The following is a 140,246-nucleotide window of genomic DNA, read 5'->3' as shown; positions in this document are numbered from 1 at the left end:
GTCTCCTCAGATTGATCCGTAGGTGTAACACAACTCTTATCAAAGGGTTATTATAGACGTAGACTAGGAGAAAACATTTGCAAACCATGTACCCAACAAAGGACTGGTATTCAGAGTATATAAAGAGCCCTCAAAACTCAACAGTAAAAAAAAAAAAAAAAAAAAAAAACAAGTCCAATTAGAAAATGGGCAAAAGCCGTCAAGGGACATGTGTCTGTATCTTGACTGTGGCATGGATACACAGACCCACACACGTGACACACTCGTGTCAGGTAGACACACACATACACACACACTGAATGCAAGTGAAACTGGAGAAATCTTAAAAAGACCGTGGATTATATCAGCAACTGTGTTATGGCTGTGATAGAGTACATCTGTGTTTTGCAAGATGTTACTTTTGGGGGAAACTGGGCAAAGTGTACAAGGAATCTTGGTATTATTTCTTACAACTGCATTTAAACCTATAATTATCTCAAAATAAGAAGCTTAATTTTTAAAACTTACATAATGGGAAAGTACATTCATTTGGAAACAATGACTTTTTCTACTCACATTTAATGAAAGAGTTTTGTTTAAATTCTGGACAACTATCTTTACCATAAGCATCTACACTGTTCAGGTTTTGACTCAAGCTGTACCAGCATCCACACAAGTGTCTCTCTGCACCTGGAATCCATGTGCATATCTCTGGAACCATCACATCTTGGAGATACATACCCTTTAGTGATCTCCACACAAAAACCACCTTGCATCTTACTTTAGAAAATCATCTTTAAAGGCTTGTTTAAAATAACATGCAACGCACACAATTATGACTAAATCTGTGTTTCAATTTCTTTTTTTCCTTTTTTCTTAACCAAATATAGACTCCGATCAGCATCCCACACTACCATTAACAGAAGCTTTTTCAGGCTGATGTGTCCTCCTTAAACTGTCTCCTGCTCGTGATTAGGCAACTGAGGGGCGTCTCTTTGCCAAGATTGGAGCAAAGGCAACACGTCTTTGCTGAGGATAATATCAGGGAAGAAAGCTCACCTTCCAAGAGGAGTTGCCTCATCCCGTTTGTTTGGTGTTTACTTGGTTTTTATCTTCTCCCCTCAGGAGAATACCAGCTACGTGGGGGCAGGAATCAGTCTGTCCACACCGGAATCCCTGGAGCAGGATGGGGCCGGCATGCGGTTGTGGCTGAGAGGGGACTGTGTGGGGTTGGTGAGCTTTCTGCCTTGTGCCCCCATCCGTAGCCCCTGCGTCTCCAGCCCCGGCCTGCCTGGCAGGTTCTCGGAGGGGGCCCACTTCCCCAGAGCGCACCCCTGGGGCACAGCGGGCCAGACTGTCTGGTCCCGAAGCACAGTGTCCCCTCCCAGAGTCTAAGCCTTTACTGCTTCCCTCGGTTCCCAGCTGCTGAAGGCCACACACCCCAATACCACCCTGACAGGGAAGTGAGTAAGCAAATCAGTATCTGGATTCTCTGGCTGCATCAAAATGACAGTGACTTCATCCTTATCCGTGTGCAAGTCCGAGCAGGGAATCTGTCCACTGAAAACACTTGACAAACCTGCACTGGACCATGAGCCTATTTACTTAAACAAAGGAACGCTCTGGCCACCTTGGCCTGTGTGCAGTTGGCTCTCCCAGAGAGAAGCCCTTAGGGTGGCCGCTCCCCACTACCCACGTCTGCCCCTCTGTCTTCCCCCAGCATAGCCGGGGAAGGTCAGCACAGGCTTACATACACCCCAAGGTCCTGGCAACAAGCATCTGGGACCCAGCTTGCTGCCCCTTCCCACCAGGGAACCTGTGGTCCCATCCACCCACACTTTTCAGAACCATTCAGCCTGCTGAAGAAGTAGGAGCTTCTTGTGTGTGTGTGTGTGTGTGTGTGTGTGTGTGTATACAGAAGATGGACAACTTTTTGTATATGCATGATGTGAGGTCGTATTGTTGGGGCGGGGAGAAAGAGAGAGGGGGAGGGGGAGAGGGGAGGGGGAGGGAGGGAGGGGAGAGGGGGAGGGGGAGAGAGAGAGGGAGGGAGAGAGGGAGGTGGGTATGTAACGTCGTGCATGGCCTGATGTCCATCTATTTTGTGTGTCTGTTATGAGATGGGTATCCAGTGTGTGTTCACAGTGTGTTATGTAAGGCTGTGTGACTAGTGGTTAGTAAGGTATGTGTGGTGTGAGATGGGTTTTGTCTTTTGTGTGTATATATATATGGGGTAGAAAGTTTACCTAATTTTTCTGCCTGAATGGAAAAAATGGGCATCACGTTCTTTGGTGTAAAATGCGTGTGTTAGGTCAGAAACCGTGAAGGGTCTGAGACTGCTCTCTCTGCAGCTAACAAGGTGACCCAGCACAGTCTCCCCCGTGTGCATCTGTGGGATCGCGACCCCCGGGTCAGAGGCAAAGAGTGTTGGTTCCTTGCAGCCGCGGCAATGCCCCTGACCAGCTCCTCCACCTCGTCTCCATGGGCATGCAGGTGGCACCTGCACCCACAGAGGGGTGTGTTTCAGAGGAACCCTGAAATTAGGAAACTCTGGTCTTATACAGGACTGCTGGGGACCTCCCCATCCTGCCTTCCAGAGAGAGAAACCTTCCTTTACTCTGAAATGTAAGCAAATCTTCTCCCAGTGGGGACATTCCTGTCTGCCCTGGAATGTCTCTGAGACAAACCTTCTTGATTTGGCTGTAAACGACCTTGCTCTGAGAACCTGGACCTCGCAGAAACAGAGACGTGAGATGTTCATGGAGAACTGCTTCCCAACAGCATCTATTGTTTAAAATACTTCAAGATGGGTGTCTAGGGCTTCCCTGGTGGCACAGTGGTTGAGAATCTGCCTGCCAATGCAGGGGACATGGGTTCGGGCCCTGGTCTGGGAAGATCCCACATGCTGCGGAGCAACTAGGCCCGTGAGCCACAATTACTGAGCCTGTGCGTCTGGAGCCTGTGCTCCGCAACAAGAGAGGCCGCGATAGTGAGAGGCCCACGCACCGTGATGAAGAGTGGCCCCCGCTTGCCACAACTAGAGAAAGCCCTCGCACAGAAACGAAGACCCAACACAGCCATAAATAAATAAATAAATAAATAATTTTTTTAAAAATCTAAAAAAAAAAAAAAAAGATGGGTGTCTAATTTTCTATGTGTGGATATGGCGTGATAAATCTTTTAGCATGGTGTTCTGAGCTGGAAAAGTATGGGGGGTGTGTGTGTGTGTGTGTGACATGAGTGACTAATTTATTTGTTTAAAATGTGAGGTGGGTGTCTAGCTTTTTTCTCTATATGGCTGAAATTAATCTCATTTTTCTGTCTACTGTGTGGCATGATATTTTGTGTATGGTATGAGATAGTTACCAAATTTTCTGGTATACGTTGGAAATAGGTATCTATTTGTCTGTGTGCTGTAAGTTGAATATCTAATATTTTGTATATGATATGAAATTGATATCTCATTTTTTGTATGTATGGTGCGAGAGGGTATCTAATTTTTCATATATGTGTTTTTGAGATGGGTATCTGTTTCGTGTATTGTGTGAGATGGTCATTTATGTATATCTTTGTGTGTCTTTATGCTGTGAGTTATCTAATTTTATTTTTACCATGGAGATAAACATGTAGCACTTTCATTCTCATCAGTTCTAAATATTTTGTACTTTCCTTTGTAATTCTCTTTTTTAAATAACAGCTTTACTGAGATATAATTCTCATGTCATATAATTCACCCATTTAATGTGTAAATTCAATCGATTTGAGTATATTTGCATATATATGCAGCCGTCACTATGATCAATTCTAGAGCACCTTCTCACCCCCGAAAGAAGCCCAGTCCCCCCCAGCATTCCAGCCCCTGGCAGTCACTAATCTGCCTTCTGTCTCTTTGGCCGATTCTAGACATTTCATATAAGTAGAATCATAATACGTGGTCTTTTGTGACTGTCTTCTTTCACTGAGCATAACGTTTTCAAGGTTCATCCATGTTTATGCATGTGTTAGTACTTCCTTTCTTTTTATTGCCAAATAATATTTCATTGTATGGATGGACCACATTTTGTTTATCCATTCATGAGTTGATGGACATTGGGTTATTTCCATCTTGGGGCTGTTATCAATAATGCTGCTATGGACATTTATATGCCAGTTTGGGGCAGACATTTGCTTTCGTTTCTCTTGGGTCTGTAGGTGTGGAACTGCTGGGTCATATGCTAACTTCACATTTAATTTTTTCTGAGGAACTGCCAGACTCTTCCAAAGCAGCTGCACCATTTTACATTCCCACCAACAATGCCTGAGGAGTCCAATTTATCTCCGTCCTTGGCAACATTTGTTTTTGCCTGTCTTTTTGATTCTAGCCATCCTAGTGGGTGTGAAGTGGTATCTTGTGGTTTTGATTTGCATTTCCCTGATGGCTGATGATGTTGAGCATCTTTTCATGTGCTTATTGGCCATTTGTGCATCTTCTTTAGAGAAATATCTATTCAGATAATTTGTTCATTTTAAAAATTTATTTATTTATTTATTTTTGGCTGTGTTAGGTCTTCGTTGCTGCGTGTGGGCTTTCTCTAGCTGCGGCGAGTGGGGGCTACTCTTCCTTGCGATGCACGGGCTTCTCATCGCGGTGGCTTCTCTTGTTGCAGAGCACGGGCTCTAGGAGCACGGGCTTCAGTAGTTGTGGCACACGGGCCCAGTATTTGTGGCTCACGGGCTCTAGAGCACAGGCTCAGTAGTTGTGGTGCACGGGCTTAGCTGCTCTGTGGCATGTGGGATCTTCCTGGACCAGGAATCGAACCCGTGTCCCCTGCATTGGCAGGCGGACTCTTAACCACTGCGCCACCAGGGAAGTCCCAATTTGTTCATTTTTTGATTGTTTGTCTTTCTATTGTTGAGTTATAAGGGTTTATGTGTTGTTTGTATTCTTACATATTTTATGTGTTCTAGGTACGAAGTTCTCATCAGATATATGATTTGCAAAAGTTTACTCCCATTCCTCGAGCTGTCTCTTCACTTTCTTGATGGCGTCCTTTGAATACGTATGTTTTTTGTTTTGATGATATTCAATTTATCCATTTTTCCTTTTGTTACTTGTACCTGTGGTATCATGTCTAAGAAACAATGCCTAATCCAAGATTTATACCTGTGTTTTCCTCTAAGAGTCTAAAAGTTTAAGCTCTTACATTTATGCCTTTGGTGTATTTGAGTTAATTTTTGTATACGGTGTGTGGTAGGAGTCCAATTTCAGTCTTTTGCACATGAATATTCAGTTTTCCATTTCTTGAAAATACTATGCTTTCTCCATTGACTTGTCTTGGCATCGTTCTTGAAAATCAGTTGATCATAAATGTGAGGGCTTATTTCTGGACTCTCAACTCTAATCCATTGATCTGTATGTCTGTCCTTATGCCAGTACCACACTGTCTTGTTCACTGTAGCTTTATAGTAAATTTTGAAATCAGGAAATGGGAGTTCTCCAACTTTGTTCTTCTTTTCTTTTCTAATTTTTATATATATGTATTTTGGCTGCATTGGGTCTTTGTTGCTTTCTCTAGTTGCGGCGAGCGGGGGCTACTCTTTGTTGCAGCGCGCGGGCTTCTCATTGCTGTGGCTTCTCTTGTTGCGGAGCATGGGCTCTAGGCACACGGGCTTCAGTCTTGCAGCATGCGTGCTCAGTAGTTGTGGCTCACAGGCTTAGCTGCTCCGCGGCATGTGGGATCTTCCCGGACCAGGGCTCGAACCCGTGTTCCCCTGCATAAGCAGGCGGATTCTTAACCGCTGAGCCACCAGGGAAGTCCCTGTTCTTCTTTTCCTAGATTGTTTTGGCTATTCTGAGTCCCATGAATTTCCATACACATTTTAGGATCACATTATCAATTTCTGCAAAGAAGCCAGCTGGGTTTTGATATGGATTGTAGATCAGTTGGGTGAACACTGATATCTTTTTTTTGGGGGGGGGGCGCTGCATCGGGTCTTAGTTGCGTCACGCGGGATCTTCATTAGGGCATGCAGGATCTTTCGTTGTGACGCAAGGGCTTCTCTCTATTTGAGGCTCGCAGGCTCCAGAGCACACAGGCTCGGTAGTTGCAGTGCACAGGCTCTCTAGTTGTGGCGCGGGCTCTAGAGCGCACAGGCTTAGTTGCCCCATGACATGTGGGATCTTAGTTCCCCTACCAGGGATTGAACCCTCATCCCCTGCATTGGGAGGCGGATTCTTAACCACTGGACCACTAGGGAAGTCCTGGAATATTGATATTTTAGCAATATTGTCTCCAATCCATGACAATTAAATCTTCTTTAATTTTCTTCAAAAATGTTTCATAGTTTTCAGAATGTAAGTATTGTACTCTTTCATTACATTTATTAGTAATTTGTTTTTTAATTAATGACGCTGTACTTTTTAGAGCAGTTTTAGGTTTACAGAAAAATTCGTCACAAAATACAGAGAGTTCCCACATGTCCCCTCTCCCCCAGCCCCCGCACACCACGTCCCCTATTTAACATCAGTATATTTGTTGTAATTGTGAACCAGTATCAATACACTGTTACTAACTAAAGTCCATGGTTGACATGGGGCTCACTCTTGGTGTTGTACATTCTGTGGGTCTGAGAAATGTATGATGACATGTAGCACCATTACAGTATATGACACAGAGCAGTTTCCCCGCCCTAAAAATCCTCTGTGCTCCACCTGCACGCCCCTCCCGCCCAGACCCCTAGTGAACACTCATCCTTTCTTTATCTCCATAGTTTTGCCTTTTCCAGAATGTCATAAAGTTGGAATCATACAGTGTGCAGCCTTTCCCACTGGCTTCTTTCACTTAGAAATATGCATTTAAGGTTCCTCCGTGTCTTTTCATGGCTTGATAGCTCATTTCTTTTTAGTGCTGAATAGTATTCCATTGTCTGGATAGACCACAGTTTGTCCATTCACCTATTGAGGGACATTTTTGTTGCTTCCAAGTTTTGACAATTATGAATAAAACTGCTATAAACATTCATGTGTGATTTTCTGTGTGGACATACATTTTCAGCTCCTTTGGGTAAATACCAAGGAGCACAGCTGTTGGCTCTAATGGTAAGAGAACACTTAGTTTTCTAAGAAATTGCCACACTGTATTCCAATGCGGCTGCACCATTCTGCGTTCCCACCAGAAATGATGAGAGTTCCTGTTGCTCCACATCCTCAACAGGATTTGGTGTTGTCAGTGTTCTGGATTTTGGCCATTCTATTAGGTATGTAGTGGTATCAAAATGTTGCTTTGATTTGCATTTCGCTGATTACATATGATGTGGACCATCTTTTCATGTGCTTGTTTGCCATCTGTAAATCATCTTTGGTGAGGTCTTTTGCCCATTTTAAACTTCGGTTATTTTCTTATTGTTGAGTTTTAATAGTCCTTTGCATATTTTGCATAACAGACATGTGTTTTGCAAATTTCCCCCCAGTCTGTGGCTTTTCTTTTCATTCTCTTAACAGTGTCTTTCACAGGGCAGAAGTTTTTAATTTTAATGAAGTCCAGCTTATCCACTTTTTTCCTTCATGGCTTACACTTTCAGTGTTGTATCTAAGAAGTCACCACCAAACCCACGGTCACTTGTATTTTCTTCTATGTTATCTTCTACGGGTTTTATAGTTTTGTGTCTTACACTTAGGTGTATAATTCATTTTTTAGTTAATTTTTGTGAAAGTTGTACAATCTGTGTCTTTACACGTTACGTGTTTTGGCATGTGGGTGTCTACTTGATCCAGTAACATTTGTTGAAAAGACTGTCTTTTCTCCATAGAATTGCCTTTGTTCCTTTGTTGAAGATCAGTTGACCAAATCTGTGTGATTCTATTTCCAGGCTCTCTATTCTCTTCCATTGATCTATTTATCTGTTTTCACCAGTACCGTACTAACTTGATCACTGTAACTTTACGGTGAGTCTGCAAGTGGGGTAACCTCAGTCCTCCAACTTTTTTCTTCTCCTTCAATACTAGGTTGGCTGTTCTGGACCCTTTGTCTCTCCATATAAACTATTTTTCTTTTTAAGATGATTATTTATTTATTTATTTTTGGCGGCGTAGGGTCTTCGTTGCCATGTGCAGGCTATCTCTAGTTGCGGTGACTGGGGGCTACTCTTCGTTGCGGCGTGTGGGCTTCTCATTGCGGTGGCTTCTCTTGTTGCAGAGCATAGGCTCTAGGCGCGTAGGCTCAGTAGTTGTGGCACGTGGGCTCAGTAGTTGTGGCTCGCGGGCTCTAGAGTGCAGGCTCAGTAGTTGTGGAGAACGGGCTTAGTTGCTCCGTGGTAAGTGGGATCTTCCCGGACCAGGGCTCGAACCTGTGTCCCCTGCATTGGCAGGCAGATTCTTAACCACTGTGCCACCAGGGAAGTCCTCTCCATATAAACTTTAGCTTCAGTTTGTCCATATCCACAAAATAATTTGCTGGGATTTTGACTGAGATTGCATTGAATCGATAGATCCAGCTGGGAGGAACTGAAATCTTGACCATGTTGAGTCACCCTATCCATGTACATGGAATATCTCTCCATTTGTGGGGATCTTCTTGATTTCTTTCATCAGAGACTTGTAGTTTTCCACATTAGTTTCTGTACCTAATTCACAAGTTATTTTTAAATGTATTTCTAATTTTCCAAACAAGAATTTTTAGAAAACTGTCTTATTGTTTAATTCCATATTACTTGCAGAGATGTCAGAAAGTGTCGTTTGTAAGAAATAATTTTTTTTCAAATTGTCTGAGACTTTCTTTGTGATTGAATACCTGGTCAGAGTCAGGCTTCAGCTGTTGCCAACGTGGTGTCTTCTGATGGTCTAGGTGCTGTTCTCCCATCAGTGTCTGCCTACTCTGGCCAGAGGAGGCTGGTGGGTGGCTGATCTCCCTGGTCCTTCCCTGGCTTCAGGGGTTTCAGCGTGCTCTTATCTTTACGTTAGTGTCTGGATCTGCGGGGTCACGTTAGTCTTTAAATCTGAAACTTCAGCTACTCTCTCATCAACTGTTGCCTCTGTGTCCTCTCACCTTTCTTCTGTTAAATCTGTCTGCCGGGCCAGCCCTTGACCACCCTTCAGTGTTCACCTGCCTTCCTGCTCCACTGCCCCAGCCTGAGCCTCTGGCTGTCATCTGCACGTGGACGAGGCCTCGGGGCCAGGCTCCACTCCAGGTGCAGGGTCTACAGCTCTGAAGAAACTGACGAAGGCATCCCCACCTCCCAGGGGAGCCTGATTTCCAGAGAGGAGAGTGAAGAAGACAGAGTCTGTACTGCGCCCAAAGGTGGTGAGCACTTCAGAAAAAGAGCAGAGAGGGCCAGCAGTGAATGTGCTTGCAACTTCTAAAGTTTTTATTATGGAAAAATTGAAACAAACACAAAGGGAGAGAGAATTGTATAATAAATACACATGAATTATCACTCAGCTCCAGTAATGATCAGCTTGTGGCCAATCTTGTTTTCTCCGGATTCCTCCCCACCTCTACTCCTCCAAATTATTCTGAGAAATTACTCAGACACCATATCATTTCCATCCCTAGATATTTTAGTATCTATCTCTGAAAGATAAGGATAAGATAAAGATAACCATAATTTCATGATTACACCTGGAAAATTGACCATCAAATATCGCTGCAGCCAGTCGCTCCAACTGATGCATGTGTGTTGTGTTTAATTTAGTTCAGTTTGTTTGACTCAGGATACAAATCAGTCATTGGTCTACACTCACCTCCTTCTCCATCTCTAGTTTCCCTCGCTGTATCTTTTCAGTCCCTCGCAAGTTGTTCTTGGAAGAAGCGGAGCCTGTCATGCGGCAGCTTCCGAGCTTCCCGAGCTGCCTCCCTCCTGCCGGGGTGCCTGAGATAAAGACCTGGGTCAGGAGCTGCTCTCGGGAGATGACCTTAGGAAGCAGGAAAGAGTGAGAAGTGAGACACAGGCAGGGAGGAAACACCAGACACAGAGGCACATTAACAGGGCAGCTTGCAGGAAGGGCACTTGACTCCTCCCGGTGCTGGAGGGATGCAAAACGTGGCTCCAGAGGTGCTCCCCCGCTGCCACCCCTGTCGGGGGCTGACCCAGGCAGCGCCTCTTCCTCGCGTGTGTGGTCACGGGGGCTTCTCCCCCTCCCCCCGCCCCTTGCTGGAGAAGACCTGCGACAGAGACTGAACAGACTGTGCTGGCCACTTGAGGGCGCTCACGGGGAATGGTGTGGGGTGAAGCACAGAGCATCGGCTGCACTTGGATTCAGGTTCGGTTTTATGGTGAGGCCTTTGACCAGAAGGCATGCATGTCTGACCATCTCCCTTTTGGGTTGGCATTACCATTAGGGCTGTGAAATGGTAGCATTTTTAAAAATTTATTTATATTATTTTTGGCTGCGTTGGGTCTTTGTTGCTACGTGCGGGCTTTCTCTAGTTGCGGCGAGCGGGGGCTACTCTTCCTTGCTGTGCGCGGGCTTCTCATTGTGGTGGCTTCTCTTGTTGCAGAGCACGGGCTCTAGGCTCATGGGCTTCAGTAGTTGCAGCACGCGGGCTCAGTAGTTGCAGCATGCGGGCTCAGTAGTTGTGGCTCACTGGCTTAGTTGCTCCACGGCATGTGGGATCTTCCTGGACCAGGGCTCGAACCATGTCCCCTGCATTGGCAGGCGGATTCTTAACCACTGCACCACCAGGGAAGCCCATTAACTCTGTATTTCTTCTTCATGTATTAGCTGGAATATTCACAAAGAAAACGGAACCCTCATCACGTCTTTGGTTACCCTGCGATGCGGTCTGTATACAAGGCCAGGTGGATGATGGGTTTTCTCCCATCATCTACCAGGTTTGAAAATTACAAGTTGGTTCATCAGAGCCCTATAGCAACACCATGTTGGGTTTTTAAGTAGCATATGTATTTGTGGCTTAAACATATTTGGTGTATTTTAACCTGTTGCCGCTGTTAATCTCTTTGATGCTTAGTGGCCCGCATTTGGCTCCTGGCTCCTGGCCACAGCAGTCTGTGCAGCGCCTTTGCTTCCTGTGGCCTTGTTTGTTTCTTGATCCACGTCCAAGCGTGCCCAGCCATCTTCCCGGCCTTTGAACACGTGGGATACAGTTACAGGAACTGTTCTAACGCCTGTTCTATCGGTTCTGGCATTAGTGTCAGCAGTGCGTCTGCCTCAGTGACTGACTTCCTCCCCCACTGCGAGTCACAGGTCCCTCCTCTCCTCACCCTGTGAGTGTGACTGGACCCCAGATGCGGGGCACCGTCCTTGTCGAGTGCCTCCGCATCATGCTTTGTCCTGGCTGAGGTGGGGCTCCTGGGCGCACTTGGTCCCTTCCATGCGATTCCTCTGCAGGCTGACGGGGGCTGCCTTTCTGCTGAGGCGGTGATCGTCTGGCCTGGTGCCTGGCCCCCAGGGCTCCTGGGCTGGCAGGACAGGCCCAGCCCTCTGTGACCTCCCAGAACGCCTCTCCTGGCGCCTCTCAGGGCTTCTACGCAGCCCTGGGCAGCTTCCTCCATGCACATCCCGATCCGGGCTCGCCTGGACTCGGCACCCCCCGCCCAGCTCTGGAGCGCCCCTCCGGACAGGCCCTCCTCTCTGGCCCCCCGCTCTGCAGCCTCCAGCACTTTGGCCTCTGGTCCTTGGCTCACTCCATTTGTCCCTCTCTTTCGGGAGTCACAGCCTGCACTGCCTGATGTGGTCCAGCGTTTAGCTGCTTCCGGTGGGAGGGTGAGCTCAGACCCTCCACACACATGCTGACCTCAGGCAGCGGAGGCCGGTGGCCGTAGCCACCTGCTTGTCATGGAGCTTTGGGGTCAGTGTTGGCCACCTGACTGTTGCTGCGCTGCTGCGTCTCCCTCTGTGCTTTATGAGGGGTCCAGGGAGACATAAGTCCTGCTCCTGGCACCACCTTCATGGAATCCACATGGATTTCTAACACAGGCAGATACGCGGAACGCATAGTAGTAACCCCACATTCTGGGTATGCGGTAGCAGGCTGAAGAGCCTTTTCTCCATCTTGCTCATCTTAATGGTGTGCCCTGGACACAGTCCTGCAGGCGAGCCCATGACGGCACGTACAGGTGTCTGGCGCTCCTTTTACAGCTGCAAGCCCCTGTGTGGAGGGTCAATGGTTTATTAAGGACTTGCACCTGATGCCATGTGGACCGTTCCAGTTTTTTCTATTACAAATTATGTTGCAGTTAGTAGCCTTGTTCATGGATCTTTTGCATTTTTGCCAGTGTTATCTTAGGGATAAATTCCTACTTGGTGATTGCTGGGCCAAAGGATAAATGCCCGTGTCATTTTGCTGGATACTGGCCATCTCCCCTCTGTTCCCACCAACAATACATGAGATGAGAGTCTTGCCAACAAGGTAAGTGGTCAAGCGCTGGGGTTTGTTGCCAGATCGGTCAAGGGAGGCCTCAGGAGATATCTGAGCACAGGCCTGAGGGCGGGAGGAGCCATGTGGGCGGCCAGGGAGCACCACCCAGGCCTGGGAGCAGCTCAGCCGTGGCCGTGAGGTGCGAGGGCCCGGCATGTCCAGGAGGGCCGTGGAGGCCAGGCCAGAGCTGGGGCAGGGTTAAGAGATAAAACAGGGAGGGAAATTGGGGCGGGCGAGTGTAGACAGCACTTCTGAGGAGTCGCGCTGTATACAAAGACGAGCAGAGAAGCCCTCGGTCGAGAGAGCCTGTTTGTTCTGTTCTGCTGTTCAGATGGGCAGCCTCGCCGGAATGGCCCACCAGAGGGGAAGGGGACAGGTCCGTCAGGAGAGGGGCAGGGAGGAGGCCCCGAGCGGGTGTGGGGTATGGGCGCCCCCAGGGGGTGGCTAGAGGCAGAGGAGCGAGGGCCGCTCACCCTCTGGGGAAAGGGGAGGCGTGGGCATGGGGGGGGGGTCACCTCTCACTGCCTGTGACCTGGTTTCTGGTTCCTTCTTTTTGTTCTGCCCTATTGGGGTATATCCACACAAGGTAACCTGTACACTTCAGTGAGTTCTGGCCCATGTACACACTCAGGAGCTTATCACCACCATCAACAAAACACACATTTCCATCATCCCAGGTGTCCTTGGGCCCCCTTGACCTCCACTCTTGTGCTTTTGCTCTGAGTGCGGCCCCTGGACGGTTTCGGGCAGAGGAGGGACATTCCTTGGCTAATGTGTTATGAGAGTTACTATTTCATGTTAAGAATAGATTTGGGGCCCAAGGAAAGAAGCAGAAGGCCAGTCCTGAGGTGATACTCCAACTGGGGGAGTTGCTTGGCCTTGGGCCAGGGGTGGGGTTGGGGGGTGCTGTGGCAGATTCTGAGGGGTCTACTGACAGCCCACGTGAGCATGGAGGGAAGGACCCTGGTGCCTCGGCTCAGCAGGCAGAAAGGAGCCCTGCGATGGGGGCTGTGGGAAGGCCGGGGGTTGACCTTCTGACATCAGAGCCTGAGTTCCCTAAAGATATCCCAGCAGAGATGTGGCCAGGCAGCTGGACAGCGGAGCCCAGAGTTCAGGGTCAAGGTCTGGGGTGTTGTCACCAATGAGGTCACCTGGGAGAACAGGCGGGCAGCCCAGATGTCTGGTCTGCATCCTCAGCAAGAGATCCCAGGCCTGGAACAAATTTGGAACTGTTGCCATGCCTCACACACTTGCTCCTGGCTCTGCCGTATTTGCAGACAGGTGGCCACGGTGTCAGAGGGCTGTCAGGCGACTTCCTGGGGTCACTTTGCCCTCAGCCTAGGGCTGCTCCCACTCTGCTGTCCCCTGGGCCTCCACTTCCGATCTGGGTCAACTGAGCTCCCATTTTACTGGAAAACAGAAGCAGCTAGAAGAGACCATGCATCAGGGTCTTCCCCTCCCCCCAACATGAAGTGCTGCCAACTGCCCCCTGCATCCAGCCCCCAGTCCTAGGTGGGGCCCTCGGCTCATGCAGCGCGGTCATTCTCCCCCTGCACCCAGTGATGACCACTGAGGCCAACAGGGCTCCAGCCCAAATAGCAAACTGTCTTCTCCTCCTGGCCTCCGAGCCCTGTTTGTGGCTTCCATCTACAACCTTGAAAAGTTGTCTATATTTGCCCTCCTCCTTTGAGCAATCTGTTTTCACCCCAACGATGCATCCACACTGCACTGGCCATGGCCCCGGAGGGGCCTCACAACCCTCATCCCTCCAGCAGCCAAATGGACATCACTCACCCCTGGGGTCCTCCTCCTCAGTCTGCTCCCTCTGGGTCTTTCTCACCGGCTCCTCCTGGACTCCTGGGTTTCTCCACTGGGAGGGCTGCAGGGGGCTCGGTCCCCCATCCCTCACTCGCTCCTTTGACCATCTCATCACCTCCAGACACTACAAGCTCACGCTGCACTCCTGCAGCCCCCAGCCTCACAGCAGTCCCAGTTGGGGGTCTAGCGACATCACCTCCCCAGATGGCCAGCAGCTGCCCACCCCGCCTCTTCTTCTCAGCAGTCCCACCCTTCCCGCCCTCCAGGGCACCACCAGGTGTAGCGCCCTGGCACCCCTGCACTGCCTCCTGCTCCAGCCTCGCCCCCGCAGACACAGGGCAGCGGGAGCCCAGCCCCGTGCCCACAGCCCTCTGCTCAGCCCAGGCACCTCGCATCTGACCTCATCTCCAGCCTCTCTGTGCCCTCTAGCTTTTGGGCTGGTCTCTGGAAAGCATCCTCCACACCCCCCTCCTACTTCGGGGCCTGAGGCTGGCTGGACTTCCTGCCTGTGAACCGGCCCCATCCCCAGACACTTGCAGGGCTCGCTCCCTGCGTCCCTTCCGTGCCCATTCACTCTATGTAACCAACTCCGGACACCCACTGCCTCTCCCACCCGGCTTGTTTCCCACAGGACACCGCATTTACGTTCTCCTCTGTTATTCCCGCCCCCCCTCGCAGTGCGGACCCCACGAGGGCGTGGACGTCACGGTCACAGCTTACAGCTCCAGGGCGGGGCCTGCGGAAAGCCGGAAACAGGGACGAGTTGTGGGGTCAGCCTTGTTGCCTACTGTCCGGGAGCCCGGGAGGCAGGGTCCCTGTCTGAGGCGCCCCCGCTCCTGCCTGGTGCTAGTTCCCAGAAAGAACAGGAATGCAAGAGCAAGACCGCCTCCCTCGGAGGAAACCCCCGGTCCCGGAGCGCCAGCTGCCTGCAGGTTCCAGGGTTCCGCAAGCCGCTCCCCCTCCTGGCGCGGCGCCAGCCGACCACGCCCCGGCCCCGCCTCGGCCCCGCCCCCAGGCCAGGGATCGCCCACCTCCTCGAGACCCCGCCCCATCTCTGGCCCCGCCTCCCCGACCCCTCACGGGTCTCCGCGCAGAGCCCGGCCCCGGGGCTCTCCAGGTCCCTCTCCCTCTGACCCCGCCCTCTGTCCCCACCCACACCTCCTGACCACGCCCCCTCCTAGGTTCCCGCCCCCGGCCCCCTCACCTCTCCAGGTCCCAGGGCCGAGCCCAGCGCGGACGCGCCTGCGCCCTCTGACCACGCCCTGGCCCCCGCCCCGGGACCCACCGACTCCAGGCCCCGCCCCTGCCCCGGCTGCCGGGTGGGAGCCGGTCCGCGCAACGCGCATGCTCCAAGAGCGGCGCCCCCGACTCTGCGCTCGGCTCTGCTCGGGCATTTCCGCCTCTTTGTTTTAAACTCCGGACGGGTTTTTTTTCTCCTGCTCTTGGGGGGGACCCGGAGGGAGCGGCGCCCCCTCCCTCTCCCGGCGCGGCCCCCGCGTGCGCCCCGCTCGCCCGAAGCTGAGACGGCAGGTCAGTGAGTCCGCGCCCCGCCCGGCCCGGCCCGCGGCGCTCGCTACACAGGCCGCGGCCTCGGCCCGTGTCCGGGCCCGGAAGGCTCCGAACCCCGGCCCGCGCCCCTGCGCCCTCGTCGGCCCGGCCTGCGGATCCCCGACTCCGTTCGGCGAGGCCGGGACTCCGGGGAGGGCCCGACCCCGGGACGGGTCTTCGGGGAGGGACCAAGGAGGACTGGACCCCAGGACGGGTCACCGGGGAGGGACCAGAGAGGACCGGACCCCAGGACGGGTCACCGGGGAGGGACCAGGGAGGACCGGACCCCAGGACGGGTCACCGCGGAGGGGCCAGGGAGGACCGGACCCCAGGACGGGACACCGCGGAGTGACCAGGGAGGACCGGACCCCAGGAAGGGCCACCGCGGAGGGACCATGGAGGACCAGACCCCAGGACGGGTCACCGGGGAGGGCTGGACCCCGGGACCCACCAAGAAAAGGACTAGGAAGCACTCACTGTGCCCTGAGACAGATCACCTGGGAGAGCCCAACCCTGATATGGGTCATGGAGGAGGGTCCAGCCTCACTATGGGTCACAGAGGAGGGCTGGAACCTTAAGACTCAGCAGGAATCAGAGAGAGCTGGACCCGAGACAGGTCACCGAGCAGGGCCAGGACCCAGGAACAGCTGGGACACTGGGACAAGTCACTGAGGAGGCCTGGACCTTAGGATGGGTCACCTGGGGAGGTCTGGACCCCAGGACTGGCCCCCAGTAGGACCAGAATTCTGGAACCATCCTTTGAGCACCTCTGGGACCCTGGGACAGCCCCTCTTTCCCAGGAGGCCATGACCCTGGGACTGTGCCATGTGGAGGGCTCTTGCCTTGTGACAGGCTCCAGGGATGACCCAGGTAGGTCATGTAGGAGAGTCGGATGTTGGGGCAGCCGTGAAGAAGGCTGGCTCTCAGAGAGGGCCACAACCGTGATAAGAGCTGGAACTTGGAGACAGGTCCCCAGGGAGGCCAAGGCTCTTGAATGAGTCACTGAGAAGCACTCAGACCTCAAGGGTGGTATGTAAGGAGTGCTGGGACCCCAGGCTGGACCCCCAGGCGGTTGGGCCCTGGGGCAGGTTCCAGAGGTGCCCAGAATCTACCCAGCCCACTCAACTGGACCCAGCTTCTATAAAGGCTCTGGAGCATCAGGGATCCTGGTCACCTGAGCCCCACAGATGCAAACCAGCCCTCTCCGTGAGGCCCCTGAGCACCTGGGCCTCACAAACCTTCTGACCTTCAGCAGGTGCTGCCTGGGCTGGGCCCTGGGGGTAGGCAGGGTTGAGGCCCATCCTCCCAGCTCTGGGGCCTCAAGCGTGGCGGGGGGGGGGGGGGGTGGGGGTGGGGGGTTGGGTGGGGTGGGGGTGGTTCCTAGTCCACACTGGCTCCATGCCCCAGGCCAGTGCTTTGCCCCTCCCCAGACCCAGAAAGCTGTCCCCTACCCTGTTCTCCCATCCCTGCTCCAGGGCTGCCATCCTTTCCTTACCTGGGCCCTGTGGTCAGTGTCAGGCACCTTCAACCACTCCTGCCCTCCCCTCCCTCCAGTGGTGTCACCAAAAGAGCCCCATTCTCAAGGTCTGGAGGTGTTTTCTGTGTCCAGGAATTTCCTGGAGGGGTGGGGTCCAAGCTGGGAGTGTGGGCTGAGGGAAGGGTTTGGGGCCATTCGGCCCAGTGCATGTCAGGTGAGCCATCAGGCACCTTCTCCACTCCAGGAAAGGACCTTGGGATGGGAGCTTTGCTTCTCTGAAACCTTGGAAGCAGACTTCATCTACATCTTGCCCGTGTTGTCCTTTAATTTGGAAGTGGGGATGGAGAAGTGCTGCCCTTTGGCTGGGGAAGGGCTCCAGAGTGTGTCCAGTAGGATAACGTTGGCGGAGTTTGAGAGGATGGAAAGCCCAGGCAGGCACTGGCTCCCTGGCATGGGGTGGGCGTGCAGCACATTCATTGCATGGACGAAAGGCGGGAGTGCTTTCAGAAAGGTCGACCTGCGTTAGGGTGAGGCACGAGTCTAAAATTCCCAAGGGAGATGCTTGAACTGGTCAGTTCAGTATTTCATTTTGTGCCATAACTTCACTTCTTGATTACTTAGGAGAAAACCGCTTTGCATTTTCAGTGTAACACTTCATTGTAACTAAGCTTAAGCGAATGGAGCCCCTGAATAGTCCAGCCTATTTTTATTTGTCAAATGTAACCACACTTGGGACCTTGTTACTCAATGCTTACTTTTTCTGTGTGTGTGTGTTTTTTTGTTTGTTTGTTTTTAAATTTATTTGGCTGCGTCGGGTCTTAGTTGCGGCATGTCTTAGTTGCGGCACGCGGGATCTTTCATTGCGGTGCGCGGTTTTCTGCCTAGTTGTGGCCCGTGGGCTCTAGGGCTCGCGTGGGCTTAGTTGCCCCACGGCATGTGGGATCTTAGTTCCCCGACAGGGATCGAACCGGCGTCCCCTGCATTGGAAGGCGGATTCTTAACTACTGGACCACCAGGGAAGTCCCTGTGGGTTTTTTGTTTTTAACATGTACTTTGCTTTTTAAAAAACTTAATTTGCTTTGTGAAGCTTTGGAAAAGACTTGTAAAACTGGGCATTCAGGTTTGGTTAGGCTCTTTATTTTCCCATTTTTGGATTTCTGAAGGTGTGACAGTGCTGGATGGTTGTATTTATATATTACTGTCCCGTAAATTACCCCGAAGTGTAGTGCCTTAAAACGATACCAGTTATTATGTCACAGTGTCTGTGGATCAGGAGTCCAGGCACAGCTTAGCTGGGTCCTCGGGCCCAGGGTCTCACAGGGCTGCCGTCAGGGTGCCCACCGGCGCTGTGGTCTTGTCTGGAGGTTCCGCTGGGGAGGATTTGCTTCCAGGCTGCTGGCTGGAGACATCCGTGGGGCAGCTCGAGGGCCGGCGACAGGACAAGGGAGCAAGCAGGAGGCCGCAGTCTTCATGACCTCATCTTGGCAGTGATATCCCATGCCTTTTGCCATATCCTTTGTTAGAACCTAGTCACCAGGCCCAGCCCACGCTTGAGGGGGAGGCACTCCACAAGGGTGTGCTTCCTGGGAGGGGGGGCGGGGGCCCCTGGGCCATCCTGATGCCTGGCGTGGATCAGGTGTTGTTAGCTCCTGAGGGGCCTGTGCCTGAGAAGTGCCCTGCAGGTGAGTGCACAGAATTGCGGAGAGCCGTGTGCTCAGCCCAGGGTTGCGGCAGCTCAGCTGTCTCTTTAGTTACACAGGTTGCTCTGATGTCACCATTGTGATGATGTGATGACGCCGGAGCTTACGCGTGACAGGAGAGAAATTACAAATCAGAAAGATTTTTAGGAACTAACTTAGAACAGCTGTAGCAAACCGTAGGCTCCCCCGCTTCCCACATACAATTAAATTGTAGGTGTGTATGTGTCGGTGATAGAGAGTTCTTGGAAGCTTCAAGTACAGTGATTTTAGTTGTTTCTAGAGCTTCATTGTATTCCTGCCAATTATTTTCCTCCAGAAATGATCAACTGACGTTTGTAAGACGTTTTTAAGATGTGAGATCCCAAACTGTTTTTATTTGACCTTTGTAGGGAAGGATGCTTGAACCGGTGTTCAAGGGCCTCTGTGCTCAGCCCTGTGGCCTCTGCTCCCCGGTGCTTGGACTTTGTGGTGCTTGGGCTGGGGCTGCAGCACAGGGCTGTGAAGGGCACCCATGCAGGGCCCGCAAGGGAGGCTCCCTCGAGAACTTGTCACCACACGGAGGGAGGTGTCCCCTCCTGCCACCCTGCTCTGTGGACCTGCCAGGTTTCCACCCTGCTGGGGTGAGGCAGGGCCCTTTGCCAGTGATTGGAATTATTTGTTTGGGTTGTTTGATTTGGATTATAAAGCAAGGTTTGTTTTGGTCTGTACTGTTACTCTTTAATCTACTAAATGGCAGGATTTGTTACTTCGTTGGAGCTTTATTTGGTTAATGGTCAGAATCGAATTTGAGACTGAAAATGTAATTTTCTTCTCTATTGAAGTATGTTGAGGTTTGGGGACAGTTTCTTACTACCTTTCTGATATTTGCTGTCACTATTGCAAAAATGCTGCACAATTCATTGTGTGTCAAAAAATGGAACTGTTCTTCAGTTCTACAAGTTGATAGTTTTTCATTGAATTTTAAAAAGTGAGGTTTTTAAAAATAACTAGAGGGACTTCCCTGGTGGCACAGTGGTTAAGAATCTGCCTGCCAGTGCAGGGGACACGGGTTCGAGCCCTGGTCCGGGAAGATCCCACATGCTGCAGAGCAGCTAAGCCCGTGCCCCACAACTACTGAGGCTGTGCTCTAGAGCCCGCGAGCCACGACTGCTGAGCCCGCCGGCCACAACTACTGATGCCCGCGTGCCTAGAGCCCGTGCTGTGCAACAAGAGAAGCCACTGCAACGAGAAGCCCATGCACATCAATGACGAGTAGCCCCTGCTCGCCGCAACTAGAGAAAGCCTGCGTGCAGCAAGAGACCCAATGCAGCCAAAAATAAATAAATAAGTAAATTTATTTATTTATTTAAAAATAATTTAAAAAATAAAAATAACTAGATTGTCTTTTCTAATCTGCATGTTTCTCCCTACAGCACTGAATTATATGAAGGCCCAGACGACAATAATGAAACACTTAACATGTGATGAGAGGGTTAAGGTGGGAGCATTGCTTCAGAATTGTCCATTGAATTAAGCAAAACCCTTCATTGAGAAGAACTAAAACTCACTAGAAAATATTGTCCTTAAAAACCAATTGTTAGGTTGAGTGGGTTTTTTTTGAAGAGAACTTCTAATGCTTAGGTGAATTTAGAGAGTTGAGGTTAACTGGAATTTTTTTTTTTTTTTTTTTGGGCAAATGCATCAATATTTGCTGGACTTTGCTACACTAACAGCAAATTCCAGTTGTTTAACACGAAATAAGCAAACAGTAGAAAGCTGTCCACAGACCTCTTGACCTATGTGGGTCTTGTGGGGGTCGTGTCAGCTGCTATATTTGCTGATTCTTAGCAGGGCCTGGCCTGTAATAGGTGCTCAATGAAGAATAACTAAAAGCTGACCTTGTTGTTCCCTTTTGTGGCCCTGTTCTGAAGGTGTTCTGTGTATTAACACCTTCAATCTTTTTTTTTTTTAATATTTATTTATTTATTTGGCTGTGCCGGGTCTTAATTGCGGCATGTGGGATCTTTTAGTTGTGACATGTGGGATCTAGTTTCCTGACCAGGGATTGAACCTGGGCCCTCTGCATTGGGAGCGCGGAGTCTTACCCACTGGACCATCAGGGAAGTCCCAACACCTTCGATCTTAAAGTCACCGCAGGATGCTCTCTGCTCACCCGCATTTGCCTGGTGAGGAAGTGCAGGCACAGGGCACGGTCACAGGTGGTGAGGAGCAGAGAAGGGTTAGCCTCTTCTTTTTTTTTCAAGTAATTTACTCTTTTTTACTGACGTTTTTGAGAAAAAAAACACAGTGGAGAAAAACCAAAAGAATTAGACAATGAGCACTCTTCTACCCTTCCCCTAGATCCAGCAATTACGTATGTTTTGCCACATTTGCTTATCTCTTTTTTTAAATACATATTTATCGCTGAATCATCTGAAAGTAGCTGCAAACCAGCTGCCATGTTCCTTAGGTAATTCAGAGCACGGAGGTCCTAGTAAGAGGATGGTCTGCACACGACTGTAATGTCATGACCACACCTGAGAAGTAGACACTTACTCCACATACTGGCTAATTTCCTGTCTATTTTCAACTCTCCCCGGTTGTCTCAACAGTGTCTTCCAGGGCGTTTTCCCTGAACCAGGCGCAGTTCCCCGTGGGGCACTGGGGGTCATGCCCCCTGTAGTGTCTTTCATTTCAGGCTCCCCACTTTCCCCCTACAGCATCGACCTTTCCAGGCCATCTGTCACACCTGAGTTTTTCTGATTCTTCACTTACGGTGTCGTCCACCTTTGTCTGTTGTCCTGTTTACTCCGTAGACTAAAGGGGGTGAGACGGAGGCTGGGCCGGGCTCTGGGTTGAGCTGGCTTCTCAGGCACTGTTGTGCTTCGTGCCGTGCCATCAGGTTGTGGCACCACTCGGTCAGCGCTGCTGGTCCCACTTCTTGTGCCTCGGTTCCCAGGGCCCTGTGGGCTGGGCTGAGTCTCCAGGGAGCAGAGACTGTTGGGAGCCCAGGGGAGTCGTGCCTTCATCCTGGAGAGCTGCCCTCGCTCTTGCAAGAGGGTGAATCCATCAGCCGCCTCCATCTGTGTCTGACGGGGAGGTGTCCTGGAGCCACTGCATCACTTCTTGCGGGTACATGGTGGTGAGTCCCACTCCAGTCGGCTTTGTTGCTTTTAGCAGACGTTATAAAAGGTTTAGGGCTTCCCTGGTGGCGCAGTGGTTAAGAATCCACCTGCCAACGCAGGGGACGCGGGTTCGAGCCCTGGTTCAGGAAGATCCCACATGCCGTGGAGCAACTAAGCCCGTGTGCCACAACTACAGAGCCTGCGCTCTAGAGCCCGCGTGCCACAACTACTGAGCCCATGCACCACAACTTCTGAGACTGTGCACCACAACTACTGAGCCTGTGCTCAAGAGCCCGCGTGCCACAGCTACTGAGCCCACGTGCTGCAACTATTGAAGCCCACGTGCCTAGAGCCCATGCTCCGCAACAAGAGAAGCCACTGCAATGAGAAGCTCACGCACCACAACAAAGAGTAGCCCCCGCTCGCCACAACTAGAGAAAGCCCACGCACGGCAATGAAGACCCAACGCAGCCAAACATAAATAAATAAATTTATTTTAAAAAAAAATATATATATATATGTAAAAGGTTTAGTGGGTAGAATTTTTTGAACTTGTTACAGGAAATAGGGCTTACGCTATCGCAGAGAAACTGCCTTCTGCACGCTGGAGCTGGGAGCTGCTGGAGGCAGACGGGTTTCCCTGGCTTTTCACTGAAGGGGCCCGGAGAGCATGCCTCAGCGTGGCTGCGGGACAGAGTGTCACCGGCTGGTTTCTGTTGTTTTTATTTATTTATTTATTTATTTTTGGCTGCATTGGCTCTTCGTTGCTGTGCATGGGCTTCAGTAGTTGTGGCGCACGGGCTCAGTAGTTGTGGCACGTGGGCTCTAGAGCGCAGGCTCAGTAGTCATGGCTCGCGGGCTCTAGAGCGCAGGCTCAGTAGTTGCAGCGCACGGGCTTAGTTGCTCTGCGGCATGTGGGATCTTCTCGGACCAGGGCTCAAACCCATGTCCCCTGCATTGGCAGATGGATTCTTAACCACTAGGCCACCAGGGAAGTCCTTCACAGGGTGGTTTAAACAGCAGGCATTTATTTCTCACAGTCCTGGAGGCTGGGGTCCAAGCTCAAGGTGCTGCCAGTGGGTTTGGTTCCCGGTGAGGACCCGCATCCTGGCCTGCAGACGCGCCTTCTTGCTGTGTCCGCACAGGCACACAGGGAGCCTGCCGATCCCTTCCTCGCAGGGCACCAATCCCATCCTGGCGCCACTGTCCTGAATCTCAAGCTCCCAAAGGCCCCATGTTTGGAGATGGGGTTAGGGCTTCAACACATGAATTTTGGGGGCACAATTTAGTCCATACCAGGGGACTCCCGCTGCTTCCATGTGTTTATTAACCTGATTCTGGTCTCTCGAATTGGAAGAGTACTTGCCTAATGAGAATATTTCCAGAGTTGGTGGTGACTCTGTATTTTACACGCTTGGGACTTGTGCCAGCGTCGTCCATTTCTCTAAACACTATTGTCTTTGTTTTCTATTGCTGGAAAGCGAATTGCCGCAAACTTAGTGGCTTAAAAGGACACCCAGCTATGAGTCACGGTTCCGTGGTCAGGAGTCCAGCCGGGTGTGGCTGACTCCTCCGCTCAGGGCCCCAGAGGCTGAAGTCAGTGTGTGGGCCAAGCTGCAGCTCTTGTCTGGGACTCACGGCTGGGGACTGCCCTCAGCTCCTAGAGGCGCCCCCGTTTTTTGCCCGGGGGGGCCATGGGCAGTTGACAGACCATGTTGCTTTCTGCCAGGTCAGCAGGACTCATCCCTCTGACCTTCTCTTCTGCCTCCAGCTGGAGAAAACTCTGCTTTGAAAGACCATGCAATTTGGTCAGGCCACTGGATACTCGCCGTATTTTAAGGTCAGCTGGCTTGAGACCTCAATTACATCTTCAAAAACCCCTTTACAGCAGTACGTGGGATAGTAAGGCCAGAGGTGTGTGTACACCAGGGCCCAGAATCTTGGGGCCTCTCAGAATTCTGCCTACCATAGTCTCCCCTCTGGCCCCCCTAAAATTCATATCCCCCAAATGCAAAACACACTTGCCCCTCCCTTCCAAGGTTCCGCAGAGTCTCATCCCCTGGGTCACCTGTCTGGTGTGACCCACCAGGTGCAGCTGTGAACCAGCGAGGTGGGCGCTGTGCCCGCCCCATAGCACCACAGGGCGGACGTGCCAGCAGGCGCAACTGTTCTAGTTCAGACGTGGGAAGTGGGGGGTGACGAGGAGTCGAGTTGCCGCGCGGTTCTGAGACCCTGTGGGGATCCCGGCCCAGGTCCGTGGTTCCGCCCGTGGTTTTTTCATGAAGGCGCCCCGTGCCTGCTGTGGAGTAGAGTCTGCAGCCAGCTGCCTGCCAGTGGAAACTTGGGGTCCCCAGTCCTTTCGCGGCATTTTTCGTGCTTCTCCAGAGCTTAGATCAGAGTGGGAAATCAATGTGATTATGTAAATACAGTCTGTTTCAGGCTACGTTCTAACTGCACCTTCCCTTTGGCCTCACTTTGTCTGACGTTACTGTCCTGGTCCAGGTTCTCGAGGGTTGGACCTGATCCCCGCACCCTCCCTGGCCCCCTGTCTTCACCCCTGTCCTGTCTAGAGGCCTGGTGCTGGGCGTGCGGGCTCCCTCGCCCTGTCTGCACGGTGCCCTGCCCCCCAGGGTCAAAGTTGCGACGTCCCTCCGCATGGCTGTCCTCGGTCCCGGTCAGAGTGGCCCAGCCTGCTCGTCGCTGCACCCGTGCTGACCTGTGAGCACCTGTGGGCACGTAACACGTGCTCAAGGGCGTTTTTGAAGCAGTGCTTGAGCACGTTTCCCGAGACCTCTGAAAGTTTGCACTTGGTCGGTAGTTTGGCTGAATGTAGAATCTACCTTAAAGTTGTCTTTCCTTGGACCTTGGAAAGAGTCACCACTTTGCCTCGTAGAGTTCGGTGTTGCAGGTGAAGGGTCTGGTGCTGGCTGACTCCTGCCCCGCGTGGGGCACCTCCTTTCCCCGGAACCTTTAGGATCCTTCCTGGTGCCCTTGATGGCTTCAGGTGCGGGGACCTGGTTGGATATGGGTCGGCACTTGGTCCCTTGCCGTCTGATTCTTCCAGCTGGGGAAATACTCGAATCATTTTTTTCCAAGTCATGAAATATTGCCTGTAAACGAGCATAGCGGATGACACAGGAATACACGGGTACTCATTACCCAGCTTGAGAAGTAAAACATGAGACTGGACGTCAAAGCTCCTTCTCTGTTTTCTTTTTCTGAAACACCTGTTAGTTGGATGTTGCATCTCTTCTCTTTCCTGTCTTTTCTACCCTTTGGAAGGATTTTCTCAACTTTAAAAAAAATATGTATTTATTTATTTGGCTGCGCGGGATCTTTGTTGCTTGCAGCACGCGGGATCTTTCGTTGCAGCACACGAACTCTTAGTTGTGGCACGTGGGATCTAGTTCCCTGACCAGGGATCGAACCCGGGCCCCCTGTGTTGGGAGTGCGGAGTCTTCCCCGCTGGACCACCAGGGAGGTCCCAGGATTTTCTCAACTCTATCATACAGTCCTTCTGTTGAATTTTCAATGTTGCCGGTCACAGGGCTGACTCTGTAGTCTAGGGAGGTGGGTAAAAACAGAATCAGTAAGTTATAGGTTGGGGGGGTAGCTCAGAGTCCTGTGTGCGTGCGCGTGGACCTTAGACAGGTGGTCTCAGAATGCTCGCTAGGGAGGTGGCACTGGAGCAGAGGCTTGCTGGGGGTGACGGAGGGGCCACGTGGCCGTCGGAGAGAGAACGTCCCGGCAGAGAGTACAGTAACGTGAGGACCCCGAGGCGGGACTGCACTTAGAGTGTTCTAGACCCCCAAGGGGGTCCACCGTGGCCGTCGTGAAGGAAGGTGGCCTGGGGGCCTCGTGGGCCACCGGAGGCCGTAGCTTTCCCTGAGCCTCTGCTCAGGATTTCACACCGGGGACCCCTCGAGCCGTGTTGGGGGTCAGTGCGGCCCGACGTGGACGGCACGGGAGCGGGGCAGGTGTGAGCGCAGAGCCCTGCGGGGCCGTCCACCTTTCAGGCCTCGCGCAGACCCGGCGCTGCTGCCAGAGTGTGAGTCCCGCGACCCGCTGTGTGCCAGGCACCGTCATGGGTGTGGGCTCGCCTGGTGAGCAGGACCGGGCAGCGCTCGGGTGGTGGGCGCGCGAGCGAGGTCGCTGGGGCTGCAGGGAGAGCAGTGAGGCCGTGGGGACAGGCCGGCCGGGGGGGAGAGGGCCTCGGGGGACCCGACAGAGCGGGGCTCCTCTCATGCGCCCGCCCGGGGCACCGGGGTGGCCTGTCCAGCTCCGCTGGGTGCAGTCGGGGGGGGGGAGCTGAGCACAGCCTCGGCTCGGAGCGCCTCGTCTTGAGAAGAGGGTGTCGGCGGGGAGCAGAGGCTGGCAGTTTGGTGATTTCTGTGTGAAATGAGGAGTAGGGTTCCCAGAGTGCTTGGGTGCCAGCTGACGGGACAGGGCCTCCTTCCTGGGCACCGGCTCTGGGGCGGGCGCCCTGCTGGACGTGGTGCCCGTGGGGAGGACACGGCCTCGGCGCTGCCGGGGGCGCCGGGCACAGACGCTGAGGGTGGTGACAGCATGGGGACAGGACAGCGCGGGTTCAGACTGGGGCTTGGGTGGCCTCTCCAGGAGTCTTGGGGTCTCTGGTGGCCGCCCTGAGGATGGAGTGCCAGGCTGCCAGGGAGCGGCACGCACACAGCTGAGGGGTGGGCAAGGCCAAGGGCAATGGAGCCGCCGTGGACACCGACGTGGACACGGCGGGACGGGGAGGGAGGGCCCCCCTTGTCGGCGCTCGGGCTCCTTCGGTTGGTTTGTTCAGGAGGCTATGTCTGCTTTGTGTTTCTCAGGCTGCTCAGGCTGCTCTGGAGAAGGGATCGGCGGCGCCAGTGGTTGAGGGGGCCGTGCAGCCAGGAGCCGCAGTGCCTTCCAGGGCAGGGCCGCGGGTGCGGAAGGCCGCGGAGGCCGTGGTGGCGGGGCGAGGCTGGGAGAACAGCCCCCCGAGGCACAGGCGGCCTCCACGGTGGGCGTGTCCCCAGAACGGCCGTCTGCCCAGCGCCTCGTCCCCACAGCCCCTAGGGACACAGGCAGGCTGCCCGCTGTGGGCGAGGGGCCGAGCGTCAGGGCAGGCGCCGCTCAGACAGAAGGAGGGAGCCGCTGCCCACGCGGCCGCTCGCGGGACTCAGGACGGCGGCCTACCCCGTGCACACAGCTTCCAGAGCCAGGGCCCCGGCGGTCCTTTAAAGTACGTGCCGTCGTTATTTGGCAGACGTTCCGCGGGGCAGCTGTTTAATGAGTTTACAGGCTACTGTGAGCAGTTCTGTGCCAATAAATTTGATGACCCGTTTCCTAGGAAAGTACAACTTAGCAACACGAACCCCCAAATAAATAGAAAACTTTAAGGTTCTCGTAAGATACGTGAACGGCAGGAAGCATGACCGGGGTGGGCTTGTGTGGGGCGGCAGTTCTTCCTCCGGGGGTCCTGAGGGGAAGGGGGTGGGACTGGCTGAGGCCGGCGCCTCCGGGAGGGGCCGAGGGGGCCCCCGGCCACACGTGGCCACGGCCGCAGTCGGAGACCCCGGACTCTGCCCAGTGCCGGGAGCCAGCGCACCCTCGCATTTTATTCGTGCGTCGCAAGGGTCTGAGGGTGCGTTTGAGTGAGGATGCGGGTGTGTGTGCGTTACAGGTATCGGAGGGAAGTGCACTGTTACGCTAGGAGCAGCAGTGAACGTGGGGTGGTTAGGACTGTAGGGCTTTCTCCTTAACTACATTCAGTAAAGAATTCCAGATTGTGATTAGAAAATGCGTTTATGCTGCAAAACAAACCCGGTGCATCTCCCTAGAGGACGAAAAGGGATAACGTAGGTGTAATACGAGGGTAGCAGTGCAGGGAAGACCCCTTAGACATGCTGTGGAGTCAGGGGCGGGGGCGTTGCAGACAGGGTGGGCAGGGGCCTGGACAGGGCAGAGATCCGAGGCGAGTGCACGGGAAGGCAGGGCCTCTTCTCGCAGGCGCGAATGCCCCCCGGCATCGGGGTGAGCCCGAGAGGTGTGGGGAGCGCGGCCTGGCCCTTCTGCAGTGTCGGGCTGGGGTCGGTCTCCATGACCTGCTGCTTCCCCCGTGTCAGGGGCCACATGGGAGGGGTCAGCCGGGCTGCAGGGTGGGGGCGTTGGCGCTGTCCTCGTCACGGGAACTTGTCGAGAGCAGATCTGTGGGGTGGGGCACGGAAGACGGGAGGGAGAGGGCTGAGCAGGTGGGTGGGTCCTGTCGAGCGGGAGCGGGTCCTGTCCGGAGGGAGGTATGGAAGGTTCTGGAATGAGAAGGGCTTGCTGGGACCGTCAGAGCCCTTGAGAAGCAGAGTGGGGTCTGGATCAGCCTGGAGACCAGAGAAGGGGGTTTGGAAGCTGACGTTCTACGCCCAGGGAGGAGGGAGCAGGGTCCCCTTGGAAAGCGGGTGCTGCGGGGGTGCAGGGGGAGTGGGGAGGTGGAAGGAGGCCGCCTGGCAGTGTCGGGGCCCCTCGGGGGAGGCCAGGCCTCCTGGAGCGTTGGTGTCCTGGAGCGTCTGTCCAGTCACGAGCCCCCCAGGGGTGCCGACTTGCTGCCGTAGACCGCGTCCGGAGGACACGGGACACTCAGCCGCGCTGCTCCCCACGGGCAGCTGCCGGGAAGAGAGCTGTGAACGTCAGGCATAAACCTTCGAGTGGATACGTGTGTTAGTGGCTCTTAAACGGAGAGCTTTTATCAGGTGTGGACAGTTACTTCTATTCTTAATTGCTGAGAGTTGTTTGAAAATCATGAATGGATAATGAGTTTCATCAAATGATTTCTGTGCGTCTTTGGGAAGATCTTATCATTTCCCTCCTTTTAGCTTTTGTCATAAATTCCATCCGTTTCTTACACGAGCCCCTCGTATTCTGGGGTGGCCCTCCTGCACACCCTGGAGGAGGTGTCACGATCGTCACTTGGTCTGTCCCCCCGTTCCGCTCCGGTGTGTGTTGTGTAGGCCTCACACAAGAGTCGGGAAACACTGTCTCCTGGATTCTCTGGGCCGGTCTGTGTGGGATGGGGGCTCCCACAGGTTTGGTAGAACCAGCCTGGGTCAGCTTCCTTAGAACTCTGCAGGTTCTGTTTCCACTTGCCTCAATTCTGCTGAGTTATTTTTCTAGGAATTTATCAATTTCTTATGAACTTTCAACTCGATTGGCATAAAGTTGTTCATAATATTATATTATTACTCAGATGTCACCTTCTCGGTGAAATGTTCCCGACCGCCCTGTTTTCCCGACCCCCTCTCCCTGCTCTGGTTTGTCGTGTTTGTCACCTTTGACATCTAAATAATGTACCTGTTCGTGGCATTTATTACTTATTGTCCGTCTTCCTCCATGAGAACGTGGGCTCTAGGGAGTTGTGTCTTTTTTGTTCACTGATGTCTAAGAACTCACGTCAAGCATCTATAACTGTGTAGCTGGCCACACCGAGATTAAACCAAACTGCGTACACTGAGGTGCTGCATTCAGACTTGGCCAGAGTTCAGGGGCTCGGTGGCCGCTGTGTGGACGGTAGGTGGAGCAGTTTCCACCCTCACAGGGGTCTGGTCTACACCCACGTTCGTTCGGGGCTCCTCTTTGTTCTCTTGCAAGTGCCTTTTAATCTCCCTGAATAACTGGCCCACTTCCTCCCTCCCTTTCTTCCTTTTTCTTGTAAAAGTTAATTGAGCTTTAAAGACTACTTACTAAAACATGCAGTTATGGGAAAACTTGGAGAGTAAAAGTGATATAAGTTGGGTGTGACATGAATCACTTGAGTGTCAGGCCCCTTGTCCCCAGGTGGCATTTAACCACTGTTGTTAAGCCACAGGTGCCTCTCGTGGTATCGGGGCCCTGGCGCTTTCCACCCCTGCTTTTCGGAAGGGAGCAGCCCCCGGGCCCTGCCCCCTTGCCCCCCTGATGGGTGGGGAGACCTTGGGCTTCCATGAGGAGGGGGAGCACGGGCAGACGAGGGGGGGTCCACCGAGGTTCTGGACGCCCAGCCACCCCACCCCTCAGAGCTCCGAGAGCAACTGGGCTCTCTGGTCCCGCAGCTCCCGTTACCCCGAGCTGAGGCCAGGTCCTTCCAGGGGCCTTGTGCTACCGATTCACTGCCGCCCTTCCGCTGCCCCTTGGCTGGCCTGCCGCTCGTCCTAGCCCCGCACCTGTGCTCGCCTGTGCGCACCTGGCTGAGGCCCCAAGGCCCCACGCAAGCCTGCATGCGCCTGCTCCACCCCCACGCGCTGGTTTGTCTGTTGTCCGTGGTGGCCCAGAGCCCGGCTCGAGCCTGTGGGCGTCCTCATTTCGGGTCACTGAGTGAGCGGCCCGGGGGACAGCTTCACAGGGCGTGAGATGCGAAAAGCATCACAGAAATTAAATAACACGGTTCGCTCTCCCCGGCGTCCCTGAGGCCCAGCCTCCCACTAGGTCACCCTGAAGCCCACCGCCTCCCCAGGAGCTTTCCTGGGCCCTTGACCTGCCTTCTTGGTCCCCAAAGCACGTGGTGCAGCCCCTGCATGCCCCCACCTCCCAGCAGCCCCTGGGCCTCAGTGCCACCAGGCTGCCACCAAGACCTGCCCATGTCTCCGTGGTCCGTGCCTTACTGTCAACCAGGCTTGTTTTTCTTTTGGTTGTTTTAAGCAGGTAAAGGAAGAGACCGTTTGCCTGAGCAGCCAAAGCTGCTGGTCCGGGGAGCCAGGCTCTGTGTGGACGGCACGTGTGGGTGACGCCTCGTCCCGCCGTGTGTCTCCACAGGCTTCAAAAATGTAGCGGACGATCCGGCTGTGTGTACAGGTAAATGCAGTGTAAACTTTGATCTTCCTCTTTTTTCAGTGCATGTGGGTTGATTAAATTTACCATGAATTACACCTTATGAGTCTGTTGTAGCCATAGAAAAAGTCAGTGCCTTGTAACTCCTTTAAAATTTAATGTGTGGCAGCTCCAGAGCAGATTAGGGCACAATTATTTATATATACTCAAGTTTTCTCTTGATTAACATTTCTGATCAACTCTGTTCCACTGTTTGCTACGTGGGACTCATCTAAAACTTCTAGCAAAACTGTAATTACAGGGCTGTGTGCATCACATAAATGACATGAAATTGAATAGCAGGTGCCGTTTCTGTGCTAGAAAATGGAAAGACAGCGAGAGACACAAGGCAGGCACAGACGTGACGAGCCAGAGCGCAGAGGGCACGGCGGACGAGGAGTGACCGCGTCGCACCCGTAGCCGGAAGCGTCCGATGCAGAGGCAGCAGGAGGGGACAGACGGCCTCGCGAGGAGGTGGGAGATGCGGCCTTCTCCGGGCGGGCCTGCTGTCCCAGGAAGTGTCCCAGCTGCCGCCTGGGCCCCGCAGTTGGCGGGGGAGCACAGGACCCAGAGCCTCGAGCCACCCTCCTTCTCTGTCCGGATGGGCGCCCACCTGGTGTCTGGTGTTGGGTGTCGGGTACTGTGCAGGGCGGCCTGGGGACCGTGCCGCGGCGGTGGTGACCGTGAGCGTTGGCCTCTCGCGACGGCAGCTGCTCGTGCGCCTGAGGCCGGCATGGAGGCCCCGTGTGGGCAGAGCTGGCTGCCCAGGCCCCTTGGCGGGCGCTGCGCCTGGACAGCCTGGCCCCCTGTCTGGCCTTAGCTTTTACGACCCTGATGGCATTGCAGAGTGACCTCTCCCCTGGGGACTCGGGGTGGGGGGGCCCCTCTGGCAGGAGTCCTGCCAGGGGTGCTGTGTCCTTCTCCACGTGATGGCTGGCCGGTCCTCACCTGGGTGTCACCTGGTCACCCAGTCGGGGACCTCTAGGGGTTTCTCCCCCGAGGGTCCCGCCCTCCCTTGGGGCTGATGAGTGTTTGGTGGGGAGACGCTTGGAGGCTTTATGAACCTTCACTTCCTTGGCGAAGTCTCGCTGCTGCTGACCACCCACCGAGGATTCCTAAGCGAGTGGTCACTGCAGTTGTCCTTGGGTGATGACCTTGCAGCCCTCCTTCCGTTCATCAGCTCACATTCTGTGAGGAAGGGTGTCCCTTGTCTGTCTGTCTGTGTAGCCTCATGGGCTTCTGTGTTATCCTGCTGTAGTAAGCAGTGATGGTAGATGTCCCCTGTCTGAGCACAGGGGGACCCCAGGTCCTGCTATGCTCCTTGCCCAGCCCGGAGCTGGCTGCGTGTCCAGGCAGCACTGGCCCCTTGCGGCAGACGTGGCGTGGACACGCTGGGTCCTAGGGCTGCCCCGGAGTGGTCACTCCCGGGCGCTCCCAGCAGACAGAGCTGGGAGTGAGTGGGTGAGTCCACACTCGTGTGCAGACACATCTGTGTCTGTTTGCCTGGTTGCCACTAAACATTTCACACTGACCCCAACCCCTGGTCTGTGTGACTTCGGAGCTGGTTTTGGTTTTGGTCTGGCTGTTGGGTTGGTGACGTGTGTGAACATGTCCAGTGTGTAAACAGCGCCCAGTGAGCCGAGGGCACAGTGCTGGGCTCGGTCGGGCCGGTGGTGGACGGCACAGCCTGGGCCTCGGCGTCCAGCCGGGGACGTTGCCCGGTCAGCGCTCTCCCGTCTCTGCTTTGCTTCCCTTGGGAATGACTAGGGTTTCTCTTCTTGTAGGTTATTTCCCATTACTTCCTGCTCCACGAGGCGTGTGGGCCCTTCTTCACGGAGCCGGTCCTAGTGGGTCCGAGTGGTCAGGCCGGGCCTGGCACAGCACGTGGTGACCATGACACCAGAGCGAGTGGGCCTTGCAGACGTGGGCTCGTTTCCCGTGGGTTGGCCCGTGGAGCCCCTGTGAGAACCACCCCTTTTAGTCTCTCCTGACAGCTCAGAACCCACTGCAGGGGCCGAGGGAGAGGTGTCTCTAGCGGGGACCACGTGTCGGCTCTCGCCTGTGACCGAGGGGAGAGGAGAGACTTGGGTGCGAACCACGAGTGTCTGCCTCACGTCTTACTTTCTATGAAAGTCGTAGGGCGTTCTTGCTGGTTTAGAGGCTCTCCCGTGTTATAGGTGAGCTGAGCCTGGCAGCCTTGCTGGTTGCGTCACCTGCACTGACACGCGATTCTGCTGGGTTTCAGCGCAGCTGAGGATTTAGTCTCCAGGGGGCCCCGCCCCTCCGGGTCCCTCTCGGCCTGTCCGCCCGCCCAGCCGTCTCCTTCCCTCTGCCTTCCCTCAAACAGTGTTGAGCCGCGGGAGCCCGTGCGCCACGTGCGCTGTGGCCGCTGGGCGAGGCGGCACTGTCCGGCCTGCCGCCCCCGCGGATGCGGAGCCCCTCCGTCTCCCGGAGCGTGTTTCTGTCTCTCTCTGCGGAGTGCTCTTAGTGACGCTTGTCTTGAAAATCCCGGGACCCTGCAGGGCGTCAGCATCCGGCGAGCCTCCTGCTTGTACTGCAGGGAGTCCCCAGCAATCTAGCGGCTGCAGCCACATGGGCGTCTCACCTGCCAGCGCTGCAGGCCAGAGTCCAGAACGGGTCTCACGGGGCTGAAGTCCAGGTGTGGGCAGGGCTGCTCCTCCCGGAGAGGCTCCTTCCAGCCCCCAGAAGCCCCACCCCTGTTCCCAGCCCACAGGCAGCTTCTGTCGCCTGCGAGCCTCCTGCTCCCTCGTAAGGGCCCTGCGGTGACACGAGGTCCCCCTGGGGCTTCCAGGGCCATCTCCCGCCTCAGGGCCTTTTGCCATGTGAGGTGACACACAGGTTTTGGGTAGGACGTGCTACCTTGGGGACTGTTTCCCCTGCTGCACAGCATTGTATTAGGTCAGATGACAAGACCCTGCCCTCGTGCGCCTGCGGTCTGGCAGGAGAGCCAGTCAGAGCCACCACAGCTCTGGAGGGCACCCGCCCACCGCGGCAGAGACGACGCGTCCACACTTCAGTGCACAGACGCTTGGACTTTTACGATGCCGTGTTGTGGGCTGTGCTTCCCAGGGTGGGGGGGCCTTAGCTGCTCCCGTGTGGTCAGCTTTACGGAGGAACCAGAGCTCCAGAGAGACCACGTTTTCTTCTGCCCGGACCCAGACTCAGCTCGGCCCGCCTGCCCCCTGGCCTCTCCTCCCGCTGCTCCACAAACCTCCCCTGCTTCGCGCCACCTCGCCAGCCGGCCTCGTGGGGTTCTGGGCAGGAAGAGAGGGCCCGGGCGCCCGGAAGGGGGAGAAGCGGCAGCACGTCTGCGGCCCAGTGCTGCCCTGGGGGCAGGATGATCCAGTCCTCCCGGGGCGGCTGGGTGGTTGCCTGTCTCGTGGTGGAAGCAGGGCCGCAGGGCGGGGACCTGGCCTCAGCCCTGCTCACGCTGAGCTCCTCCTGGACACACAGACTGTAGCTCGATTTCCACTGAACCCGAACCTTTGATGACACATCACACCATTTCATGTATTAGTTAATACGTGTTTTTTTTTTTTGCAGAAGCCAAAGATGTTGACCAGAAAGATTAAACTCTGGGACATAAACGCCCACATCACCTGCCGCCTATGCAGCGGGTATCTCATCGACGCGACCACGGTGACCGAGTGTCTGCACACGTGTATGTGCGGAATAGTCTAGAATGTGGCCTTAGCCGGGGGTGGGGGGGGCGGTGACTGCACACATGTGTGGAATATTCTAGAACGTGGCCTTAGACAGCCGTGGTGGGGGGGGGGGGGCGGTGTCTGACCAAGCATCTGCACACATGTATGTGCGGAATATTCTGTGTGCTCTTTGATACTTGGGCTTTTTTGACCAAATGCTTTTAGCTCAAGTACAAGGCAGGACACGGCAGCAGGAATAAAGGAGATCTTGAAGATAAATGAGAAAAATTGTCTGAAGTCAAAACACTGGGTAATTTCAGTAGAGATGTCATTTAAGAAAGTCAGGAAAATTTAGGTATTTCGATATAACAACTAAACCATGACGTGTGGTATGACAGAATATTCGCTTCTAGGGGGCAGAAATGCTTATTTTTGCCGGTTGCAAATGATTTCCTTAAACTCTGTAGACAGAGAAGTCTGCTCGTCTGCCCCTCGGGCCAGTGGCCTGTCGGGAGGTCTGGACTCCGGGTTGGCGCTGAGCTGGGCGCGCCTTTCTTTACGCCCCGCCCCCCCTGCCCCTGACAGCAGGCTGCAGCCTTCCCTGGAGGCTGGGTCCTCTTGTGAGGCCGGCCCAGGATGCCGAGGCGCACTTCCTAAAGTACAGCGAATCCTCCAACACTGACGAGTTTTGAGCCTGTATTTTTCAGTTTAGAAAATAAAATATTTGCCAGTTTTGATAGAATTTTTATTTTAAAGTTAATTGTATTTTTAGATATTGGCTGGCAGTATTTTATGTTATATTCAGCGAATTTTATCTAATTTTGTCGTACAAAGAAATTCCGGTGATCTTTCAGGCTAACTTCTAGAATGTAACTATTCGCCCCTGTGGCGGAGCCCCTGTGACTGGACGTGAAGGCGCGTCTGCGGCCCCCTCAGCTGCTCCTCCCGTTTCCCCTCCTGTTTCTGGGCCTCAGCTCTGTCCAGGGCCAGCTGACGCGCCTCCGTGGTGGTGGACCCGGGCGGCGGGCCTGTCACCAGTGTCCCGTCGTGGCCTCGGGGACCCCCGCCGGGAGGAGCGGAGACCCCTCTGACGCGCTCCCTGCCGTGCGCGCTCCCGTCCCCTCTGACGCGCGCGCGCATATCCCCCTGACGTGCGCGCTCCCGTCCCCTGTGCCGCGCCCGCGCGCGCGCGCGCATCCCCCTGACGTGCGCGCTCCCTGCAGTCTGCCGGAGCTGCCTGGTGAAGTACCTGGAGGAGAACAACACGTGCCCCACGTGCAGGATCGTCATCCACCAGAGCCACCCTCTGCAGTACATCGGGTAAGCGGCGCCGCCTCAGGCCCCGCTCAGCTCGGCCGGCCCGCCCCGTCGGTGCCGTTCCGCCGAGGCGCTGGCCTGGGGCCCGGGGCAGGTGGGGGCCCTGCCAGGAGGGGCGGGGCTGAAGGAGGGGGCCGGCTGCACTTTCACCCCCGAGTTGAGGTGTGTCGTGGGCGGGAGAGGCCGCTCTCTGGTTAAGACCGAGGAACCAGCCGGCCTGGATGTCAAGCCGTGTGGCAGCGGTTCTACCCAGCGTCCTGTCCTTGTGGGTCGGACGAGCTTTCTAAGAAGCTGGTGGCATTAGTAGGAAATACGGAGGGTGTCGTGTCTGCCGGAGGCCAGCTGTGTTTTATGCTTCTGTGTGTGTGCGCGCGCGCGCCACGCGTTCGCGTACATGGGAGTGTGAAAGGTAGTTCTTGTCGCGGACCCTGGTCAGGAAAGTGTGAGAAACTCCCTTTGGTCTGGCACAGCCCAGGCTGCCTGATACCTGTTAGGACTTGAGAAGCCCAGGGGCAGAGGGAGCTGGTCACCGAAGGACCTTGCCTGTGTCCTCCTCCTCATTTGAAATGTTCACAAGCATCTAGAGCCCAGATTCAGCAACGGGTTCCTTCCGGCCATATGTCACTTTTGCTAGCACAGACTTGTTTTGAAGTGCAAACTAGAAGCAAAATTCAACCAAAACTCCAAATTTGTGATTGCGGAGCTTACTATTGTTAAATGGAAAACGTTCGAGAATTAGAGAATTGATGCTTCTGGCTAACCCACCTGTTCTGTTCTTTTTGGCAGTCATGACAGAACCATGCAAGATATTGTTTACAAATTGGTCCCAGGCCTCCAAGAAGGTAAGTGTCAGAACATCCACCTGGACCCCTGCGTCCGCAGCACGGCCTTTGAGGGGCTTTTCTCTCCGGGGTCCTGGCTTTGGACGTCTCGCTCGACCCTGCTCTGAGCTCACGGCCACGTGCTGGCCGGTTTCATCCATCGTCACTCACACCTCCCGCTTCGCTCAGGAGGCGCAGGGTGGCCTCTCACTCGTGCCGCCCGGAGGTGAAGCCAGGAACTCTGTGTCAGTAAAGTTTAACTGCAGTTGAAGTCAAATCTGTGAGAGTTGAGAAGAAATATTGTGTGGTACAAATATCCTGAAAGTGGAAACGGCTGTTCTTTTTAAACCTTTTCTGCAATTCTGAACACTGAGACTGTCCTGCCCTTGTTGAGGGGCAGTGATTGCGGGTGGGGACACAGGCCTCAGAAATCTGTTCAGTGTGGGCAGTGGCTGGTGAAGCAGTGCCAGCTGATAAAACCTAGGCACAACTTTCTTTCAAAGATAAGATACGTTAGCAATTCATTTGGGCAGTGTTTTCTCACTGTTGTGTTTCAGAAGAGGGTTATAATTTCAAGTACAGGCTTATTCTGTTAGGTCAGTGGATGTCACGTCTGATCTTTAAGACACAACCTAGGGAGTGATATTGTTAAAGTCTTCTTTCATTGTTCATAGAATTCATTCATAAAAGAAGAGTTTAAATTTCTCGAGTAAATGTAGATAAAAAGAATCATATTTGGATATTTGAAGGGTTTTCTAGTGCTGGGGAAAGGCAAAGAACGCAGGAAAATAAAATGCTGACACCGTTAAAAATCATTATAGGATATTTTCAGCGTACAAAAGTCAAGATCTCGTAAAGAACTCGATGTATTTATGATCCAGAGTCAGGAGTTGTCAGCTTGTGGTGAAACCTGTTCATCTCCTGCCCCCACCCTTCCTGTTGTTTCATCTGGAAACGTTGCCATTCGTTCCCCAAAGAGAAGGATTTTTCTTAAAACACGGAGCTACAGCACCTTTGTAAACCGAGACGACAGTGCTGATTCCTTATTAGCGTCAGGTACTAGTGGGTGAGGCGTTCCCGTCTCTCGGGGTTTAGTTGGTCCAGGGTCCACGCAGGGCCCCCCCCCCCCCCGCGCCCCTCCTGTCTCCACGTTCCTGTGTGTGGGTGGGACCAAGAGGCCCCGTCGGACTCTGGCACCTTCCAGTGTCCCTCGGTCCGGACGGGGCTCTCGCAGATGCGGTCCTGGCAGCCAGGCCCCGCAGAGCCCGTGAGGCCTGGAGGCACCCAGACCGCGCGCCCCCTGTTCCATCACCCGCCTCCACTGATGGCGGGGAGGCCTCCATCAGGACGCGCTCCCTGACTTGGTTTCCCGAGATCCACTCTGTACAGAACAGCAGAGCAAATGCGTGACGTTTTCCTTCATTTGTTTACAGAAAATGAGCTGGTCTCCCGGCCCCTCCGGTCACGATCAGATGGCTTTGAGCGTCTGTTGTTCTCACGTTATTGCACTTACTGTCCTTTTTGAAGTTCAAAGCCTCCCCGATCTGTGGCTGGCGGTCACTGCCCCCTTGGCTCCCTAGAGCCGGTCTGCAGGGTCTGGGCTCACTCACCCCTGGGGGCGGTGGTGTCTCAGGCCAGCAGTCGGCGCGAGGGGAGCACGGTGACACGTTCTTAGTGGAGCTCTGGCTTGTGAGGGGAGAGGGCAGGTGTAAGACTGCTGACTCCTGCCGAGTCTGTCCTGTGCATGCGTCCCCTCGTCCTCTCCACAGGCAGCGTGGAGCCGTGAACGCCGCCCTGAAGTGGAAGAATTGGAGAGAGTCCAGAATTCCCCAAGTTCACACTAATGCCCAAGGCAGCCTGAGCTCTGCCCTCAGTCCAGGGTATTTTCTGGGTAGGCAAATAATCCATTCCCCTGTTTTCTCAGACTTTCGGTCCTTCGTTGCTCTTTAAAAGATCACTGTAGTGTCCAAGTCCGTAGCAGCGGGCTGTTTTCTGAATGTGGGCTGTCTGCAGTTTCTCTGGTTTTGTGCCAGCGTTGTAAAGCTGATTTCTCAGATGGGCCCTCTTCCTGGTCCTCCAGAGAATCTAGAGCACATTTCACCATGACGTGTGGTGCTGAGACAGAGCAGTGACCCTGGGGGCCTGGCGGTGTCTGGAGGACGCCCTCCTGCTCTGCGCTCTGCAGCCCCTTCGAGCTGCCCCACCCCGTGGCAGCGGGCTTCACTTCTGGCATCCGTCCTCTCACGAATCTTGGGAAATAAAAAGCGGCTTGGCTTTCTGGATCCAGCAGGTGGCCGGTAGACTATTTTTCTTTTCCCTTGTAGATGAAGCCTTTTAGGTGGAAAATGAGTTTTTTAGTTGTTTGTTGTTTCTTTTTGTTTTTATAATTTAAAAAAGTCTGTTTTCCCCGAGGCAGCATCTTTATCTGTAAACTTTATGCAGTGACCTATTTTGTGTGTCACACCCCCTTGCTCGGCTGCCTCTGCTCCTCTCCAGGGTCTCAACCGTGGCTGCTGGGGTTCCTCCTGTTCGTCCAGGGTCCTCTCCTGACTGACACTCATGTGGGTCTCATCTTTTGCTTTAACCTAGGGGAGGGGGCGCAGTGAACGTTCTCTTATAAACTCTGTGGACGTGGGTGAGTATGTCTGTGGGCTTTATTCTGGAAGTAGGGTTGCTCCGCCAAGCATCTGCATCTGCATTTCTTTCTCTTGCCTCTTCGCGCTGGCTGGAGCAGGACCAGCAAACCCCAGCCACCGACCAGATCCGGCCCCTGCCTGTCATATGCAGCTGCTGAGCCAAGAGTGTTTTTCACTTTTTTCTTTTATTTTTTTTCCGCTGTGCTGGGTCCTCGTTGTGTTTTGCCGCGCACGGGCTCTTTGTTACGGAGCGCGGGCTTAGTTTCCCTGCGGCATGTGGGATCTTAGTTCCCGGACCAGGGCTCGAGCCCGTGTTCCCTGCATTGGAAGGCGGACTGTTAACCACTGGACCACCAGGGAAGTCTCCACATTTTTAAACAGTTGGAAAAAATCGAAGAAGAATATTTTGTGACGTGCAAGTTTTGCGTTGAGATGTCACCATCCATGGATAGTTCGCTGGAACACAGCCCCGCTCATTCAGGGACGCACGTTTGTCTCACACTCGACGGCGGGGGAAGCATCTGCGGCAGATGGACCCGCCCCGTCGGCACAGACGCCGTGGAGGCTGCATTACCAGCACCCGCCGCGTCAGAACAAGGGGAGAAGCGTCCAGCTTTTCAGCCATGGTGACGGGTGGATGGTTTTGTCCTTGGATTGTCACTGTCAGCCGGGGAAGCATCCTGTTTATCTTGCGGTGACACTACATCTGTGTTAAAATAAAAAGTTATGACACGTGTAGGCATCAGACTGAACACTCAGGGGAAAGCAACGTTTAGAAAGAATTGAAAATTTAAAATGGAATGTCTCATCATAGCAGGAGTTCTTCACAAAAATAAGAATAACCTATAAGGCTGCAATCAGAGTAAGTTTCTGATTGGTTCATTTGTTGGTCACGCAAGGAAAATCACTTACTAATGGTAAGTTGATTAAGTGTTGTTTGATTGCGGCAGCTGAGGAAGTCTGTCCGGAGAAAGCGAGCTTGTTTGAGAGCAGCAGCCGCTGCGGGAGCCGTCGCTCAGGGAGCGGACAGCTAGGAGCAACACCGACCCTCAGAAGCAAGGCGGGCGGTTTGAGGGCTCTTCCCTGGCTCTGGAGTCTCCGAGTCTGCGCGGTGTTTATTGGGTGTGTTTGATGTGACGGGCGAATGGGCCTCTGCGCAGAGTCTACGGGGCACAGCCGCGGGAGAGAGGGTTTTCCAGGAAGTTGAGAAAATGCTAATTCAGTACAACCTGAAGCAGGCTTTGTTGAGATGTGTTACAGCCGTGTTGGTGAACGTGTGTGGGGGTCAGGGAAATACTTGGTTGAACAAATTAAGTAAACTTGTGAAAACGTTAGGTTTTAAATGAAAGCTCATCACGATACTCATCAGTAGATACCTGGCAGAAAATACTTGGATCTTTCGTATGTTCTGAACCGGTGGTGTCCACGGTGGAATTCATTCACGCTTTTGGATGTAATCATTTGTGTGAATTTTTGTCAGAATTAAAACCTGAATATCCCGACTTTCCTTATCACAGCCACACAATATTTTGATGCCTTGGCGCTGGTAGTTTCTTGGTGTGTGTGTTTTTTTGTTTTTTGGGGGTTTTTTTGAGCTAAGGGCAGATTGAAATTTTTCTGAATGAAAAGAAACACCTTTAACAACGTCAAACTGAATGGCTTTGGAAATTCGCTTTTGTTAAAGACCCGATAATGTTTCTTGATGAATCCAGCCTAATGTCATAAGGTAGAGCAATACTGAAATGCAAAACCTACAACGTGGGAAGTTTTCAACAACTAACATCTCTCGAATCGCAAGCCCCATCCAGCTGCCGTGCAGACGCCCCGGGCTGTCGGCAGCTCAAGGGGGGCAGAGACCACCCCTGGACTCACAGCAGACCTGTTTGCTGAGCGCCAGCAAACAGCCCTGGTGGAGTCGGGGGCCTGGTGCAGGGGAAGCAGCTTCCGTGCTTCAGAATCCATATACCTGTGCAGTCGAGGGCCATCCACCTGACCTCCACTGGGAAGTGGTCAGTCTGCAGAACACAGGCAAGTCCCAAGAGAAGAATCTAATAGAATTCCCTCAACGCCTTCTGAGTGATGACTGCTCTGGACTGAGGTCAGTATTTCTGTGTGCAAAGACATTTTCAAGGTGAAATAACGTAAGATCTCATTACAGATGAACGTGAGCAGTCAATTTTGACGATAAGCAACACTCACTTTTTACCCCACCGAACAAATGTTATCCCCCCCACCCCGACAGGCGTCCGTTCTTCTCGTTAGTGGCCTGCACTGCAAATTTCATGCTCAGTTATTACTACTGTGTTTTTAACTTCGTGACTTCACGTTTCTGGTGCCTCACGTAAGGAGCTTAGAAGTCTCCACTCGTCCCAACGACAAGTAAAAGGCAGAACGCACTGAACAGTCAGCAGTTCTTAGATTGTAAGAGAGGAAGGTGCAGGGCCAGCCGCTGCCCCTGACATGGGGGACTGACCACGGACGTGGGGGCACACGGCTGCCTGCCGCAGACTCAGGACTGGAAACGCCCAGGAAGCAGAGCCTGGGCAGGAGAGCCTGACCTGTGACTGAGGGGTCACTGAGGCTCCTGGTGGTCAAGTCCAAGAGTTGAGACCTGCCCGGGGGCTGTCACAGCGGGCCTCGCGATGCTGTGAGGTTCGCCTCCAGGAACTCGACCAGGTTCCCCCAGCAGGGGAGGGGAAAGAAGTGCCCCGAGCCCCGTGTACGTCTGAGGAAGACCTGACCTCCGGGGACCCAGTTACCACAACGTTGTCTGCTGGACTATTATCAGAGCAAAACTGGCCTGGGGGCAGGAAAGACCCAACTCCAGCCACCTTGTCCCACCCGAGTGGGGAGGAAAACCCGAGAAGCACAAGCGAAGTTCACAGTGCAGAGGCCCAAGCTCACCAAGGACAACCCTCACCAAGGCTGTAGGATGTCCCCTCCCCGACACCTCACCACCACAGCACTGAGGCCTATTTACAGCAGTACCTTTTACCCAGTATCATGTCCAGCTAACAAGAAAAATACTATGAGTCATACTAAAAGGCAAAAAACAGAATCTGAAGAGACAGAACACGTATCAGAACCAGACGTGGCAGGGATGTTGGAATTATCAGACCGGGACTTAAGACAACTGTGGTCAATGTGCTGAGGGCTCTAATGAAAAAGTAGACAGCATGCAGGACATATGGGGAATGTGAGCAGAGAGGTGGAAATCCTAAGGAAGAACCAAAAAGAAACGCCGGAGATCAGAGCCCTGCAGCAGAAATGAAGGTTGCCTTTGATGGGCTGATTAGACTGGACACGGCTGAGGAAGGAACCTCTGAGTGAGAGGACATCTCAACAGAGTCCCTGAAAACCCAAAAGCAAAGAGAAAAGGCTGAAAAGAACAGAACAAAACATCTAAGGCCTGTGGGGTTAGAAGGTGTAACATAATGGGGAATCCAGAAGGAAAAGACAGAGAAGAACAGAAGAAATACTGAAACATTTTAACTGAGAATTTTCCCAAATCAATGTCAGACACCAAACCACAGATCCAGGAAGCCCAGAGAACACCCAGCAGGACAAATGCTGGAAAAACTACACCTGGGCATGTCGGTTTCAACTTAGAGAAAATCAAAGATAAAGAAAAAAATCCCAAAGGAGCTGAGGGAGTGGGAGGGGAGGGGGACGCTTTACCTACAGGGGAACTGAGATAAGAATTACATCTGACCTCTCCTTAGAAACCATGCAAGCAAAGAGTGAAGTGAGATATTTACAGTGTTGAGAGAAAAACCAGCAGCCCAGGATTCTGTACCCTGAGAAATTATCCTCCAGAAGTGAGGAGAAATAAAGACTTTCTCAGACAAAGAGAAATTGGGAGAATTTGTTGCCAGTAAACCTGCCTTCTAGAAATGTTGTTAAAAGAAGTTCTTTAGAAAGAAGGAAAATGATAAAGTCGGAAACTCAGATCTACTAAGGAAAGGAAGAGCATCAAAGAAGAAATAAGTGAAAGTAAAATGAAGACGCTTAATTTTCTTATTCTTCATTTATCTAATAGATAACAGTGTGTTCAAAATAATAATGGCAGCAATGCACCCGATATGTATGCCTATGTACATATTGTATTGAATATGTATCTATTTCAGTTTCCTCAATAAAAATTCTGTTCTCTCTTCTGTTATGTAAGTACTGATAAAATATCTCAGTTTTGATGTTTAGCTTAACAGAGCCCCAAATATTTACTGTCTGTCCTTCACAGCAGCGTCTGCCAGCCCTGGGCTAGAACTCTGTGATGTGGGATCCTTCCTGTTCCTGATCCCGGGGAGGTGTTCAGTCTCTGACCCGCAAGCCTGAAGTCGGCTGCAGGCTCCCGCATGCCCTTCATCAGGCGCGGCCGCTGTGTGTCGGGTGGATGTTGGATTCCATCAGATGCTTCTTCTGCATCTGTTGTGATGATCCCGAGGTTTGTGGTGCAGTGAAGTACATGTGCCCAGGGCAGTGTTACTTTTTATAAGCCTTTCCTCCCTCCCCTGAACTCACGGCGTCCTAGTCATACCACTATCATAAATTTCACCCAAAAATGGGGTCATGTTCTGTCTATAATGTTCTCATGACAGTTTGTTGTAGAGCTGCCCCGCATCCGTAAATATGATCTCTGTCATCTTTCCTATTGGCTGCAAAGTATCCACTGAGTAAATGGCCCACTCTCTTACCCCAGCGTAGCAGATAAGTTAGATTTATCTTGCATGTCAGCTGTCAGTAGTGGATGGTGGTGGTATCTCCAGTGTGGTGTTGAGAAGGGTTCTGAGGCTCTGTGGCCCTGTCTGGAAATGTCTGCTGGGACAGAATGAGGCTGGCGGGGAGTCAGCTCTTCTTTTTTTTTTTTTTTAATAAATTTCATTTTATTTATTTAATTTTTGGCTGCATTGGGTCTTCGTTGCTGTGCGTGGGCTTTCTCTAGTTGTGGCGAGCAGGGGCTTCTCATTGCAGTGGCTTCTCTTGTTGTGGAGCACGGGCTCTAGGTGTGCGGGCTTCAGTAGTTGTGGTACTCGGGCTCCGTAGTTGTGGCTTGCGAGCTCTAGAGTGCAGGCTCAGTAGTTGTGACGCACGGGCTTAGTTGCTCCGCGGCATGTGGGATCCTCCCGGACCAGGGCTCAAACCCACGTCCCCTGCATTGGCAGGCGGATTCTCAACCACTGCGCCACCAGGGAAGCCCCGGGGAGGGGGATTCTCAACCACTGTGCCACCAGGGAAGCCCCAGGGGGTCAGCTCTTCTGATTGGCCCAGCCCACATTGTCAGACACTTAGCATTTAGGTTGTTTCTGATACCTCAGTGTTGCAAATAAGGTTTTATCTCCTTATGCCCTTACCTGGTTATTTCCTTGGGATAGATTACTAGCAGTAGGGACTTTTGGGTCAGCAGTTAAGTTTTTAAATATTTTTTATATATATATGCCGAGGTACTTTCCTGAAAAGTTATCCCAATTGACATTTCTACACCTGTGTATATCTGACATTGAGTATTGTTATTTTTCAATCCTTTTTCATTCTTATAGGTGAAAATTAAAGAAATGGAAATTAAAACCAGGTACAGGCAGACCTTGGAAATACCACAGGTTCGGTTTCAGACCGTCGCAGTAAAGCGAATATCGCAATAAAGTGAATCGCACAAGTATATAAAAGTGCATATAAAAAAGTTATGTTTACACTGTGCTGTGGTCTATTAAATGTGCAATAGCATTATGCCTAAAAAACAATATACATCTTTTAATTAAAAATACAAAACAAAAGTAACAATTAAAGTAGTAACATCAAAGATCACTGATCACAGAGACCATAACAAATAAAACAATAATGGAAAAGTTTGACGTATTGCGAGAATTACCAAAACGGGACCCAGAGACCCAAAGGGAGCAGATGCTGTTGGAAAAAGGTGCCGACAGACTCGCTTGGCGCGGGGCGGCCACAGACCCTCCCTGCGTTCCAAGTGCAGTGTCTGCCCATGTGTGAAGCTGCATCCTGTCACCCGTCAGGTGAGGAGTCCCTCTTCGCGTTGACCAGTGGGGCTGTTACCTGCAGACCCCGCCCTCCCTGAAGGACAGATGGGAACAGGCTCCCACCACCAGCAGTGCGTTTCAGGCCTCCATTCCTCTGCCGGCATTTATGTGACTGTTTAAGGGAAATGTTTGCTTTCAAGCTGATCCCAGACTTTCCAGACTCGTGGTTTCGCCGTCTTTGGTTCCAACGCCGCCGGCTCTGGGCTGGCCTGCGCCCATCAGTTCAGTTCTGAGAGGCCTCCCTCTTTCCGTCCGAGTCCGCTGCCTCACACTTTTATTTTTTGCTGCACAATCAGATAGTTTGGAATGTCTGTGTGGGTCCAGGACGTGACCAAGTCATGTTCCCGGCCCTCGCGGAGCTCGTGGTGTTTAGGCGAGACAGACGTGCAGGCGAAAAGTGCCACTGAGCTTTCCTTGGTCACCTGCACATAAATATTTTTCACAGCGTGACTTATACGTTACTGGTTTGAGCAGCTTGGGTTTAAATTTTCTTTGCTACCTCCCGTGTGGCCCTGGGCAGTGACCGCTGCTTCGTTATGTGCATTTGAGCTGTATGTCAGTAGCTACCTTGTGTCACAGAGTCGGCCCTTCCCAGGAACGTGCGAGGGTCCAGCCTGGACCAGCTGTCCTCTCGCCGCCCGGCCCCGTCCCCACTCAGTGGCCGGAGGCCGACGGCCAGGGCGGGAGGCCGCGTGGTGCCCGTCGCCCCCGTTCAGTAGGGACCCTTCCCCTGTGGTGGGCGGCTCCGTGCCTCCAGGACTCAGCGAGCTGTGACTGCCAGCCGCAGACACCAAGGGGTACTGGTTTTCCCCCGTCGGGCACGCCTACGGGCGGCCACAGCAGGGGTGGGGACGGCAGCCCTGCCTGGGAGGGGCCCGCGGGGCTGTGAACGTGCGTCCAGAGAACCAGCAGCACCTCCACTTGGGGGGCTCAGGCCCCAAGCCGGGACGCGTCCCACGGCCCACAGCTGGCAGCTGCTCCAAAATTTGAGGGGGCACGGTCCAAAGCTGTTATTTTCTCACGAGTAGAAGCCTTCAGACTTTTAATCCAAACCTTCAGTTTTCTTCATGTGATATTTGTGAGCAGAATTTTAATGTGATCCACTGCCTACTTAAGATTAAGGATTATGTATTAATTTTTAATAGCGGAAATGAGAAAACAGAGGGAATTCTACCACAAATTAGGCCTGGAAGTGCCTGGAGACGTCAAGGGGGAGACCTGTTCTGCAAAACAGCACCTAGATTCCCATCGAAATGGTGAGTGAGCTGGGTTTTATTTACTAGACCTTTTGCTAAGAGCCCCTTGAGTCCCTCCCACTCCCCCCCCTCCCCGCCACACAGGTTCTTGACAGAGGTGTGGGCAGGTGTCAACGTCACTTGGTGCTGACAGTAGCAGGTGGTGCTGAGAAATGTCTCCGACCGAGGGGTTACGTGGTGGGCCAGCGAGAGGAAGCCTGAGGGGGTACCCGAAGGTGCCTGGAGGTGGGGGTGTGGAGGGAGCACGGGCATGCGGACGGCGGGCCTCCCAGGGCTCTTCTCCCGGCTTTGTCTGTTTTCTTGCAGAATGGCCAAACTCCACTTTGGCTTTGACCTAAAATTAATGGTGCTTTAGAATCTGTACATATCATAACAACTTATTTGAATCTTTGACGCCGTGGACCACACAGATTCCGAAGCCCCTTTAGTCCGCCGTGTGCATTTCTAACAATGTGAGCAGGAGGGAGGGGCTTGGCTGTCGGCCTGGGGAAGCGGGGGCTGCAGACTGTGTGAGCTCGGGGCCCCCGGGGAGGCGAGGCCAAGAGGCAGCTAGGGAGCCAGGAATCCCGCCTTTCCCTAGGTGGGGTCTTAACATTTAAAGCCGTGCCGGAACAGTGAGAGTTCGGGGATGGCTCGCTGCCTGGCGTAGTTGAGGCGCGAGGCGTCGGTGGTGCTGGGCTGGCGGGGCGCCTCTGCCCGGGCACGTGCCGCTGGCCCCGAGGGCGCAGCACGTAAAGCACCGTGGAGAGCAGCGCTCCCCCGACTCTCACGTGTGCAAACTCTTAATACCGTGGGTTTTTGTAGCGTTTGAGTGTACGGTAGAGTTAAAAAACGATGGTTTAACACTTTGGATTCATGACCCAGTATTTTCTGTTTTTGCTAAAAGGAGAAACCAAAGCGGATGACAGTTCGAACAAAGAAGCGGCCGAGGAAAAGCAGGAGGAGGACGGCGACTACCACAGGAGCGACGAGCAGGTGGGCGCGGCCTCGGCCCCCAGCCTCCCGCGGGCGCTTTCCCGTTGACAGAGGAGCAGGCCGAGCGCAGCAGGCAGTACACACGTTACAGTGTCGGCAGCTTTCTTAGTTTTTCCTTCCAGTTCCTTCCTTTGCTTATTACCTTTTTTCCTTTTTTTTGGCCATGCCACGTGGCTTGCGGGATCTTAGTTCCCCGACCAGGCCAGGCATCGAACCCGGGCCTTCGGCAGGGAGAGCACCAAATCCTAACCACTGGACTGCCAGGGAATTCCCATTTCCTTCTTTTTTTGAATTGCCAAAGTAACGCATACTCACTGTAGAACATTTTAGGTATAAAAAGTTTAAAGTTCAGCCTCCACCCCCCGTGGGTATCTTCAGCTCCCCCCGACCCCAACCCCGGGTTGTCATGTGGAGAATGTGGGGCAGGCATCTTCCATGCAAAATAAGGTGAGAAAAAAAAAAAAAAAAAAAAAAAATGTGAGAATGTAACCTTGAGGGCGCTATTCATATGTCACTTACTACCTTATCAGATTAGAAAAGGAAAACTAAATCATCACAGTGCTGCTGTAAGAGTTTGATAAAATCCCGTATCCATGTCTATGGATCTTTTTATTGGAGTACCTTGACTCGATAGCTACGGCCGTCGTCACACTTGATGATGGAACCGAGTTGTCTCATTAGTGTCAGAACAAGAAAATGTCCCTTCTCAGCCGTCACTCAGCATGAGTTGGGGGATCCAGCCCGAACAGTTAGGAGATGGGAGAACGTGAGCCGGGCGTGCCATGGCTCTCAGATTACTCGTCTTGTGACGTGGCACCTCGGACAGCGCAGGGAAACTGCTCGTTTGGGTGATGGGACCAGTGTGTCATACTCAGACGCTGTGGGCGGCCTTGTTCACATAACTAATAAAAACGCTGAGGCCGCCTAACGAGAAATGTGTGAGGCTGAAACAAAGACACGTTCTTCTTATGGAAGAACATAAGAGAAAGCTGAAGAGTTGGATGTTTCTGGATGGAAGGTTGATGTTAAGATGTGAGTTCTCCCCAGATTAATCTCAGTGGTTGTGATTTTAACCATTTATTATAAATAGGAATTTAACCAGCTGCTTCTGAGCCTCATGTGGGAGAGGAAAAGCTCGGGAATGGCCATGAAAACGTAGGGGTATTGGCTGTATCAGGGTATATATGTAGCATAGCTACCCACACACGTGTTTACACAGACAGACACCTCGGGAGACACTGTGGTTTGGTGCCAGACCACTGTAATAAAACAGGTTGTGGATTTTGGGGGTTTCCCAGTGCATATAAAAGTTATGTTTCCACTGTGCGGTAGTATATTTAGTGTGCAGTTTCGTCATGTCTAAAAAGCAACGTACGTTGCTTAATTAAAAGATATTTTATTGCTAAAAATTGGTAATCATCATCTGACAACGCAGGGCTGCCACAAACCTTCAGTTCATAAAAAAACACAGTATCTGCGAAGCACAATAAAGCAAGGTCTGCTTTTATCTACCTATCTATATATATATATTCTAGTCAGTATATATATATTTAATAAGTAAAACGTGTGTATGTGTACACTTATATTTATTAAAGACATAATTAAATAGTGTGGTTTGGGTATAAGAATGGAATAACGGAACCTTAATTTTCCAGTTTATATGCTTCTGTGTTGTTAAAACATTGCTACGAGCATCACAGGGGTAGAAGCACGTCTGTGTGGAATGCTGGGTGTGCTCAGATAACGTTTCACGTGAATGGAGAGAAGAATAAACACTGGGGTGAAGGGCACCCCTCTGGGGCCCGCGTGTCCCCTCTCCTGGGCTCTGACGAGTTACCTCTTGTTGGGCTTGGAGGCCCCGCCGGGATCTGGGGTCAGAGCCGCCGGCCCGGCCCCTCCAGGCACAGGGAGGGCCCTCTCGCTCAACCCCTGCTCCGTCAGTTTTTAACCTCCAGCGTCTGTGTTTATCGTTCCTAATTTTTCCCTTTTCTTTTTTACCCCGAACATGCCGAAGATTTGTCTCTTTGATCAGTTGCTTTCAAGAGCCAGCAGCCTGCCCGGGGGGCGGGCCCTGCTGTGTCGCTGTGGGGCGAGAGTCAGTGCCAGGCCGAGCGCCGCGCACCTGGTCTGTCACTGCTCTGAGCCGCGTGCTGTCACCAGGTGGCTTCCGGTAACCCGGACGTTCGTTTCCTCCGACGTTCCCCTTCCTCAGGAGCGCGCTGTTTCCCCCGTTCGGAGCTTGGCGGGATCTCTGTCCCTGGGAGGTCAGGGTTTCGGGAGCCCGTCTCTGCTACCATCCTGTGTCTGGCGTCCCACCTTCTCCTCCCACTCGGGGACCCCGCTCTCCGCGCTGCCTTCTGGGACCCTGAGCCCCCGGGCTTCAACTTCAGACCCCTTCACAGCTGTTCTTCTCTTTTTCAAATAAGTTGTTCTGTTGTTACTTTAGTTCCAGGACGCTCCTCCCGAGAGTCTGCCCCCTCCATCCTCCAGGGCAGCTGCAGGCCCGCCGGGCAGGGCCAGCTCCTTCCTCCTCCGCGGGTGCGGGGGGTGGGTTGCTGTTGATTACACAGGCAGTTTCGAGGGTGGGGTCGCCCCCCCCCCCACCTGCTGCCGTCACCCCGCCTCCTCTCTGGCATCAGGACCCTGTCGGCTTATCTGCTCCTGACTGTCCCGGTCCTGTTCCTTGCAGGACACTCTGTCCTTCCGGTGGCTTTGTCCACGGTGGGGCTCAAAGGGGGTCTGTTCAGCCGCCTGTTCGGCAGTGTCCCTGCCGCCCGCCCCGCGGCTCCCTTGGGAATCAGGTGTCCTGCCGCCAGGAGGGGGGCGCCCGGTCGGTTGGCGCCCGGCCTGCCCTCCCCCAGGACGTGCCACATGCTGCCCGCGAGGACCCCCGCCCCGTGGGGCTGAGGCGCCCTGGGGTCGGGACCGTCGGAGCCATGGGGCGGGGGCGCGCCAGGGGCTCCAGGCGTGGGGAGCAGAGGAGGGGAGAGGGTGGGCCGGGCCTGGAGCAGGGTGGTCAGACGAGGCCGGGGAGCAGGGCCTGCCAGGGAGGGAAGGGCCAGGCGTGTGGCACAGGGCGCCGAGCGCTCAGCCCGGGATGGGTTAGGAAGCAACCGCGGGACTTGCTGGGCTCTACAGAGACTGTTTACCGCGCAGGGTCCTGAATCTTCATGTTTATGACGTAGCCACAAACCACAGAGCCCGAGAACAGGTGTCTCTGTGCAGCTCCCTTTTCTCAGGTAAAATTATACTTTTGAGGTTTTTTGAGGTGCGTCATGTAGCCGCTTCCTGGAGGTGCCGTGTGACACGGAACAGCTGTAGGACCGGCAGTGTGTCCTGTGTCGCGTGCGTAGCACACGCCGCAGGATGAGGATTTCACTGTTCTGTCTGATGTTCTGAATACTCCAACCCTCGCGGACTCCTGGGTGCTGGTGCCAGGCTCCCCGGGCACGTCCTCCCCGCGCTGCCCACGCCAGACTCCCTGGTTCTGCGGGTCTGTTTCCTGACCACCTCCAGCTCCTGGGGAGGGGCTGCGGCTCTCTGGGTTCCTTTACATGCAGATCGCTTGTTGTGTTCATGGACCTGTGTGTTGGGTGTTTTGACCTTTTCTCAATCATTTTGCAGGAATTGGCCTACACCTTTTTCATGTGCATTTGTTTAGTTTTGGTATCAAGGTAGTAAGTCTCAGAGCTGGGGATAGGCTCTCTTTTCCCATTTTTATTCTCTAGGAAAGTTTGCATGAGATTAAGAGCATCAGTTTTGTTGAATGTTTTGGTTAAACTTCCTATATAAAGCCATCAGATCTTGGTTAATTCTTTTGGAGAGGGGTAGGAAGATTTTTAACTATCAGTACAAATTAAATTTCCTTAATGATTTTAATCCTACTCACATCTTCTGTTTCTTTTTTTAGTTCATTTGATCAGTTATATTTTTTCTAGGAAACTTTCTGCTCGGACTTAGGTTTTCAACGTTTGGGGCATGAAACGGTTCCTAGAGTTCTTTGCTTGTCTTCGGGCCTTGCCACCTGTGCCCCTATTTCTCCGTCTCTCTCCCTGGCGTCACAGCATGCCTCCCGCTTTCTTGGTCGTCGTTGCCAGAGGCTGAACCACGTTCTCTTCTGCCAGTCGTTCCTTCCTTCTGCTGTTTTCTGCATTCCCTCGTGTTCTTTCTCTCATTTCTTGAGTTGAATATTCATATAGTTTCCATTATACTATTTGGTTCTAAATATTTTGAAATGTTCATTGTGATTTCTTTTTGACCCACTAGTTATTTTTTAAAGCATGCATTGAAAATTTAGAACATCAAATCTTACTAAAAAGGTACAGTAATCAAGACGTTTGTTATAGGCGTTAAGGTAGACTTTTAAGTCAATAGAACCAATTCTGGAGTCTAGAAATAAGCCCTTAGATTTAGGGTCATTTGGTTTTCAGCACAGGTGCCACTGCCCTTCACTGGGGAAAGGATAGTGTCTTCTTCAAATGGTGCTGGGACAGTTGGAGAAAGGTTCATTTGTGCCTTGCCTCACACCACATACGAAAGTTAACTCAAAGTATAAAAGCTGGGGCTTCCCTGGTGGCGCAGTGGTTAGGAATCTGCCTGCCAATTGCAGGGCACACGGGTTCAAGCCCTAGTCCGGGAGGATCCCATGTGCCACAGGGCAGCTGGGCCCGTGCGCCACGACTACTGAGCCTGCACTCTAGAGCCCGCGAGCCACAGCTGCTGAGGCCCCTTGCCGCGGCTGCTGAAGCCCGCGCGCCTGGAGCCCGTGCTGCGCAACGGGAGCCACCGCAACGAGAAGCCCGCGCACTGCAGCCAGGACCCAACGCAGCCAAAGATGAAATAAATAAAATAAAATAAATAAATTGATTAAAAAATATATATAAGAGCTAAAACTTGAAAACTTTTATAGGAAAACATGAGAGAAACTGTTTAGGGCCTTGGGTTTAGGCCTGTAGTTCTCAGATCCAAAACCAAGAACACAACTCAGGAAATAAAACTGATCAGTTGACTTCATCAAGTTAAGAACTGCTGCTCTTGGGACTTGCCTGGCAGTCCAGTGGTTAGGACTCCACACTTCCACTGCAGGGTGTGTGGGTTTGATCCCTGATGGGGGAGCTAACATCCTGCACGCCGCATGGTGGGGCCAGAGAATAAGACAAATAGAACATGAAAGCAAGCAGCACTTCGAGAAAAGAAAAAAAAGAACTGCTGCTCTGGGGACTTCCCTGTGGTCCGATGGTTCGGACTCCGCGCTCTCACTGCCGAGGGCCCATGTTCAGTCCCTGGTCGGGACTAATGGCAGTGCCACCAAAAAAAGAAAAAAAAAAGAATTGCTGCTCTTCAAAAGACTCTATTAAGAAAATTTTAAAAGGCCACAGACTGGGAGAAAATATTGGCAAATCACATTTCTGAAAAGGACTTGTATCTATAATATATAACTCTTATAACTCAATAAGAAGATAAACAATCCAATTAAGAAATTGGCAAAAGATTTCAGTAGACATTTCACCAAAGAAGAATTACAAATGGTTAATAGTCACGTGAAATGATGTTCAACAACTTTAGTCATTAGGGAAATTCCAATTAAAAGCATAATGAAGTAGCATTTTACACTCACCAGGATGGCTACAGTCAAAAAGACAGCCACTAAGAGGCGTTGACGGGGATGTGGAGAAGTGGGAACTGGTCAGCGGTGCAAGGTGCTGCCGTGCACCTGAGTCTCACACAGCTTCACTGTGTGAGGAAAGTCAGACGGGAAGACTGCGTCTTGTATGATCCCATCTATCGCCCGTCCAGGAGAGGCCAGTCCACAGACACAGGCCAAGGGGTGGCCGCCTGGGGTGGGGCGGGGTTGACCGCCAAGGCTCCGAGAGTCTTTATGAGCTGATGGGACTGACCTCAGACTGGATGGTGGTGATGGCTGCCCAGCTCTCTAAATTTACTAAAAGTTACTGAATGGTATACTTAAAACAGATACATGTACATTATACCGCAGTGAAGCGATTCAAAAGTTACAAACATGCTTTATCTTGGTGCGTTTGAATAGGTAATACATTCATACAGTCCAGAGGTTAACACTGTGTGAAAGGTTTAAACGTGTCACAGTCCTGAGTTCCCCCACGCAGGTCACACTCTGTGGTCGCTCCTGCGTTCACACAAACTGAGCCTCCTCGTCGGGTGACACGCCCATACTTGGGGAGCCTGTGCCCTCTTTACCTGGTCAGCACCTCTGATGGGCACGAGGCCTCTCCGGCTGGGGTGCAGGAGTGCAGCCGGCGGCCCTGCCCGTGCACACGCGGCTACCGGTGCTGAGTTTAGGGTTCTGTGTGCGGTTGGTTGCTGCCGGGGTCTTGTGCCTGTTGCTTTGGGCCTGGACACAGACGCCCATCTGGTCCATGTGCCTGAGGCCGGCAGAATTCAGCATCCCTGACAGAGACTCTGAAATCCCCGCTGCGTTGGGGACTTTAGTTCTCATCATTCTGTCAACTTAAGTTTGTTACTAGGTGCATTCAATTTTAGAAATGTTTCCCATCCTTAGGGCATTTTTTCTTATGAAGAAATTTGTTTTATGTAATAATACAGGTCGGTCTGTTTTCTTTTTGGCTGATATTTGCCTGATATTTCAGTTTTTTTAACATCTTTCTTAAATGTGACACTTTTTACAGCAGAGAGCTGGGGTTTTTTTAAAAATCAAATCAGAAAATTTATTTAACTGGCAAGTTATTTTACATTTAGCACGATTGCTAGTAAAGTTGGGTTTATTTCTGCTTTAGTTTGTGCTTTCCATTTATATTTTTTATGCCCCCTCCCTTGAGTCTCTTCTGTAGAATTAATAAATTTTATTTAATCTCTTTTTTGCCTCTGATTAGCAGGTTATATGTCCTATTTTTATTATTTTAGTGCTAATGAAATTCTAAAATGAATGCATTTTTTAAAAGTCCAGAATTAATGAGTCTCTTCCTGTCCCTCCTAAACAGCACCAGAGCTTGCCTGCTGCCTGGGCACCTCCTAAACCCCAGCCAGTCTGTCCACTTCAGCCTTTTTCTTCCTGAGCTACATCTTCTCCTACTTATGTTCTGTTTTCGTTTGCAGATGACTTTATTCATTTCCACTCTGAATGATAATTTAGCTCTTCCTTCCTGTTGGCTCAGTGTCTGGGCTCAGTGGCGTGAGCGCCATCCCTGCCTGTGGGCCCACCTCTGTGGTTGCCCTGGGCCTTGGCCCACTGTGTTCTGAGGGGTCGCCATGTCTGTCTGGGTGCAGGTTTCCTCTTACTTCCTTTGTTTTGGGTTCTTTTGCTTCCTGAATTTGAGGACTTATGTCTTTCATCGTTTGGGGGGATCCTTAGTCATTATTTCTCAAATTTTGCCTTTCCCTTATTTTCTCTTCTATCCTCTGGAACTCTTGTGATGTATCTGTTAGACTCTTTGATCTGTCTTCACGTCTCTTACCTTTCTTTTGTTTTCTTATTTTAATTGATATCTTTGTCTCTATACTTCTTTTGGATAATTTGTTCAAATTGATCTTTCAGAAAATTGATCTGCCTTCAGCTGAGACTAATCTGTGATTTGACCATCCATTGAATTTTTAATTTACGTGAATAGGTTTTTTATTTTTAGAAGTTACATTTGGTTATCTTTTATACCTGCCTGTTCTTAATTCTTAGTGTGTTATGTTTTTAATTCCTTCTTTCGTACCTCTAGTAATTTTAGACATACATATTTCAGTTAATTCCTTTGTTAATTCTTTTGTCTGAATTTTTGGGGTCTGCTTGTGCCATTTTTTGTGGCTGTTGCTAGAGAATTACTTGCCCATGAGTGAGGTGAGGTGAGGTGTCTAAAGGTGGGACTTTCTCAACTGTGGCCAGGGCTGTCCCTCCTCAGCAGATTCCCTTCTGCATCTGCGAGGCACCACCTGATCCTAGAATCACTTTTACTTAGTTTGTTGTCTTGAAGTTCCTCGTCACACACTGAGTACTCTAATCCCACTGAACTCTTGATCTTCCAGAATAGAACTGTGAGCTTCAGACTTTGTGCCTTTGCTCAGAGTGCTCTGTTCTCTAGTGAGTTTGCTGTCTTCTCCAAGGCCGAGCGTAATGTGCCTCCTTTGTAGACCTTCCTCGGTGAAGGGTCCGTGGTGCCTGCCATGTGTGTGGCGTGTCTTTCCTTGTCATTCTGCAGAGCACTTAGCACAGCCTCTGGGGAGACGCGTGTGTGTCCCATCGGCCAGAAGCTTTTAGAACAGGATTCCAGTCTTTGTCGGTTTAACTCTGAGGCCAGCACATACTGCCACAATAAATAAATAATTCTCGGGTTTACTTTAAAGTACTGTGCTAATAAGACAGAATTAATAGTGTTAGATTTTTATTTCACAAAATGGCAAATAGTAAACAGATTTTAACACAGTGTATGTAAAATGATTAAAGTAAAATTCTTTTTCTACGGTGTTTAGGTCAAAACGGATTTATGATTTCAAAAAAGTCAGCACTCTTAGATTTAATGGAATCAGTAGATATCTAAGAAAGCCTCCAGTGAGTAGCCCAGTAGGATCCCCCTTGATGAGCTTGCCCAGCTGTGTCCTTTCTCTTGAAGGTGAGCATCTGTCTGGAATGCAACAGCAGCAAACTGCGGGGCTTGAAACGGAAATGGATCCGCTGCTCAGCCCAGGCCACAGTCCTGCACCTAAAGAAGTTCATTGCCAAAAAACTCAACCTCTCGTCTTTCAACGAGGTAAATAGAAACTATAACGAGTCACTTCTTATTTGTAAAAGTGATACTTCTGAAGTTCTTTGGGTTTGTTTGCTTTTTACGGTTCTGTTTGGACATTTTCAATCAGAAAAAAAAATCTGAATTTGTTTTGCCTACCCCCAGATAGTGTGATAGTAAATAGCGGTGAAGACAGTGGAGGCCCAGAGCCCACAAACACGGGAAGCCACTGTTAAGAGAAGAGGAAATGCCAAGGGGGCTACAACAAGATATGTTAAATATTTTCTTTTTTTTTTTTTTAATTAATTAATTTGTTTATTTTTGGCTGTGTTGGGTCTTTGTTGTCGCACGCGGGCTTCTCACCGCGATGGCTTCTCTTGCTGCGGAGCACGGGCTCTAGGCGCGCGGGCTTCAGTAGTTGCGGCACGTGGGCTCAGTAGTTGTGGCTTGCGGGCTCTAGAGCGCAGGCTCAGTAGTTGTGGCGCACGGGCTTAGTTGCTCCACGGCATGTGGGATCTTCCCGGACCAGGGCTCGAACCCGTGTTTCCTGCATTGGCAGGCGGATTCTTAACCACTGTGCCACCAGGGAAGCCCAAGATATGTTAAATATTTTCACCACAAAGAGAAGTTCTGCTCTTCAGTTTCACAAACGGATAGATGGGTGTATGGGGATGGATAGGACGGGTGGGTAGATAGAGAAGATACTTCCCAGTTCCGATAAATGCTGAGAATAAAGTAAAACGTGTGCCCTAGTGGTGCAGAGCAGGGCGATGCACAGAGGGGTGAGAGAGCACATCAGCTTAGGGGCCGTTGGGGAACCCTCCCGAGGGCGTTCACTTCTGCTCAGACATAAGCTGTCAGCAGGAGCTGGCTGTGTACCAACAAGTGTCAGAGGAGGCCCTGGGGGGGCCTTAAGCCGGGGGCTTGTGATGAGAACAGCCCTGAGGCTGTGAGGCAGGTGGGCTGCTGGGGTTCCGAGACGGAAGCAGGAGTGACCAGTTGAGGGGAGTCTGTGGCAGAAGTCCCAGGAGAGACGGGCCAGGGTAGTGTGGTAAGGATGGAGAAACGAGGCCGACTTCTGAGGTGGGCTGTAGAGAACAGTGGGTTGGACGTGGCCCCGCAAAGACGTGTGTCCACAGCCAACCCCGCAACCTGTAAGCATGGTCTTTGCCAGAAAAAGGGTGTTTTCAGATATACTGAAGTTAAGGATCTTGAGATGAAATAATCCTGGATTATCTGGGTTGCCCCTAAATTCAGTGACATGTGCCCTCACAAAAGTGAGGCAGAGGGAAATTCGAGACACGCACAGAGGAGAAGATGGTGTGAGGACAGAGACAAGAGATGGGGGCGATGCGGCCACAAGCCAATGGATGCCTGGAGCCCCCAGAAGCTGGAAGAGGCAGGAAGGATCCTCCCCTGGAGCCTCCAGACTGAGCACAGCCCGGCCGGCACCTTGATTTTGAACTTCTGGCCTCCACATCTGTGAGAAAATAAGTACCTGTTGTTTTAAGCCACCAGGTTTGTGGTACGTTGGCATACCTGCCGTGGGAAACCAAAACAGATTTCAATACCAGGAAGTGGAGTGCTGCTGTAGCAAATACCTAAAAATGTGGCGGTGCCACAGGTTGGAAGGTTGGAAGAATTTTGAGAAACATGATTTTTAAAAACCCTAACTGCCTTGAAGAGACTGTTGATATGAATATGGTCATTAAAGGTGACTCTGGTGATAGCCCAGAAGGAAGCGAGGAGCATGGTAGAGAGAGCACCCGTCATCTTTGAAGGTACATGTTACACAAACAGAGTGTTGGTAGAAATAGGAATATTAAAGATGCTACTGACGAGAGCTCAGAAGGGAAGAAGGAGCATAGTATTGGAAATGGTAAGAAAAGTGATTCTGGCTACACAGTGGCAGAAAACTGGCTGAGTTGTGTTCTACGGTGTGTGGAAAACAGAACTTGGAAGTGATGAACACGGATATTTAGCTGAGGACATTTTCAAGCGAAGTGCTGAAGACGTGGTCTGGTTTCTTCTTGCTGCCTGTAATAAAATGTCAGAGGAGAGAGATGAATTCAGGAAGGAACTGCTAAGCAAAAAGAAACCAGCACTTGATGATCTGGAAAATTCAGATGGCAATCTTTTTGCCTATCCAGATGGCAAAAAGATGGTAATATTAGGAGTTTGACTGTTAGAAAAACATGCTCTGGAGAGAAGGCCAAGTGTGTAGCTGTTCAGCCTTTTGCTAAAGGGATTAGTTGTTTGACTCATGGTGGCTCAGCCATCTCATGGGAGGAATAGAGAGGAGTTATCCAGGAAAGATCTGCAGAGCCTGGACCTCTGACACACATGGGAGACTCACAGGGTTTCTAAGAATGTGCTATCAGCAGAAACACCACCAACTCGTGCTGAAGGGGACAGAGACAGGAAGAAATGAGAGAAGGCTATCAGACTTCCAAAATTCTGCACGTGGGAAAGAGGCTGATAGAGCTGCTCAGCTGCCAAGGTGAGCTACCCCTAAAGAAAAAGGAAGAATGACTCCAAGGCAGAGCCTGGGGCCCAGAGGGTGAAGCCATCACAGGCCCAGAGAGCAGAACCTTGACCCACAGTGACGTGTTCTCAGGTCTTGAAACCTCATGGAATTTTCCCTGCTGGATTTCAAACTTTATCGAGACTAGTGATCCCTTATGCCTTCTAATGTGTCTCCCTTTTGGACTAGGAATATCTGTCCTGCCCCAGCCTTGTATTTGGAAAGCAGATAATGTGTTTTCTAGTTTCGCAGATCCACAGCTGGAAAGGAATTTGCCCCAGGAGGCATCATACCCAGAGTCTCACCCATACCTGATTCCTGTGATTTAGAAGATAAGATCAGGGACTTTGAGCTGATGGTGTGTAGATGAGATTTGGGGATTTGGAGTTGATGCTCGAGTAGATTGGGTCTCTTGGAGATGCTGGGGTTAGGTGAATGTGTTTTGCATGTGGGATGGATGTGGATTTTGTTGGGTCAGAAGGCAGACTGTAGTATGTTAAGTGGTGTAGGTTAAGTGGTGACCCAGCCAAAAGATATGTCTACTTCTAACCCCCAGAACATGTGAATATGACTTTAGTTGAAAAAAAGATTTTTGCAGACATGTAAAGAATCTTGGGATGAAGAGACCATCCTTTATTATCCAGGTGGGCCCTACATTCAATAACAAGTGTCCTTATAAGAGAAGGGCAGACACAAATTGTCTCAATAGATTTTAAAAGATACATATTATACAAAGTATCTTCTCAGACCACAATGGCATGAAGTTAGAAATCAATAACCAAAGGAAAACTGGAAAATTCACAGAATTGTGGAAATTAAGCAACACAGTTTTAAACAACCAACGGATCAAAGAAGAAATCAAAGAGAGATTAGAAAATACCTTAGAGGGCTTCCCTGGTGGCGCAGTGGTTGAGAATCTGCCTGCCAATGCAGGGGACACGGGTTCGAGCCCTGGTCTGGGAAGATCCCACGTGCCGCGGAGCAACTAAGCCCGTGAGCCACAATTACTGAGCCTGCGCGTCTGAAGCCTGTGCTCCGTAACAAGAGAGGCCGTGATAGTGAGAGGCCCGCGCACCGCGATGAAGAGTGGCTCCCACTTGCTGCAACTAGAGAAAGCCCTCGCACAGAAACGAAGACCCAACACAGCCATAAATAAATAATTAAATAATTAGAAAAAGAAAAAAAAAGAAAATACTTAGAGAAGAATGAAAACAAAAACACGACATACCAAAACTAATGGGATACAGTGAAAGCAGTGCTAAGGGGGAGATTTATAGCTATAAACACTTATGTTAAAGACAAGGAAGATCTCAAATCAACAACCTAAATTTACAACTTAGGGAACTAGAAAAAGAAGCGTAAGCTAAACCCAAAGCTAGCAGAAGGAAGAGAATAATAAAGATTAGAACAGAAATAAACAAAATAGGGAATAGAAAAACAATAGAGAAAATCAGTGGTTCTTCAAAAAGGTCAGCAATGTTGACAGACTTTTAGCTAGATGAACTAAGAAAGAAGACTCAAATTATGTAATCTGAAATGGAAGTAGGGACATCACTACTGATTCTTCAGAAATAGATTATAAGAGAGCACTGTGAACAATTGTATGCCAACAAATCGGATAACCAAATGAAATGGACAAATACCTAGAAACACAAAGCCTATCAAAACTAAATCACAAAGACATGGAAAATCTGAATAGACCTATAACTAATAAGAAGATTGAATCACTAATCAAAAATCTCCCAACAAAGAAAAGCCCTGGACCTGATGGCTTCACTGAATTCTACCAAACATTTAAAGAATTAATACCCATCCTTCTCAAACTTTTCCAAAAGGTCGAAGAGGAGGGAGCGCTTCCCAACTCATTTCATGAGGCCAGCATAACCCTGATAACAAAGCCAAATAAAGACACTACAAGAAAAGAAAACTACAGACCAATATCCCATATGCACATTGATGCAAATATCCTCAACAAAATGCTAACAAACATAATTCAGTATGTTAAAAGGTTTTTACACACCATGCCCAAGTGGGATTTCTTTCTGGAATGCAAGGATGGTTCAACATATGAAAATTGATTAATATAATATGCCACATCAACAGAGTGAAGGAAAAACCACACGATCATCTCAATTGATGCAGAAAAAGCATTTGACAAAATTCAATACCCTTTCATGATAAACACACTGAACAAACTAGAAATAGTAGCCATATATGAAAGTAAAATAAAATCCATATATGAAAAACCTGTTATGAATATCATACTCAGTGGTGAAAAAGTAAAAGCTTTTTCTCTAAGATAAGGAACAAGCCAAGGATGTCCACTTTTACCCTTTCTAGTCAACATAATACTGGGAATCGTAGCCAGAAAAATTAGACAAGAAAAAGAAATAAAACACATCCAAATTGGAAAAGAAGAATTTAAAACATTATCTCTGTTTGCAGATGATATGATTTTATATGTAGAAAACCCTAAAAATTCCACACGCAGAGACATGAAAAAAAACCTGTCAGAACTAATAAATTAATTCAGCAAGGTAGCAGAATACAAAGTCAACGGAAAAATCAGATGCATTATCTCAGTATCAAAAAAACAAACAACCCAATCCAAAAATGGACAGAAGATCTAAATAGACATTTCTCCAAAGAAGATATACAGATTGCCAACAAGTACGTGAAAGGATGCTCAACATCACTAATCATTAGAGAAATGCAAATCAAAACGACAATGAGGTATCACCTCACACCAGTCAGAATGGCCATCATCAAAAAATCTACAAACAATAAATGCTAGAGAGGGTGTGGAGAAAAGGGAACCCTCTCACACTGTTGGTGGGAATGTACATTGATGCAGCCACTATGGAGAACAGTATGGAGGTTCCTTAAAAAACTAAAAATAGAAGTACCATACGACTTAGCAGTCCCACTACCGGGCATATACCCTGAGAAAGCCATAATTCAAAAAGAGTCATGTACCACAATGTTCATTGCAGCACTATTTACAATAGCCAGGACATGGAAGCAACCTAAGTGTCCATGAACAGATGAATGGATAAAGAAGATGTGGCACATACATACCATGGAATATTATTCAGCCATAAAAAGAAACGAAATTGAGTTATTTGTAGTGAGGTGGATGGACCTAGAGTCTGTCATACAGAGTGAAGTAAGTCAGAAAGAGAAAAACAAATACGATATGCTAACACATGTAGATGGAATCTTTAAAAAAAAATGGTTCTGATGAACCTAGGGGCAGGACAGGAATAAAGACACAGACGTAGAGAATGGACTTGAGGACACGGGGAGGGGGAAGGGTAAGCTGGCACAAAGTGAGAGAGTGGCATGGACATATATATACTACCAAATGTAAAATAGATAGCTAGTGGGAAACAGTCTCATAGCACAGGGAGATCAGCTCAGTGCTTTGTGACCACCTAGAGGGGTGGGGTAGGGAGGGTGGGAGGGAGACGCAAGAGGGAGGAGATATGGGGATGTATGTATACGTATAGCTGATTCACTTTGTTGTAAAGCAGAAACTAACACACCATTGTAAAGCAATTATACTCCAATAAAGATGTTAAAAAAAAATCAGATGCATTTTTGTACATGAGCAATGAACAATCTGAAAAGGAAATGACAAAACTCATTTCATTTATGATAGCATCATAAAGAATAAAATACTTAGGAATTAACCAAGGAGGTGAAAGACTTGTACAATGAAAGTTACGAAAATTGCTGAAAGAAAGACAGGCACGTGGAAACACATCCCACATTCATGGATTGGAAGACTTAATATTGTTAAAATGTCAATATTACCCAAGTAATCTACAGATTCAATGCAATTCCTATCAAAATCCCAAAGATGTTTCTTGCAGGAAAAAAAAAAAAATCCATCCTAAATTTTTTATGGACTCTCAAGGGACCCAAATAGCCAAAACAGTCTTGAAAAAGAGCCAAACTGGAGGACTCAGAACTTACTATAAAGATAACACTAATCAAAACAGTGTGGTGTTGGCATAAAGACAAACAGACTAATGGAGCAGAATAGAGAGCTCAAAAATAAGCCCTCACATATGTGGTCAACTGACTTTTGACAAGGGTGCCAAGACCCTTCAGTGGGGGAAAGGACAGTCTTTTCAACAATTGGTGCTGAGAAAACTGGATATCCACATGCAAAATAATGGAGTTTGACCCTTACCTAATACAATATACAAAAATTAATTCAAGGGACTTCTCTGGTGGTCCAGTGATTAAGAGTCCGTGTTCCCAGTGCAGGGGGGCCGGGTTCGATCCCTAGTCAGGGAACTAGATCTCACATGCCGCAACTAAAGATACTTGCGTGCCGCAACGAAGATCCCACATGCCTCAACTAAGACCCAGCGCAGCCAAATAAGTAAATAAATACATATATATTTTAATTAACTCAAAATGTATCAGGGATATAAATGTAAAACCTAAAACAATAAAACTCTTAAAAGGCAACATAGGACCAAAACTTAATGACATTGGATTTGGCAGTGATTGCTTGGATAGAATACCCAAGGCACAGGCAACAAAAGAAAAAATAAGACAATTTGGACTTCCTTGAAATTAAAAAAAAAAAAAAAATTTGTACAGAATGGAAGAAAGTGTTTGCAAGTCATATTTCTGACAAGGAATTACTATCCAGAATATATAGACAGTTCCTAAAATTCAACACAAACTCAAACAACTTGAGTAGACATTTCTCCAAAGAAGATATACGAATGGCTGATAAGCACATGAAAACATGCTCAACATCACTAATCATAGGGGAGATGCAAATCAGAACTGTAATGAGACCCACCCCATACCCAGAAGGATGGCTACTGTAAAAAGTAAGTAAACAAGTGCTGGTGAGTCGGACGTGGAGAAATTGTAACCCTTGTGCACTGTTGATGGGATGTAAAATGGTGCAGCCGCTCTGGAAAACAGTACAGAGGTTTCTCAAAAAATTAAACATAGAACTACCATGGGCACCAACAATTCCACTTCTGGGTAATACCCCAAAGAATTGAAAACAGGATCCCAAGGAGATACTTGTACCATGTTCGTAGCAGCATCATGGACAGTAGGCAAAAGGTGGAAGCAACCCAAGTGTCCATCAATGGGTGATACATGAACAAAATGTGGTCCGTCCATACAATAGAACATTCAGCCTTAAACAGGAAGGAAATTCTGACACCTGCTACAGCATGGATGAACCTTGAGGACACTATGCTAAATGAAATAAGCTGGTCACAAAAGGACAAATACTGTCTGATTCCACTATACAAGGTCCCTAGAGTCATAATCATAAAGACAGAAGGTAGAATCAGGGTTTCCAGGGGCTGGGGACAGGGGGATGGGAAGTTATAATTGGGACAGAGTTACAGTTTTACAAGATGAAAAGTCTGTGGATGGATGTGGTGACAGTTGCACGTTATGAATGTATTTAATACCAATGAGCTGTGCACTTAAAAATGGTTAAGATGGTAAATTTTATGTGTATTTTACCACAATTTTTTTTAACAATAAAAAGGAATGAACTATCGATACCCACAGAGAAAAGGGTAGAGGGAGTTTTGAGACACAGAGTGGAAGGGCCACCTGAGGATGGAAGCAGAGGTTGGAGGGATGCAGCCACAGGTCAGGGAACCCTGGAGACTCCAGAGGGTGCGAGCCTGTGGGCTCCCAGACCGAACTCTGAGGCTGCGTTTCTGGAGTTACACGTCCCGAAGTTATGGTGTTTCCATGGCAGCCACAGGAGACACAGATGCCGGACCCTTCTTCCGTTGCCCTGAGGGAGAAGTTTAGCAGACCATCTGGGGACTTCCCTGGTGGTCCGGTGGTTAGGACTCAGCACTTTCACTGAGGTGGCCCGGGTTCAGTCCCTGGTCGTGAACTAAGATCCCGCAAGCCGTGCGGTGCTGCCAGAAAAAACTAGAAAATATAAAAATAAAAGACCATCAACAGCATTTGTCATCGGGGAAATGCAAATTAAAACAACAACAAGATCCCACTCCACACCTGTCAGAATGGCCACAATCCAGAGCACTGGCAACACGAATGCTCAGCAGCAGGAACCCTCCTCGCTGCTGGCGGGAGCGCAGGACGCTGCAGCCGCTTCGGAAGGCAGCTGGGTGGCTTCTCGCAAAGCTAAACCCCCTCTCACCATACGATTCAGCCATCAAGCCCCTTGGTACTTACCCAGAGGAGCTGAAAACTTAACGTCCACACAAAAACCTGCACGCAGATGTTTATAGCAGCTTTCATCATAGTTGTCAAAACTTGGAAACAGCTAAGGTGTCCTTCAGAAAGTGAACGGATACATAAACAGTGGTCCATCCAGACAGAGAAATATTACTCAGCACTACAAAGAAAGGAGCTATCAAACCACGAAAAGACATGGAGGAACCTTCAGTGCATATGACTGAGTGAAAGAAGCCAGTCTAGAAGGCTACCCACTGTGTGCTCCAGTTCTGTGACATTCTGGAAAAGGTAAAGCTGTGGAGATAGTGAAAGGATGAGTGGTTGCTGGGGGTTGACGGGGAGGGATGAACAGGCAGAGCCGAGGATTTTTTAGGGCAGGGAAACTACTCTGTGTGATGCTGTCATGGGGGACACACGTCGTCATACGTTTGTCCAAACCCCCAGAAGGCACAACAGGGAGCGTGAACCCTCATGTAAACTACAGGCTGTGGGTGGTGATGAGGGTCATCGGTTGTAACGAACGTTTTCATCGGGGATGTTGATGGTGGAGGAGGCTGTGAGGTGGGGGCAGGAGATACATGAGAACTCTGTACCTTCTGCCGAAATTTTGCTGCAAACCTAAAACCGCTCTAAAAACTCTTTTAAAACTGAGAACGAGAAAGCTGTGTGTGGAGCCCGTTACCTTTTTCCACTGAGGTGAAAGGGACAATCGTGACCAAGAGCGGACTGATGGTTGGGGGACAGCGTGCTCTTCAGTGAAGGCAGTCTGGGCGCCGAAGCCCCGTGACGGGGGCGCTGCCTCGTTGTGTGCGGACGGAGGCCCCCCGGTGCTCTGGGCCCTCTGGGGGGGATGGGCCTTCCAGGCGCTGCTTCCCACCTGTGCTGCCCCAGAAGGAGGGCAGGTGGCCCTTCAGCGACTGGCGTGACTGCTGCGGCACCAGAGACCACGGGTCCTGAGCGCCGAGCCCTTGGCCCCGCTGACCGAGGTCTTGTTCTCCCGCCAGCTGGACATTTTATGCAACGAGGAGATCCTTGGCAAGGACCACACGCTCAAATTCGTCGTTGTCACAAGGTGGAGATTCAAGGTGAGACTTTGACATGATACGTTGTATGTGATTTTCAGAATCTGCTCGGAACAGCAGCTGCTTTTGTGGGCACATTTGTTTTCTGGAGCTTAGGAATAACGACCAGACCAGGCACGGGGTTGTCGGGAACGCAGCCGTTCTGAAGTCATCGGCCTCAGAGTTGTGTGGTCGGGGAAGGCGTGGCCTCCAGGCCCTGACTCGCCCCACCCCTCCTGGTTGAGGTGACCGATGTCCTGGGAGGGAGTGGCCGCTGCAATCAGAGGACACGTCCCCTCGAGCCGCAGCGCCTCTCTCTGGAACAGGAGGCAGATGAGTGGGACCCCATCTTCAGGGGCTGCCTGGGAGCAGGGGAGAGACAGCCTGGCCGACACCCCCAGCTGGAGCCGAGGTCTGAGGGCGAGTGGGGCACAGAGAGAAAGGGCAGGAGCAGGTGTGGGGACGGGCGTGGGGCCCATCCTCGGCCGCTGACGAGTGTGGGACCGTCGCCAGCCTGTCCCCTTCGGGGTCACCGGTGCCGCTGCCTTGCCCCCTTGTCTTGCAGAAAGCACCGCTCCTGCTGCACTACAGACCCAAGATGGACCTGCTGTGAGCCGCGGCACAGCAAAGACTCAGCCGCCTGGGGGCCCCGTGAGGACGCAGCCAGGCGGGGCCGCCAACGCGTAGGGTGCTGCCCTGGGCGCCGTTTGGACTGGATCCCGAGCAGAGAATACGTATCACTTCTGTATGAGAATCGCACTCGCCGAGACGCCCCGGCACAGGGTTGCAGGCGGGACGCGCCTCGCGGCCGGAGCCACCTCTGCTCCGGCTCACCGACCAGCGGGAGGGTGCGGCGACGGCCTTCATCCCGACCCGTGACCTTTGCTTGCTTTCCAGGTCTTGAAAATCTCGGTCACTTCCGTTCAGTTTATGAATTAGGTTTCACGATAAGCCCCCAAAATACTTGTACGTTTACTGAATCCTTCCTAAGTTATTGACAAAATGTCTTTTCACGGTGAATGACGATATTTATGTTGCCTTTAGCTTCCTGAAGACTTAGAAGATATATAAAAATTTAATTTAAAAGCATACCAAAAGAGGTTTCCATGAGTATCGTGAGTTAACCATGGTATTTCATTTTCCACGTCAGGGAACGTGAAGCCGAGGGCTGCCCTGACTCCCGGGGGCCCGCGGCCCGGCTGGGGGGCTTCACCCTGACCCCGATGCGGCCGCCCCGCCCGGTCAGCAGGGCGGGCCGGAAGACGACAGTTCGCAGGACGATTCTTGTTCTCAAAAATTGCTTCTCTTAAATAGGGCACAGGTGGTTCAGTGCCGTCGTTTTACTTCCCGCTTATTCTTTCCCATTTTTGTTTTGCTGAAGAGATTGATGGTGGTGGCGGGGGGGCCTTTCCCGAGACGGCGCCCCCGTCCGCGGCGGGGCTGGTGCCCAGGGGGCGTGTCTCCACCAAAGCCCCACGTGTGCAGACCCCGGGTCCCACCGCGCCCGCCTTCGGAGGTGGGCACGGAGCAGCTGGCACTCTGGCCGCTGTTGGCGGGGACGCTGGAGCCACAGAGGGCGGGCGGGCGGGCCCCTGTGCGGCTGCGGCTGCCTGTCCAGTGACTTAACGACCTGCAGCGCGGGCAGACGCAGCACACCCTCTGTTAGCCCTTTCTCCTCCCAAATGTTAATATTTTTGTGGAATTGGAGAATAAACTCTTTGCCAGCACATCCATTTTTGTTCCTTTAAGGTAGTAACTTGGAATGTGTGAAGACAGGAACAAGGAGACGGGCCTTCTCCGGGTGGTAAGCTGGTCCCCGCTCCATGGCCGTCCCTGTCCGCATCCGGTGGCTTCTGCCTGACCTTTGGGCTCCTCCCTTTCTGTCACCTCCTGCATCACCAGGGCCCTGGGGTCCTGGGGCCGCTTCATTTGGTAGGTGGTCCTGACAGTGGCTTGAGAGCCGGGTTTTCCATGAAGAACTTCACCTTGGTGACTAGAATTTTTCTTGAACTTGCTTTGGCAGTGGTGGTTGGGCTCATCGACATTCAAGTTTGTTTGTTTTTTTCTGCTTCCTGTTTCATACTTATAAATGTCAGAAGCAGCTCCTTAGTGATGGGAAAAGCAAATTAACTCAGTCCAAGTGGTTTTAATATAAGGCCTTTCAAAAACATAAAACCAAGTTTTTCTTAGGAATTGGTCAAAATTCATCTCTTTATTTCAGCCTGTTATTCCCGGGACTGTTTGAATTATTCAGTTACCTGAGCTTTGCTGTCCGTCCAGATCATTTTTTAGGGTTACTATTCAAGGGTTCAGTGAGTAGATGTGTATGACTAAGTATTACCTGTCTACCTCAAATACACATTTCTGCTGAAGCATTCTGTAAAACCGTGTGTTCTCAATGCAGTTGAAGTGTAACATTAGAATTTAGGTATTTTCCTGTGTGATGAAAGTAAGGAAGGATTAAACAGTATGAGCGTCCAAATTCAAATAAAATTAATTCACAGGTCAGATTAAAATGGACCTGGCTGTATAATCTCATAGTATATATTTGTAACTTTGCAGCTATCTTTGCAATCACTTGAATTTGCTATGGTGCTAAGTTGATGTACTTAATACACAGAGAGGTGGAGATGAGTCAGGGCTGGCGTCACCACCCCCACTGGGCCCTGACCACCTGCTGATCCCACGTTTGTAACCGTGTCACCCTGATGAAACCTCAGCAGCAGAAGTACCCATTTTTCTAAGATGTCCTCGTGCAGACCGTCTTCACCACAGGAGATCCCTGTTCCCGCCACCTCTGGTCTGACCACAGCCTTATGGGGACGGAGCTGGGGGCCTCGCCGTCAGAGGGAAACTTTCACTTTTCTCTCATGTCCGTTTAACATCAAAGGCAGGATTTTATCTTTTCCAGCATGAAAGCCAGGATCAGTTAGAGATTGGATCCTATTAAGTTTTGTTTGGTTTTTTTTTAACGGATGGAGTTACTGTGAAGTAGTTTTCACAGCTATTTATGCTGGTAAAACAAACGCTGTCAGTTACCGAACGGCACCCTCATCAGCAGCGTGGGCCCGTCAGCAGCACAGGGTCTCACTAGGTACAGGCGTCATGAAAATAGAAGATTCAGATAGAATATATAATATTGAATTTAAGATTTGGGGGGTTAAAAAGAAGAAAACTTAACTTTATAAAATTATTTATTCTATTTTAAGCCTTCTATCATATTTTCCCATCCAATTGTTTGGTTTCAGTGGTCCAGCTTTATTTACAGGCATATAAGATAAAGTTGTGAGGTGTTTGGCAAGCTTCTTCTTTTTACTTTGAGTAGCGTTTCATTTGTGTGTGTTGTTGTACGTGGATGAGGAGCAGTTTACGCTTCTGTGCAACAGGCTGCAGCGCGCGTTCACTAGGCTTACGTTGCATTGTCCGTAGCGTCTGTTCTGCTGAATTGAGGCAGTGTAGGCAGACTCTCAGAACATGTACGTTCAGCTCTTTGGTTTTCCTTTTCCGTCGTCGTTCCCATGAAAACACTGCTGCTGGGAGTGCGCGTGGGCCTGTGCAAGGGGCCTGGGCCATCGGTAAGAGTGAGTGACCGGCCAGCGGCCGCAAGGTGACATGTGGCCTAGACTGGCCTCGTGCCTCAGACCCCGCGTGCTGGTGGCCCGGGACGCACCCCTGTGTCGACCACAGATGTGACGGTGCTACCTCCCCAGGCTCCTGAGCCCGCCAGGGCGTGCGGCCTTGATGCCTCCTCGTGGCATTTGAGGTCTTTAGAAATTCGTTTGTTTTTTCTTCAAAGCCCACAGGATGGATTTTACAGTGATTTTGAAGTGTGTCATTGGATTGAATATTATAGGAACAAGCCAGCTGATTTCTACTTTGTACGTGAATATTTGATGTGCTCTCAAAACATTGAAAACACATTTAGTGCAGATAAATCACAAACAAAAAGTTCAGTTTCTCTGTTTCCTCAGGAAATCATTTACACTCCAGCACATCACATGTGACCTTAGTGTGATAAACCAATGTGTTCCTCTGCCTTGGTATTTAAACAAACTAAATAGGTTAGGATAAGTCGGTTAGAAAACGATTCAAGTGACACCGAAATCATCACTGAGATTCTGTCCCTTCCTGGGGACTGCCGGGCCCCTCACCAGCTCACGTGAGTCTCCGCGTCCATGGGTGCATCTGAAGTTTACGTGTCCCCTAGAACGTGTGTAGCATTAGCGTAAATGTCTATTTCAACAGCTTCATTGGGTGCAAGAAAACCATTTTTCCCGTATGATGCAGCGTTCAGGGGCGAGAGCCCTTGCCGACCCTGGCATCCCGTGTGGAGATGGGGGGGGCGCTCTGGGGGATTGTGGAGGTGACGCTGCAGACAAATGTTTTTGACTGTTTAGTTTGGAAGTTTACATTTTTTATGCTTTGTGTTGGTGTGTAATTTTTTGTACTCTTGGTGGCTAGTTTTTATCTAAAATCTTTTTTGGAATATTGCTTAACTGTTTTGATTTTATGATAGTGAAGCTTGTATTCAGTGTTTTGCCAATTGATATTATATGCTTGTAATAAAAGCAAAAGGAAAACCTACCTAGTTCTCTGAGGCTGGACATTTGTTACCTAAGATGTTTGTACGAGCGTGAGATAGGTGCCCTGTTAAGGTGATACAGTGTAACGAAGAGTCCGTGGGTATTGGTGAGGGCGCATACACGCCACACCAGGCCCTCCCCTCCCACCCCCCGGCCTGGACCCTCACAGGTTAATGACTCTGCCCCACATGGTGTTTGTGACTGTCACCTTGGTTGCAGAACTTCATTAAGCTGGTCCAGTGTTGGCACCAGAGGTTTGATGGGGACTCTGGGAGCCCACACTCATCTGTTTGCTTGGAGAGAGAACTGTCTTTGGTTTGCAGCTGTGTGTGCCAGGGAACCTGTGTTAAAGAAATCCTCTGATCCCGTGAGCGGTGGACCGCCGGTGGGAGTTGCACCCTCTCTTGGCGTGTTAGGACACGTGTGCATACACGTTTCTCGTGAGGGTGCCCTCTGCCTCGCTTTTGTTCTGTCCAGGCCTTGGTGGGGGGCGGTGAGTGATACCCACCCACACGGGAGGGCCCAGCCCACCGGCTCTAAGACTCATCTCTTCTGGGAACACCCTCACATGCACACCAGAGTAATTTTAATCTCGGCACTGGGGCCCTGTCAGGTTGACATGTGAAATCAGCTATCGCAGACAGTTTACTATACCCAAAACTTCTGATTTTTAAAGGTTAAGTAATTTACAGCAATCTTGAAAATCTGAGGAAACTAGAATTGAAAAAAAGGGAGAATATGTTGACCAAAATTATTCTCTCGTGGGTTTCAGATCATTAAACTTAAAAGATAAATTTAGTCTTAAGAAACTGATTTTACCTATTTTACTTACGTTTGGTAAGTCGTTTACTCCACCTAACGAATGTCAAGATGCCAAAGCCGCGTGTAAACGTCCACGTTCACCGAGGCGCTGGGTGAACAGCAGGGGTGGCAGGAAGCAGGCTTCATCCGGCCCCATTTGCTGGGCTCCCACATGGGCAACGAGCCGGGGCCCCAGACGCCAGGAAAAGGCGACTCCAGGAAAAGGCGACTCCAGGAAAGAGTGAGAAGGAGATTAGCCAGGCCCAAGGCTCCCCTGCCCCCCAGCGCCTGAGCCTGGGAGGAAGGGCTGCTGACGGACAGTTAGCTGCGCCCACCCGTAGCGCTCACAGGAGATCTGCTTCTCCAGCAAGACTCCGTTTGCGTGAACACGTTAAGTCCCGCTTTAACCGGCAGCGCTGTTACAGATGTGATCCTGCATCCCCTGCCGTGAGACAGAGGCTTTGGAGGCCGCAGGAAAGGAGCACACAGCACGCATGGCCAGGGGCCTCCGCCATACCTGCTGCCTGGCCGAGGGTAAATGTCTCCCTTTGACTTTTGGTTCTTAACGGATAAAACCCCCAGTGGGGCCAGCAGTCCTCGTAGGGGCAGCTGTGGCCAGGCCCGGGGGATGGGGCCCTCCTGCTAGGTCGGTAGCCTCGCGGCGCCCTCTCCCAGTTGCACTGGAGCGCAGCCGTGCTCCTGTAAGTAACAGGCGACCCCTCCGTCCAGGTGGCATGCAACACCCCGTGCATTTGGTGTGTTTTGGTTTTACGTGGCAGGTGGCCATGAGATGCCTGCCCAGTGCCTGAGGCCTGTCGGTCTCAACCACCAGCAGGCTGACGTGTCCGTCGGACTCTTGTTGCAGCCTGATTGTCTCTGGATTTTATTTGAATGTGAAAATATAAATCATTTGACAATGAATCCTGTGGGGTTTTTTTTTTTTTTTTAATGTGTATTGGATACTATAATAACAAAGTTGCTTCTTTAGGAACATTTTTAGTCAAAAATCTTTTGAGGCATAAACAGATCTGGCCTTTATAACAAACAGACCAAGTATAAAAATGTACCAACTAAGTACGTATTCTTGATGGTGTAAAATGGCTTTTTCCACTAACATCTCAGGAAGCACAAAGCAGGCATTAATTCCAGCTCGGTCCTGCGAGGCGTTTCTGGCGATTCTACTGTTTACAGGCTGTTGTCTGTAGGACCCCAGGGCTTGGGCGGGGAGGTCCTGGGACCCCAGGGCTCTGGGGGGGGGGCGGGGAGTCCTGGGACCTCAGGGCTTGAGCAAGGAGGTCCTGGGCCTCCAGGGCACTGGAGGGAGGGGTGTGGTCCTGGGACCCCAGGGCTCTGGAGGGAGGGGTGTGGTCCTAGGACCCCAGGGCTCTGGAGAGAGATGGGGAATGGTCCCAGGACAGCCAGGGCTTCTGAGAGTCAGGGGTCCCCGGGATCCACACTTCTCTTCCGGGTCCTGCGTGGTGCCTTGGCTGTGCAGGTGTTACCGGTGTTACTCCTCCCGCCCCTCGGCTGTCTCTGACCCCACACCCAGGGCAGCGGGAGGGGCCCAGAGCCCCATCTCCTGCGAACGCAGCCAACACAGATTGAAATACTGCCTGATGGAGCTGCGGCTGGTCCGGTCCGCCTGCTCCGTCAATGCCCCGGTGGCCCCTGTGAGGGTTCCTTTTGGGGGCTTGCTTAGTGACGCTCCCAAGAGTGAAGTGGGGCCCCCGGGGACCTGCCAGAATCGCAGGGTGTGTGTGCTGTTTGTCGTCCAGTGTTGCCTTGTCACCCATGACGCTCGTGCGCTCAGACCCCCTTCAGGGTCTTGCAAAGGGGCTTCCAGGTTTTCCTCCTACAGGCCTCACATATTTCTAGTTTGGTATATTTCTTGTATTTTCTCAGGGAGGTGGGGCATCTGGTTATGTGGAATAGAGAAAACACTGGTGTTTGTACCGCATCTGCTGGTCCCGAGAGCGGCTGGTGGGTGTCCTGGACGCCCACCCAGGCAGCAGCGTCACAGCAAACACACGGACCCCTTTGCTCCTCTGCGGGCTGCATCTGCACTGCTGCATCTCGAAGAATATTGGCAGTGAAGGAAGCTTGCTGCGCGTTCCGACTTGAGTGAGGAGATTCTTAACGTCTCCATTTAAGCACAGTTGTGGAGTTTTGATAAATACCGTTGACTAAGTCGAGAAATTTCCTTCTGTTAAAGCTCACTAGACATTTTAGAATGTGTAATTTCCATTTTTTTAATTACAAATTTTAAGTAAAAAAAAAAAAATTTAACCTTTCTGTTTTGTTTTTGGATTTTTAACACATACACAGATTCATGCAACCACCACTACGATCGGGACACAGAATGGCTCCATCATCCCAGGACCTCCCGAGTGCCGGTCCTTTTCTGCCGCCACCCCCCGTAATTCCTGGCAACCACTGATCTCCGGCATTATAATCTTGCCTTTACCAAGGCCAAGGCGGCTCCAGCTCCCGCTCAGGTTCCCACAAAGGCTCCCGAGTAGAGACCTTTATCTGCCCATGTCAGGACAGAAGGACTAGTGTGACCCCTGGGCTGCTGTCTGCATGGGGCTGGTGTCCTGTGCTATTTGTACAAGTAAACCTGAGGCAGGATCTGTCAAAAAAAAAAAAATGTCGTGTAAATAGAATTGTACACGTCACCTTTGAGACTGGATTCCTTGACTCAGCATACTGCCTTTGAGATCTATCTGAGTGGCCGAATAGTTCATACTTCCTGTGACATGGATGGACCACAGTTTGCCAGTTCACCTGATGAAAGGCTTTTGCATTTTCAATTTTTGATGATTGTGAACCTCATGTACAGGTTTGCATGTGGACATAAGGTTTGTTTCTCTACAAAGTAGGATTGCTGGGTCGTATGGTGAGTGTATGTTTAACTTTAAGAAACTGCTGAACAGGATTTCCCTGATGATCCAGTGGTTAAAATCCGCCTTCCGATGCAGCGGGCACGGGTTCTATCCCTGGTTGGAGAACTAAGATCCCACATGCCGCGTGGTGTGGCCAAAAAAAAGAAAAAGAGAAAAGAAACCTCCGAACGACAGTTTCCAGACTGGCTGCCCGACTTTGCATTTCCAGCTGCAAGGCCTGAGCCATTCCAGGCACCCCACATCCCAAACTGTCAGTGTTCTCTTTGATTTTAGACGTTTTTGATGGTGTGTACTGGTATGTCATTGTGGTTTGAATTCGCATTTCCCTAATGGCTTTGACGTTGATCATCTTTTCATGTGCTTATCTGTCATTGTATCAACTTTGGTGCAGTGTCTATTCATGTCTTTTGCCTACTTTTTTTTTTTTTTTTTTTTTTTTGCCTACTTTTTAACTGAGTTATTTTCTTACTGAGTTTTGAGAGTTTTTATATATTCTGGATACAAGTCCTAAGTTTGATATGTGATTTGCAAATAGTTCTCCCGGTATTTATCTTGTGTTTTCATTTTCTTTACACTGTCTTTGGCAGAGCAAATGTTTTTAATTTTGATGAAGTCCAATTGATTTCTTCGTTTATGAATTATTTTATGGATTATGCTCTTGGTATCATGTCTAAGAACTCTTTGACAAAGGCCAGGTCATGAAGGTATTTTTCTGTTTTCTTACAAACATTTCATAGTTTTGTGTTTTACACTGATGTGTGATTCATTTTGAATTAATTGTAACATGTGAGGCTTAGGTTGAGTTTCGATTATTTGCATGTGGACGATCAACTGATCAACTTTTCATCACTGTTGAAAAGGCTGTCCTTTCTCCACTGGATTCACTTGCACTGTTGTCAAAGGTCAAACGGCCATATTTATGTGGATCTGTTTCTGGACTCCTTATCATTAATTTCTGATCATTGACTGTGTATTTGTCCTTTGCTGATACCATACTGTTTGGATTGTTGTTGCTTTATGGAAAGCATTCAAATTGGGTAGAGTGATTTATCCAACTTTGTTCTTCTTCGTAAAAATTATTTTAGCTACCCTGGCTCATTTACCCTGCCATATAAATTTTGCACTCTTCTTATCTATATCTAAAAAATGTTCTGCTGGGAGTTCTGGAATTGTGTTAATTCTATAGATCACTTTGGGGGAGATGACATCTTGACTATGTTGGTAACCGAGCAGGACCCTGGGGGGCCTTCCCGGGACAAACATCCCCCACCATGTCCTCCGCCTGCCTCTTGTTTGTAGAAAACCTTTAGCCTCCTAGGCCTTCCCTGAGTTCCAAAGAATACATTTAATCAGAGAAGTGAGAAAATGCAGAAACAAAGGAAAACAGCCAAGCAAGACAAAATAATAATAGTTTAGCCATTAAATAGTCAAGGACCTTTAGTTCCTCCTCGAGGGCTATAGATACTATTCTGAGCCATATTCTTGAGTTGTTTTGCAGATTCTGAAACCCCCCACCAGGTGGAAGAAGTTAACTGTATGCTGCCCACAAACACATAGACTCGAGACTGGCTGAAACCAGAAGGTTGATGATGTTGACTCCTAATTACCTCACCACCAACCAATCAGAAGAAGGGCCACAAGCTGATCACACACCCCTCGACCCCCCTCTCTCACCCTGTCTTTAAAACCCTTTCCCTGAAAGCCTTCGGGGAGTTTGGGTCTTTTGAGCACTAGCTGCCCTGGACTCCTTGCTTGATGCCTGCAATAAATGCTGCACTTTCCTTCACCACAACCCGGTGTCAGAAGATTGGCATCACTGTGTGCTGGTGAGTGGACCCAAGTTTGGTTCAATAACATGTTGAGTCTTTCAGTCTATGAGCATGTTATGTCTCTTTGTTTATGTAGGTCTTCTTTCATGTCTTTTATCAGGATTTTGTGCATACAGATCCTGTGCATGTTTGGTTAGATTTATACCTAAGTCTGTCTGTCTGCTTTTCTCTCTCTCTCTTTCTCTTTCTCTCTCTCCCTCACACATGCATTCTTTCTTTCAAGGCTGCTGTTGTTTTCAATTGCAGTTTTTAATATTTTATTGCTTTTTATTGCTTGTACATAGTAATAGGATTGATTTTTGTGTGTTACCCTGTGACCATATTGTTTTAGATTAGTCTGGGATTTTCTACATAGACAATCATGTAGTCTGTGAATAGGAGAAGTTTTGTATCTCCTTTTCCAATCTATATTACCTTTATTTCCTTTTCTTGCCTTATTGCACTGGCTGGATCCTCCAACACTGAGTAGGAGTGGTGAGAGAGGACATTTTTACCTTGTTTCTTAGGGGGAAATCATTCAGTATTTCACCGTTTAGTGTTACACAATTACACAATTCTGTACATCACAATTCATAGAATTGTATACTAAAGGAAAAAGGTCTTAGTGTATCATAATTTAAAAAATAAATTAAAAAAACAGCAACTACCATCAGTAAACAATTGGAATTTGAAATTAAAAACACAATACCATTTACAGTAGTACCAAAAAGAAATTAAATACGTAGGTATAAACCTAACTATAAATATGTATAAGATCTGCATGAGGAACTATAAAGTTCTGATGTAAGAAATCAAAGATCTGAATAGAGGAGAGAGATTCCATGTTCATGGTACAATACCATTTACAGTAGTACCAAAAAGAAATTAAATACGTAGGTATAAACCTAACTATAAATATGTATAAGATCTGCATGAGGAACTATAAAGTTCTGATGTAAGAAATCAAAGATCTGGATAGATGGGGAGAGATTCCATGTTCATGGGTAGGAAGACTTAATACTGTCAAAATGTCAGTTCTTCCCAACTGCATTTATAGGTTCCATGTGGTCCCAATTAAAATCCCAGCAAGTTATCTTGCTGATATTGATAAACTCATTCTGAGGTTTATATGGAGAGGCAAAGACCCACAAAAGCCAACACAATATTGAAAGAAAAGAACAAAGTTGGAGGATTCACACTACCCTACTTCAAGACTTACTATAAAGCTACAATAACCAAGACAGTGTGGTATCAGTGAAAAAAGAGACAAACAGAATAGAGAGACCAGAAACAGACCCATGCAAATATAGTCAACTGTTGACAAAGGAGCAAAGGCAATTCAATGGAGAAAAGGTAGTCTTTCCAACAAATGGTGCTGGAACAACTGGACACTGATATGCCAAAAAAAAAAAAAAAAAAAAGCGAGAGAAAGAAAAAAGAAACTAAGCACAGAATTTAAGCCCTTCACGGTAATTAACTTGAAATGCATCATATCCCTACATGTAAAATTAAAAACTATAAAATTCCTAAAAAATAACATAGAAAATCTAGATAATCCTGGGTTTGGCAGCAGCTTCTTAGGTACAACACCAAAAAGCATGAAAGAAAAAACTTGTAAGTTGGTCTTCATTAAAATTAACAACTTACGCTCTGTGAAAGATACCATCAAGAGAATAAAAAGACCTCAGACTGGCAGAAAATCTTTGCAAAGCACAAAACACAACACATCTGATAAAGGACTGTTATCTAAAATATACAAGGAACTCTTAGAACTCAACAATAAGAAAACAACTCGAAAAATTGGCAAAAGTCCTAACAGACACATCACAAAAAAGATACACAAATGGCAAATAAGCATATGAATAGACACTCAAAATCATAATGTCGTTTGAGAATTGCAAATTAAAATAATAATGAGACACCTATTAGAATGTCCAAAATCCAGGACAGTGACAGCACCGAATGCTGGCGAGGATGCGGAGCAGCGGGAACTCGCATCGCTGCCGCTGGGAACGCAGAATGCTGCAGCCACGATGGAAGACAGGTTGGTGGCTTCTGACAAAACTAAACATGCTCTCACCATACAACCCAGCAATCATGCTCCTGGGTATTTACCCAGATGAGCTGAAAACTTTCATCCACACAAACTCTTCACAAATGTTTATAGCAGCTTTATGCATAGGTACCAAAACATGGAAACAACCAAGGTGTCCTTCAGAAGGTGAATGAATAAACTGTGGTCCGTCTAGGCAGTGGAATATTATTCAGTGCTAAAAAGAAATTGAGCTTTCAATGCATGAAAAGACATAGAGGAACCTTAAATGCAAATGACTGAGTGAAAGAAGCCAATCTGAAAACGCTACCTACTGTATGATTCCAGCTGTATGAAACTTTAGAAAAGGCGACCCTATGGACACAGTAAAAAAGATCAGTGATTGGAGGGATTTGGAAGGAGGGATGAATAGGGGGAGCACAGAGGAATTTTAGGGCAGTGAAACGATTTTATATGATAATAGTGGATATATGTCATTATGCGTTTGTCAAAACCTGTGGAATGTACAACACAAAGAATGAACCCTAATGTAAACTATGGACTTTAGTTAGTAACAGTGTATCAACATAGGTTCACTGTTGTAACAAATGTACCGCACTAACGCAAGATAAAAATAATAGGGGAAACTGGAGGGGACGTGAGGGGATGTATGCAAATTCTCTGTACTTGCCACTCAATTTTTTTGTAACTCTAAAGCTGCTCCAAAAAAGTCTATTAAGTTTTTAAATAGACAGCAACTGTATTTTTATTGAAATATAGTTAATTTACAATGTGTTAGTTTCAAGTGTATAGCAAAGTGATTCAGATATATAGGTATATCCTTTTTCAGATTATTTTCCATTACAGGTTATTACAAGATATTGAATATAGTTCCCTGTGCTATACAGTAGGTCCTCGTTGGCTATCTATTTTATATGTAGTAGTGTGTATCTGTTAATCCTAAACTCCTAATTTATCCCTCCCCTCCTTTCCCCTTTGGTAACCATAAGTTTGTTTTCTATGTCTGAGAGTCTGTTTTGTAAATAAGTTCATTTGTATCATTTTTTTTAGATTGCACACATAAGTGATATCATAGGATATTTGTCTCTCTCTCTCTGACTTACCTAGTATGATAATCTCTAGGTCTATCCATGTTTCTGAAAATGGAATTATTTTTTTTTTATTTTATGGCTGAGTAAATTACATTGTGTGTGTGTGTGTGTGTGTGTGTGTATCACATCTTCTTTATCCATTCATCTGCCGATGGACACTTAGGTTGCTTCCATGCCTTGGCTATTGTAAATAGTGCTGCAATGAACATTAGGGTGCATGAACCTTTCCAGTTTTTTTTAATAGATCTTTATTGGAGTATAATTGCTTCACAGTACTGTGTTAGTTTCTGTTGTACACCAAAGTGAATCAGCCATATGCATACGTATGTCCCCATATCTGCTCCTTCTTTAGCCTCCCTCCCACCCTCCCTATCCCACCCCTCGAGGTCATCACAAAGCACCGAGCTGATCTCCCTGTGCTATGCAGCTGCTTCCCACTAGCTATCTACTTTACATTTGGTCGTGCGTATATGTCGATGCCACTCTCACTTTGCCCCAGCTTCACCCTCCCACCCTGTGTCCTCAAGTCCATTCTCTACGTCTACTTTATTCCTGCCCTGCAACTAGGTTCATCAGTACCATTTTTTTTTTAGAGAGATACATGAAAAGATGCTCAACATCACTAATTATCAGAGAAATGCAAATCAAAGCTACAATGAGGTATCACCTCACGCCGGTCAGAATGGCTATTGTCAAAAAATCTAGAAACAATGCTGGCGAGGGTGTGGAGAAAAGGGAACTCTCTTGCACTGTTGGTGGGAATGCAAATTGATACAGCCACTATGGAGAACAGTGTGGAGGTTCCTTTTTAAAAAACTAAAATTAGAACTACCATATGACGGAATTTTTTTTAATGGACAAAAGATTTGATCGGAGACTTCTCAAAGGAAGATAGACAATGGGCAACAGGCACATGAAGAAGTGCTCACCATGAGCTTCAGGCAAGCAAGTTAAAGCCAAGAAGAGACACCATTACCCACCAAACCCACCAAAACGACTAAAACTTTAGACTGTTACAGACTGAATGTTTGTGTCCCCCGCAGATTCATGAGTTGAAATCCTAAACACCGGTGTGATGATGTTAGGAGGTGGGGCCTTTCGGAGGTGATTCAATTGTGGACGGGATTAGTGTCCTTTTAGAAGAGCCCCCGAGGGCTCCGTCCACCCTTCTGTCACGTGAGGACACAGCGAGAAGCTGCCCTCACCAGACACCGAACTTGCTGGCACCTTGATCTCGGAATTCCAGCCTCCAGAACCGTGAGAAGTAACTGTGTGTTGTTCAAGCTCCCGGTCTGCAGTGCTTTTTGAAAGCAGCCCAAACGGACTGAGAGGCTGACAGGCCAGTTGACGAAGACGTGGGACTGGTTCTCCAGGCATCGCTGGCTCCGCTGACCACCCCCAGAACAGCTCGGCTGTTTCTTCTCAGTTGGGCCGGACCCGCCCACAGCCCAGCACTGCCACTCGTGGGAATTTAGCAAAGAGAAGCAGAGGCGGGCGTCCATACGGGGCTCTGCGGCAGCTCCTCGCGACCGGGCTGCACGCGACCCCGTGGTCATCCGTGCGGACACAGCGAGCGTGGGGCCTCCACGGCCCGGCTCCGCCAGGTGGGCACACCGCCTCCAAGACACGCGGAAGTGCTGGGCACAAAGGGGATCTACCACACGACCCCACTCGTGTCCGGGTGAGAAGCAGAAACACCAAGAGCTGGTGGAGGGAAGAAGCCCCGCAGTTGCTTCTGTCGGAGGATTGCGGCTGCACGGGAGGGGCGTGGGGGAACTTCCTGGGGTGACGGACAGATCCTGCATCCTGACCAGAGGAACAGGTGACTAGAGTTTGTCAAAAATCATCAAACTCTGCACTTAAGGTCTGTGCATATTTCTGTGTGTAAATTCGTCCACGATTTTAAAAAAGAACGCAAAAGGAGACTTTGGTGTTGGCAGCCCCTGGATCTCTGGGGTTTTCTCCACCCTCTCAAGCTTCCGTGCCCTGTTCTGCCCGCCTTGATGCCACGGGCCAGTGGGATGTCCTGCAGGGTGTCCAGGGGGCCTGGGCACTCTTCAGACGACATGGCCACCAGGAGGAGGGTCCACGTTGAGCGCACACTGCTGGCTGTTGCACGGAGTGCAGGCTGCCCACCCCCGAGACACACTGACCAACGGCTGCGCGCCAGGTGCGGGGGCCTCGCTGACCCCTGGGGAGGGGGCCTCCTCCAGCACGGCGGCCGCTCAGCTTAAACTGTTGGTGCCTCTGGCACCTGTGAGGCCACAGGCTTGGTGAGGGTCCGGTGAAGTAAAGGGGCGTTGGGGAACCACCGGCCGCGTCATTCTGGAATCTGTTCTGGAATCCGCACCCTGCAGCTTGGGGTTGGGAGGGGCCCTCGCGGTGTTTGCTGGGGGCAGCTGCAGCGTCTCCATCCCATCCACGGAAGGGCACTGGTCTTCTCCACACTGCACTTTAGGACCAGCTCCGGAGTCCTTGCCGGGACTCAAATCTCGGAGCCGCAGGAGAGCACCCGCCTTGTGCCCTGCCTGCCGCCCGGCACCCTCGGACCCAGATGGCAGAGCTCGGGGTCCTGTGGCCCTGCCCCTCCGACCCAGCCCAGTCTGGCTGAGGCAGGACCCCACTCTCTGGGCAGCAGCGGCAAGAGGAGGGCGACAGCTTGTGGGGAGGCCACCCTTCACGCTCAGGCCTCCAAGGGAATGGGGTTCAAGACGGCCCCGGGCTCCCTCCGGGCACTTCAACCCGGTGAGCTTCGTTCCCAGCAAGGCCCAACTCAGCACGGGAGACCTGGTGGCCTGCCACCCTCACAGCCCTGTCCTGGGCAGCGGTAGCCGGACAAACAGGGTCTCTGGATAGGCTGCCCGAGGCCCCTAGAGTCAGGGTGTCAACACCCTTTGGGACCCTGGTGGCACCAACAGTGACCAGCTGCCTTGCAGCCTTGCCGTGGCTGTTATGGTACTGGGCACATCACCAGGTGACAGGTGTGGTCACTGGGTGGAACCCTCCCCATTGGCCAAAAGCCACCCCTTCCGATCTCATCCTGAGGGCCTGCTTTCTCAGTCCACTTTTGGTGTGGACAGTTCACCCAGAAGTCACCCCAAAGACAAAGGCTGGTGTCCAACTCCTTCACTTGGAGGTGCGGGGATTACCACATGAGAAGCAGGGATGAGATTCGGGGATGGAAGGCAGCCAGTGAGAAAGAGGAAAGCAGCCCTGACGTCCAGGAGCTAAGCCCTCACCAGCCCCCCGGGAGCCGGCCCCACCCCCCACCAGGTGCTGGCGTCCCCCTTCGAACAGAAGCAATTTCACACGACACACTACCAGGCAGAGCCGCCCTGATGGATCAAGACATAAACAAGAGCACATAGTAACTGCATCTGAACACAGACAAAATGTAAACTTTGACCACAGAAATGACCCGGCATCCCCACCCTGGCCGTGTTTAGCAATCACAGTGTTACCCGCTAGCCCTCTCCCCTCCAGATGAGATGTACTGAGAAGCCCCATCACAGAAAGTCTCCCAGTTCCTGACAGCACCTGAGCCAGGACGAAGCCCGCTTCCTCAAACTCTCCACCCAAATCACCCACCGTCCCCCAAATCCTAGCGGTCCCTTCTCACCGAGACGCCCATCGTGTGTTTTCTCTCCCTAACTCGTTCTGCTGCAGGGCACTGCTGGTGGATTTTGGCTGCAGGACGTTGGCACAGAAGAGGCCGCCTCTTGAGCCAGCCTCATGGTGACCAAAGGTTACTCCTGTGGGGGGAGCTTGGGACTTGGGGGACACATGTGCCTTGGAGATGTTCCCTGTCTGGTTCCAGGGTGGAAGGAGCTGGGGTAGCTCACCCGCATCCCCCCCGCCCCGGCCGGTGCTAGAGTGTCAGCTCCCTGGGACTTCTGGCTGCACACAAAGGCGGAGCTGCCGTCTGGAAAAAGGCATCAGACGGAGCAGCGGATGTGGGCAGCTGGGAGGTGACCAGAGTGACCAGCAGAGAGCCCCGGGACACAGGCAGCCACCCCGTCAGCTGCTCTGATGGCTGATGTAACTGGATATATTGGGACTTGGACTTGCCACCTTTTTTGTACTTTCTACTTGCTTCTCTCCCCGGCTCGTTTCTATCCCCTATTAGATTAACCAAGGTTTTTTCCATTTATTCTTCTACAAGTTGGTGAGTTAAATATACATATTTATATTCTATTCTTTCAGTTTTTTAACCAATTTATAATGACATACTAAAAACACAACAATCTATTTTTATGTCTTCTCTGTCCTATGGATAATTTAGAAGTTTAATTTCCAAACATGGGGTTTTCTGACTCTCTCTTTGTTGTTCATCTCTAGACTAGCTGCCCTGAGGCTAGACCACATGTTTGGTTTTTCGGGTTTTTTTTTTTTTTTTCATTTTGCCATGCTGAGTGGCTTGTGGGATCTTAATTGCCCGACCAGAGATTGAACCCGGGCCCCCGGCAGTGAAAGCGCGGAGTCCTAACCACTGGACCACCAGGGAATTCCCCCACGTGTTCTGCTTTATGCCAGTTCCATGATTTGTTGGGACTAGCTTTATGGCCCGGTCAACAGTTAATTTTTGTAAATATTCATGGAACTTGAAAAGAATATATTTTTCTGTAGTTTTCAGTTGAGTGTAAAGTTCTATGTATGTTCAATACGCCAGGTTTGCTAATTGCACCTGAATCTTCTGTATCTCTTCCTGATTTCAGCTGCTTGTTCTGTGTTCTATTTGTTACTGAAGGGATGTGTGAAATGCTTTCCCACAGAACTTGATGGTGATTGAATTCATGTTCTTACGCTGTGTTTCCTGAGTTATTTTTCTTGCAAGGGAGGCCCGGGTAGCCGCTTGTTTGTAGCCTGGCTGCTCCTGGCCCTGCGGGCTCCCCCCCGTCTTGCTCCTGCTGGGCCGGCTCTGTCGGCAACTGGGTTCCAGCTTAGATGCAGGCGAGGGTCTGCTCTCTCCCCGTCTCTGAGGCCGGTTTGCTTTTCCATCTGCGTTGGGAAGGAGGGCTGCTGGGCTTTCAAGAACCCTGCACACCTCAGTGGCCTGAGAGGTTGGCAGGGGCCAGGCCGATCAGGCGAACCTGTGCTGGACCAAGACGGTGTCAGGCCACCTGGCCAGGTTCACCCCACGGGGCGGGGCTGAGGCATCATCATCCAGAGCCGGGAAGGAGCCAGGACTGCCCTGTGGCTTCAGGCTGTGCGGGTGTGTGAGCTGGCTCGGGGCTGAACCCGCGCTTCCCTCCCCTGGGTCGGTCTTTCATTAAGGGGCTGGTTTTAATGTTAACTGAATTGGATCATGCCTTTTTCAGTAAACTTTTAGAACAGTTTTAGATTTACAGGAAAATTATGAAGATAGTGTGGAGTGTTCTGCACACCCCGCCCCCAGTCTCCCCTCCTCTTAACATCTTGTCACATGAATGAACCCACACTGATACATTTGTATTAACTGAAGTCCATTCTGTGTTCAGGTTCCCTTAGTTGTCTTACTTGATGTCCTTTTTCTGTTCCAGGATATTGTTAAGGAACCGAACTTGGGTCCACTCACCTGCACACAGTAAAGCCAGTCTACTGACACCAGGCCGTGGTGAAGGAATGTGCAGCGTTCATTGCAGGCGCCGAGCAAGGAGTCCAGGGCAGCTAGTGCTCAAAAGACCCAAATTCCCTGATGGCTTTCAGGGAAGGGGTTTTGAAGACAGGGTGAGCGAGGGGGCGTTGTCGGGTTCCTGATCAGCGGGTGGACTTGCTTCTGATTGGTTGGTGGTGAGGCAACTGGGAGGCGACATCATCAGCCTCTGGTTCTAACTGATCTGGAGTCTACGTGCTTGTGGGCAGCGTACGTAGCTTCTCCCACCTGGTGGAGGTTTCAGTATCAGCCAGACAGCTCAAAGACATGGCTCAGAGTATTATCGATAGCCCTTGAGGAGGAACTACAGGTGCCTGACTTTGTTTAATGGCTAAACTATTATTACTTTGCCTTGCTTGACTATTTTTGTTTGTCTCTGCATTTTCTCACTTCTCTGATTAAATGCATTGTTTGGAACTTAGGGAAGGCCTAGGAGGCTAAAGTTTTTCTACAAACAAGAGGCAGGTGGAGGACATGGGAGGGGGGAGGTGTCTGTCCCAGGAAGGCCCCACAGGGTCCTGCTCGTCACGATGTCACATTAGTCGTCATGTCCCCTCAGGTTCCTCTGGGCTGTGACAGTTTCTCAGACATTCTTTGTTTTTGATGACCTTGACAGTTTTGAGGAGCGCTGGTCAGGTGTTGAATAATGGCCCTCAAATGGGGTTAGTCTGATGTTCTCCTCAGGGTTACACTGGGGTTACGGGTTTGGGAAGGAGGACCCCAGAGGTAGGCTTCCTCTCTCATCTCATCACATCACATCACGGGCACCTGTTACCAACTCGACCTGTCGCTGCTGACGGTGACCTCGATTCCCTGGAACCTCCATCCCCTGGAGGTGGTGGTGTCAGTCAGCCTTCCCCACTGCGCTTACTCTTCTAACTCCTGTTCCATACTGTGTTCTTCGACAGGAAGTCACTACGTGGAGCCCACACTGAAAGAGTGGGCTGGGGAGTTTGCGCCATCTCCTTATGTAGACCCCTCTGCAAGGGAGATTTGTCTCTTCCCCCCGCTTACTTATGTGTTTAAACCATGTACCCTAGCGCGGACTCATGGGTTATTCTCCAGCACGACTTTATTTCGTTGCTCACGTTGGTCCAGGTTTGGGAGCTCAGTCAGTGGCTGCTACGTCCCTTTCTCATGCCCCATCATCGTGGGTTCGGTTTGTTATTAGCATTTCCTTATTTCCAGGCTCATCTTGTATATTTCCTGCCCCAGCCATCGGTGAGTTCCTCCTGATTGGTGAATTTTGCTTACTTACTGAACTTCATTTCCGCTCACTGTATGAATAATCAACTGCAGGAGAGAGAACCCGTGCAGAGTGTCAATCTCCCATCTGAGCCTGGAAGTTCTGGCCAGGTGCAGCCCCTACTGTCTGGCCCCAGTCCTGGGCGGGTGAGGGAGGGGGCCAGGAGGTGTGATGGGGTGTGCCTGCCCCCCCCCCCCCTTCTTGGGCCCCACGGCCCGTGCCTGGTGGATATGTGTGGACAGAGGCTGACTTCTGGCTGACAGACCCTAGAATCTAGGACTCCTTTGAGAGAATCAGGGGTTTGGCCGCCTGGATACAGAGCCCAGGGCCCCCCTGTGGGCAAGCTCTCTCTGCAGCAGCTCTGCTCAGGTGCCAGTGGAACCCACAGATTGAAGCAAATTAAAGGTCAGCACTTGGGCTGGGCTCGAAGGCCAGTCGACAACACATTAACATTTGCCTTTCCAAGAAGCCATCTTTGCACTGGGCACTTGGGAGAGAGCCAGGCAGAGGGAAAGGCAGGAGCCGTGCGCAGGATCTCCCCCAGCCCCTGGGTCTCCTGCTGCAGCAGGACGGCAGCCGGGAGCTTCTGCCAGGGCCTCACCCTGTCCCATCCCAGCCTCAGGCCTTTCCCCAGCCAGGCCGGGCCCTTCTCTCTTTCCTGGCACCGTCCTTTGCCCTCTCCGCAGCATAAATCTCAATGCCCTCACTCAAGGGTGCAAGAAACATTGTTTATTTTGTAGAAATCAAATTAAACTTCATCTCCCATCTTCTGAGCTGAGAAAAGTCACCCTGGGCACCACTGGGGCCTGGGGGCTGGTGCTCAGCCCTGAGTGGGGACCCTGGGGCACAGCCAGGCCCCACCCTCAGGGACAAGCTGTGTGATAGTGCAGGATTCTGGGTGCCCAGGACTGGTTCTTCCCCAAGCCTCAAGCAGCAGAGTGAAGACCCACTAACGGCCCCAGCACTGCCACTGGAGCCTACTCCATCCCCGAGCCCCCTCCTCAGCTCCAGCTCCCACGGTGCTGCAGGGACCACTGAGTGGTCCTCCCCCAGCTCTGTCCTTAGACAGGCATAAACCTCTGCTTAGCCAGCTTGAGACCACCCGGGCCTCACACCCTCACCGCCTCACCCCGCGGGGCCAGTCTGGGGGCAGGGCCGGTGGGCGGGAGGGATGACCCCACCGGAAGCTGGCTTCAGCTCCCCGGGCGAGGGTGGAGACCCTCTGCTGTCCGTCCCAGGACAAGCTGTGCGCACCAGGCTGGGCGCGTCTCCTCTCCAGCGCTGGGCCTCCTAAGCACTGGGTCAGTGCCCCGCCTGGACCTCGCTGCCCCCCACCAGGCGGTCCTCCGGGACACGGGCGTTCCTCTTTTTGCCGCAGCTCAGCCTGGCCCGGGGAGGGCTCGGAGGACGCGCGGGGGTGGGCAACGGGGAGGACACTCGGGTACTGAGGCCGAGGACAGTCCCAGACCTGCCGCGGACCACGCCTCCTGCTTTGGCGTCTCCCGGGCTCCGATTAAACAGGCTCTGCCACGTGACCCTCTCGGAGCCAATCGCAGCGGCCTGATCCGGCACGCGCTGATTGGCTCAGGCCGTCCAGGGCGGGGGCGGGGCGGGGCGGGGCGGGGGACGCCAGGGGTCCGCGCGTGGCCCAGACGCCTCGACTGAGCACCCAGGTCTAGTGGCACTGTGCTGGGTCCTGCCTTGAGGCCCTTCCATCCTCCGGGCCACGCAGATGTTGACCGACACTGGCAGGCATTGCAGCAGCCCGAGCCCATCCCCAGTCCCGCCCCCAGCTCGGCCCCTCATCCTGGCTTCCCGCATCCCGCCTCCGATCCCGCCCCCAGCCGAGCCCCCCGGCTTGAGCTCCCCCCCACGTCCCGCCTCCAGTCCCAGCCCAGCCCGCCCCCCCCCCCAATCCCGTCTCGGATCCCGCCCCAGGTCCCGCCCCCCAGCCTGTCTCCCACCCCCGCCCCAGTCCTGTCCAAGCCAGGCTCCCCAGTTCGACCCCCTCAACCCCGCCCCTCGGCCCGAGCGCGAGCCCGGCTCCAAGAGACCCATCCTTCACCCGAGACGCTACCCCTCCTTTCGGACCTGACGGGAACCGGCTGAGGCAGGAGTGGCGCAGGTTCTCAATTGCGTGGACACGTGGCCCAGGCCCAGGGTTCACCGAGCCCCGCTGGCTGCGATTGTGGACGGCAGGAATGTCTAGCTGCGGATTAGCACAACTCGACAAAATGGTCCTTTATTGCCGCATCTTTAAAAATGTGTCCGACAGCCTTGATGGTTAAGTGGCTGGTGACGCGTACAGCTGGGCGGGTGCAGGGCGCCTGAGAGGAGAGACGACAAATCCTAGCAGAGCGCTGCCCCGGGCTGGCTGCCCGCAGGGACCAGGGCGAGGCCCCGCCTGCCCGCGCAGCGGAGGACTTCTCTGGGGGGCCAAGTATCAAAGCGTGCTCTGCTTTGTCGAAATAGAGTTAACTGTTCTGAAAGGAAGGAGGCTCTGTGAAGAGGCAGTGTGGTCCTCAAGCAAGCCCAGGGGCAAGGGCACGGCAGGCGGAGTCCCCGTGGCACTGTGAAATGCTCAGCTGGCTCCTGCCTCAGGGCTCTGCCTGGAATGCTCTCCCTCCCGAGGCCCACGGGGCTCCCTCCTTTCTTCGTTGGGGCCTGTCTGCACATGTCACCTCCTCGGAGGTGAAATAGCTACCCTACCATCCTCTCTGCCCCCTTATCTTGCTCCATTTCCTACACGGAAGAAACCACCACCTGACTTACTATGTGTTTATCATCTGGCCACTGGAACAATCAGTCCCAGGAGGAAGGGACCTCAATTACCCCCGGTGCCTAGAACAGAGCTCTGCACAGCATGGGGGCTCGGCAAGCCTGACGTGAACGAGTGCCTCTCCCTGGAGTCCTGGGACCGGGCACCCAAGGGGTCTGCCCCAGCAGGCACTGAGGAAGGGCTGGCTGGGGGTCCCAAGGGAAGGCGATCCAGGTCGCCGGCACACCTGGCTCCTTGCTCAAGACTCAGATGAGTCCAGGCCAGGCGGGGGGTGAGGGGGGGGGGTGGTGGAGACTGATGATGGGGGCTGTTTGGGGTGCCCTCCTAAGAGCAGCTACGCTGGGGGCGGTGGCTCGCAGATCCCAAAGCCAGAATTGGCTACAAAGGCTTCTGTCCAAGTTCTGAGGCAGAGGCAAAGGGGCAATGGGTCCAGGGCAGTATTCTGGGCACAGCTCGGTGGGGAGGGGAAGAGGAATGGGGGTGGGGAGGGGGACAAGTGTGTCCTTTCTGTTTGCTGAGACTGGGCAGGTTCTGCTGGAAGGCTCCCGTGCGTTCTCAGCCAGCAGTGTAAGGAAGGTCACAGATACCACTTTCCTGGAGAGAGGCCCCCAGAAATGGAGGTCAAACAAGGCCTTTCTGGGGACACAAGTGGCCGTGGCATCTCGGGGTGGGGTCAGGGTACCCCGGGCCAGGCTTCAGAGCCAGCAGGTCCCACGGGCACCTCGTCAGGCCTCAGCCTCGACAGGCAGGCGTGGGACACAGCGGCCTCCCTGAGGGCACAGGGAGGAGGGATGGCCACCACCAGACAGACAACAGGCAGGACCCCCAGGGCTGAGCCTCAGCTCCCCGCTGGGCCCAAGGTGTGGCCAGCACAGTGGGACCTGGGCCCCAGGGCCCGGTATAGCTGTGGGGCAGGACAGGCCTGGGGTGGGGCCTGTGCTGCAGGTGGGAGACTTGGGGGGACGGGGCGCTGAGGAAGGGGCCGGGCTGCATTTCAGCGGGAGATGACTCTGGCCGGGACTACCTTAGGGAGAAAGGGCGGCGGGGAGCCCCTGCAGCGGCCCCAGCAAAAGGGGAAGGTGTTCCCATCTGGCCGGGTGCGGGGGCTAGTGGGGGTCGTCCGACAGGGCCCAAAGGGTGTGCATCCCGGCGGGCTCTGGCCCTCCCGCCATGACCCCGGCTGCACCCTCCACCCGCATCACCTCCCAGGGAAATCAGGGCTCCGGAGGGAATGGCCGCACGCATTAAATCACTGTGGTGTTTATTGGCTGTGATTCCATCCAGAGGGAACACACGCAGCGGCCCCCGACATGCAGGAGGAAGCGCAGGCGCCGGGACAGACGGACAGAGGACATCCACGGTCTACACTAAGCTCGGCTGCTCGGGCGCCCCACGCGCTGGGGACGGGATGCGGGGTTTCTACGAGACGACGCCCTGTCTGCTCAGAGCTGGCTTTTTAAAGTGTGAAAACAGGCATTTAAAAAAGACGAGGAACCGGGAGGTGTCGGGGCGCAGCGCGGACGGCGGGGGATGGTGGGAGTGGGCGCCAGGGGTCGGTATTGCAGTCTAGTCGTTATGGCTTCTCTAAGGAGCTGGGGAGGGCCGCGCCCCTGACCCGCGACACTGGACACGATGAACTTTTGATGTGGACAGAAAGGGCCCCAGGGACCGAGGTGATGGGCTTTCTGTCGAGATAAAACTCCTCAAATACAAAAGACCTCATTTACCTGAGATTCGACATATTGTGATGCAAATTACACAAGGGCAGAGGCCACGGGGACGCTGGGAGGCCCGCGGTCGTTTCCGTCCAACCGGGCGGGCTCTGCGGCTGGGACGACACCCTCGGGGGCCTGCAGGGCGCGGGGGCGGCCTTCCGCGCCACGCCCTCCTGCCTGTGCACAGCGCTCGGCCCACAGGGCTCTGGGCCTCCTCCCCGGTTCTGGGCGAAGGTGTGGGTGTTCGGAGGGTGAGGGCAGGGCGTCCCCCGAGCAGCCTCGGAGGGGACGGGAGGTGCCAACCAGGGAGGGGAGTGGGCCGGGCTCAGCTGGGCTCACGTACGCCGAAGAGCTTGAGCGACAGGGGTGTGTGAGGGACGGGGGTCTGAGCGTGTCCCCCTAAGCCTATCGCTTTGTCTCCCTTCCTGGAGAAGAGAACAGGCCCCAGCAGTCCTAAGAAGCAAAGCCTTCCCGAGGAGGGGGCCGAGGAGGGAGCGGGAGGACAGACACAGGTGGACGAGGAAGGGAAGGGGTGCAGATGGAGAGCGGTGGACGGCAGATTCAGCAACCCGGGCGTCGGTGCGGGGTAGGACTTGGGGTCCAGGCTGACCCCGGGGGGTTGAGCCCCAGGCGCCAGCCCCAACCCCGGCCTCACGACCGCGCCGCCTACTATGGCTGTGCTCCCGAGGGTGGGCCCGACAGGCGCCCACGACGCAGGGCCGGCCCTTTTGGTGTCCCTGGCCATGGGCCCTGCTGGGTGGGCGGTGAAGGGAGGAGCGAGAAGGGGCTTCCCAGGCTCTGGGGTCGGTCCAATCCACCCGCCGCCGGAGGAGCCCGGAGGCTAGTCCCCGGGGCCTGCAGCCCGGACCGCGGGGGCCGTGGGGGGCCGGGCGCCCCTCCCTCGGAGGCGGTGGCGATGGCGGTGCGGGGATGGGGTGAGAGGCGGGCGGAGGCTCCCAAGGCTTGAGGGGGCCAGGCGCGGACAGACCTAGGGCTATGGCTTATATTGGCGTTGGGGGGCTGCACGCTGCTCCCGACATCCCTTCAGGCGCCTCCGCGGAGGGCAGGACGGGGGTGGGCGAGGGGGCGGGGCTCCGGGCTCCTGTCCAGCTCCAGGGGCGTTACTTCTTGAATATGTCCTGCAGCGGCCCGGGCAGGTACTTGATGACCGTGTCCAGGATGCTCTCCTCCTCCTCCTCCGGCTCGTCCCCGCAGCCCGGCGGGATGGCCTTCTTGGGCCGCGTCAGGCTGCCCTCCGAGTTGGCCTCCATGGCGGCCTGGGCCTCGGCCTCGCGCTCCTCCTTCTTCTTGATGCCGTACTGCGGGGGACAGGGCGGGCGGGGTCAGACGGGCAGGTCCCGGACCCGGGTCCCAGCCCCGGGAGGGGCGCTCTCGGGACCCGGGCGGGCTAGACCCACCCTGCGTTTGCGGGATCGGCCGAGGGGCCTCTGGAGGCAGCACCTGCGGCTGAGAAAGGCGTGTGCGGGAGCGGACGACCACCAAGACCCCCGGCAGGAGCGGTCCCCACCCCGGAGGCTGCCTGGAGGGGCGGGGAGACCCCCTCGGAGAAGGCGGGGGCGACGCCGGGAGCCTGGACGGGGGACCCCGCTGAGGGTGGAACTGCGGGAGAGGGAGCGGGGGAGGGGGGGGGGGGAAAGGACGAAAGTCGCGTTTCTCCGTGGGGGCGGGGCGCTGAGGCCGTGACCCCGCCCTCCTGCGGTCCCGCCTTCCGGGGAAGTGGGCGCAGTCCTCAGCCCGCCTTGGGCTGTGGTCCCCGAGCGGAGGGAGCCGGGGCGGAACGCCTGCCCACAGCGGTGGAGAAGCCGGTGTTCTGTGGCTGGCGGGCCCCACGCAGCCCAGATCCTCGGTCCGGCGACACGTGGCCACACCCTCCTGCCTGGCCAAGTATCCCCGGATGCCACCAAGACCCCAGTCCCTGGAGGGTCACTCTGCATGCTCCGTGTCCGGCGGTCACTTCCAGGTGGATGTCCTGGAACCCCATCTAGGTGTGCCCTCAGCAACACCCCTGGGTACTGCTGAGCGCCCCCAATTCTGGTTTCCTGCGTGTGTCTCTGCCCTGAGCCCTCTCCCAAATCTCCCCTCAGCAGTGGATTGAATGGTGTCCCCCCAAAATTCATGTCACCTGGAACCTCAGAATGTGACCTTATTTGGAAATAGGGTCTTTGCAGATATAATTAAGGTAAGAATAGAGATGAGCTCTTCCTGGGCCCTAAATCCAAAGAGAGTTTCCCTGTAAGAGAAAGAAAAGGATACACAGAGTAGAAGATGAAAACGGAGAAAGGGTTCGGAACGACGTTGTCACAAGCCAAGGACACAAGCATTGCCGGAAGCCCCCAGAAACTAGAAGAATTCTCCCCCTCAGGTTTCAGAGGGAGCACAGCCCTGCTGACATCTTGATTTTGGACTTCTAGCCTCCAGAACCGAGGAAATAAATTTCTAGGAGACGAACCCCCACCTCCGCCAGGCCCATCAGCACTCTCACCAGCCCTCCCGGATGAACAGAGCCCTGATGGCGTGTGAGCCTGCGGTCATGCGGCCATGAGACACGGGAAACACCTCCTGCCTTAGGGCTGGTGGGAACCAGGTGGGACCAAGCTGGCCTGGTGTGTTGCGGGGCAGGTCGCCCATCTGATGGGCAGAGCTCAGGACCCGCCCAGGCTGGGGAGAGGGGTGCCCCTTGGCCAGGTCTGAGGTCCTGGCTTACACATTAGGGAATGTCTGGGCGCAGAAGCATTGATGAGGGTAAAGAGGAAGCACTGGGGAGCACGTGGGTGTCAGCGATGGTCGATTATCAATTACTGACAGGCTGCAGAATCCTCCTGGGAAGCACACAGCGCAGGATTGCTGGCCCTGGGGAGGATCCCCCATGCCCGGTCATCTCTCCTCACCAGCCCCTCCTGAAGGAAGCGGTGGGCTCTGCTTCTGGTGCTCGTGGCAGGTGTGTGTGGGGGGGTGTGGAGGGGAAGGGCACCCTGGCCCTCCAAGAAGACCCTTCCCTCTGTTTCCAGACTTGGGGGTTGGGGGCTGGCTGTGTCCTACTCCCCAGCTTACTGAGGGAAACCTCGGCACCCACCTCCTCCCTCAAGGCTGCGGATGTCTTCAGGCATGGGGGGTGGGGGGGCAAGGCCCACGTTCAGCAGAGTCTGAGAGAGGGAAGCCATGCTCTTGGCTCACCGGTGACCAGAGCGCAGCCGGGGTCCCCTCAGCCACTGAGGAGGGAGGGAGGAGGGTTTGTCTACCCTTCTTCAGCAGGGGCCTTAGGCAGCCTGAAGGCCCCCCTGCACCGTGAACAAGAGCCAGGAGCGGGGAAAGGGTCTCCATGCGGGGTGGGGGGCGTAGGGCACCGGAGTATATTCTGAGCAGCGGCACGCTGCCCAGAGGGCCTCCCCACTGAGCACCGTCAGTTCAGCTCAGGGCAGAGAGTGCGACAAGCCGACCGGACTGCAGCCACTCAGGTGGACTGGCCCTAGGAGCATGGCCCTCCTCCAGGGTCACCACACCTGCCGCGACCCCCTCACCATGGGGGGCTGTGGTGGCCGAAGCCCACACACACTCACAGCAAAGGTGCACATGCTCAGGGAAACACACGGCGCTGGCGGAACGGGCGGGTGACAATGGCACACACGTAAGGGCGGGAACGTGCGGTATATGGTCAAGCAGAGGGACCTCCCTGACTCGGGGTTGGGAAGGGACCTGTGTCAGGGTCCTCCCCTCTAGGGTCCAGGAAGGAGACTCCAGGCCCCAACCCAGTCGCTCCCCTGAGGCTCAAGATCATTCCGAGGCTAACGCCACTCTGGGCAAACCTGAGGGCCGCCTTACTCTCTGGGGTCCCTCCCAGAGCCTGGCTCTGATGTCGTCTGGCTGAGAGCAGGTTTGGACACCCCCCATCCTCCTCAACCACTGAGCTGGCAGGGCCCCACCGCACACCCTGTGGCCGGGAGGGAGCCCAGGGCGGCCAGCACCCTGGGCAATGCGGTGCTCGTTACTGGTGAGAATCCGTATGTGCCCACACCTGTTATTCTCAGCACAAACCTGGGGTGTGGGGGCCGGATCGACTCGGACCCACCAGCTCGGCGCTGGCTTGAGGGTGGTTGTGGCTCGAGGTTGCGGAACGTGGGCAGCTGGAAGCACCAAACCTGGCAGTGCGTGCGCAAACCAGAAGGTGGGTATGCAAATCAGGAAGAGCGTATGCAAATGCCACAGGTGGGCCAGCCTCCCCTCCCACCTGGACCCGCGCAGCGCCAGCCGGCGCGTGAGATGGTAAGTCCCGAATGCAGACGAGATCGCCTGGGGAGCTGGGCGCCCAGACGACGCGTGACCCCGGCCTGGCCCCTCGGCCCCCATCTGATGGACCCCCCCGACCCGATGGGGCCCTGTATGGCGCAGCTCGATGGGATCCCGTGCCATGCAGCTCGGCACCCTCTTCTCTGACCAGACATGAGGTCTGGGGGTGGGCGGGGAGACACGGCACCAGGAGAGGGCTGGAAGAAGTGGGTCTGGAGCCCCGGGGCCAGCGAGGGCCACTGGGGGAGCCACACCTGAAGGCCAGGGTTCCCACCTGTGGGGAGCAGGAGGGCAGTAGGGGGTTGCCTAAGCATGCCGGGTGGAGAAGGGCTCTGAGGACACGGCTGTCCGGTGGACTTCGCGGGGGCAGGGCCTGGGGGCGTGGGGAGGGGGAGGGGTCGGTGGGCAGGGGCGCCATGCGCTGAGCTCCCCTCAGAGTCAGGACAGCCGGGGCTAGGCGGGTGCTCTGGCCTGCACCCTGCACCGCCAGGGACGCCTCTCCTCCCACTCTGAGCGCCGTCCACTTCTGGGGGGACCTGGGGCTCCTGGGGCTCCAGCGTCCAGAATGCGGCAGACCTGTCCTGAGCCGCCTCTGACCCACGAGTGGGGGCAGCTCACCATCGCCCTCTTCCCTGCACACCCCCAGGCCTGGCCCAGTGGCTACCGCCTTGGTTAGCTCTGCAGTCACCCAGGAAAGGCCCCCACCCGGCGGACTCAGCTCTGTGGTGGCCGGGGGGGGGCCCCGGCGGGCGTCTGTGTGCTCCCCAACGCACCCCACACCATCCCTGCAGGCCGCCCTCCAGGAACGGGCCCTGGCCCACTAGTCCCGCCTAACCTGCTCTGGCAGGGCCGGTGAGGAAACCTGCGCCCAGCCAGTGTGTGGGGCGGGGGCCAGCTCTGACCCCTGCCCCGGCCACTGGACTCAGCAGACACCACCCCGCCCCCTGGGCGGGCCAGATCAGACCCTGGCTGTGCACACGAAGCAGGCCCCAGGCACGGTGGGGTGAGGCCTGCCGCTGCGGCTGGTGGTGCCATGGCGGGTCTGGGGGTTGGCGGGGGTGAGGAGCAGCCTGGGACCTATGGAGGCGGTTCAGAAGCAAAGGTGCTCACCCACCCAATGCGGGTCCCAGATGGCGGGGTGCTCGTCTGGGGAAGCAGGACCCCTGCCCAGGGGACCCACGGGGCACAGGCTGGAGGGCCCTGGGGCTCTGCCAAGGGGTGCAGCCTTCCATGTGGCCGCCCCGGAAGCTGGGGTCCTGAGGACAGGGGAGCACATGATCCATCGCCTGCCCCTGGCTGGCGGGTGGGGGTGGGTGAGGGTCACCCTGCCCCCTGGCCTCACATGGAGCTGCAGGACCTCAGGTGCCCTCAGGGTGGGGCACATCCCCACTTCCACTGGGACTCACTCTGTGACCTTTAAGTCCCACTAGGTGTCTCTGAGGAAGAAGAGGACCCTGGAGCTGATGCTTATTCACTCACTCATCACTCACTCATTCATTCATTCACACACTCACTCATTCACTCATTCATTCACACACTCATTCACTCATTCACTCATTCATTCACATACTCATTCACTCATCACTCACTCATTCACTCATTCATTCATTCACACACTCACTCATTCACTCATTCATTCACACACTCATTCACTCACTCATTCACTCATTCACTCATTCATTCACACACTCATTCACTCACTCATTCACTCATCACTCTCATTCATTCATTCACACACTCATTCACTCGCTCATTCTCTCATTCATTCATTCACTCATCACTCATTCATTCATTCATTCATTCACTCACTGCTAGCTCAGCATCCAAGCGCCAAGTGCAGGCAGTCAAAGCTCCTGCCCTCCCCGTGAGGGAAGGACAATGAACAGCACACAAGTAAAAAGCATGAGTGCGTCAGATGAAGGCAGGTGCAGAGCAAAATAAAACAGGAAAGGAGGGGGAGGGGGCGGGGAGGGAGGAGCCTCAGGGAGCTCCAGAGAGAAGCAGTCACGCAAAGGCCCTGCGGCAGTGGGAGCCCCGTTGGGGTTGGGGGGGGGAAGAGGTCACTGCACACGTAGGACTGGGGCCCTGGGAGAAATGGGGGCCACTGGCGGGTCTGGAGAGAGGAGGGACAGAAGGGCCTTTGCTATTAAAGGCAAAACGAGCGGAGTGTGTAATGAACAGAAACCCACACCGTCAGCGCCCGCCCCCACCCACACCCTGGCTGAGCCTTGGCCCCAATCTACATGCATACCTGAGCCCCTGGATAGTTCCCAAGGCTTGGGGCAGGGGCTCACTGGGCACCTGGCTCAGAAGGGGGGAGACTGGGGAAGCCATGCCCACAGTGCCACACCCCCAGGGGGCTCCGACCTGGCCACACATTGTGACCTGTTTTGGGGGCTCGAGGGCTGGGACAAATAAGTTCACCCCCCAGGATTCCCCACTAGGTGTCCACCTGGGGCAAAGCCATGGCTGGCAGGCTGGCTGAACACAGACGGACAGTGGACAGATGGTCCTCCCCATCCTTCCCCCCGCATCGCTCAGTCTCTGTCCCTCCCTCGCGGCTACCCCCCATTACTCCCCTCTCAGAAGACACTCTGCCTGGGCGGCTCTCAGTCTGTCTCTGTCTCTCTTTCTCTCTGCCTCTCTGTTTCTGTCTGTATCTCTGTCTCTGTCTCTCTATCCTCTGACTCCCCCCAGCCCTGTCCTCCATTTCCGGATGGCTACGCTGCTGTCCCCCAGCACAGCCTGAGTGGGGTCTGGCTGTCTCTGCTGTCTGATCCATGGTGCGCACTTCCTGGCTCTTCCGCAAACAGCTCAGAAAGGCTCGAGTCCTCAACTCAGGACGGCAGCAGGGCTGGTCCTGGGGGTGGGGAGCTCACGAGCTGCCATCCCAGCAAAATCAACTCGAACTTTCTGCAGGTCCCAGGAAAGGTGTCCAGTGATCAGTGGGGGGACATCAGGGTGAGTGGCCCCCACGCCCCCATCAACGTGGGGGACCCCTTGTGGGCTCAGAGACCTGCAGGCGCCCCGCCTGTGCCCCCGCTCAGCTTCTGCGTCAGGCTGAGGTGCTGAGACACCAAGTAGGTGGGAGGGTTCTGCGGCCTGAGCCGTCCCGCCCCGAAGCCTGGGCATCTTGGCTGGTCCCCCTAGGGCTGGGGACTGTGGAGATGCCCTCGGGAGGCCCGACCGCCCCCCACCTGGCCCCCTACCCACAGATTTCATCCCCAATGTCTGGGAGCGCTTCCCTCGGGCCCAGAGACGGGGTGTCGGGGTGAGGGGCCAGGACAGAAGCAAGCGAAGCAGCACCCCCCAAACTGAGTTCCCCACCTGGGCTCCAGGACCCAGTGACTGGAATCGAGCACCTTCGATGGAGGGGCCTGGCCTGTGCCGGCCCAAGGGTGGCGGGCGAGCCCCGAGATGGTGTGGACCTTGGGAGGCCACGTGGCTCAGGGACGCCCTGGGCTCCTAGGGAGGGCTCCTCTCCTCCACCTGGCACCCAGCCCAGCCCACCCCGGACAAGGCCAGAGCTGCTGCCCCACGCTTGCCCTCTCCCGGCCTCTCCAGCGCTTCTGACCCAGGCGCTGGATGGGCAACTGAGGCTGGGCAGTGGACATGCCCCTGGGGCACAGCCCACCCGTGGCCTAGCTGCCGACTCAGCCTCATACACCCGCCCCTGCCCTGGGCCTCGGTTTCCACACCTGGGACGATGCTCTCACTGCCCTCACACCGAGGGGAAGGTCGCCCAGATGGTTCTGGAAAAGGTCGTGGCCTCCAGCTTGCAGCCAGCCCCCAGCCAGACCTCACAGCTCACAGACCCGCTCCCCCAACACCCTGTCTGAGGCCCACCCCGGGGTGGTGAGGGGCCTCCCCCGCCCATGACGACTCACCCACCCAGGGCCTGCCTGTGGGCCAGCCCCTGACTGCCCTGCCCCTCCCCTCCAGGCGGGCCTCCCCTCCGGGTCCTTTGGGGCAGTCCCGGGGGTCAGCAACAGGAAGAGCTGGGTTAGGGTTGACCCCGTCTAAGGAGCCCGGGAGGATGGGACCGGGTCCCTGCCATCAGGGCCAGGAAGGACTTGGGGCCCCACAGAGTGGGCCCCAGTCCTGGTGAGCCCGTGAAGCAGACGTGGACCCTGGGGTGCGGTGCCCTCAGCTGCCTGTTCCCCTCCCACTGGACCACCCCCAAGGTCTGTCCTAGAGCCGCAAGGAGGGAGGGGCAGCCGGAGGCCCTCGTCTGGCAGCACCCGGTCCGCGCGGCGCAGGGGCCGTCCTCGTCCTCGCGCCCACCTTGTCGCGGATGCCCTGGCGCATGGCCTCGCGCTCCGCCTCCATCCTGGCGCACTTGGCCTTGCGCTCCGCCTCTTCTTGCCGCAGCGCTTCCTGCCGCTCCTCCTCCCTCTTGGCGGCGTCGGGGTCCTTCTCCTCGTCACCCCCGAGCATCTTCCCCATGTCCTTGGTGGCCCCTGGGCGCAGGAAGGCGGGAGTCAGGCCAGGCCCGCCCTCTCCCCGCCCCACTCCCGTCCCGCCCGGCTCCCCAGCGCAGCAGGGCAGCGGCCTCATGTGCTTGTAAGGGGGGCTCAACTGCACACGCAGGCCTCTGTGCTGCGGCTGTGTGTGCGGCGGTGCGTCTGTGCGAGCTCTGGGGGTGGAGCGTGTGTGTCCGTCGGTGTCTGTGGGTGGCTGTGTGTGTGTGTGTGTGTGTCCGTCGGTGTCTGTGGGTGGCTGTGTGTGTGTGTGTGTGTCCGTCGGTGTCTGTGGGTGGCTGTGTGTGTGTGTGTGTGTGTCCGTCGGTGTCTGTGGGTGGCTGTGTGCGTGTGTGTCCGCTCTGGGCCCGGAATGCAGCAGAGGCTCAGCCTCTCGAGGTGGCAGCGTGGCTGAGCGCACGGCTGTGTGGGCTGAGGCGCGGGGGACAGGCGACAGGCGTCTGGCGGGCTCTCGGCCACTGTGTAGGGCTGGGCGCCGGCCTTGGCCCAGAACTGCTGGCAGCTGCATGTGGCAGCACCAAGGCCATAATTTCTCTGCCTCGCCAGCCCCACTTTCCTCGTGAGCTCCTGATTCACAGGCGACAACAAACACCTCCCCGGATGCTCTCTCCGGCTCGGCCCCCGGGACAGAGATGCATAATTACAGCCTCAGAGCGTGGTCCTGGCCCGCGGCGGCCCCAGCCCCGCTGCACCCGGATGCACGGGCATCATGGGGAGGGGAGCGCAGTGGTTAGCGCTGCGGATCAGCCGATCTCAGCCCCTGCGGCCAGTCCCCCAGAAGCGCCCCGCACACACCCACACACGGCCGACAGGTGTGAAGCCAGCGCCCCGTCACCCCTGCACACCCCCTGGGAACCAGCCACGCTCCTGAGGGGACCCCGGGCCGGGTTGCTGCCCTGTGCCCGCCGTCCTGTCCCCCGCCTCTCCAGCCACCGGTCTCTGCAGGTCCTGCCTCTGTCCTCTCATCCCGTGATGGTCCCTCCCAAGCGCGGCCCAAGGCTAGCTGAGTCCACGCCTCGGGAACAAGCCGCGAGGTGGGTGGGTGGGTGCTGACACCACCGCCCCTCTACACCCATATCCAGGGGTGCCCCCTTCCCCGCCCTGGCTTCGAGGCCCGGCTCTGTCCTGCCCGCTTCTCTCGGAGTCTCCACTGCGCTGTCCTCCGCGCTCCAGGGACTCCTGTTCTGTTCTGAGGCTGCACGGGTCCGTGCTGCACGGAACCTGGAGAGACTCCCTGCCCTGCAGACACCTGCACCAATGCTGCATCTGCCGGTTCCTCGGGAGTGACCCCCTCCCCCCGTGTGGGCAGAGGGAGCCATTTGGTGGGAAGGCGGCAACTTCTGGTTGAGTGCTCTGGGCTGAAAACTGGACCTCCGTCGGGCCGGGCCATGCCTGCACCACGTGGGTCTTCCTAGCTGCCGAAACTACTACAGGGTCGCAGGGTAGTTGCCACCACAGGCTGTAGGGACGGGGAGCCCGCCTGGACGGGGCTCGGCCGTCGGCGCAGATACAGACGCTAACAGAAAACCAAGAGCCTCGCGTCAGTTTCCACCCACATCTGCAGAATTCTGCAAAGGAGATTTCAAGCCAGTGGCTCAAGGAAACTGGTCACGAGCAGGGCTGCTGATACACTGTCTCATCGCTCCCTGGACGAGGGGCCGGCATCTCCCCGCCTCTGGGGCTGCCGTCCCCGGCAGGCGGTGGGGGAAGCAGGAGCGAGCCCCAGTCCGTTAGCAGCTGCAACCTTCCCAGCCTCCCTGGCCGGGGGGGCCCCCCACAGCTTCGGCGGGCAGCTTTCACGCAAATCTCCCCCCTTGAAGGAGCTCGTTCACGCTAAAGTGAGAGTGACCGATAGCTCTTTCTCCCCCCGGAAAGTCCTGGCATCCTAAGGCAGAGGTGGGTGAACCAGTCTCGTCTACATCTCTGTCCCAAGAGGGAAAGTGGGTGGAGGCTGGGGTGGGGGCTGGAGGGGCCTCCCTGCCTGGGTGGTCTGGGTCCCCAGACCTGCTCCTCCAACGAGCTGTGTGGGCTCTGGGCCTAGTGATCCAACAGGCGTTCACTGGGCACCCGCTGTGTGCTGAGCTCTGCACACCAGGAGCCCCACCCCGGACCAGGGGCCTGGCCCTGCCCCCACCGGAGCGCTGCGCTGGCCCCCAGGAGGCAGAGAGGGCCCGGGGGGAGCTACCCCAGCACGCGGAGGGGACGCTGGAGGCCGGATGGGTCTCTCCACGGCCGGGGCGGGGCACCAACGCTCACTCTACCGCGGTGTGGATGCCCGGCACCAAAATCGGCACGGACGCTGCGGGCCCTCCCCCGCGGCCCCCGCCCTTCACCCGACCCCGCCTCCGCACGCGGCCCCCGCACCGTCCCCACACGGTGCCCAAGGCTGGACCGCCAGCCGCAGCCCAAGCCTCCCGAATCCCAGGCGGTGGTCCCGCAGCCGGCCGCGCCGGCCACGTAGGGGTGTAGGCACAGGGGCTGACCGCCCCCCCCCCCCCCGTCCTGGCCCTTCTCGCAGCCTCAGCTTGCCGGTGACTAGCGGGGAGGGGAGCGCCGGGGCGGGGGCGGGGGTCCCAGCCCTCCTTGACAGTCAGACAAAGCCCCGGGGACGACCTCAGTGCAGGAGGAGGTGGCGGCACCTTTCTAACGCTGGAGCAGGTCCCACACTTGGGTGCGGGGTGCGGGTTACGCAGAAACCCAACAGCTAGAGAGAGATTTCTAGAACAGCGTCCGCGGGGTGCCCGCACAGGAGGAGACGGGGTCTGCCCGCACCCCGGCCTGTGGACGGTGGACAGGGGCTGGCCCGGGCCTGCCCTGGCCTCCGCCTGCCGCAGCTCTGCTCGGTCCCTCCGTCCACGGCCCCCCGGTCCTCCTCCCTCCCTGACGTAATACCCACCCCGACCCTGTAGGAGATGAGGGTGCTCAGATTTCTCTGCAGGCCCGCGGTGCGGGAGGCGGGGCGGGCGGCGACGTGGAGTGAGGGGCTGCGACGTCCCTACCTTCGGGGCCTTTGCACCTGCCGTTCTTCCTTGCGCTGAATTCCCGAACCGCCTCCTACTTGCTCCCAACCCAGGGTCTTTCTAGACAGGTTTTCCTGGGACTCCTTGTGCGCACTGGTGGCCCCTGTGGTCAAAACCCTTCTCAGCATTCACCACCTTGGCTGCATCCGATTACGCTACCTCATACATGATGGAAACGATGTCCATTTAAACAGTACGTAAATTAAAGCTGATCTCTAAAACTTCATTTTGAAATAATTTTAGGTTTACAGAAGAGTCACGCAGGTAGTCCAAGGGCTCCTGAACGCCAGTGGCCACCATCACCCCGTGTTAACCCTGGTACGTTCATCAAAGCGAAAATAACCTACACTGTGCTGTCAGCCAAACCGCAGGCTGTATTCAGATGTCACCACTTTTTCCACTAATGTCCTTTTTCTGTTCCAGGATCCAATCCAGGGTACCATGTTGCATTTAGACTAAAGTCAATTTTTTAAAAGAGAAAAATGCTTTTTAAACTTGAAATAAAACTATGGGAAAAATTATGAAATTTAATGAAAAACTAAAAAACACCTAAGTAAAGAAAGATACTTGTCATGCTTATGGATGGGGAGACTCCGTAATGTAATGTCTGTTCTCCACAAACTGAGTCACAGATCTGTGCAATTGCACTCAGACTCTCAAGAGCTAGAAAGGAAATTCTGTGACAATTGGCAAGTGAAGAGTGTTGCATAAAGAAATGCGAAGGCCCCTGGTCAGGAGACACCGCAGGGAGACGCAGAGGAGGTGAACCCGCCAGGTGCTGCCATGCGTGGGACACAGCGTGCAGTTCTGCAGGGGAGGGAGGCAGAGTCACCGAGTGGACAGACTGCCTGCAGACACACAGACATGGGGCTCGGACACGTGGCCAGTGACAGGAGGGGCCTCAGAACCCTGGAGAAGAGAGCCATATTTCCCTGGGGTGATTGAGCCCTTTGTGGGAAGCATGAAACTAGACTCTCACGTAACGCCACAAATTTTTATTGATTATCAATGAGAATATGAACCCAAAATAAAGTGGGCAAAGAAAAACAGCCCTCACCACGCGCCGTCCCATCACCCAGCTTTATGGTCCTACATAGCCCGTCTTGTTACCTGAAGTGACACTATATGCTTGCTTGCTTCTTTGTGTCAGTCTCTGCCAACAGAAGGTAAGCGCCTTGAGAGCAGGGACCCTGACCAGCGCATGGCTGTCCTCCCAACACCTGCAACAGTGCCTGGCACATAGTAGGTGCTCAGTGAATATTTGGCAAATAATGAGTTTTAAACATTTAACAGCTATGTATTATGTACTCAGCCACAAACAAAACCTTAGCAAACCCTTCAGCTAACATCATAGTCTGTGGCGAAATACTGAACACTTTCCTCAACTCAGTAACGAGCAAAGGATGCTCCCAATCCCCTTGTACTGGAGGGTCTGGCCATTGCACTAAGACAAGAAAAGAAACAGAAGGCATGAAGATTGAAAAGGAAGAAGTAAAACTGTCTTTGTTAACAAACAACATATCATCTGTGCAGAAAAGTCGAAGGAATCTATAAAACCACTACTAGAACAAATAAGTGAATCTAGCAAGGTCACAAGATTAATAGACAACAAACAAATGGATTGTTATATATTAGCAGCTAACAATTGGAAGATGAAATTTAAAAACAATTCCAGGGCTTCGCTGGTGGCACAGTGGTTGAGAGTCTGCCTGCCAATGCAGGGGATGTGGGTTCGATCCCTGGTCCGGGAGGATCCCACAAGCCGTGGAGTGGCGGGGCCTGTGCGCCACAACTACGCTCTGGAGCCTGAGAGCCACAACTGCTGAGGCCCACGTGCCTGGAGCCCGTGCTTTGCAGCGGGAGAGGCGACCGCAATGAGTGGTCCCCGCTTGCCACAACTAGAGGGGGCCCGTGCACAGCAGCGAAGACCCAACGCAGCCAAAAATAAATAAATAACTAAATAAATTTATTAAAAAGAAAAGTAATAAAAACAATTCCATTAGCAATGCTGACAAAAACATAAAAATCTATGGCTATATTGTTAATAGATGTGCAAGCCTGTATTACCTAAGACTACAGAATTGTTGAGAGAAATTTGAAACGACCTAAACGAATAGAGAGATACACCATGTTCATGGGCCCAGCATTGCTATGAGATCAGTTTTCCCGAGACTGATCTATGGATTCAGTGCAATCCCAAACAAAATGCAAATAGGCTTTTTTGAACAAATTTACCAGCTGATTCTAAAGTTTATATGGAAATGGCGAAAGACCTAGAATAGACAAAATAATTTTGCAAAAGGAGAACAACTTTAGAGGACTTACCCTGCTTGCTTCCAAGGTCTACTATAATCCAGACAGTATGGTACTGACAGGAGAATTGACATGTGGACCCACGGAATGGAATAGACAGTCCAGAAATAGACCCACCCATATATGGTCAAGTGAGTTTTTGACAAAGTTGCAAAGATTGTTCAGTGAAGAAAGGATAGTCTTTTCACAAGCGGCACTAAAACAATGAGATATTCCTACGCAAACGCACAAACTCAAAAATGTCTTCCTTAACCTCACACCTTATACAAAGCTCAGTAATAGACCTAATGGAAAAGCTAAAATTATAAAACTTCTAGAAGAAAGCATAAAAGAAAAATCTTTGTGACCTTGACCTAGGCAAAGATTCCTTACATAGGTGACAAAAAGCATGAGCCTTAAAAGAAAAACTGATAAATTGGACTTCATCAACAAAAAACTTTTGTTCTTCAAAAGACACTGTTAAAAAAAAAAAAGGCAAGACTGTGAGAATATATTTGCAGACCATACGTCTGATAAACTCTGATATCCAGAATACATAACGAACTCTTACAACTCAAGGACAAGAACACAAACCACCTGATTTTAAAAACAGAAGATCTGAATAGACATTTTACCAGAGAAGAGATACAGATGGCAAGTAAGAACCTGAAAAGACGTGTCTGCTCTTACAAAAAGCTGATCGACACGCTCGGTCGTGAGGGTGCAAACTGAACTCACAAAGCGAGACCACCAGGCGCCCACACGAGTGTCTGCGATGAGAAAGACCAAGCACAGCACGTGCTGGGAAGCCGGGACGACCCAGGACCCTCGCCCGCGGCCGGCCGGACGGCGGGGGTGTAGCCGCTTGGGACGACAGTTTGACGGTTTCCTGTAATCAAACGTGCACCTCCACCGCAATCCCACTCCTCGGCATCTACCCAGAGACATGGAGACGCAGTGGGAATGGCCTGTGCAGCCCAATCTGTAAGAGCCCAAAAGAGAGGCCCCTCAACGCCCGTCAGGAGGTGAACGGACACACGAAGGCTGGTCCATCCACCCGAGGGCACTGATGCTCTCGGCAGCGTAGAGGAATCTCAAAACCTTTACGCTGAGTGAAAAAAGCCAGGCACAAATTCTATGATTTCACTTAATGTAAACAGAAGTGCAAATCAGTGTATGGTGACCGCAAACACGTCAGGGTTGCCTGGGGCCCAGGGCAGGTGGGGGGCTGGGGGTTGCCAAGGGGCCGTGCAACAGTCAGAACCCAGGGAAACGCACTTCACCCAGGGAGTGCTCACCCGGCGTCAATCACATCACAGCCAAACTGATCTAAAACCCTAACAAACGAGCAATGAGAGATGTTATACAGGCCATCTTCCCCAGTCATCACCCGGTCAAATCACAAATAATGAAAAGACGACCAAACCCATAACTTTACAAATTTGACTTTTAGAAACATGTCCCTAATTAATCCTTAAGTTGAAGGGGAAATAAAAACTGAAATTGTAAAAACTCTAGAAAGCAAAGAAAAATAAGCACTTTCTGTCTAAACTTAGGATCCATGGCTAAAACTGTTTTTGGAGGAAAAATTATAGCCTTTAATTTTAAAGAAGAAAAAGAGAAAATTTAGGAACTTCATTGTTACCTTTAAAAAATTGTTTTGGAGGGTCTACTGAATTTCATAAGGAGAAAAATTAAGGGGTATTATACTATAAAAGGAGATATCAAATTCTCTCTCTCTCCGCACCCACCTCTTTTGCCGGTGACATGATCATATACCTAAAAAACTCATGACACTCCAGTGAAAACCAACCAGAACCAATGATGGAATGTGGCAGAATGACTAAGTGCAATATTTATAGATAAATATTAATTTTTAAAATTTGCCTCATACTATCAATAACAAGCTAGAAACATGAATGGAAACAATGGTCCATTTACAATGATTATAAATGTAGAAAATAGGAATACATTTAACAAAGAGACCTATGGCACGTGCATGTAGAAAATATCACCTCCTTAAATGTGACGGCTTTGCACAGACTCCTGAGGTTCCTGACGGGCTGGCTCAGTGTCATGAAGATGCCAGTTCCTCCAAAGTTAACACATGATTGTACGCAACCTGGGTTACGCTTCCAACGGAAACTCCAACAATTCTTTCTTTTTTCTTTTTTGGGGGTTTAGATAAAGTTAGGGTTCACGTGGCAGAATAAATGTCAGAGGAGATCTGATCCAGGCGCCTTACGGATGGGAAATGGCATCCCTGCTGTGGGTCCTGGAAACACCTGGAGAGTAACAGTGAGAAGGTCATTGACTGGAGACTTTTTTTTTTTTTAATTAAAAAAAAAATTCGTTTTATTTATTTATTTTTAGCTGCGTTGGGTCTTCATTGCTGCGTGTGGGGTTTCTCTAGTTGCAGCAAGCGGGGGCTATTCTTTGTTGCGGTGCGCGGGCTTCTCTTTGCAGTGGCTTCTCTTGTTGCAGAGCACGGGCTCTAGGTGCACGGGCTTCAGTAGTTGTGGCGCGCGGGCTGTAGAGCACAGGCTCAGTAGTTATGGCGCACGGGCTTAACTGCTCCGCGGCGTGTGGGATCTTCCCAGACCAGGGCTCGAACCTGTGTCCCCTGCACTGGCAGGTGGATTCTTAACCACTGCGCCACCGGGGAAGCCCTGGAGATGTTTTAAATGCGACCATGTCTATTGCTGGGGAGCCCAGGAAGGTGCCCCCATGGTCTGGGCGGGGGTGTGCTCGCAGTGGGTTGGGCCGCAATCACACTCAAGCGCATTCAGAATCCACTCACCCATCCACCCCGCCGGCCCCTCCCTACATCCATCCCAATAAACTACACCCGTCCCTGGAGGAGCCCCTGCTGAGGCCGCTGACTTGGCCTGTCTGTTTCGGTTGCGGCCCCTGCAAATGGCTGGAGACGAGCTGACCTCTAGGGCACAGGGCCACGCGGCCACGATGCCCCCATGTCAGGGAGTCCCAGGCGGCCGCGTGCGGGAGGCTCCACCATACGCTACGAGGGCCAAGTGCAGACAAGGAGAAAAAAAACGCTGCGTACGTTTTTATGATTATCTAAAGACAGAAAACAGATCGGCAGGTTACAAACCAGGTTCATGCCAAACCTAGATCCTAAAGAAAAAGCCTGTGTGTTTTTCAGACTCATGGAACGTTCACAAAGAGCAATGAAATGTCCGTCCACACCACGAGGAGGTTCACCTCACAGTCATTATGATGGCCATTATTTAAAACACAGACAAGCCAAAACCAACCCAGGGAACAAGTGTCGGCCGGGCTGTGGAGAAACCGGAGGCCTGTGCACTGCTGGTGGGAACTCAAAACGGTGCAGCTGCGTGGAAAGCAGTGTGGAGGTTCCTCAAAAAACTTAAATATAGAATTACCATGGGATCCAGCAAATCCACTTTTGGGCATAAGCTCAAAAGAACCGAAAGCAGGAACACTGAGAGAATCGAAAGTAGATGCACGTGCCCCGTGCTCACAACAGCAGCCTCACAGTAACCCAAAGGTGGAAGCAACCCAAACGCCCGCCGACAGATGACGGATAAACAAAATGTGGCCCGGCCATACAATGGAATACTATGCAGCCTTTAAAAGGAATGCAATTCTGACACGTGCTACAATGCAGGTGAACTTTAAAAATATCATGCTAAATGAAACAAGCCAGATACAAAAGAACAAATACTGTACGATTCCACTTACACGAGGTCCCTAAAGTAGGCAAAATCAAAGAGACAGAAAGTAGATGGTGGGGGCCAGGGGTGGGGGAGTCAGTGCTTCATGGGGACAGAGTCTCAGTTTGGGAAGATTGAAAAGTTCTGGAAACGGATGTTGATGGCTGCACAGCAATGTGAATGTACTTAATGCCACTGAACTGTACACTTAAGAATAGTTAAGGGACTTCCCTGGTGGTGCAGTGGTTAAGAATCTGCCTGCCAGTGCAGGGGACACGGGTTCGAGCCCTGGTCTGGGAAGATCCCACATGCCGCGGAGCAGCTAGGCCCGTGTGCCACAGCTAGTGAGCCTGCACTCTAGAGCCCGCGAGCCACAACTACTGAGCCCGCGCACCTAGAGCCCGTGCTCCACAACGAGAAGCCACCACAATAAGAAGCCCGCACACGGCAACGAAGAGTCGCCCCTGCTCGCCGCAACTAGAGAAAGCCCGTGCACAGCAACGAAGACCCAATGCAGCCCCACTCCCCCAAAAATAGTTAAAACGGCAAGTTTTATGTCATGTACGTTTTATCACAATAAGAAAAGAGAAAATTTAAATCGATTTATAATCCCATGTCTCACAAAAAAATGTCAGACTGCAGAGACAACCTCAGCATGTTTTCAAAGTAGGAATGAGACCGAGTGTCTGATGGTGTCAGGAAAGCAGACAGCACGACAAACAGGGAAACTGGGAACAAGAGCCCTCCTCCCAACCCTACAGACGTGAAGTTTCTCTTATGCGATAGAAAACACGGGTGAAACTACAGTCACTGCATTTCTGGGAGCTTGAGTTCGATGCGATGCAAGATCCAGTGAGATCTTCGGGGCAGCCAGCCCGCAAACCCCTGGGGCCGTAGGGCCTCACACCTGGGCTCCGGCCTGGGGGTGGGGGGCGGGGGGAGGGCGAGCTCAGCCTACAGCAAGGGCACCGCCCTATAGAGGCGGAGCTTCAAACACCGCGGACGTGGACAGGCAGGCTGCTGGGGTCGAGGGGACGGGAAAAGGGTACAAAGATACGCGAATTCAGGAAAAAATGAGGGAGAATCAGCTGCATTAGACATTAGACGTTAGAGTGATCAAATAACACCTTTACACTCTATCCATATACTTGAAAACCTGCGTGAAGTAGATTTTCTAAAAAATGTTGTCAAAACTCAGAACTGTGTCTAAGAATTCACAGATGCATTCTTTCAAACAGTCAAGAAACAGATAATTCCTACGATGTTTAGAATGTTCTTGGAAGGGAGGAGAAGAAGGAAATCCTCCTGGCTATTTCTGTGAAATCAGCACAAGAACGATGCCAAAACTCGGCTGGGGTGGGCCAGGCTCCCACGGAAACAGCAGTGCCAAATGCTAAGCCAGACATGGGACTGAAGGTTGGCATTTCTTACAGAATTCTACAGAAAAGGTTCGTTTTAGGGAGGCAAAGGTGGCCCGATCAGAAAGCAGTTATGTGCCGACGCTGTCGGGCCCCCAGCCCACCTGGTGCGGCAGGGGCCGTGCGCCTGTTCCCAGCCCCCGCCCAGGGTCCCGGCACGGCCTCTCCCTTCCTCTCCGGTGGAGGGTGCTGAGCTGATGGGCCGCCCCGCAGGCACGAGGGCAGGGGCTGAAGCTCTCACTGTCCCCGGCCTGCCTGGAACCCGCCTCAGGCGCCGTGGTCCACACACTTGACCATCCCAACGGCAGGCGTCCTCGGTAACACAGCCCACCTTAAAGCAGCTTAATGGAGGCGTAGCGGCCATACTATAAATCACGCAATTAGACAAACACGCATATCCGTGGAGCCATCACCAAAGTCATGATACTGGACACGTCCGTCCTCCCGAAGTTCCTGGTGGCCCCGTGTAATTCCTCCCACCAAACCACGTGCAGACGACCTCTGGTCTCCTCTCTGTGCCTGCAGGTCACTCCCCAGAATCTTATATAAACACAGTCACAGCACAGGCGGCCAGCGTGGGAAGGGGCCGGCTGCTCCCCGAGGTGATCTTTGCTGAGTGCCCACCGCTCCTTCCCCTTTAGGGCTGCGAGGGTGAGCACCGAGGGTGTGTCCAGTCACCGGTAACGGACACTGGGGAGCTTCCAGTTTGGTCTTTGTGGCTAAAGCCGCACGGACAAGTCTTTGTGTGCGTGCCTGCTTCATTTGTCGCGGGGGGATACCCACGAGTGGACACGGAGTCGTATGGCAAACTGTTTTCCAAAGTAGCTGTACCATTTTAAACTCCCACCAGCGTGTACGGGGGCTCCCATTTCCCCGCGTTCCCGCCAACACGTGCGCCTAACTGTCCCTGAAGTTCTAACCACCGTGGTGGGTGCGAAGCAGCCACCGCACTTCTCTCCTGAACAGGGATGTGAAGCATCTTTTATGTGCTTAGTAGCTATTTTTGTATCTCTTTTGATGGAATCCCTTTTCAAATCGTTTGCACACTTTCAAAAATGCTCTTTTTATTTTGGAACAATCTTAGATTTACAGAAAAATTATGAAGAAAGACAGTACAGAGAGTTCCCCCGTGCCCCGCAAACACGTGACATTAGAGCAGTGCAACTGTCACAATCGAGGAGCCCACGTCAATAACGTTATTATTAACTGATTTCCATAGTGTCTGCCTGAGGTTCCCTCTCTGTTCTGGGATCCCATCCAGGGACCATATACGTCAGTCATCACATCTCCTTAGGCACCTCTGGGCTGCGACAATTTCTCAAACTTTCCTTGTTTTTGATGACCTGGCCAGCTTTGAGGAGTGCTTTTTGGGAATTTTGTATGTCTCTCAGTTAGGATTTGTCTGATGTTTTTCTCTTGATTAGACTGGGTGATGGGTTTGGGGAGGAGGACCCCAGAGGATGCAGTGCCCTTCTCATCCCCTCCCATCCCATCTAGGTCATACTCTCGTTGTGACCTGCCACCTCGATCTCCCAATTTGAGCTGAGGGCTATGGTCCACCTCCTTGAGCTTCTGCCCATTTCTTTCTTTCTTTTTTTTTTTTAAAGTCATGTGCATGATATATACATATATATTTAATAGATTTATTTTATTTATTTATTTATTTACTTATTGGCTGTGTTGGGTCTTCGTTGCTGCGCATGGGCTTCCTCTAGTTGCGGCGAGCGGGGGCTACTCTTCGTTGTGGTGCATGGGCTCCTCATTGCGATGTTTTCTCTTGTTGTGGAGCACGCACCCTAGGCGCGCAGGCTTTAGTAGTTGTGGCGTGCGGGCTTCAGTAGTTGTGGCTCGAGGGCTCTAGAGCACAGGCTCAGTAGTTGTGGCGCATGGGCTTAGTTGCTCCGTGGCATGTGCGATCTTCCCGGACCAGGGCTCGAACCCGTGTCCCCTGCATTGGCAGGTGGATTCTTAACCACTGCACCACTAGGGAAGCCCCTTCTGCCCATTTCTTGATTGGGTTGTTGATCTTATTATTGAATGGTAATTGTTCTTTATATATTCTGGATACAAGTCCAATTTTATTAATCTTCTTAACTAACTCTTTTCATCCCCACCCCCCATTTCATTAATTTCTATTTTGATATTTATTTCCTTTCTTCTACTTATTTTGGGTTTCATTTGATTTTCTTTTCCTAGTTTCAGATGTCAGAAGTTGAAGTTAAGGGACTTTCCTGGTGGTCCAGTGGCTGGGACTCTGCACTCCTAGTGCAGGGGGCCTGGGTTCAATCCTTGGTTGGGGAACTAGATCCCACATGCCACAACTAAGACCCGACACAGCCAAATAAAATATAAATAAATAAATATTTTTAAAAAAAGAAGTTGATCATTTGAGACTTTTCTTCAGTTCTAATGAGGTGTTTAGTGATATAAATTTCCCTCTAAACATGACTTTCCTGAATCCCACAAATTACCTTTTTAAAATTTCCATTCAGTTTACAATAATTTCTAATTTCCCTCTTGATCCCTTCTTGGCCCCATGGGTTGTTTAGAAGTGTGTTGTTCAGTTTCCAAATACCTGGGGGGAGTTCCCAGGTATCTCTCTGTTATGTACTTCTTGTTTCATCCCAGTGCGGACAGAGAACACATTCTGAATGACTGGAATCTTTTACGTTTATCGAGACTGGTTTTGTGGCCAAGAGTAAGGTCCATCCTGGTAAGTGCTCTGTGAGCTGCCATCTGAAGTGCCTGTAGAATAAGGTCCATCCTGGTAAGTGCCCTGTGAGCTGCCATCTGAAGTGCCTGTAGAATAAGGTCCATCCTGGTAAGCGCCCTGTGAGCTGCCATCTGAAGTGCCTGTAGAAGCAGCTGGCCAGGTCAGCTGGCAGTTTGCTCAGGTCTGTGCGCCCTTCTGAGCGTCACCGCCCGAACCTGCAGGTTGTCTGTTTCTCTTCTAAGTTCTACCGGTTTTTGCTCACATGTCTTGAAGCTCAGTTATTACTTGTAGAAATGGTTGGGACTGTGGTGTCCTCTTCATTAACTGGCTCCTTTCTCACTAGGACAGGGCCATCTTCACCCTTGGTCACAATCTTTGCTCTGAAATCTACTCTGTCTGACATTGATGTGGCCCCTCCAGGCTTCTTTTGATTAATATTAACATGGCTTCTCTTTTTCCATCTTTTTACTTTTCCCTTATTTGTGTCTTTATATTTCACGTGGGTTTCTTATAGGCCTCATAAAGTTGGGTCTTGATTTTCTACCCAATCCAACGTCTCCACCTTTTACGAGAATGCTCCCAAGAGGAAGAGCAGAAAAAGCTACAGATCAGCAGGCACCCCTGAGAATAAGAAGAAGGGACAACCTCGGTTGTGGGGAAAGTTATCCTCAGACTAAACATGTCTCTGATGATACCTAACAAAGCTTAAAAACAAGACAGGAAAGAATCAAACTGTCTCTGAATAACCTGATCACATATTGAACAAAGTGAGTATATTTAGGAAAACAAAAATATCCAGCAGTGACAGGGTGAACTAAGTCACAATGTGTGGCATCCAGTGAAAATTTTCCAGGCGTGCAAAGAAGTGGGAAAACACAAACCATAACGAGGAAGCACTGACAGAGCTGACTATATAAATACGTATAGTGAAAACATCTAGAACATCATAGAGTTAAATGGCAAATGACAAACACGGAATGGTAAATAACAGAAAATTCACCTAAAATGTACAAATCATAAATAATGGCAAATACTGGGTATTCAAAAATTTTGCTGAGTGAATGAAAGATGTTAAATCACACTGTTATCCCCAAAATGTAATTAAAAATGAGATCAACTTTATCCATCCAATCAGCAATAGTTTGACAAAACCCCATGTTGGGGAGTGTGTGTGTGATCTGCATGGTGGAGCCTGGCTGTGGCATATTTTAGCGAGATCTACTTAGAGGGCAGCTTGGAAACGTGTGGCAGAAGATTAGCCGTGCACATCCTTCTGCCGTATTGTATTCATGTCAACAAAGATACCGCGTGCTATTGGTACCACGTATAAAATAGATAACTAATGAGGACCTACTGTATAGCTCAGGGAACTCTACTCAGTGCTCTGCGGTGACCTAAATGGGAAGGAAATCCAAGAAAGAGGGGATAAGGACTTCCCTGGTGGAGCAGTGACTAAGAATCCGTCTGCCAATGCAGGGGACACGGGTTCGATCCCTGGTCCAGGAAGATCCTACACGCTGTGGAGCAGCTAAGCCCGTGTGCCACAACTACTGAGCCTGCGTGCCACAACTACTGAAGCCCGCGTGTCTAGAGCCTGTGCTCCACAACAAGAGAAGCCACTGCAACGAGAAGCCCACACACCGCAAGGAAGAGTAGCCCCCGCTTGCCACAACTAAAGCCCGCGCGCAGCAACAAAGACCCAACACAGCCAAAAATAAAGAAATTTTTTTAAAAAGAGGGGATATATGTATACGTATGGCTGATTCACTTTGTTGTACAGCAGAAACTAATGCAACATTGTAAAGCAACTACACTCCAATAAAAATTAATTAAAAAAACCAAAACACAAGGATATCGTGGTTTCCTGAAGGCCCCCCTCTGCAGCCACAGCACTGCCACCTGAACACAAGAAACCACCTGAAAGACAAAGCTCCTGCTTGACTTCTCTCCCACGCGGCGCCTCTTGAGGCCTCACGTTTAGTGTTTGTTTACCTGGGTTTTGTTTATCTGTTTCCGACACTAGAATGTACACTTCATCAGATAGAGACTCTCTGTCTGTGTGTCTGGCTTAAGGTTAAGAACTCAATAAATATATATTGATTGACAGGATGTAAGTGCAGGAATGCCCGCTGCAACACTGTTTATAAGTGCAAAGAGGCTGGACGTGTGATGCACAACATTAGGTACTGGTTAAGTCAATGGTAGTGAATTCATTCAAGTGCAATGACAGGCGTCTTAATACCAGACGTCCCAATGCCAGGAGTCCCAGTGGCAGGCGTCCTAACACCAGGCATCCTAATGCCAGGCATCCTAATACCAGGCATCCTATGCCAGGCATCCTAATACCAGACATCCTAATGCCAGGCATCCCAACACTAGATGCTGTAATACTACTTATCCTAATACCAAGCATCCTAACCAGGTGTCCTAATACCAGGCATCCTAATACCAGATGCCGTAATACTACTTGTCCTAATATCGCCGTACCTCGTTTTACTGTGATTTGCTTTATTGTGCTTTGCAGATACTATGTTTTTCACAAATTGAAGGTCTGTGGTAGCCCCGCATCAAGCAAGACTACTGGCACCATGTTTTCAATAGCATTTACTCACCTCCTGTCTCTTGTCACATCCTGGTAATTCTCACAATGTTTCAGACCCTCTACCAGCAAAAAAGATGACGACTCACTGAAGGCTCGGACGGTGGTCAGCATTTCTTAGCAGGAAAATTCTTCAATCAAGATGTGTACACGGGGCTTCCCTGGTGGCGCAGTGGTTGAGAATCCGCCTGCCAGTGCAGGGGACACGGGTTCGAGCCCTGGTCTGGGAAGATCCCACATGCCGTGGAGCGACTGGGCCCGTGCGCCACAACTACTGAGCCTGCGCGTCTGGAGCCTGTGCTCCGCAACAAGAGAGGCCGCGATAGTGAGAGGCCCGCGCACCGCGATGAAGAGGGGCCCCCGCTTGCCGCAACTAGAGAAAGCCCTCGCACAGAAACGAAGACCCAGCACAGCCATAAATAAATAAATAAATCAATAAATAAATAAATAAATAAATAGACCCCAAAAATTAAAAAAAAAAAGATAGGTACACTGTTCTTTTTAGACATAATGCTATTGCACACTTAACAGACTACACTGTAGTGTAAACACATCTTTTATTTGTACTGGGAGACCAAAAAATTCACACAACTCACTTTATTGCGATACTCTTTATTGCGGTGGTCTGCAACCAAACCCGCAATATCTCTGGGGTCTGCCTGCACTGGTCTTCCCGACACCCGGCGGGCTCACTCCAGCTAACCCTGTGCTCCATGTCCTAATTCCAGGAGGTCTAACAACTGACGGTACCGTGTTCTAGTTAAACATGCTGGATCGAACGCACGTGCTTATCTACGCCGCTTTCCACAACCCCACTAAAACTGGAGCAAGGAAATGTAAAAGTATAATTCCACAAGGACAAACAGAACAGGAGAGGAGAGAACAAGGTAGCCGAGGTATCCAGTTTGGGGAAATGGAGAGCAGACGTGCAGGCGGCACCCAAGCAAGAACGGTGGGAGAGGCCAAGCTGATGTGCTGGCAGAACCCAGCACGACTCTGGGATCAGAGGCGCTAGGCCCTGGGGGAGGTGGGGCGCGAGGGAGGGGCTGAGGTCCGCATGAGGGGCACCTGCGCTCCACGCCCTGGGGACCAACCACCCAAGCGGCAAGGGGGAATCAAAAACCCGTTTCGCTGGAGAAACTGAACCAGAGCCCCTCCAGGGTCAGACCAGTCTCAGGCACTGTGGGGGCAGAGGTGACGCATCCACCTGCAGACAGGGGTCAAGGGGATATTTGTTTCCCGAACTTGGGGACCTCACCAAGCCCCCACCCACTGCCCTGCTCACGGAACCCGCCATCCAGCCACGCAGAATCTGCTTCTGGAGAAATGCAGCCACGCCCCGCAACAAGACGGAAAGACGCTACCATCTGGGGCTCTCCAAACGTAAAAGCCAGCTTCCCACATGTTTCTCCCACAGGTAAGCCAGAAGTCCCCCACAGCACACAGGACCTCAGCCAGGCTTTCAGAACTCACCCAGAGAGCCCCCAGCATGAAGATGGCACCCAGACAGGCAAGGGTGCTCAGAGGAGACAGGACAAGGGCCAGGGGAACTCTTGAAAGGGAGGGCGTTCAGAAGGCATGGAGGAGATTTTGGAAGTTAAAAATGTAAATGCAGAAATGAAAATTCAGCTGAAGAGTTAGAAAATGAAAGTAAGGAAATATCCCAGCAAGTAGAACAAAAGATAAGGAGATGAACAACGGGAAAGAAAACACGAGGAAACAAGAGAATCAGAGCAGAGTGGGCCGGAGCTGAGAGGGGCCGGTGAGGGACCAGCAAGGAGGCAGCCAGAGCCCTGTCCCCAGGCTGAGTAAGTGCACCCGAGGGGGATGAAAGAAGACCTACAGCAAGGTCCTGAGAGCTTGAAATTTCAAAATGCCAAGTCAAAGAGGAAACTGTAAAAGCCTCCAGAGAGAAAAGCAAACTGGTCATGTAAAAAGCACTGGAAGTGAGAAGAGCATGGGACTTAATAGCAGCTTTAGAACCTGCAAGACAACTGAAAAAAGGTTTCACAATTCCCAGGAGGAAATGCTTTAAAATCTACAACTTTATACCCAGCCCAACTGGCAGTTATGCCCCGAGGCAGAATAGACTCCACGGCCCTCCCGCGCGCCCTCTGTTGGAAAGTTCCCAAAGGCCCCGCAGGAGAGGAGCAAGGAGAGGGGCCTCGTCCATGAGGCGGGGACAGCGCACAGTGCCGAGGGGGCGGAATGTGCCCGAGTCCCGGGCAGCAGCTCCAGCAGTTTGTCTGGGACCTTCAACCACGTGGCAATATCGTGAGGGGGTGGGGCTGCTGGAGCACGGGAAGAGTTAGAGAGAACACAGAACATCAGACAAACAGGAAACGAGATACGTGTTAACTCAGGGCAAACCACAGGTTCAGGAGGAAAGAGCGTCGTCAAGGCGCCTGTTGCCGAGGGGACATGGGGGGAGGGGAAGGAGGTCTCTCCCAGCTCAGGGCCCCCCCCCCCCATCCAGGAAACCAGCAGAATGTCTGAGATGACCCATGAGCGCATTACTGAGGAACAGCGGGGACGCGTCCACGAGGACCGCTCCTTGCTGGCACTTTCCGTTCCAATGGGCTCCTCGGGTCTGGATTCGAATTATACCTGCAGCCCCGCCTCTGCCAGGAGGATGGGAGGAAGGGGGGCAAACATGTACAAACTGTTCCCGGAACTTGGAGTTAAGTCTGCACTGATTCTGTAGCGAATCACCCAAAGGGCGAGTTTCGTCTAAACCTGTCTACACGACAGACGGAAACTTCCCTGAAACACGCACTGTTCAAAGAGCTGCTGTCAGGAAACAACGCTGTCCAGCGTTTTCTGTCTGCAGCTGTTTTAAACCACAGTCACCGTGGCAGGCTGATCCTCCTCCCCCAGCTTTGGAATAGCCAGCTGACCCCCAAACTAGTTCTAATAAATGGACAGCATAAAGAACTTTGCAGAGTCTTTTAAAATTAGAAACAGATCTGAAGGCATTTCTCCTGGAAAAAAATAATATTATTTCAAATAAGTAATGAGTGATTCTAGCAGATGAGTTTGAAAGCAATGCGGTGTCTCAATTTTCCATATCACTTCTTTATGCTTTTCTGTATTATTTCAATTCCCTACAATGAACATTTATTAATTTCATGGTAGGAAAAAAACCCACTTTCACGTTAAAAAAGAAATGCGGATAAATACCTCAACAAATTGAATGCAAAGATAAAAATACGTTTACGTATTAAGAAAACCTGGGCTGTAATACCAATCCTCCAGATCGAAATCACAAAGAACAGAGGTGGGTGTGGGTGAAGGCCGGACGGAGGAGCTCACAGAACTGCTGGGAGGACTTGGCAAGAGCTTGAAACACACAGCGTCGCTCCTGACAGCAACAATTAGAGCTTGAATAATATTTTCAAAGGGCGTGCGGGTTCCAAAACACTGCAGGAGGTTTTTAAAAAGAAAATTTAGCCCGTGTATTAAGATTAAATAAGTGAAATAGCAAGGAAGCATTTTAAAAAGGTGAAAGTTAAGGTGACACAAGTTGGATCAGACGTTAATTGTGATGACACACATTCAACAGTTAGTGTTCTTGCAAAGCGAAACATAAAGCGACGCCCCTCAAAGACGCCCACCCCGCTGCCCTGTGGAGGGTGCTTGGCCTGAGGGGCCTGTGGCCGGGGTCCGCGGGCACCGCCTGCCTGGCCTGCGTCAGACTCTCCTCGACACCCCGGGCCAAGGAGCAGACCAGCGTCCAAGGAGCAGCCAAACCTGCCTCGCCCCCGTCCACTGCTCATCATCCACCGCCCGGGGCCCAGCTTCCGAACGCCTGCCCAGCCGCACTCCCACCCGCTGACCAAGCTCCGAAGGAACCGGAGGAGGGCGAGTGGGCTTTCTGCCTCATCCTAGCCGGCAGACAGGGCCCACCCCCTCCTGAGTGTCTCTGCCCAGCCCTCGGGGACGGGAGGCACAAGGCACGGGCCCTGTCTCACCCTGCTGACCACCATGCTCTGGCCCCAGGCCTGGCGGCCTCGCCTCCTGAAGCTGGCCGAGGGGCACGGCCGGGGGGCTGGCCGGCTGGCTGGTCACGTGGAAGGTCCCCGCTCTAGTCTTGACTAAGTCAGACCCCGGCCTGCACTGCCCTCATCTTCTGCGGTGCTCCTCCTGCTTCTGTGGCCTTGGAAACCTCTCTTGCTGGTCTGGGGCACCGGTCAGATGTTCCACACCCGTCGGGGAGAGGCCCCAGGCCACCGCTGTCCCTGCCTGCTAAGCCGGGTGCCAGGTGGCGCGTCTGGTCTTGGCTTCAGGAGGGGACACATGGAGACAGAGGCGAGATGAAAATGCCGATTAGCGAGTCCAAACAGAACCAGGATCTGAGACAGATGGCGCGGCCGCCGGCTTCCTCGCGCCTGGACCCCAGCTCCCCTGCGCTCACCCGCTGCCCAGTCTGCCAGGGGAGGGGCACAGGGCCAGGGGGAGGGGCCCAGGCCCTGAGGCCACCTGAGGCGGGAGCAGAGGCTTGCGAGCTTCTGCCCCCCAGCAGCCCCTCCTAGCCACCTCCACGCAGGCCCGGTGCCAGGTGCACAGACCCCCTTGACCACAGCCCGATGCACAGCTGGGGTGGGACGGCGAGGCACGGGGGCACCGGGGTGTTACCGTGTGGGGACTCAGGGACCCGGCCGTGTCTGCTCCTGCGCAGGGCGGGCTCCGCCAGCAGGGTGTTGGCAGGCAGCAGCCCGTGGACCAGGCGCAGAGCAGACCCATTTCCAGAGGCTTCCTTCTGAAGGACGCTAAGCGCAAGATGGTCCTCGGCCCCAAGGACCCTCCAGGGCCTGAGGCTGGCAGTCTGCTGGGGCTCTGCCCTCACCTTCTGTTAAACTGTTTCTATTCTCCTTGCTTCCTCCTCCTGCCTGCAGCCCTTGCACTTCTTCCTCTCCCAAGAGGCCCCCCACCTGTGGCCTTCCCGCCAGTTCTTGGGCCGCTGGGGGCCAGAGGGTGAAGGCAGAGGCCTGGGGCTGAGGCGGCCTGGGGTGCACGCGATGGACAGCACGCTCTTGGTGAAGCCCACCTCCCAGCGCAGGAAGCAAAGCTCAGCACGCGGTTCTGACGTTTCCGCTCGGACAAGGCCACGGCTTTCCCAGGGAGATGTTAGGAACAGCCATAGCACCGAAAGATGCAGAGCCGGGGCTGCTCCAGCCAGCTGCCCGACCCCAGGGTGCTTGACCTTCCGAGTCGCAGTCTGCACTGGCACCCAGCACCCAGCACTAGCACTCAGGATCCAGCCCACAGCACCCTCGTCACCCAACATGCAGCACCCTCAGAACTCAGCGCATAGTACCCAGCACCCAGCACTCAACATGCTGCACTCAGCACCTAGCACCCAGCATTCAGCACCCAGCACTAGCACTCAGAATCCAACCCACAGCACCCTCGTCACCCAACATGCAGCACCCTCAGAACTCAGCGCATAGTACCCAGCACCCAGCACTCAACATGCTGCACTCAGCACCTAGCACCCAGCACTCAGCACCCAGCACTAGCACTCAGAATCCAGCCCACAGCACCCTCGTCACCCAACATGCAGCACCCTCAGAACTCAGCGCATAGTACCCAGCACCCAGCACTCAACATGCTGCACTCAGCACCTAGCACCCAGCATTCAGCACCCAGCACTAGCACTCAATCCAACCCACAGCACCCTCAGAACTCAGCACAGAGCACCCAGCTCTCAACATGCTGCACCCAGCACCCAGCACTAGCACTCAGGATCCAGCCCACAGCACCCTCGTCACCCAACATGCAGCACCCTCAGAACTCAGCGCATAGTACCCAGCACCCAGCACTCAACATGCTGCACTCAGCACCTAGCACCCAGCATTCAGCACTCAATCCAACCCACAGCACCCTCAGAACTCAGCACAGAGCACCCAGCACTCAACATGCTGCACCCGGCACCCAGCACTAGCACCCAGAACCCAACCCTCAGTACCCTCAGCACACAACACGCAGCACCCTCAGAACTCAGAACACAGCACGCAGCACCTGGCACTCAGTGCCCAGTACCCTAAGCCTTCCGCTGGCCCCCAAGGAGGGGCCTGGCCTCAGACACGACAGTTCATGGTCTAGTCCAGGGGACCAAAAGGGACCCATAGGGTGGGACGGGGGCTCTCCCCGACCCTGCCGGGCTGCCCCCCTAAGAAGCAGCCAGAGGTCCTGACTGATCCCTGCAGGGGTGAGAGAAGCCGCATTCTACCCTGTCCAGGAGATGAGAACAGTGAGGGCAAAGCTGGAAAACAGTGATCTGTACAGAGCCCAAGCACAGGCAGGCCAGGAGGAGGCTCTGGAGGGACCCCAGCCAGAGTCCCCCGCCCTCCCCGCAGACAGGATCCGGGGGCTCTGAGCAGCCGACAGCCAACGGCAGGAGCCTCAGGAGGACCCCATTCTCCTCTCCTCTGCCACGTGGAGCAGGAGCCCGGAGGGGGGCCGCCCTAGGGAGGGGCCGCTCGGAGCTGCCAGGAGCCCCCTCCCCTGATCTGCTTTGACCTGGGTTTGGGTTCACGAGGCAGAGGTCTCTGAAACTTTGTCAGCATTGGGATTTGCCTGGACTTGATGCTGGCTCGGAGGTTTTCATTAAGTCCCTGCCTGCTCTGTAAAATGTCCCAGCATTAAATGCAGGGCGACCCGGAGCCAGCCTGGCAGCCTCCGACGTCAGCACAAGATTACTGAGAGCTCGTCACGCAGGAACTATTCAAACAAGCGCTTTAATCCCAACCAGAACTCCTCGCCAACCAAGGCAAAAAATAAAAGACTTTATGCGTTGAAGTGCATTATATGCAGTTTATTCCCTGGTTGGGGCTAAAGCATTTATAACTGAGTGGCGGCTGAATCACCAGGAGTGCCCTCTCCTGAGGGAAGGGCTGTCCAGGGCTTCGGGAGAAAAGGCAGTTTCTCCGAAGTGCCCTTTCAGCCTCTACGAGACAAGGGGTAAGAAGCGTCTTCACTGAGCCCCATGAAGTAAGCTAGCACTTTCTCGATCCAACATGGCATCTGGGAAGCCCATTCTGAATGAAAATTGGTATTTTATCTTCAAGTATTTGCCAGCCGCCTGTGGAGGAGGAGCCCGGCTCTCAAGGGTGAGCAGGGGAAGGAGGAGGCACCTCTGCCCTCTGAGAGCTCATGGTCTGGGGCTCCCGCACCTGGAAATCAAGGTTTCCCAAGCTGATGCACACTGTGCTGCCTTGTTTGGAGGGTGATGTGCCTCCTTGGCCCTCACCTTCTTCCCAGACCTTCTTGCCCAAGACACAGAAATGGAAACCATCTACAAGATTCCATAGACACACTCGCCAAGCAGACAAAGGGACTGTCTCCTTCTTCCTCCCCTAAGTGTATACGTGATGCTGGAGCAGCAGCAGCCACTTTGTGACCGTGAGGAGCAAGCTGACTGCTCCACTAGGATGACAGGAGCACAACGGAAGCCAGAGCCAGGTCCCTGATGGCACCACTGAGCAGCTGAACCACTTCCTGACACCTCATCATGTGAAAAAAACAAACTTCGATTCAAAGCACTCTCTGTCTGGTTCTCTGTAATCTGAGTCAAAAGCATTTTCCCCAGTGCAGAATTCTCAAGTTTCCCCCCCCAATCTGCTCCTTTCCCTGCAGCACAGCTCAGCTTGTGATGCTCATCCTACCAGATGCCAGAGAACTGGCCTCGCCTGGCCAGTGTCCCAGCAGAGCAGCCCTGGGCATGTGGGAGGCCCCTGATAAACAGAGTGAACCCTGAAACAGACAGACAGGGCAGGGGAGCCTGTGGGACCAGCCCAGGCCTCAGGACCTGGGTCTGGGACAGGATGGGGACGCCTGGCCTCGCCCTCGATGTAGAGTCCCATGGGTGGACATTGGGGGCCGGGACAGGACTGCCTCTGCGGCCCTGACCTGAGGTCCTAGGAGGCGAGGCAAGGGAGGGTCTGGGGAAGAGCCATGTCTGACCGGCAGAGACCTCAGGAGCCCCAGTTCTGGGCCCCCCAAGCAGTTGCAGACAGGCCTCAGCTGGGCGCTGTGGAGTTGGCAGCAGGGAAGGGGGGCTCCGGCTGCTGCACAGGAGAGGAAGGAGGCCCCCAACAGCCCAGGGGTGGGGGAGGTGCTGGCCCTGAGGGAGGGGGTCCCCTGCCCAGGGCTTCTGGCTCACAGAGGGGGCTCTCCCTCATGTGAGCCCCGAGGTGGGCGCTGCCCCCCCTTCTCCTGGATCTGGTCCCCGTGGCCCCTAGACATCTGGGAACTGATCCCCACGAGACCCCCGAGGTGTCCCGGCCAAAAGCACATAGCCCACCACCAGCAAGGAGTGGAGGCCCCCGGCCCAGGCTCTCCCTGGGGGGTGTCAGTAGAGCACTTTCCCTCCCTCCATGCAGGTCTGGGTGATAGAGCCCCTGCTGCCCGCACACGCGCAGACGTGCCGGCCTCAGGACAGCGGCTGGTCATTCCCTCGTCCTCCCCACGCACCAGGCACGGGCCCCCTGCCCTCCCGCTCCCCGAGAGAGGGCAGCCTCTCAGCTGAGCCCAGGCCAGCCTCCCTGCCCGCAGGACGGGCCCAGGGCCGACTCACCGCAGGACACCATCCACACTGACCGAGCCCCTGGATGTGGCCAGGGCAGACCTGAGCTCGGGGAGAAGACCCCTTAGGCTTGGGCACTGGGCTGCCTTCCAAGCCCGTCCCAGCCCCTCCGGCCCCTGGACCTTTGCATGTACTGTGTCCCATTCCGTCTACTCCTCCTTGGAGCCCACCTCGGACATGCCCTCCTCCATGAAACCCTCCCCTACCCCTCACCAGCCCTGAGGACCTAAGCATGTTCCAGACACAAAACATGCCACACTGAGCAGAACAATGGGACAGACAGCCACGAACCGGGTCACTTGGGCCAAAATAGACACACTGCTCCTGATTTAGTCTGATGGGCGTCTACAGGGACCACGTTAACCCGACAACTGCCCACGCTCTTGTCCACGAGGTAAATATAGCTCCAGGGCCATTTGCCACTTCCTGGTCTTGGGGGAAAACAGTTTCTTCAAATTATACCCTTGAGGACCCTGAGTCCCAGATCTGTGCAGATGTGGCCGGAGGGCCTGGCCCTGGCTCAAGGCCACTTTGCCGCAGACAAGCTCCCAAGCCATCACGTGACTGTGCATCAGTGTTTTCTTCTCTTGGGGATGGAACGCTGGCTCATTTAAACGTGGGGGTGTGTTGATGGATCTCAGGAGGCCCAAGACCCGTCAAGTCCTCCAGGACGTTTCTCTCGGGGAGAACAAGTTTGCCAATAGCTGCTCACTTTCCTCGACTACTTGGCCCCAGAAGAATGCTCCCTGGCCAGCCCTGAGGGCCCCCAGCTCCCTGGCCTCAGGGCAGAAGCCAGCAGAGCCATGTCCCAGGGATCACATCTTCTGAGTCTGAAGGAACCCAGGCGCCCTGTCAGTCCACGGAGAACTCAGGCCCTAAGAGCAGACACTCCAGGGGCCCCGCCCGGTCCCACGCGGGCTGCGTCGAGAGAGAGGGAGAGAGAGAGGTGGGCCCTGAGAAGAGCCCTCCAATGTCCACTCCAGGGGCCCAGAGGCCGGGCGTCTGCGCAGACCCTGCCATCTCACCTGTCCCTTCCTCTGTGGCCCACGCCACCCACCTGCTCTCAGAGGAACAGCTCGAAGCCGGGAGTCTGCGTGAAGTCACGATTTGGGGCCGCTGGCCTTGCTGAGACGTGACAGGGCAGGACAGCTGATGTGTCAGCACCTGAGTCCCACTGTTCACCACCAACAGCCGGGCTGCGGACAGCCCCCGCCCCCACGCCCGCAGCCTGCAGCCCACCTGCCGGCCCCTCCCAGCGGCCCTCCCCCGCCTGCCCGCACCGCCCCCGGCGGCCCCTCGTCACCACGACGTGACACCTCCGCATCAACCCCCCGTCCCTTCCCTCCAGCAGTAGGTGCCCCCGAGTTCCGTGCCTGCTCCCACGTGGCCTGTGGTCCCCAGAGAGGTGGGCTCTGCGTCCGACCAGACAGGCCAGTGGAGGAGAGGGCCCTCAGCAGGGTCCCGCGGCAGCCACAGCGGCAGAGCCAGAAGCCCGCCAGCAGGGCAGGGGCCCCAGTACGGGCTTGCCCGGGGCCCAGCCCCGCCTCGTGGTGCCCGGATCGTGCTGACAAGCAGGACGGACGGGGCAGAGGCTGCCGGTGGAGCGGAGACCAGACGACTGAGGGAGTGAGAGGCGTGTGTGCCCCGGACAAGCCCCGTCAGCCCTCCCCGGAACGCTCAGCGCTCGAGGGCGCTGGAGGGGGGCTGAACACGTCAGGGCCAGACGGGTGGAGGCCAGAGGTGTGGAGGGCGTGCACCTGTCCACGGCCCTGCAGGTCCCAGGCAGGTCCCAGGCTGGGCTCCTCCTAAGAGCCCCAGAGTGGACCAGGCTGGGCAGACACAGGCCTGCGCCTCGGGGGCTGTGGGTGCCCCGTCTGTCTGTCTGTGTGACGCGGGATTCCTGAGTCCCACAGCTGCTATCCCCGCCAGGCAGTCATCTGGAAACCTCTGCCCCAACAAAGGGCTTGCCTGAGATGCAGGGCCAGGCAGATGGCCCAGCTTAATTAGGGCGCACGGAGTCTTGTCCCCAGCGTGGCAAGCAAGGCCTGCCCGGGGCTCCTTCCAGGCCCGTCTCTCCTCTCATGTCCGCTGTGAACCTTTCTCTGAGTGAGTGTGTGTGTGTGTGTGGATGTGTCTCTGCTTCTCGCCCTGACTCTATTTCTCAGTTTGTTTCTAATACATCCCTGTCTCTGTGTGCCTCTCTGTCTGCCTGTCTCTCTGTTTGTCTCTGTCTCTACCTGTCTGTCTCTCTATGTCTATGTCTGTCACTGTCTGTCTCCCTGTGTCTGTTTTTCTGTCTCTCTGTTTCTGTCTCTCTGTTTGTCTGTCTCTCTCTGTGTCTCTCTGTCTCCCTCTCTGTCTGTTTCTCCTTATCTGTCCCTCTGTCTATGTCTCTCTGTCTGTCTGTCTCTGTCTACGTCTCTTTGTCTGTCTCTCTGTCTGCCTCTGTGTCCTGCATTTACACTTCCTGACCTGATTCCTCGGGTTCCCCAGTCTCCATCTCGGCCACCCCGTCTTTTCCATGGTGCTTTCCTCAGCTGTCCTGCTCTGAGCCTCTGATCCCCCAGCCGCCTTCCCTGCCTGACCCCCGCAGCCTGGCTCCCGCTGTCCCGCTCCCGCACCCATCTCCCTCCGGTCCCGTTTCCCCACATCTCTGTGTCTCCAGTGTCAGAGGCATTTCCCTTCGTCTTTTTCTCGGTCTGTCTCTGGCCGTATCCCCTCTGAGTTAGCCTGTCTCTGGACGGCATCCGGGGTTCGTCCCGCCTCTGTGTCCGGGGCTCTGGCCTGTCTCTCTTGGAATCATCTCTTGGTCTCCATCTGTCTCTCACCCACACTCATCCGGAGAGAACAAAATGACGCCCACCGGGGGAGAGAAAACACGGCAACAGAAAGCAAGGCCTCACCTGGAGCAGCCCCTGCCCCCAGCAGCACTGGGGTGCGAATGGGGTGGGAGTTGGGGGGAACGCCGGGTCTGGGGCCCCAGGGAGTAGCTCCTGCCCGAGGGGCCTCCGCTGGCGGCGCCCAGGCTCCCACATCGCTGGTGAAGCCGCCCTGTCACCGCCGCAGGAGAAACTTTGGGCTGACACGGAACAAAGGGAATCCAGGCTGGCAATTACCCAGCTAATTTCAGCTATGCAGACAGCGAAATCAGATATTTCAGTTTTCTTACAAGCCCACCTCGGGGCCTGAATTAGCCACCTAATTAATTACCTGTGACAGCCTGGGACTGGCTGGGTGCAGCCTGGGTCCCTCCTGGTGCCAGGATGCTGCTTGCCCCTGAATCACGTTCCAGTGACGTAACCATTATAATTAGACTCAACCTGCAGCCTATCCTTGACCACGAAGTCAGGAAATGTGGCCCCGGGCCAGGCCCAGACGTCTTTCCATTTAATTTGTGTTGAGTGGAAATGCAGTCACTCTCCAGGAGACAAGCCCACCCGTGGGGCTCCTGTCCTGGGCACGGTGGCACTGGTCCCTCTATCCTGCCCCTCGTTCCTAGCACGAGAGCCCCCATGGTGCCCCACCTCTGGTGAAAAGCTCTCCATCACTCCTGCCAAGAGGTGGCCTTGTCATGCATCACCTGACACGTGCCCGGCTGTGAAAGGCATCAGGTCAGGGTGTGACCCACAGAGGCCACGTATGGCCCCAGGGTGGTCCCGTCGCACAAGGAAGACATCTCTAATGGCAGAATCAGGCAGCGGCCGCCAGCTCCCATCACAGGGAGCTCCCAGAGCTGGCGCTGCACCAGGGGAGCCAGGGTGCACAGGGCCGGCCCCGTGGGCCAGGCTGACCAGGATGCAACTGTGCCAGTGCGGACCTCGATCCACTCCCCCGCCCACCTTCTGGGCCAGGGTCTCAGCTCACTGTCCTACATCATCTTCCTCTCCTGGGCCAGGCTCTCCAGCTGTGGTGATGGCCTTGACCCAAGGAGGCACAGGATTCCTTTCAAAAGCATCAGCAGGGTTGGAAGGGGGGTCCCCTCCCTCAACACACAAAGAGGCTGCACTGCCTTCACGGGGGCGGGGAGGTGGGGACGCAGGTGGGCACACACAAGCTACCCGGGGCCTCTTCTCTCATCCCCTGTGCTCAGCCAGCCCCGGCTCCCTGTGCACGCCGGTGGCCCCTCCCTCGTGACACCACAAAGTCCTTGCTGGATGCCACAGGGCCAGCTCTGCTCCTTACCCTCACTCTGCCTGCTGTGGCCACTCTGCGGCCTCCTGCACCTCTGCTCATCAGAAGCAAAGTCTCCGTGGGGGGCCACCGGATCTGACCAGTGAGACTGACCCCTGGCGCCCCCTGGGGTGTGCTCCCGAGGCTGACGGAGGTGCCGCTGCTCAGCACCATGTGGGGGGCTCCGTCCGGCCACAGCGCACTGGCATGCCTCCTCCCCCACCCCCAAAGCTGGCCAAGGGGATTCAGGACGCACTGCCTTTGGCCCCTCCCTGTTCGTCCCCCCGCCCCACCTTCCATCCCCGGTCCAGAGGGAGCCTGCAGGTGTGATTGCGGGGGTTGTGTGGTGAAGTCCGACGGTGACCATGTGCTGCGTGAGACCCCGTGTGTCTGCGTGCTGCTGGGTGTGCAGGGTGCCCCCCTCTCCCTACCTCCCAGGGCCTGTTTCATCACGAACTCCATGGTGACGGCTTTGAGTTCTCAGCGGCTCCTCGGAGGGTCACAGCTCACATGCGAACGTGGCCAGGAGTTCTCTGCTTGGGGAGAGGACATGATCACAGGTCACCAGCGGGGCTGGGGGAGGGCTTCTTCCTTGTCCCCTCCCAACTTCCCCTAGGAGCAGGTCTGGGGCGTGAGAGAGCATCATTCGTGGTCCCCCCAACACCTGGAGGCTGGACCTCAACATGGGACAGGCACCTGGGTCTGGGAAGGTCCCTGCAAAGCGGTCTCTCTGGGCCCCTGGGGTTTGTGAAGCCGGCGTCCGGCTGCTACCGCAGGGATGGGGGCGTGCAGCTCTGAAGGAGCCTGCCTTTGAGAAGCGGGGGCAGGCCCAGGGGCGTTTGGAGGTGACTGGCTCTGCTGCCTCTTTGGTGGAGCCCTGGGCCACAGGGGCGGGGACCCATCTAAAGGATGGGAAAGGTCAGTGTGGATGGGACCTGGGCGGGAGCTCCCTTTAGCTTCCGATGGAAGAGTCTTGGGAGACCAGGTTTCACCCAGGGGAGAGGCCAGCACCCACTGCCCCCTGCACACAGCAGAGACTGGGGTGGAAGGGAGAAACGGCAGGGGGCCCAGCCTTCGGGGAACAAATGAAATGGGGGGGCAGACCACCCCTCCACCTGCATCCGCATGGGTGGGGACCTCCAGGGTCCAGACCAGCTGCAAGTCTGGTGAGGAGGTGCTTCCTGTAAAATCAGCAGCTGCAGTGCCCCCCCACCACACCCGTCTGGTGAGGTCTCTCCTGGCAGGGAAACCCAGGTCCCTAGAGATCCACTGTTTCATGGGTTTTTTTTTTTTTTCCTTTTCAGATGAAGGAGACCCGCGTGTGTGCACGCTGGGGAGGGGTGCGGGGGGGGGGCGGGCGTCCCCCTGCCTCCCCGCAAAGCGCTGGCGCGCAGGGGCGCCTTTGCCGCAAAGCAGATTCTCTTCCAAACTTCTCCCCTGCCTCCTGGTGGGGAGGGAGTCTCAGGGCCCAGCCCTGAGAGGCCGGGGCGCTGCTGGAGCTCCCCCAGTGCTCCCCCCGCCCCCCCCCCCCCCGCACGGCTCAGGGCTCCCGCGGCCGCCGCACCCCTTGGCTTTGCGGGCGAGCGAGTTGCCCGGCTCTGCCAAGCGGCCCTCAGGCGGGAGAGCGCCAGGAGAAAGAAAGAAAGAGACAGAGGACGAGGGAGGGGAAGCGGAGACGCGAGAGGCAGGAGACTCGGAGAAGGAGCAAGAACGAGGGAGGGCGCGGGCCGGGACCCCTGGGCCGCTTCAGCACCGCGCCGGCGGACAGCGCCCGCCGGGGGCCGACTGAGCGCCCAGCCCGGGCCGGGTAGGGGGCATCTGGGGCCGAGCGCCCGCCCTGCGGGTCCTGGGAAGGAGCTGCGCGCGGGGGCGCCGGTTACCTTCCTGGGCCTGGGGCCGGGGCGCGGGCGGGCGGTCAGCGGCAGAGCGCGCTCGGGCCGGCCGGGTCCATGTGGCGCCCCTGGAACTGCGGCGGCAGCTGAAGGGCACCGCGAGGAGGGCGCATCACATGTAGGCGCTCCCCGCCCCCCGCCCGCGTCCGAGCGTGACGAGGTGGGCGGGGCCGCGGCGGCTGGGCGGGCGCCCGCGGGAGGCGGGGACCGGAGGGGCGGAGCCGCGCCCCCCTTACCCTCCGAAACGCTGCCCCCGGGCCGGATTCGGGGGGGATCCCGGGGCGCGAGCTCCCGAGCCAGCGCGCACGACCCCGGCCCACCGCTCAGTCCAGAAGCCCAGATACTGCCCCCAGCCACCGCCACCCCCTCTGTGTGGACCGGGCGGGGGCCGCCCCCGCAACGGCTAGACAAGGTCCCGCACTCCCATCCGCTTCCGCCCGTGCGGGGCACCTAGCGTGCGGACGGATACGTGCGCAGCGCCAGTGAGCGAAGTCCTTTCCCGTCTAGCCGCTGTCGGGGGGAGCTGGGCGTCGCGGCTCTGGTCGCCATCCCACTCTCCGCCGACGCGCGCGGGAAGGGGTTCCCCGGCGCGGCCGGTGACAGCGGTCCCCACCGGGCCGAGTGCCCCTGAGCGCTGTCCTGGCCCCGGACCCCCGCCGTTCCCGGGCCTCCCGCACCGCTGGGCGTGAGAAGGGAGCCCCCAGACGCCAGAAAACGCATCCAACCGTTGGAGGAGAGCAGCCCGCAGACCACCGGGACCTATTTTACTGCGTAACAGAGTCGCAGAGAAGGAGCCACGCCGTTTCATTTTAGTGGGACAGAGGCCGAGAGACCCTCGCCCCCTCGGCCGGCGGCCCCACGCCGGGCAGGGACGCGCAGAGGTCACTGCGGACCGGCCGCTCCGCTCCGTGTGCCCGCAGCCCCGCCCCCGCCGCGGCCGCCCCCTCCCCGAGGCCTCCGGGATTTCCTCTGAGGCGTTAACCGCGCTGCGGGGAGACCGGGGTCGCTGCAAGGTCGGCGGCTCGGCCTCCAGTCCCACCGCCCCTCCTGGGGTCGCAAGAGTGTTGTGGGAGGGGCCCGGGTCTCCGCTGGCCTCCTGGTTGGTGGGCGGACACCCGTGGTGACCGCTGCGTTAGCTTTCACCTTCCCCTCTCAGCTGAAGCATCAGGACTCCCTGGGCCTGGGTGGAAGGGGCAGATCCTGGAAACCCCACCCCGAGGGAGCACTCCTCACGCCGCTCCCCCAGGACAGTCGGCCTGAACTCCAGAGGGCGTGCCTGTTTCCCCCCATCTGCTTGGAGCCCGGGCTCCCAGCGCCCACCCCTCGCTGACCTCTGCAGGCCCAACTGTGCGCATCGGTGGCCCGGCAGGGCCGCCCAGCCGGCAGGAGTGAGGAAGGGGAGGGGGTGGAGGAGGCCAGCACAGCTTTCTGGGAGTTGGCAGGGGCACCGCCACTCTGCAGCTACTCTGGCCTGCGAGGGCCCTGCTGGCCGTGGGGGAGGCTCACATCCCAGGACGCACGGGGCTGCAGCCTCCCCGGACGTAGGGGCCGTGGGAGCTGGCCGCGGCTCTGTCCATTCCTCCTGCCAGCCGGCTCTGGGCAAGGAGGTGCAAGGTGGTTGCAGTGGGGCTGCTCAGACGGGGGGGGGCCTGGGGACCGAACGCAATGCTCACAGAGGCTGCAGGGAGCGCCTCTTGCTAGCCCGCACTGGCCGACCCCAGGAGTGTGAGAAGCACGTGTTCATTACACCTCTACCGCCACCCTTCACGTGACGTGGGTCGAAGCCCCAGGCCTTTTGCAGGTCTGGGGACAGGTGCTCTGTGGAGGGAGTGGTCGCCTGTTTCCAGGTGTCTGGGGGTCTGAGGGTCCAGCCTGAGCCCTCAGGGTCTGCTCAGCCTGGCCCTTCAGTGTCCTCAGAACCTGGGTGTGGACGCCGGAGGGAGAGGTGTGGGTCCAGGAAAGAGAAGCCCCTTCTCCCCACTGGAGCCTCTGCCCTCCGCCCCTACCACCACGTGGACCTGGGGGATGACGCACAGCTGAGTCCAGAGCAGCCCCACGACCCACGAGCCCAGCTGCCCTTACAAGCCACGGAGACACCCCGTTGACCTTGGGGCATCCAGGCTGGGTGTGACTGGGTGTGCACATCACCAAGACAGGAGTGTAGGGGTCCGTGCTCGGCCCACAGTTTCCATGACCCCAATGACCCTGTGACCCAGGCCTGTGCCACGTCGGAGGACAGAGGACAGAGGCCCTCCGCTGGCCTCGCTGCCTGGCCCTCCATCCCTCTTTCTCTTTCTCCTCCCCTCCTTCTCTCTCCCTGTGGGGTCACCATTCAGAGGTCACCTGTGGGGTCATCACCTATCTTTCTGTCTCTGTCTCTGTGGTTACCCCTCTTAGACCCACCACACACATAGCTGCCTCTTCAGTTCTCACATTTGTCCAGGCCCTGGGCTGGGGTTGGGGGACCCAGCAGGGTCTCAGACCCTCCTATGGAGAAATAGACAAGGTTGGTGACAGTCCCAGGTCAGGATGACTGGCACTCTGGGAGAGGGAGGCCGGGCGGCTCTGGGACCTGAGGAGGGCTGGAGGGCAGGGGACCCCTCTGGGCAGGAGATGAGGGGAACTGCCCACCAGCCAGGCCAGCCCCCACGGCAGGGAGGCAACTCAGCCCACGGCCTCTGCCTGGCCTCGGGGCCACACCCCAGGTGGGCGCTCACGGCCCCGTGAGCACCCAGAAGAGGACCTGGGTTCCGGTGACCAGTGCCCAAGCCTGCAGCCGGCCGGAGAGGCAAGAGCTGAGCGGGAGACGTCCATAACGGCAAGAAAGGCCAAGCCAAGGGCACCCGTCAGCGTCAGCGGGCTGAAGACCCGGGAGGGTGTCGGGGTGGAGGAGGTGGGCGGCGGGAGGCCAGGCTGGCCAGCAGGTGCAGGGGGCTAGAGAGGGGGAGGGCGGTCAGCTTTGGGGCGTGTGTGTTTGGCCACGGCCACGTCTGGGCTGTGGGACCCTGGCCGGCCGGCAGGACAGGGATGGAGCCCTGAGCTCAGTGCTCTGCGGGCTCTTCGGATGCAGAAATGGGCCCCTGACGGCCAGGAACCCCTGACCCAAAGCAGGGTTATGCCGAAGACCAGGAGCACATGGCGCTAGGTGTGAGACGTCACCACCACCACCTCGAGTCCCCTCTGCAGCCCCCACGGGGTCACTCCAGGTGTCAGGAAGGGGAGGCGGCCGCCTTGCTCCAGCAACTCCCCCCCCAACCCCCACTCCAGCGTCCTGGAAGCCCCTGCCTGGCTCCCTGCACTCCCTCCAGGGAGGCCTGGCGCCTGCTGGTCCCCTCTATCCCGGGAGGGCCCAGGATCACTTCAAGTCCTTCTTCAATCCTGGCATGGGGTCTGGCAAGGGGGTCGCAGACCCCCCAGGAAGGGCTGGGATGGGCTCTCGGCACACATGGGCTCACCAGCAACTTCAAATACAAACTTAATAATTTAACACGATGAATAATTCAGTCCCCAGCACCAGCACCATCTGTGCTGCCATTTTCCTGCTGTATTTCATCATTACTTGCCAGGTAATATAACACGTGAAAAGCAGAAGCAAAGCAAGCTGGAAAATCATCACTGCTGCTCCTCAGAGCTGGGCCAGAACACCTCGGCTGTGTGTGGAGGAGGCCCTGCGTGCTCCCCAACTCCAAGGCCCCTTCCCTGGCCACGTGGGCTCCTGAGGGTGGAGCTGCAGGTGCTGGCCCGCCCTGGGGTGGCCTGCTTGTTCCTCGGACTCCCGCCCCGTCCTGGGTCAGGGCTGTGTGTCGAGATGCACTCTTCCTCATCCCCACAGAGGCTGCTCCTCGAGTTCCAGACAAGGGGGCCCCTCGGTTACCACCCGGGAACCCTGAGGACGCCCCGCTTCCTGAGGAGGTGGCCCAGGGTCTGGGCTCAGCGCACAGTGGTGGCTCCTGTCCCCTGCACTTGCCCCTGCTCTCCCCGGACCCCAGGCCCCTGATCCTTCCACCCCTCCCCACGGGGAGAGAGTGTTGGAAAGGGGGAGCTGTGACTTCCAGAGCTGCTCGGAGAAGGGGGCGACCACGAGGGGCTGTGGCTCCCATGCCCCCCTCTCCTTCCTGGCTGCTGCCTGGAGCCACCACCCGCCCCTGTGCGCCAAGGTAAAACTAGCAGAGTTCACAGGCCTGAAAGTGGGATTCTGCTTCTCACCGCTCTGCTGGGACGGTGGCAGCCGTGGCGGTGCAGGGCTGCACAGACGCACCAGGGTGGCCTGAGCAAGCGGAGGGCCTCGGTCACCAACAGGAGGCACGGGGGACGATGCGGGAGAGGCCATGCTTCTGAAGGCCTCTTCCTGGTGGGAGCCCAGGCCGCCGGACGCCCTTGCCCCAGCCCCGGGGTCGGCTCGCCCAAGCCTCACATCGGGGTCTCCATAGGCGAAAGGAAAGGGGTGTCCAGCGGAACAAGCGTCCATACCCAGGCTCTGGGCCCCTGACTCTCTGTCCAGCGGTCACTCCCTCTAACGCGTCGTGTGACCCTCCTGGGGAGAGTTCCCTGAGCTGCAGACCGGGTGTCCCTGCTCTGTGAATGCCCCCCACCCATCAGCTCTGCCATCACCCCCATCCTACTCCAGAGGCCTCCTCCACCCCCCATGGGCTGCCCGGACCAGCCTCGGGGACCTTTCACAGGACATTCCGTCAGAGGCCTGGCTCAGGGCCCGGACAGAGGGCGGTTGGCCTGTGCAGGTACAGGACCGAGGGAGGGTCTAGGGCCCCCGGGGTGGGCACAGGGCTCCTGCTCGGGCCAAGCGAGGTCTGGGCTGTGCCATCAGGCAGCTTCAGGTGCACGCAGTGCTCAGAGCTTCCTGCACCCCGTGTCCCTCGAGGCCCCGGGTTGGCTGCACTCTGTGTGGGTCAGGCCTGGACTCCCTCAGTCAGTGACCCGGATCCAGCAAGGACTGAGTTGGCGGACAACAGAGCTGGCCCTTGCGGGGAGTGGGCTTCAGGCTCAAGAAACCCTTCCCAGAAAGGCAGGTTGTAGAGAGAAGCCACCACCCAGGAGCGCCACCCCCCTGGCCGCCCTCCTCCCTCCGGTGGCACCCAGAGTGAGGCCAGGCCTGTGTGGGTCCCGCTGGAGGGTTTCACGCCCAGGAGGCACGGGGAGATGCCTGTCTACCCAGTGGGGGAAGGGTCTTCCTTTGGTCCCGGGTCGTGGCCCTCTCCTGGCTGTGCTTGTGTCTGGGGGGCCTGGCAGCCCTGGTCAAGCATCGAGGGGTTGCGGGGAGGGGCGGGCGGCTGAATCCAGGCCCCGTTCCCCTAGGCTGAGCGTAGGGTGAGGCCCCAGGCCTGCCCCAGGGGGCAGGGAGGCCGCAGCAGCCAGGCCCGTGCAGGCCAGGGGACTGTCCAGCTGAAGAGGGCGGCATCCAGTGACTTCACAGCGGCAGCCTGGGGCGTCAGAAGCACCCCATCAGGCTGTCTGTTCTCTTTCCTCAGAAAGCCTGCGGCTCGTTCCTCAGCGCACCCGGAGCGGTCAGCCTGCAGCCCGGGAGGGGAGGGGAGGCCGGGGGCCGGGCCGGCTTCTCTGGGTCACGTCAACCACCTCGGAGGGGCCCACGAGCTGATGCAGGACGGCGACCCCTCGTCCACTGCAGAGTCCAAGCCCCTGTTGTCCCCGTCACCACCCGGTCCACCACCGGCCAGGGGGCTGTCCTGGCGCCGCGGGGGCCGCTGAGGAAGGCAGGCGAGGCGGCGCCTCTCAGAGCTTTTGCTCTCAGACGCCACGGGGTAAGCGCCACGCAGAGAATCAGAGACTCAAAACAGCGGAGCCGGAGAGACATGGAGCCTGTGAGCGCGGGTGGCCAAGCCGGGCCTCGGGCTGAGTGACCCAGTGTCCCACGCTCCAGGCAGCAGCCCTGCAGGCAGGAAGGAGGTCTTGAGCCAGGTGGCGGAGGGCTCGATCGCACCTCCCAGGGCCAGGCTGCCCCCCACCTGGCCCTGTACCCGAGGGTTCAGGAGGGCCTGCGTCCCATGCTGCCTCTTGGGGGTGAGAAACACCCGGAAGGTGTGATTTCCACACCTGTGCTACAGGTGCGGCTGGCATGGCCCAGACGGGTGGGACCTGTGTCCACCTTACGCGGGTGGGAGCCCTGAAGGCCCCGGGGGCATCCCCCTCCCCAGGAGAAGGAAGAGGCTGGGTAAAAGATTCCATCCCTGAAGGATGAGGTAGTGCCAGGCATCACATCGGAATTACAGCATCGCATGCAGAAAAGGAAAAATGATAGAAATGGAAGGCGTCTCAGACCACAGGGAGGAGTTCCCCGCCCCTCGCCCCCAGAGGAGCCCAGGCAGTTGCTGAATAAAGACAACTGTCAGCTGGGGAGCCGGGCTGCGCCATTCCAGGCTGGTGCTTCTCGGGCCAGATAAGCAGGGGCACCGGGGCGGATCACACATTCGGGGGGATGGGCTGCTCCCCCAGACGCCGTGGAAAAGGCGAAGGGGGGGGTCTCCCTTGATCCGGGTTGTGCCATAGACGGTCGGCACCTTGTCTTGGCCAGTGGGATGGCCTGGCAGCCTTGGGGCCGGCCCTGGGCCTGGTGCCTGGCGGGCTGTCTGCCCAGGCCTGGCTAAGGGTCTGGAACCACCTCCTCCCCTCCCCCGGGCATCGGGGAGCCAGCCCTCCTACCCCTCCTTCCTGTCCTGGGGGCCTGGGTGTGGAAGATTCTCTGACACAGGCCCTGCCCGAACCCGAGGTGGCCAGTGGACACAATCCCAGTTCAGGGCCAGGTGTCCTCCATGAGAAGCAGGACCCTCCACCAGTGGCCCTTTAGCTGCCCAGTGCCCCGCCCTGTGCCCGGGCTCTGCCCGCCACACCTACGTACCCTCCCCCTGATGAGACTCCTGGAGGCCCCCAGCCCAAGTCCCCCCACACGCTCACCCACAAGCAACACACCTGCTGGCCTTCTCATGCCACCCAAGGGGCCCCTCCTGCCCCCGTAACGTCCCCTTCCTGTCCCCCTCTCTCCTACCCCTCTCCTGATGTCGCTTTCTCCTCCTGACACCCCCTGCCAGGTTGCCCACGGGGGACCCCCAGGGGTGTCCCCGGACTCTGCTGGTTGGAGCAGGTCTATAAATGGCCACAGCTGTGTCCCTGCCCTCAGGCCAGCTGCTCCCCAGTCTGGCAGACCCAGGCCCGCCCCTCCCTGGTAGCCGTGTTCTAAAGGCTCCTGGGAAAGTCAAGGCTGGCCCCCGGGAGCAGGGGTAGGTTCTGACCCCAAAATTGGCCCGTGGGGCCTGAGGGGGGCTTCCTCGTCCTGAAACGTCGCTCTCAGGGACGAGGGTGCGTCCTGGGGGCACAAGGGCAGGTGGGTGAAGGCAGGTGGGGGGAGGGGGCAGCACATCCACGGCAGCCACAGAGACACAGATGTTTCTCCAAACCGTGGATGTCACCCAGCGAGTCCTGAGGCAGCTCTGCATGGATGAGCCTTGAAAACCTCCTGCCAAATGAAAGCAGCACCCTCCCCCGCCCCAAACCTCTCCTTACTCTAGGGATCCCCGCGCCCCAGCCCTGCCCAGGGGCTGCTGTCAGCCAGGCCAGGAAGGGCCCTGCCCAGCGCAAGCAGGCAGGGCGACGTCAGGCCCCAGGGTTCCCTTCATATGAGACACTGTGCCCAGGTCTCATCCATCGCCCAGCAGCTACTCCGGCTGGACAGGGGCCGCATCTGTAACAGAGAAAACAGCAGATGCGTGTGTCTGTCTGTCTGTGTCCTCTCTGTGCCCTCCTGGCAGCCGAGGGCCCCCCACTCCCACAGCCCGTCACTCTGGCACAGAAACCGCCACACTGGGGAGAGATCCATCACAGCACCGCAGCCCGGACAGCCACCATCACCAAGGCAGGCCCGGGCTGGACCACCGGGCACAGGGCGGGGCTTGGCCGGCTCCTGGTGGGGCCCAGAGCACCTGGGGGCTGGGTGGCTGCAGAGCAAGGCGCCCGGGGGTCTGCCCAACCCCTCTGGGGGTCTGAGCCGGCTTCGTACTGGACAGAGGGTCTCTCTTGGGCCAGGATTCCCACCCCTGCACTCCAGCTTGACCCCCCCGACCCTGGGCAGAGGCGCATCTCCCAGGATCGTTCACAGGCCTGGTGACCCAGAGCTGGCCCGAGTCCCCTACACTCACCCCACGGTGCTGGGACAGGGTGATTCCTGAGGGTCTCTGTGGGGACCTGCACCTGCCAGGCTGCCTGGGGCTCGGCCCTGCAGGGAGCGGGCTTGGCCCCAAACTGGGCAGGAAGGGAGGCCTGGGTGGAACTGACACAGAGCAGGGGTCCCACATCACTCCAGTGCCCCGCATGGCCTGAGGGGATCTAACCCTGGGTCCCCCCAAGGCAGAGCCTGGACCAGGGCCCGGAGCAGCAATTTGTTTCTGAGGACTCAGAAAGAGTGACCAGGGCAGGCGAGAGAGCCCATGGAGGTTCGAGGCCGAGCTGGCCGCTCCCCGGGAGCCTTCCTGGGCCTGCTCAGTGGGCGCCGGGAAATACTCACTGAGCGGATGAGTCCTTCCCACAAAGGGGCCTTTGCCGGGAATCCGGCGGGGGCGGGAGTCCAGTCCGTCTCCGGCGCTGGAGCCAAGCGCACGGGCCTCCTGCGCTTCCCACACTGCCCGAGGACCCCCAGCCCACGAAGGGGCCCCTGCGGCAGGGAGACGCGGAAGCTTCCTCAGACCCGCGCCGCCCTGGGGGGAGGGGACCGCCCCCCGGAGCCGCGAGAACGACGAGAACCACGCAGCGAGGACCCGCTGTCAGAGTGCTTCCTGACCGCAGGGACACGGCTTGATGGCGAGGATTCACGGAGACACAGGACTCGATACCCCGGCCGGGACTCCAGGGAGGGGCGCGCTCACTGCCTCTGGGAGCAGGAGGGGAGGGGCGGGGGGCCGAGGGAGGTGGGCCGGAGGGATGTACTGCTGGGACCAGGGTCATGTCCCTGGGTGACACCAGTCACCCAGGCTGTCCGGCACGTGCTGGGTGGGGTCCTCTACGGAACAGGGGGCGGCCGGACTAGGGGGTCCTGGGGTAAACGATGGGTGCGTGGCACCGGGAGGCGCGTACTGTGCTGGGTCCCTGGTCTGAGCCCGTCTCCAGACCCGACCTCTGCTGAGGAGCAAACCCCCCCAGGACCAGGCCCACTTCGAGTGGGGACGGGGCCAGCAGTGGCCCAGCCCAGGGTTAGGGTTAGGGTCATTCCCTGGGCCCCGAGGGGCTCACTGGAGGGGACACACGTGGTCCTTGGAGCAGCCCTGCTCGGGGTCTGTGGCCTGTAGGGATGGAGCCACCGGGGCCATCACCTCACCAAGACAGTAAATCAGAGCCGGTAGCGACAGCGGAGGGAGCGCCACACCAGAGACCCAGGGGCGTGCGGGCAGGCCCTGCAGGACCTGCGAGGGCTTCTGGCCAGTGCCCCAGGGCCACCTGGCCCTGAGCCGTGATCCAGAGCAACTTTGAGGTGCAATCTTGGGCCTATTTAGGTCGTTCATTGTTTTGTTTTTTTTTTAATAAATTTATTTTTGGCTGCATTGGATCTTTGATGCTGCGCGTGGGCTTTCTCTAGTTGCGGCGAGCGGGGGCTACTCTTCGTTGCGGTGCGCGGGCTTCTCATTGCGGTGGCTCCTCTTGTTGCAGAGCACGGCCTCCAGGTGTGCGGGCTCGGTAGTTGTGGCGCACGGGCCCAGATGCTCCGCGGCATGTGGGATCCTCCCGGACCAGGGCTCAAGCCCGTGTCCCCTGCATCGGCAGGCGGATTCTTAACGACTGCGCCACCAGGGAAGTCCCATTGTTACTTAAAAGAGTGTTCTTTGAAAAGAGGCCTCAGACTGGGAAGAGCCGGGTTTAACCCTCCTGCCCACCCGCAGCAGCAGCCCCAACCCAGGTGGGTGGGTCACCTCAGTGAAGGGACAGCGCAGAGGTCCAGGCGGCCCTCGGCCTCCTCTCCTGCTCTCTGCTCAGACCCCCGGCTGGGGCGGGGTTGGGGAGCAGCCCTAGGGGCAGAGGCCGTAGGGTCCTGGGGCCTCAGGACACAAAGCCAGAGCCCCTTCCTCCTCTGAACTGTCAGGAGGTGCAGGCCCACCCTCTGCCAGACCAACGAGGTCACTGGAGGTGGAAGGTGGGGCTCCGAGCTTCAAGTCAGAGTGTTCAGCTAACCGCTGCCCTGTCTCCCAGGGGAGGCCTTGACGTGAGGATGGGCGCCTAGGAGCCCGGCACAGGGAGGGTCCTGACCTGGGTGACCCAACTCGCAAGCCCGCCTGAGGGGCAGGTGGCGCCCTCTTGAATCCCTAACTTGGCATCACATCTGACTCAATAACTCACATTTTGGCTACAGAAGAGGCCGCACAGAGTTCTCAGAGACCAGCCCACAGTGCTGACTGGGCTGAGGGGCAGCTTTGGCAGGGCCTGGCCAAGCCTGCTGTCA

General features: G+C 54.2%; 3 protein-coding genes across 6 annotated transcripts; 1 reads left to right on the top strand and 2 right to left on the bottom strand.

Moving 5' to 3' along the window:
• Positions 1 to 15,455: 15,455 nt before the first annotated feature.
• On the top strand, positions 15,456 to 70,744 carry PCGF3 (polycomb group ring finger 3). Of its 4 annotated transcripts, none has more exons than XM_068543627.1 (11): positions 15,456 to 15,683; positions 30,638 to 30,787; positions 31,124 to 31,276; positions 34,367 to 34,484; positions 35,691 to 35,787; positions 36,571 to 36,626; positions 46,425 to 46,535; positions 47,422 to 47,510; positions 56,102 to 56,239; positions 65,954 to 66,034; positions 66,576 to 70,744. In XM_068543627.1, exons 4-11 carry the CDS (start codon positions 34,376 to 34,378, stop codon positions 66,621 to 66,623), a joined length of 729 nt encoding a protein of 242 aa, XP_068399728.1. In that variant the 5' UTR covers positions 15,456 to 15,683; positions 30,638 to 30,787; positions 31,124 to 31,276; positions 34,367 to 34,375; the 3' UTR covers positions 66,624 to 70,744. The 4 variants fall into 4 exon arrangements, with proteins under 4 accessions (XP_068399728.1, XP_068399731.1, XP_068399730.1 ...); XM_068543630.1 differs by having other exon boundaries at positions 31,106 to 31,276; XM_068543629.1 differs by having other exon boundaries at positions 31,103 to 31,276.
• LOC137763560 (nascent polypeptide-associated complex subunit alpha, muscle-specific form-like) lies at positions 25,880 to 28,071 on the bottom strand. Its single transcript, XM_068542017.1, has 5 exons — positions 27,874 to 28,071; positions 27,386 to 27,552; positions 27,167 to 27,252; positions 26,894 to 27,066; positions 25,880 to 26,644 (listed from the first exon to the last, which is right to left on the bottom strand). Exons 1-5 carry the CDS (start codon positions 28,069 to 28,071, stop codon positions 25,880 to 25,882), a joined length of 1,389 nt encoding a protein of 462 aa, XP_068398118.1.
• Positions 70,745 to 91,742: 20,998 nt separating the features above from the next.
• Positions 91,743 to 128,412, bottom strand: CPLX1 (complexin 1). The gene is made up of 3 exons (XM_068542363.1): positions 128,333 to 128,412; positions 99,211 to 99,386; positions 91,743 to 91,940 (listed from the first exon to the last, which is right to left on the bottom strand). Exons 1-3 carry the CDS (start codon positions 128,361 to 128,363, stop codon positions 91,743 to 91,745), a joined length of 405 nt encoding a protein of 134 aa, XP_068398464.1. The 5' UTR covers positions 128,364 to 128,412.
• Between the last annotated feature and the right edge of the window lie 11,834 nt (positions 128,413 to 140,246).

This window comes from Eschrichtius robustus, chromosome 4, assembly GCF_028021215.1.
Source record: "Eschrichtius robustus isolate mEscRob2 chromosome 4, mEscRob2.pri, whole genome shotgun sequence".
Lineage (NCBI taxonomy): Eukaryota > Metazoa > Chordata > Mammalia > Artiodactyla > Eschrichtiidae > Eschrichtius > Eschrichtius robustus.
This window is presented reverse-complemented; position numbering and strand designations above follow the sequence as displayed.

Bases quoted from the DNA above. Each gene is read 5' to 3' on its own strand.
- CPLX1 (XM_068542363.1), bottom strand. From the start codon at position 128,363: ATGGAGTTCGTGATGAAACAGGCCCTGGGAG. The intron at 99,387-128,332 runs GTAGGGAGAGGG...TCCTGCGCCCAG, and splicing joins GATGAAACAGGCCCTGGGAG to GGGCCACCAAGGACATGGGG. The intron at 91,941-99,210 runs GTGGGCGCGAGG...TGTCCCCCGCAG, and splicing joins GCCAGGGCATCCGCGACAAG to TACGGCATCAAGAAGAAGGA.
- LOC137763560 (XM_068542017.1), bottom strand. From the start codon at position 28,071: ATGGAGACCGACCCCAGCCCGACACTGCAGAAGGGCCAGGCCGCGCTC. The intron at 27,067-27,166 runs GTAGGCCGCCGT...CCTCGCCCACAG, and splicing joins CTGGAAGCTGTGTGCACGGG to CGGGCAGCCTGCCTGTGTCC. The intron at 26,645-26,893 runs GCACTGCGGCTC...GCTCCCTGGCAG, and splicing joins CCGCGGCCCTGCCCTGGAAG to CCTGGCACTCCATCCTCAGG.
- PCGF3 (XM_068543627.1), top strand. From the start codon at position 34,376: ATGTTGACCAGAAAGATTAAACTCTGGGACATAAACGCCCACATCACC. The intron at 36,627-46,424 runs GTAAGTGTCAGA...AATTTTTAATAG, and splicing joins GGTCCCAGGCCTCCAAGAAG to CGGAAATGAGAAAACAGAGG. The intron at 66,035-66,575 runs GTGAGACTTTGA...CTTGTCTTGCAG, and splicing joins TCACAAGGTGGAGATTCAAG to AAAGCACCGCTCCTGCTGCA.